The sequence below is a fragment of the Colletotrichum godetiae genome (assembly GCF_030913485.1).
Source record: "Colletotrichum godetiae strain CBS 193.32 chromosome Unknown BDP55scaffold_15, whole genome shotgun sequence".
NCBI classification, from domain to species: Eukaryota; Fungi; Ascomycota; class Sordariomycetes; order Glomerellales; family Glomerellaceae; genus Colletotrichum; species Colletotrichum godetiae.
Window position 1 is genome coordinate 587,269 of NW_026851263.1, and position 130,561 is coordinate 717,829.

Genomic DNA, 130,561 nt, shown 5'->3' on the forward strand with positions numbered 1-130,561 from the left:
CTGCCGACAGCTCGCGCGCCCAATCGCCCAGCGACAGCAGTTATTTCCCTCCCTCCAACTACACAACCCACGACTCTCATACTCGCACAAGCAACATCACCAGCAACCCGACATCGTCACCCTCAAACTCGTCGACAAATAACGCAAACAAGGTCCCTCCGTCGCCAGGTCCCGGCGACATCCTCAAGCGCATGACCCTCGCCGCCATGGGCCGTCGCGAGTCCCTCTCCCAGATTCGCAGCGCCAACCCAGACCTGCAGCTGAGCGGCAACATCATCTCGGCCACCTTCAATATTCCCCATTCCCTCAAGTACCGCAAAGGTTCCGACTGGGTGAGTCTTCTATCGTTTCCCTTAACAGTCGCTTCCATTGTGCCTACAGCTTCTCCTTCTCCCTCAATCCTCTCAATCGCGCTACTCCACCATATCCCTTGATCTCGCGATCCTGAGCAACCCCGCTGACATCATCGCCCTCACAGGAATTAAAGGCGCGCCGCGGCCAGTCCGCCCTCTTCGACTCCTTTGCCTACCTCTCTTCCGACGAGACGCCCTGGAACCACACCGTCGTCGCCTGGACTGGTGAGATCGATACGCCCCAAGACGTCCTCTCTCCGCCTGGCACCCCACCCGCAACGACCGTACACTTCTCCTCCCTCAACACCCTCTCCGCGCCCATTCCCATCGACAGCGATGCCCGCCTGCCTACGCCGCCCCCCAGCGAGGGCCTCTGGCTTCCCAAGGAGGACCAGGCCCGCCTCGAGACCCAGCTCGCCCATAGCAAAACCATCAAGACGGTGCCTGTCTGGCTCTGCGACGACGACGAGCAGCAAGATGAGGGCATCCTCCTCAAGGACCAGAGCCGCTGGCGCCGCTACGCCGAGCACGATCTCTACACCCTCTTCCACTACAAGCAGCACGAGCCCACCGACGGTCGCAAGGAGCGCCTGCAATGGGCCGACTACTACCGCATGAACCAAAAGTTTGCCAACCGTATTATCGACCTCTACAAGCCCGGCGACATTGTGATTGTCCACGACTACTACCTGATGCTGTTGCCCAGCATGCTCCGCCAGCGCGTCCCCAACATGAACATCTCCTTCTTCCTTCACTCGCCCTTCCCCTCCTCCGAGTTCCTGCGCTGCCTGCCGCGTCGCAAGGAGGTACTCGAGGGCGTCCTCGGCTCCAACCTGGTCGGCTTCCAGTCCTACAGCTACTCGCGCCACTTCTCCAGCTGCTGCACCCGTGTTCTGGGCTTCCCCTCGGATAGTGGTGGAGTCGACGCCTACGGTGCCCGCGTGCAGGTCGGCGTCTTCCCCATTGGCATCAATGCCGACAAGTGCGAAATGTACGCCTGGACCGACGCCGTTACCGAAAAGTATGACGCTCTGAAGAAGCTGTACGAGGGCAAGAAAATTGTCGTCGGCCGTGACCGCCTCGACTCGGTTCGCGGTGTCGCCCAGAAGCTTCAGGCTTTTGAGCGCTTCCTCGAAATGTACCCCGACTGGCGCGAGAAGGTCGTCCTCATCCAAGTCACCTCCCCCACCAGCATCGAGGAGGAAAAGGACGACGATGGATCCGAGAGCCGCATTGCGACCCGCGTCAACGAGCTTGTCATGCGTATCAACGGCATGTACGGCAGCTTGGGCTTCTCCCCCGTCCAGCATTACCCCCAGTACCTTAGCCAAGACGAGTACTTTGCTCTCCTCCGCGCCGCCGACATTGGTCTCATCACCTCGGTCCGCGACGGCATGAACACGACTAGCATGGAGTATGTCATCTGCCAGCGCGAAGGTCACGGCCCCCTCATCCTCTCAGAGTTCAGCGGTACCGCTGGTAGCCTTAAGGACGCCATCCACATCAACCCCTGGGACCTCAGCGGTGTCGCTGTCGAGATCAACAACGCCCTCACAATGACCCCCGAGAAGCGCTTGCACATGCAGGCTAACCTCTACAACCACGTCACCACCCGAAACGTCCAGAGCTGGATCGATAACTTCATCCGCAAGCACGTCCACGTCCTCGGCACCCAGAAGAACGTTGCCGCCACCCCGCTCCTCGATCGCGCCACCCTCCTCAAGACCTACCGCGATGCCGGCAAGCGCCTCTTCATGTTCGACTACGATGGTACCCTTACCCCCATTGTCCGTGAGCCCAGCGCCGCCGTTCCCTCCGAGCGCGTCCTGCAAACTCTCAAGGCTCTTGCCAGCGACGAGCAGAACGCTGTGTGGATCATCTCAGGACGCGATCAAGAGTTCCTCACCCAGCACCTCGGCCACATTGCCGGTCTTGGCTTCAGCGCAGAGCACGGCAGCTTCATGAAGAACCCTGGCTCCGATGAGTGGGTCAACCTCGCCGACGAATTCGACATGGGCTGGCAAACTGAGGTCATGGCCTGCTTCCAGTCCTTCACCGACAGAGTGCCCGGTACGTTTGCAATGCCCTTCACTGACTCCTATCAACAAGAACATCCGCTAACATTGACAAGGCTCCTTTGTCGAGCGTAAGCGCTGCGCCCTCACATGGCATTACCGTCTTGCCGACCCCGAGCAGGGCATCCACATGGCCCGCGAATGCCAAAAGGAGCTCGAGTCAACAGTGGCTCAAAAGTGGGATGTCGAAGTCATGGCAGGCAAGGCCAACCTCGAGGTCAGGCCGACATTCATCAACAAGGGCGAGATTGCGAAGCGTCTCGTACACACCTACAATTCGGCACCCGCGTCCGAGAAACACCCCGGCCCCGTCGAGTTCGTTCTCTGCTTGGGCGACGACTTCACCGACGAGGACATGTTCCGCGCTCTCAACGGCCTATCGGGCACCGAGGTCCAGCACGAGCACATCTTCACCGTCACCGTCGGCGCCAGCACAAAGGTCACCCTTGCGAGATGGCATCTGCTGGAGCCCGAGGACGTGGTCGAGTGCGTCGCCTTGCTGGCCGGAGTCGGTCTCGGCGGTGAGGCTCATGAGCACTTTGGTCAGGTCAACTTGGCTGCTCTCAGCACGGTTGAGGGACATATTCCCGAGTCGGAGAAGTGACTGAAGAAGCAGCAGAGCAAGCTGTAACGAGGAAGAATAGCATACAGCTGGGGGAGTCATACAGCCGGGAGTATGGATAGAAAGCGGCATTCTTGATTATTTTTTCAGCCGCCGGTATTTGCGTTTTTAACCTGTTTTGATATTCACAGACACACACGCCGATGAACAGAGCGACAATTCATCCAGCAACATGGGGAAGTTGTTGATACGAGGCATGATGCATAGGGCTCAGCATGGGAGCGGGACAGCCCAAAGAGACGGGCTAGATGCATATAGACTATATTCTTATCCTACACATTGGACCTGATTTCTGTATTTTCAATATTTTCGTGATGCCTCTTTCACATGTACTCAGCACTCCAATTTGGTGTGTGTAACCGCTCCAGAAAACAACGTCACATTGACAGCGGCCGTGCTCGAGATCGTCGGATCTACAGCCCGGTCCCTGGCATACGCTCGGGCGGCATGGTCGGAACTCAATTCAAGCTTGTTTTGCTCTTTGGGACGAATCTTTTGTTTGGAATTGGAGATGTTTGGATGAAACTGGCATCCTGATCGTGTGAGACTGACTGCGGCTGGCAATTGACAGCACCACGGCCTCTCCCCCCGTAGCAATCTGGGATGGGAATATTCGTGTTGGCAACTCCTGTTGGAGCACGTTTGCGCAGGTTCAAGATCCTAGTTGAGTGGATCTCTTGGCGAATGCGACAATGTCCGGGTTTGGATGAGGTTTCTGTTGCTTAGTATTGCGCAGATATCATTTCTTGTTTCAATGTGAGTATCTTGCGACTTGATGAACGATGCGACGAGTGGCTACCAGTGAAGAACCGAACAAACATCGCAAAGACTCGACTTCACTCAATCCGTCCATCAGCTCATGAATAATCTTCATCCGCTCACCCAGTCTTGTCTTGGCACATCCTGAAATGGCGATAACGGACCCAGCACCGCTTTCGACCTCCCTCTTTGAGCTTCCTCTCCCGAGACTGGATTGTCGACGAGCACATTAAGAACCCTTGCTCGCACGAGATGCGGGGCAATTGATACGCAACGCTGGGGACTGCGCAATGTGCACAGAGAAGTATTCGGTGAGTTATCGCGATGGTTTAAAAGCCAGGATGCTCGCAATGCCAGTCACTATGCCCATCGCGATGCGCTCATCAGTTACAATCAGTTTGTGAAGGCCAAGGTGAAGATCTTCGCAAAGCAACGATGCGCTGTCTTTGGATCTTATCCACCCTTGCCTTAATGGGCAAAGCCACCGCTCAAGATACCACCGATGAGGACTCTCGTGAGATTGAAGCAAACCGCTTCATCATCGAATTTGCCAGCGCAAGTCTCCTCCGTCCCTATGAAGCTCCTCAAACTGACTGCAAGTAGGGCACCCATACGAAAGCCAAACGTGACGAACTCTCCTCCTCCACAGGAATCCGCGTCCTCAAAACCTACGACTCATCAATCTTCTCCGGCGCAAGTCTAGAAACAAACAACCACACTCTCGAATCCCTCCTCGTCCTCCCGGATATCGTAGCTGTCTGGCCGAATACAAAAGCAACTCTCATCGCCCCCGTCAAGCGCCAAGTCGCAGCCGACCCGAGCGCGGCATCAGCGCACGCAGTTCACTGGGCCACAGGCGTCGATAAACTCCACGAACAAGGTATCCGCGGCCAGGGCGTCAAGGTCGGCATCGTCGATACGGGTGTATGGTATAAGCACGCCGCCCTCGGCGCGGGGTTCGGCCCCGGGTTCAAGGTTGCTGGCGGCTGGGACCTCGTCGGGGACGAATGGGTTGTCGGCGCGGAGAAGCAGCCTGACTCCGATCCGGCTGATGGGCAAGGGCACGGGACGCATGTTGCTGGTATCCTCGCTGGGGAGGATGTTTCCTCGGGGTGGGTTGGCGTTGCGCCTGACGCGAGTTTGTACTCATACAAGGTCTTTGGGCCGGGGGATGGAACGGATCAGGCGACCATCATTGACGCGTTTCTCCGCGCGTACAATGATGGTATGGACGTTATTACCGCTAGCATCGGCGGCCGAGGGGGGTTCGCCAACAACGCGTGGGCCGTTGTCGCGAGCCGGATTGCTGCTGAGGGCGTAGTCGTCACCATTGGCGCAGGGAACTCGGGGAACGGAGGGGCATACTACGCCAGCACGGGCAGTTCAGGCGAATACGTGCTTAGTGTCGCGAGCGCGGAGGTGAAGCGTGACGAGGCGACGGGAGAAGATGTCCTGCGTCCGTCGTACTTTACGAGTTGGGGCGGGTTGTATGATTTGTCTGTCAAGCCTGATGTTGCTGCGCCTGGGACGGATGTGTTTAGTACGTGGCCTGGTGGGGATGACAACGAGTTTGTGTTGTTGTCTGGGACGAGTATGGCTACGCCGTATGTTGCTGGTGTTGCGGCGCTGTATATCTCCAGGCATGGTGGGAGAGGTGTTCATGGGAAGAGGTTTGCGAGGGAGCTGAGTATGAGGATCATCTCGACGGGGGCATCGTTGCCTTGGTTATTGTACAGTGGTGAGGCGGATGAGACGTACAGGGCGCCGTCGCAGCAAGTTGGCGGCGGGCTTGTTGATGCTGGCAAGGTTGTTGGGTATCGAACGAGCTTGGAGCTGGTGAGGTTCGGGTTGAATGACACTGCCGATTTCCGTGCAGATCAAGGAGTTATGGTTCGGAATGGAGGTAACCAAATGGTGAGTTATAGCTTCGAGGTTGAGAGTTGGGCTGGGGTTGAGATGCTCAAGGCGTTTGATGGACGGGATCCGGGAGAGACGCCGAGAATTAGGTACAGGGCGGAGATTGTGCCCAGTAATATCTCGGCGAGGGCGTCGATACCGAACGACTTTGTGCTGGGTCCCGGAGAGGAGAGGAGGGCAGAGTGAGTATCTCTCTTTTGATCGCCGCTATTGAACGTGATGCTGACTTTACCAGATTTGTCTTTGAGGTACCCGAGGGTGTCACCCAAACAGCGCTCCCAGTCTATGGAGGCCGCCTCCTCGTCAAGGGCAGCAACGAGGAGACTGTCGGCATTCCATACCAGGGACTTGCTTTCGACTTGCAGAGGCAGATGAAGAGTCCCTTCCATGGGACCTACCCGTGGTTAAGGTCGACGAGCGCGTACAGCAACAAGACAACGTGGGTTTGCCACTGATGAGGTACGAGCGAAGCTAATTCGATATATAGCTTCAGTTTCGAACTCGCCAGTGGTAGCCAGGACTTCCCCATGATGTTTATGAAGGTCAAATGGGGAACAAGAGAGGTTCGGTGGGATGTAAGTTAACCACAACACCCAAACCCTTTGCAGTCCAGATTGATATTAATCCAGGGCGCCAGATCTACGAATCCGACTATGACGAGGCCCGAGACTGGAAGTACCCTCCCGAGTCTGGAACACAAGGCTACATTGGCTCGGCCACGTCCTGGGCCTCTGCTGGTAAGACATCGAGCTTCAACCCCGCTCGTCACAACGCCAGCGACATATTCTCATTCCCAGAGACTGATGTGGCGAGGAATGCGTTAACGACGGGTGGGTTCACGACGACGTACTACTGGTTCGGCAAGTTGAGTGACGGGAGTGTCATGACACCGGGGAACTACACGTAGGTTCTTATGTCATCTTCATCAGCAGGCGACGGACCTTGGCTCAGACGATGCTGACCTGGATATAGCATGAGGTTTGCGGTTCTTCTACCCTTTGCTGACCCTCAGAAAAGTGAGAGCTGGAAGGGTCTGACGACCAAGTTCACGGTGTTGCCGAAAACCGGGAACAGCACGATCAGCGGAAGGTGGTACTGATGGAAGCTAGACGTTCTCTGTAAGAAGTTTGTAAGTAACTTAGGTAAATAAGTTGGAGCCCCTGTAGATGCAGCATTGGCATTAAGCTCCTCCTCGCAACGGATGTCCCGTCTCCATGTCAGTCGTGCCTTTGTAACTCATATTAGAAACCCATTCCCGAGTCCCACCAATGCACATCCAGCCCCTTTATGTTCATCTCAGGTGCGGAATCGTCTGGAAGCAAAATTCAGGGACCCCTCTCGTGTCTTCAATCCCCGCCCAGGTATCTCAGATCACTGAAGCCGTGAGATACGATCGTCAACAAGCTTCATCATGCAGTCATTCCCAAATTCGGGATGCTCCTGGCAAAGAGTCTTGAACTCAGGCATCTGGAGATTCTGCTTCCTGGCCCATGCCTTCTCAAGTGTAAGTTCCACGAATCTTTCCTTGAGGCTGTGCGTGCTGTCCATATCTACGTAGTATAAGTAGATCAGGCGGCCGGCATTGAGCCAATCTTGGGGGTCGGGGTGGTAGCGTGCCGTTTGTGCTCGCCTTGTCAGGTTCACGAACACCTGCTCGGCGCGAGAGCAGAGGTTCTGCACAAGGAAGTAATCGCCCAACGTCCAGAGTTCGACGGAGGTGTGCAGGAGCGTGTTGTTCTGCTCAACGCTGCGAAAGTCGAATTCTGTTTGTTAGTACATCAATCTTCAATTAGCCAACATCCTTTATATTACTTTTATAGTGAAGCTTGATGTATGGATGAAATGCATATTGTACCCAGTCATTTGATTGTAAGCCAATTGCCGTTCCCGCCCATCCTCATGAAAGGAGTGCAGGGGATAACAGCAAATATGAGAGAAGGGGAGGAATTTGCTTACTACCGGTGTAGATCCAGGAGATGATCCAGTCCATCTGTTGTGCAGTGAAGCAGGTGATCTCGACAATGCCAGCTTTGGCCTTCTATAACCAAGTCAGAAACGTTTCCAGTCTGTCTGTGTTCAGGTGAAAATACCGGCCAATCGCCAACCAAGAATCCCATGAAGTATGCGGAGCGGCCGCACAAGATGGACATGTGTAGGTTCCACGTTTTGCCATCGCACTTGACCTGGCAGTCTGAGAATAGGCCAGTCTTGAGGAGCCTGTACATTCCAATTCGTCAGCGTGGATCCTTTCAAGTGATGAATACGGTCTGATATATTTCCAGTCGAAGAAGAGACCAACCCGGAACTCGGGTCGCTCTTGTTGGAAATGACTCACTCTTCATCGCTGCTTCCAAACCTGCTCATGGTGATGACCTATCGTTTACATGGCACAAATGTGCTAATGATGTCGAAATAGGCTTCGGAGCAGACTTTTTACCTGATTCAAAATTGTCACTGCTGAATCAAAGCCTCTATTTAATGTCTTGTGTGTGGCATCAATGTGCTGATGGTGTTGATGGAGAGGAAGCCTTCGAAGCGGTATGTCTGGCTGGAGTAGATGTTTGCGCAGAGCCTGAATATAAAGTCAGTCCATCTTTCCAGATGGCTCTTTCTTGGAAAGACTTGCTGTTGATCGCTGCTTCCGAAGCCGCTCGTCACGATGGTGTCCTGTCTTTTCTAAGCCTGTGCTGTAGTTATTGATAGGAAGACACCGCGAAGATGGTAAAGAAGTAAAAAAATGATGAAGAAATCGCGATGATGGTAAAGAAGTCGTAATGTTGTGGAATAAGTTGAAATAATATTGAAGAAGTCACGATGTTGTTGAAGAAGCGCCATGTCCTGAAGAAGTCACGATGCTGTTCGAGAAGTCGTACGCTCAATTTCATGACCACAAGGCCGGCATTTCTGCCGCCAACCATTGCTCCGACAGGAGGATTTTCTCGGTCTGGAGATAGGCTTGTTGTGCTCGAGCTCAAGGGTCAAGTTCCCGCAAGTGTTGTGGACGATGTGGTCGTGGAAGCACTGGGGCCAATGGATATGATTGCCGTAGCGCCATTTCAGAAGTCGTGATGCTGTTGAAGTTTTTATCATGATGTTGAAGAAGGCTCCCAAGAAGTCTTTATAGCTAAGGGGGAACCAATGCCTCTTACCCACAGCCTTCATGTGTCGTAGTAAAGAATTGTTGATGTAGATGAAAGAGGTTTGAAGAAGGCTTTGTAGCTGAAACGAGATGAATATCTCTAAATCACAATTTCCAGGGGCAGGACCGGGATCGTCTAGGTCGCTTTTGGTCTTGATCGTGTCATCTTGTTTAGTTCCTTCTTTTTCTCCGGACTGCAATAATCTGAATATTAGGGACTGGTTCATCCATCGGAGGAGCGTACCATGGTGAATATACGAGGGAGCCAAGCCTTGCCTTCACTTCTAATGTCTCGAGAAATGTTCAATGCCGGTCAAATTAGGTGTACTTAAGTCATTTATTCGTCATGGGACACACTAATTCAGGAGCAAAATTACAACATGTTGCAGAAGAGAATGAATTGCAGCAAGAGGTATCTAGTCTATATCTATAGCACAGCGAGTCCAATCAAAACGTCAAGGACAGTTGACTTCTAAAAAAGTATGTACAAAGAAAAAAAAAACTCAAAGCTAGTCTGCCTTAGATTGTGATGTCCGCCGAGGCGCGAATGTCGCGCGAGCTGGAGCCGACAGAGAAGGTGTACTTGCCCTTGGCAATAGCCCACTGCTGGGCAACGGTGTCCCAGTAGCTGACATCGCGTCTGCGGACGCTGAAAGTCACGTCACCGGAAGCACCGGGGGCGAGGTTGAGCTTCTCGAAGCCGCGGAGGACGCGAGGAGGCTGGGCGGCCTCGGAGGGGAAGCTGATGTAAAGCTGGGCAACTTCGGCACCCTGGACGCCACCTTCGTTCTTGAGGTTGGTCTTGACGCTGATGACCTCCTCGAAAAGATCCTCCTCACCACCGGGGACGAGAGTACCGGTAGGGTAGGTGGAGGAAGCGGCGGTCTGGTTGGTGACCTTTGCATCGACCTTGCCGTAGGTGAAGGCGGTGTAGCTGAGGCCATGGCCGAAGGGGTAGCGGACGGTCATGTTCTTGGAGTCGAAGTAGCGGTAGTCGATGAAGACGCCCTCGGTGAAGTCGCAATCCTCGGTGTAGCAGAGGGAGACGGGGTAGTCGTCGGCGTCCTTGGCGATGGTGTGAGACAGCTTGGCGCTGGGGTTGACGTCGCCGTAAAGGACATCGGCAATAGCGTTACCGCTCTCCTGGCCAAGGAGACCAGAGTAGATGACGGCGGTGACGTTCTCGTTGTCGATCCAGGCGTCGAGGATGCGGGGGCCGGCGGTGTTGACGACGACGACGGTGTTGTTGCAGTTGGAGGCGACGGAGGTGACCATGGCATCCTGCTCGTCATCGTACAGAAGGCTGCGGTCGCCACCTTCACCGGAGTAGGAGTTGATAAAGGCAATGCAGACCTCGGAGTTCTCGGCGTAGTTGGTGAAGGAAGGGGTCATGGCGGTACCCTGGCCAAGGTTGCCGAGGCCACCGCCGCCGCCTCCGGTCATACCTCCGCCGGTGCTGTTACCGCCAGTGCTGCCGCCCATGCCGCCACCGGTGCTGTTACTGGAAGAACCACCGGGAGGGCTACCGCCGCCGCCAGACATACCGCCGGACGAGGTGGAGGTGTAGGTGTTGTTCAGGAGCCACCAGATCATGCTGTTGTCGTCAATGGCGCGCTGGGTGATGGCCTGGAAAGGGGTTACCAGGTAGGGGAGCGAAAGCTGGCCGGATCCGGTGCCGGAGGCAAGGTGACCCTGGTAGACGTCGCTGTCGGTACCCTGAACGCTGAAGGGCTGATTGGGGCCGGCGAGAGCAGGGCCGGCGTGGGCTCCGAAGAGGGAGATGGTGCGGGGCTTCTGGAGAGGGAGACCAAGGCCGGAGGTGTTGGAGTTCTTGAGGAGGACGATAGACTCGCCGGCGACCTGGCGGATGAGCTTGGAGTGGTTGCCGCGGACGTCACGATACTCGGTGGTGGAGGCCTTGGAGGGCTGCTTGCCGTCGTCGAGGCCGACGTAGTAGTATCCGATGACATTGCGGACGACCATGTCGTCGAGGCGGGCCTGGGTGAAGCTTCCGTTGGTGATACCAGCGCTGAGGATGTCCTCAGTCCAGTAGGTGCTGGAGCCGTAGTCGAGACCGGCGTTGGCAGAGCCGTAAGAGGTGGACTGGGAGTTGACATCGGGGAAGACGAGGCCGAGGAAACCGAATTCCTTCTTGAGAAGCTTGCTGACGAGGGCGTTGTTCTCGCAAGAGAGGGTGTCGTTGACGCGGGTCATACCGCACATGACGGCCATCATACCGGCCTGGACACCGTCGGCGAAGGGCCAGGAGTAGAGCTCGTGGATGGTCTTGTCGTCGGCGTTGGAGGAGTAGACGTTGGTGGTGGTGGCGGAGATACCGGAGGATCGGTTGGTCTCCTGCTCGTTGAGAAGGAAGTGACGACCACCGGCGATGACACCGGCAGAGTTCATGCCGGAGATGGCCTTGCCCATGGCGATACCGGTGAGGTAGGGGTCGGAACCGAAAGTCTCGGGGGTTCTTCCGCCGTAGGGGGTGCGGCCAAGCGGGCCGGCCTCGGGTCCGTTGATGAGGTTGTAGCCCATGCCGTAGAACTCATCACCGATAGCCTTGAACTGCTCCTCGATGAGCTGACGGTTCCAGCTCATGGTCAGAGCGTTGGCCATGCTGAAGCCGGAGACATAGAACTGGTAGTTGATACCGGAAACACCATCCTTGTTGTTCAGAGCGGTCCAGGTGGTGTTGCCGGTAACGCTCTGTCCAGTGATGATGGAAACCTTGGCGGCGGTGTCGAGAGTGGCCACGAAAGCCTTGGCCTTTTGGTAAGCATCGTCGAAACGGCCGAGGGAGACTATTGGAGAGAAATTAGATATGAGTGGAAAGCTGTCACATGTTAGAAACGTCTACATACCATATCCGTCAGCGAGAATGGCGTTGGTGAGGGTAGAAGAAGAGTTCGATGCTGCAATAGTAGAGGAAACGAAAGAAAGAGCGGCGAGCGCGCCCGCAGAAGTAGAAACCTTCATGCTGGGCAAAAAGAACGAATGTTTAATAGTGGATGAAGCAAAAGAATGAAACTGGTTGATGGGTGTTCATCTCAAGTCTACATCTTGGCGAAACGTCTGAACTTATATCAAAAGTTGTTTCCATGTTTTCCCCTGTTTTCCCATGTTTGCTCCTGTTTCCTATGGATTGTAGTTTCATGCTCCGCCGTCATCGTTGCGCGGCCGATGGGGCGATAGCGCCGACGTCCCGAGTTTACCTCCGTAGTTCGTGGTGATGATGATCCACGGTGAGCCCCATCCATCGGCGAAGTTCCACGACCCGGCATGTGGGGGATGCTCCCGGTCACCGGGCTGAGATCTCGGCCTTATTTCCATGCTCTTGTTCATCGACACGATAGATCGCCTGAAGAATATCAAAATCACATTCGTTCGAATTGTCAAAGCGCACTGTATTTTCTGCATATTTTCTTGCGACTTTACAACTATTCTACGTTACGCTGTCAACCATCAAAGCTTTGGTGTTGAACTTTGTAAGCGGCGGCGGGAGGCGATATCGCGCGTCGCACAGGAGAATCACAATAAATTAAGGCTGCGAAGCGGGCCACATCTGAGCCACATCTCTAATGGCCTTTAAGTGTCTTTATCATGGAGCCTCCGATTTCCCAGGGTCAAATGTATGCGAGAATTCTTTTCCAGGGCGGCGGAAAACCCGAGCCCCATGACGGGAAATCCGAAATATACGTGGGCGACGCGTGGCTTTCTCCGTAGAGGAGCTGGAGGGGGACCTCGAATAATGCTATTCCCTGCTCAACGCACTAGAACTCTGCAATCGGAGCCCGTGGACTTGGGAAAGGGAGCTAAAAGTAGCGGCCTCGCCTTTGGGGGCTACCGGGCTAGAATGCGCAGTATTCTAAAAGGGGTATTTTTCTGCTCGCAGATCCCGGAGGCGATCTTGACATCTGCGAGCTAAACCACGTGGATGGTAGCATTGAACTATTCCAATCACAATTCACAAGTGCGCCATTTTGCTTGGCGATGTTATCAGATGAATCTTGTGAGCTGAAGTGACGGAATTCCGAGTCCCAAATATCAGGTCTCAATGGAAGCTGGCCCATAGCTGAGCTAGAAGCGTCGAGAAGCCCTTTGGTACGGCCACCACGGACGGCCTGCTGTTCAAGCTAGATAGATGTGCGAGGTCACGCGGCGAAGCTTGCTTTACATGCGTCCGAGGGGCTGATGATAGGGTGACAGTGAGTCGATGGCGAGACATACCTCAAGGTAGGGATGGGAGGGCGGGCGAGGCCGACATCAACAATCAAAACTTTACATGGGACCCCCACTCAATCTTTGACAAGAGTCACCGCCATGCCGCTGACTTACTTCTAAAGTTCCTAATCAGCTTGAAGCCACCCGCCGGCACGAACGCTCCGGAGCCCCTGACGCTGGCGATAAATCTTTACTATTATGCGGAATGTCACACATTGAAGGTTTTTAAGCCACTACACCGCCCTTGGGCCGGAAGAACGGCGTGTGAGCCCGATAAAGTGTCTTTGTGTCTTTGGATCCAGTCACCCAGCTCTAGAAATAGAAGAGTACGGCCTCGCTGGCGATGGACAAGCAACGGTTCTAAGAACGGGTGAGCCGCACCGGCCGGACATGACTCTAGCCCCCCGGCCCGCTCAAAGGGCGATAACCGAAGCTTGGCGATTTTGGGATTGCCTTTAGGAGCCCGAATTCTCCGAGCGGCGAAGCATACGTCACCTCCACAGTGTTGCCGCTCGCCTTATCGCCTGATTTGCACTCCAGGCTTGTGGACAACGATGCTGGCATTGAGCAAGGCAACTTCCTCATGGATGCATTTCACTTCTGTCACGGTGTCACCTTAGTTGAACATCTGTAAACATAGAAATGATAGGTCATGCCATGGCAGCACTTTGAACTTTTGCTTGGGTCAAAATGGTTCTTGTTCCCATTCTTCCCAAAGGTCGGCGAAAATGCTCGGTGCGGGAGCAGACCTCAGTCCTTCATCGGTGAATCTCGGTGAGTATCGGTAAGCATCCATACGCCCTGCTGGCCTCGGTGAGTTGTGGAAGATCGGTGTGTTCGGTGTGCTCGGTGTGAAGCTAATCGGGCGGGCTCCCAAGGTGCCTTAGGCGCCGGCGATTGCATCATCCCGGCCGAGGCGCTCAGCAATGCCGAGCCCGGTGCTTGCGACTTTTACGCCTTATTGTGCATCATCGCCGCATTTGACACCCAACCACGTCCCATGTTCCAGCTGTTTCCTCCAGCATCGTTCAGAAGTCATATTGGTTTCATGTCTGCTGCCTAAACTTCTTAATTGTGGTGAGTTGAGCGAGTTCACCTCCTCCGAAGCAACCCGCCCGCCCGCTCCCCGGGATCGGATCGTTTATCGATAGCTCCGCTCAGCTCCCTTCAACCCCGCCATCCGCTGACACACCTTGCCGCAGATTCCACGAGGAAGATGATCGAGTTGCGGCGCCGGGCACGATTACGATGATCATCCGAGCCGTCACCAAGGCTCCTTTGGCCTGCCCTCGAGGCATCTCGCACACCCAGTTCTACCGACCGGCATGGCTCCCTCAGAGCCCCCGGGCCCCCATCCGCATCTTCCAAACAAGCGCACCTTCGAGACGCGACCAAACGAAGCCGCCGGCGACGACGAACGCCGACAATGGCGTCGATAAGACTGCGACGCAGTCGCTCAAGGCAGGTTCTGCCAAGGCGAAGAAGAGTGCTGCCGTCGACCCTCTCGGAACACCCGAAAAGTCTACACAGGAGCAGCGCAAGGCCGACTGGGCCATTATGAAGGAGATGTCGCGATACCTGTGGCCCAAGGATAGCTTGAGCACAAAGTTTCGCGTCGGATTGGCTGTGTCCTTGTTGATTGGCGCCAAAGTCTTGAACGTGCAGGTTCCCTTTTACTTCAAGAGCATTGTGGATTCCATGAACATCGACTTGGGCGCAACCGGGGGTACGGCTGTCACAATAGCGGGTAGTATGATCTTGGCATATGGTGCGACGAGGATAGGCGCGACAATCTTCCAGGAGCTCCGCAACGCCGTCTTTGCCTCCGTTGCCCAGAAGGCTATCCGCCGAGTCGCTTGCAACGTCTTTGATCACCTGCTGCGGCTGGACCTCAGCTTCCATCTGTCCAAGCAGACCGGTGGACTGACAAGGGCGATCGACCGAGGTACCAAGGGTATCAGCTTCTTGCTGACGAGCATGGTTCTCCACATTCTCCCGACTGCAATGGAAATCTCAATGGTTTGCGGTATCTTGACGTACCAGTATGGTGCCAAGTTCGCCGCCATTACGGTGCTTACCATGGTTGGGTACACCGCCTTCACCATCTGGACAACAGCTTGGAGAACAAAGTTTAGGAGACAAGCAAACGCGGCTGATAACAAGGCATCCACCGTTGCTGTGGACTCCTTGATCAACTATGAGGCTGTCAAGTACTTCAACAACGAGAAATTCGAGGTCGCGAGATACGACCAGGCACTCCAGGCCTACGAGAAGAGCTCCATCAAGGTTGCGACTTCGCTAGCGTTCCTCAACAGTGGACAGAACATCATCTTCTCCTCGGCCCTCACAGCCATGATGTATCTGGCTGCCAGCGGTGTTGCCCAAGGCACGCTTACCGTTGGTGACCTGGTCATGGTTAACCAGCTTGTATTCCAGCTTTCTGTGCCTCTCAACTTTCTCGGCTCTGTGTACCGAGAGCTACGCCAGTCATTGCTCGACATGGAAACGCTCTTCAACCTGCAAAAGGTAAACGTCACAATCAAGGACCAACCGGATGCGAAGCCTCTGGTTCTATCCAAGGGTGGACAGATCAGATTCGAAGACGTCAACTTTGGCTATCACCCCGATCGGCCCATCCTACGCAACCTGTCTCTCACCATCCCCGCCGGCAAAAAGGTAGCCGTCGTTGGTCCCAGTGGATGCGGCAAGTCTACCCTTCTCCGACTTCTCTTCCGTTCCTATGACGCGCAGTCTGGCCGCATCTTTATCGACGATCAGGATATCCGCCAAGTCCAGGTGGACTCCCTCCGTCGGGCCATCGGTGTCGTCCCTCAGGACACCCCGCTTTTCAACGATACGATCGAGCACAACATCCGATATGGCGACATGTCCGCGCCCCCAGAGCGCGTCATCGCCGCGGCTCAGCGCGCACGCATCCACGAAATCATTGAACGGTTTCCCGATGGATACCAGACCAAGGTGGGAGAGCGCGGCTTGATGATTTCCGGCGGAGAGAAGCAGCGTCTGGCCGTCAGCAGACTTCTTCTTAAGGACCCGCCTCTGCTCTTCTTCGATGAAGCCACAAGCGCGTTGGATACCCATACCGAGCAGGCCCTCATGCTCAACATTAACAGCATTCTGCGTGAGAAGGCACGGACCAGTGTGTTCGTGGCCCACAGACTGCGCACCATCTTTGACGCGGACCTCATTATCGTGCTGAAGGAGGGTAATGTCGCTGAGATGGGCACCCATCGTGAGCTTATTGACAGGGGTGGACTCTATGCTGAGCTCTGGAGTGGTAGGTCGCTCGTTCTATTTGATTGTGGTAGCCGGACTGACGTCTTGTGTAGCCCAAGAGACCCTCTTCGATGCGGATGGCCAGGAACGCGAGCAGGCAGAGGAGGATACGAAGAAGCCACCTGCGGCACGCTAAAGATACCATGTCCATTGAGTTTTATTTATTCGAAAATCATAACTAGCATCCCGCTTAGCTTCAGCCTCAATACCACCCACCTCTCTCCAAGTCTGCATGGCTTCATGAGGCTTTGTTTGTGAATGCTATGGCCGGAAGAGGCTATCGTCCGTCTTCTTCCTAGAAACTCTGCCCTTTCTCTGCCGTTGTCGTGCGGACAGGTACGACATTCTATACCTCCACCCGGTCACACTGGCTCGTCCGTGATTTGGCAGCCAAGTTTCTTTTGGTTCCGCTGTACTCGTCCAAGTCGGCACCTCCTCGTTTAAGAAATCATGGGGAATTACACTTTTTTCGGCCGTTTCCAGGGTCCCGTTTGCCCATGCCGCGATCGCATCCCACTGGTAGCCGTACAAAAATGCTAAGCCTATGACACCGAACGTGACGGGGAGGGCCGATATCCAAAAGATTTTCTGGTCGTAGTTGGTATCTCTGATGTCGGTCGTGTTCATACCGAAGAAGCTCGTAACGAATGATCTGAAAACCACGATTAGTCGGGATTGCACAAGCGAACCCGAGGATACTCACAATGGTAGAAAGAACAACGTCACTATGGTGAACACTCGAATCGCCTTCCCATGACCCTCGTCGAGAATCTCAATTATCTGCTTCGTCTCGTCTCTCAACACCCTCACCTTCTTCCGAAGAAGTCCAAGCGCCCTGTCGCGTTCCGCCAAGCGACGTTGTTGTCTGCGCACACATTTGCTCTCAAGCTTGAACAACGACTTCCTTTCTTTGTAGTAGATCCAGTCGGTCGTGGGATACTTGAAAGTCACGGGAGAAAAGAGTCTCTGGTACGCTCTCAGCAGGCCTTGTTGAGAAGCGACCACCGTTTGTAAAGCCTCCAACTCCTCTTCAAGAGCATGGATTTCTACAAATGCCTGCCGTTTCGGCTTTCGGTTGGTGTTGAACCGGAGTTTGGCGGTGAGGCTTCGGTAGTGACTGATGAGGTCGACCGTTTCAGCGGTGCCTTGCTTGGAGATGTTGTTCTGCAGGTTGCTGATCAGCGCGACTGCCAGGAACTCAGGGCCTATCGGGGCGATGATGATCCTATCCATATCGCCCTTGCTGGTTCCGAGGAGTATGATATCCTCCTTCGCTCGGTCAAGATGATTTCGAACACGCTCTGAGATTGCTGCTCCATTTCTCTTAAGATCCATCAAGCGTCGCTCAGCATGACGGCCGTGTAACGAATCATGAGTAGCAGCGAGTCTGTTCATCCAGGAAATCTCTTTAGCTTTCAAGACGAACAAGCCTATTATCCGCTCAAAGGCCTCAACGATGCTGTTAGGAAGGTGAGGTCGGCTGTCATGGCAGTTGACCGAGTCTCCCAAGCTAGTCACGCTCATGACCAGCTTATGGAGCTCCTCTGTCTGGTCAACCATGTCTTGTAATCCCTCGTAGAACAACTCTAGACACGAAACCACTTCGTTTCTTGGAGCCTCCCTCGATCTTAGAGTTTTAGATTCTTCGGCTTTTTGGCGGCGTACCCAGACAAAACAGGGATCATCGAATACCCGGCCCTTTTTTGCATGGTGCAGACATGGAGAGGTCATGTGGACCTTGTGCCAATGGTCGAGTGCTTCTTCTGGCGACGGATACTTCAAAACCTTACTGCAGTCATCGCAGTCTGCGAGAGCTTTTGAGCCCGAAATCGAGGCTGACTCCCCTGGGGGAAAGGGCGTGTTTGGCCGTGTCACGACCCAGGACAGCTGGTCGGTTCCTTTGGCCTCGTCAATCGACCACTGAAGCCCCTGAATGATGTCAGTTCAGGAAACTACATGCATTTTAGCCCGAAGCTCCTACCCTCAATATTGCATCGACCGAACCCCAGAACCGTTTGCAAACCGGATGATGTTCTAGACGCCCCTCATTGGGTAGAAAAGCGCCCAGGAGACTCTGGGAAACGCTGAAGATTCTTGACAGCAGAAATACCTCATGGTTTTGACCGCAATCTTGGCGGAAGTGTGTACTGGTTCCAAGTTTCGGGTCGAACTCGTTATCTTCGTTCTCGGTGGATCCAAACAGCGTCGAAGCTTGGGCTACGAGGCTTCCGGTAGACTGCTCAAGTTTGATGCTGTCCTCCAGATCTGGTTGGTGTGGAATGGCGTCAGCTCCAGACTTGAGTTCTTTATCTACATCCGCCCCGGCATAGTGCTGCGCCATGCTCTCAGTCGTCTTTCCAGTTGTGCTGGGCGGAGACAGTTGCAACAAGGTAGCCAGTCGCTGGGTAAGCTCGCCCTTGGTGCATTCGAACGAAGCCTTGTACCATTTTCCAACCTTGTCCAACTCGATGGTCATATTCAGGTTGCCCAATAGCTGAGAAAGGGTCTTTTCAATCTCAGATTGCGGCCTCTTATCATCGTCCCAAGTCAGCCTCCAGGCAAGGAATGGCACAAAGTCCAGATCTGCCAAGTTTATTGACGGGACCCCTGCAGAGAAATAGCTCGTTCCAAATTCACGATCGGGAGTTTCTCTAGCCCACGAGCCATTAAATGAGCTTGCGTCACTTCGAGTTCTCCTGAACTGCTCCTGATCATCGAACCAATACGGAAGCGGCTCTGCCTCCAGTGGTGAGTCACGAGCATAGGTAAAGCTTGGAGTCATCGAACGGCTTCGGCTTCGTCTGCGGCGTGACCTATTAATGTCAGGTGTCAAGTGAGATTCCAAAGTCCCAGTTGACATAGATCGAGCCCTTCGTCTCTGTGGCAGAACAAATCTTCTTTCTTGAGCCATACTGCCAGCTGACTGACCAGGCTGCAATTGTGGGCTCTCAGTCTGTACAAAGACTCATCGTCAGCGCCTCATGGTCAAGAATGGAATGCACATATGGTTCCACGTACTTCTCCATTCTGTTGATATGAATCACTCATTTCCTTTCTTAGTTTGAAAAGTTTGGGTGCCTCAACGCCCCCAAGCGAGATGGAGGATTCGAAATTCGCCATGTTTCTCAGCCTGAAGCTTGTCTCTGACATGGATGTGGTCAAATCAACGGTACCGTCAAGGGAAGAGTTGTCGACACCCAAGTGCGAGTCAAACGACATAGTTGAAGTCTCAAACATATCGCTACCGATTTCTACTCCTTCTTCCGAAGGACTGAGAGAGTCGCCGCCATATTCCCACATGCCAGGATGCAGAACCATCTGCATATCGATGTCTGTTGTGTCAAAATTTGTGGTTCTGGATTCTGATCGAAAGGAACTAGAAAATGCCTCAGTCAAGTGTTTAAAAGGTGGAAGGCCTTACGCGTTTCTTACCTTCGGCGCGAGGCTCTGCGACTGCCTAGGCTGCTCCGACTTCCCGCCGTGAGAAGCTTCTCTGACAAGGCGTGAAACTCCTCATTGGGTCTCCGCTGTGCCTCGTGCTTCTCACGGATCCCGAAGACATAGTCTTCGATGGTCTCGCTCGCGAGTAAGTGTAACCAGATGTCCGCAGTGATCATACCCCAATAATCATTGACTAGCACGAACGAAGCTGCATTCACACAACCTTGACCCTTGAGTGCTAGTGCCACCGCATGCTTGAGGAAGTCCTGCGACGTGTTAGCAAAACTACTAGTGAAACGAAGCTGAGGTGTATCGAAACTCACCGCATACTTCCAATCCGCTTTAATGACAACATGATACCGGCACATATCCTTTTCGTCAATGAGTCTGACGGTGTATAGTCCCGCAGACGATCTTGTTGGGTCGACAGTGATCAGATTTTGTTGCATTTCCTGCGGCGAGAGTTCTGAGAAGGTGATGATCAAATCTACCACGGTCGAGAGGTATTAGTAAATGCCGTCTACGTGCGCAATTGGTAACTAAAACGGAAGGATACCATACCCGCACCAACTATCAATGACCAAAGCTGAGGAACTTTCAACTGAGGTTGCCTTTTCTCGTCAAGCTTGAATTTTCGGCCAGGAGAGTCATGCTTGGAGTGTGTTTCGTCGTCGTAACCGTAGAGAACTTCACGAAGACTCCTCATGTAGTGCTTCCCGTGAAATCTTTTGGCGGAGGGCCTGTCGGTAAGAATAATGTGAGGTGAAGAGATGAAGACTACCGGTTCGGTATCAGAGGTGTCCTCATCTTCATATATCCCAAGTGAGCTGTTATATCTCCCGATGTACTGAATCATTGAGCCCGGTTCGAGATAAGAGCCATTTTCTGAAGACCTCTCACATTTTGTCACGACTTCTCTCAGAACTGTAAGTGCTACTAGTCTTAGTGATTGAGATATGTTTGGACAGTCTGATATCAAAGTCTTCGTTTGTCAGTCAATGACCACATGCAAAATTGCCTATGATTCTTCAGAGCTTACCTCCATAGTCGCAATGTTCAAGGACCCGGCCTGTACGTGTCTAGAGCTTTTCTGATTAGATCTGGCATTCGCTCAATGACCTGGGTTATGCTCACAGCCATCTCAAGCGAACAAGGGATTCGCCCGTAGCCCCAAACTCATAGTCTTGGGGGCAGGCAAGCGTGACCTTTTGGTTGCCGGCGCGATCCATGTAGAACTCTGCTGCGTGTACTGTATTGAGCTGTGTCTTAGCTCCATTGATGAGATCTGATTCCTCCTGGTTCCAAGCTAAGAGTCTTCCGGTGGTAGAGTTCATGTCATTGTCCATAGATGATTTTGTGCTGTTCAGGTTAAGAACCCCAGAGTAGATCACTGGACCTTCAAGATCGTTCCAATCCCAATCCGTGTCTTCTATTGTCGATTCATTGTCTTCATGCTCATGGAATCCTTCACCTTTCTCAGTGCTCAGGTGCGGCGCCTCCGTATCAGGTGCGTTAACATTGATCCAGTCAAAACCTCCATCTTCATCTGGGTGGTCTGCCTCGCCACTATCGCCTACTTCCGAAGTCCCCTGGTCTGAGCTTCGGATCCTTTTGCTTAGCTCAAGAAGTTCCTCAATGTGATCCTGTCCGAGTGCCAGCTGAACAATGACTGTGTCCCCATCTTCTGCAAAGGAGTATCCAAGGTGTATCAATGCACGCTTGGAAACAATTCGTGAAGGAATCCGCGTCGTGCCCCGTTTAGGGCGAGAGTCGCGTTGAAAAGAGCTGACACTGGGCGTTGGTGACGGTTGAGGCGAGCTCGGTGGGTCTGACCAGTCCTCAAACCCATCCCCTTCGAAACGGATCTGCTTGGGCTTATTCTCCATGGTTTCGACGATGATGGAGAGTTCCTAAACATGGAGTCTTCTGGTGTTGAAGGCCATTCGTTGGTGGGCTCACCATCTGCTACACAATGCTCAGAGACCAATACATTGCGGCGACCTGTCGTAATTGACGCTCGAGGTTTTTGGTGCTGATGAACTTTGCGATGGCCGGATTTATCACAGCCTTGCTTACTTAGTACGCTGCTCTGAGCTAACCTCAGCTGGTGTTCAGCTATGCAAGGGTGTCATGCATCATGACGCAGCTTACGGTGCATCCAGTCCACACGCTATCGTAGCATCGTGCTCAACCCAACGCCCTCAGATAGATAACGGGAGATCAACAATATATTCAGGAGAGAGGGAGGAGGTTTTATTGTGCAACTTGGCGCTGAGATCAACTCCTACGCTTTCTCGCAAATTTATGCATCATTCTTTTTTCCAATGACGGCCACGGAACCCAAGACGAGCTGCTGACCCTGTACCCACGCCGTTCGGATGTTGAAAAGCTCAATGGGACTTGAATCGTCCCCGCAATCTCATATGGAAATATAGTCGACGTATAATGCCAGGAATACTCGAAGAGTTTGAACGAAAAGAAGAACTTGCCAATCCGAGCTTCAATTTGGGACGAACAGCATTCGGGGCTGGCACAAGCTATGCTACTTTTAGCTTCCCTCATTGTAAGTCAAGGAAGGTTGGGTCGATGGAACGATGTTACTTCAGATCCGTCGTTCAAGAGTACAAGAGCCAACTTCTTTCGACTTGCGGCTCGAGGTGATGACGGACAAAACCCACTGCCTCCGCTCCGTGTTTCGGAGGCATCACGTCGAGCCCGAGTCACCAACCCACTTGACGGAGATCTTTGTTTTTTCCAACCGGCCGCGTAGACAAAATCGTTTTGAATGGCAGCTGCATACTACTTAATAGAGATCGTATAAGACTGTGCCATGTGATTTACCTCCAGATCAGACTTCTCCATCACCTTGCCTTCGCACCATATCGCACGCATCTAAACTCATTCATTCGTTAGGACGTCTGAACTCGAGCTTCAACACAGACACACGCCATACTTGCAATTGCCAAGTCGCTCATGTCGTCCATTGAAAACCCTGTCGTCCCCAAGGGATTGATCGCTGTAATCACTGGTGCCAATGGCTACATTGCGTCTCACATTGCAGACCATTTCATTCAAAATGGCTATAGGGTCCGCGGAACGGTCCGCAACCCGAAGAAGAGTGCTTGGCTTGTCCCACACTTTGAGATTAGGTATGGAACAGGGAAGTTCGAACTTCATATTGTCCCAGATATGCAAGTTGATGCCGTGTATGATGAGGCTATGAAAGGTGAGTGATGCTCAACATCAAGTTCCAGGACCTCGTGCTTCCTTGGACACGTATAACTGCCTACACTTCTCCTAGTACTATGGTTTTAACTCAGTTCCACAGGGGTATCCATACTTGTGCACACTGCGACCGTCGTAGACTTCAACGGCGACCCAGCCGAAGTGATTGGGGGTGCCGTCACGTGTGGCATGGTTGCTATCCAGGCAGCGTACAAGGAACAGAGTATGAGACGGTTCATTCTGACTTCATCAGCCTCGACACTTATGCCACTCAAGAAAGAAAACTTCTTTGCTCTTAAGGGGCAAACGGTGGATGTAGAAAGTTATAGCCACGACGCCAAAGAACTGGCTTGGGCACCTCCTCCATGGGGCATTGAACACGGCGGAGCGATTTATGGCGCAAGTAAAATATAGCAAGAGCAAAGCATCTGGAAGTTCTACGAGGAGAACAAAACGAAGCGGCCAGATATCGTGGTAGATTCAAGTAAGTTGAGTCGACGTTCAATGAGACAGAGAAGAAGTCTCGATTTTGATAAGCGAGCTTGATAAGGCTGGATATGCTAACAACCATTTCACTTATTGATAGTTGTTCCTGACTTCAACTTTGGAAGAAGCATCGAGCCTTCTCAAACTGGAGGCTCATCATCATTCGGCTTTATCGTCGAGCTCTTTGAGGGAAAGACTCTCCCGGAGCCTTGACATCTTCCCCACTACTTCATTGATGTCGAGGATGATGCTGCTCTGCACGTTGCAGCGGCTATTCTTCCTGATGTCAAGGGCGAACGCATCTTCGCGTTTGCCTATCCAATGAATTGGGATATCGTCCTGGACATCCTTCGGAGGCAGAATCCGGGAAGGAAGTTTGCCGATAACTTCCACGATGAAGAGTACCCTGTCACAGTGAAGCCAGTTGCAAGGGCAGAAGGCATTCTGAAGAGACTGGGCAGGCCTGGTTGGATCTCTTTGGAGCAAAGCATTGCAACGAATACCGAGCACTTGCAGGCAACCAAGGATGCATGAAGAACACTCTCCAAGTGTACAAGTAACGTAGACGGAGAATGAGATGTGGTCTACGGTGCAGTAACTACGTTCGCCCGATCATAGTCATGGAGTACCATCAAAATGACGCTTACCCTGCTGCATTTATCAGCGCTGGGATTGGTGGCATTCGGCTCTAGCGCAATCCTTTGTCAAACTGTCTAACTATTTGTGTCTAAACGAGAGACGAGCGGGAACACACCCAATCGAAGATGCTGTTGTGTTTGCCGTACATGCAGTCGACAGGTTCCTGACCTTTAAGGTTCTCGTAGAAGATTGGCCGGCCGCATGCATGATGCCTTCGATTCTTCAGCTTGAACCTTGGCCATCCATGTTCATGACGATTTGAAAGGGCTTAGTGTAACGTTCCCAACTTAGCGATACGCACCGGCGGGATAACTCAAAGCCAAACTTCGGATGATGAAATTGTGAGTCTCCGAGACAAAGCTATCAGTCAAGCTACCCCTCACTAATATCACTGCTTCGTTCCAACATCAAGCACCTCGCATAGTGATTGGGATTATCGCTTATGAAACGGCTTGTGATGGCTTCAACCAATGCATCTGGCGTGCTTGGCCAATCCCAGGGACTTTTGCAGTCTCTCCAACAACATGCGACATCGCCCATCATCACATGGCTATTGCTACCACTGCTAGGCGTAGCTTTCTTCCGCCATGTACTCAGACCAAAAGCAAACGAGCCTCCGAGCTTGCCGGGCCTCATTCCCTATGTCTCGAACACATATCAGTACATCACAGACAACAGCAGATTCCTCGAGCGCGCAACCGAAGCATTAAAGAAAAGCAGCGTCGTGAAGTTCAACCTCGGTGCCGACACTGTGTATCTAGTTGCAGGGTCTCACAATGTGCAAAAGCTGTTTCGCAACAGCTCTAACAACACGCTTAGCTCGGACAAGTTCATCGTCATGGTCAATGGCCGGGTGCAGGGGATGACCGACGAGGACGTGACGGTGATGTACAACGACAGATCTGGTCGTCTGAAGACACCAGCCGCCGGCACTGAGAGCATGCCTGAGAATCAGAGATTCTGGGTTGACTTGCATCACGTTTTCAACGAGCATCTTTTTCGCGCCGAGGCTACCACAAGGTTAGCAGAGTCATTCATCACTTTCTTCGGCGAGAAACTCGACCAGCAGCCGCGTGATGAGTGGAAAACCTTGCAACTGTTCAAATATCTCAAAAAAGATATGGCAGAAGCTGCGACAATAGCACTTGCAGGGCGAAAACTGATTGAGGATCATCCGGAATTCGTCGACATGTTTTGGGAATTCGATACGATCGCGATGCAGCTCATGTACGGCCTTCCAACTTGGATCAATCCCCGGCCGAAACAGATTCAGCGCAAGACTCTCTCCATGATGTCGGATTTCGTGACGGACGCGTGGACGAAGTTCGACTGGAACGGACCGGATGCTGATGCGGACTGGGAACCGATTTTTGGCTCGAGACTCCAACGTGAACATACGAGATTTTGGCAGAAGAAGGGATTCTCTCTTCAGTCGCGTGCTGGGATGTACATAGGAAGTATTACAGGGTGCGACACCCGGTCTTTGAATTGGTTGGGTAAACACGCTGACTGACTTGAGTCTTGTAGTATTAACTCAAACTCCGTTCCCCAGACAGCTTGGGCCGTTATGGAAGTCATCAAAGACCGGGCGCTCTTCCAGGCAGTCCGCCATGAAGTCGACGCGGTTACCATTACGGATCCTAAGACAGGAAAGCCGACTTTTGACGTGGGAAAGCTTGTTACCCTCCCCTTGCTTCAGTCCATCTATGTTGAAACACTGCGAATGCATGTGTCCATCAATATCACCCGAGAAGTCATGGAGCCCATGGAATTAGATGGCTATCATCTTAGTAAAGGCTCTCTGATCCAAGCACCGACGCAGATTGGTCACCGTGAAGACTCGGTCTGGGGTGTCGAGGGGCACCCTGCCTCGGAATTCTGGGCGGAACGTCACATCAAGCACGTCGAGAAGGAGGATGAAAATGGCAAAGCCCAGAAAATCAAGGAATTTTCCATGGCTGGAAGACCGAGCGACTTCTTCCCCTACGGTGAGCCGACAGTGCTCAGTCATTATCATGGCCATGACTAACATATGTCGCAGGTGGTGGTGTGTCCATGTGTCCGGGGCGTTTCTTTGCCAAGCAGGAGATAATGCTGGCCGTCGCCATGATTGCGTCTCGTTTTGATATCGAATTTGAAGATTGGGTCTACTTTGATGGGTCGCACTCCGAGACACCGCCTGAGAATGACAAGGCGTATGTTGGAGCGGGAGCTGTACCGCCGAACAGAGACATGCGGATACGCTGGAAGAGACGTTCGTAATTGTTTTCGGTGTTCCATTGTATCCAAACCTGTATACTAATGGCCAAGCGTGGGGAAATGTATGAACTGTCATGGAAGGCAATGAAAGTTTCAGGGATGAAATTCAGCGACTCATTCAATCGAAAGCGGTGGTGGAGTTGAGCGCATGAAGTGTCATGGCATAGAGATCACCGCGCGTTTTGGGGCACATTGAGGAAGGTAAGGCTAATGTAATAGTGCCATTAAGGTCATGATCATTATGAGTTAACTATAAATACAACATGATATAGGTACAATGCTCGCTCTCATCAAATTCCTTAGTTCATACGGTAAACAGCATCCTTCTTGAAATATCTGCTGATATCATTGTCCTCGCCGCACCTGGTGCAGGTGTGGAAAACCTTGGCTCCGTCATGTCCTGGGCCATAATGGTCAGGGCCCATTCCTCGGGGTCCCAGGCCGGTGGTGCCAGGGACATGGGAAGATTGCATACCTTGGTTCAAACCAGAAGATCCAGTGTATCCTCCGAGTCCAGCGCCAGCAACGTTGCTGTGGGTGCCGTGGGTGCTAGTAGGAGATTCGTTGTAGGGGTCAAGCATGCTAGACTTGGGGACACCAGGCTCGTTGCCAGTCAGGCTGGAGCGGTGGTGATCGTGAACACCGCCATGGGTGCCAGTGACACCACCGTGGGTTCCAGTGATGGCGCCGTGGGTTCCGTGGGTGCTGTGGCCAACGGGAGAGTTGACGCCGCCAACAGTGTTGGTGCCAGCGATGCCAGACTCGTGCATGTCATCGCGGTGATGTCTGTGGGCAGCTTGGCCAGCAGCCACGGCAGCACCAGCGCCAACGCCGGCGCCGATGCCAGCACCAGCAGCTCCGTGTCCGGTGCGCTCACGGCCCATGTCTCTATCTCTCATGCGAGTATCGTACGGGTCGTTGACGTTGCCGCCGGCCAGGGCTGCCTGAGGGTTGTGGGCAGCGTTGTGAACACCGCTGTAGGGGTCACCGCCGGCACTACCGACTCCGGCGCCGGAGCCGTGGGGGTGAGTGAAGTCGCGGCCCTCCATGGAGCGGTCGACGCTGGAGGCAGGGTCGTGGTGAGTGGACGCCGCAGGGTTGTATTGACCTCCGCCAACGGCCTGAGGACCTCCGTGGCCAACGGCAGACTCATTGGGACGTAGAGGGAGATCCTTATTGACGGCAGCACCATCTCGGCCGACGTCACCCCAGTAGGGGTCTTGAGCGTTGGAACGCTCGGCGTTGGCAAGGTAGTCGCCCTTGTAGGGCTTGTTGTGCCCAACGCCGTGGGCGACTTCGACACCGGAGTCGTGAGGACGGTGGGTGCCGGTGAGGCCGGCGCCAGGCGCACCGCGATGGTCACGGTCCGAGTCGACTCTGGGATCAACCTTGTTTGCAGCTCTTCCGGAGTGAGGGCCGTGAACTCCATCGGGATCGTTGTAGCCGGTGGTGGTGTTGCCGGCGACGCCTCCAATACCTCCAGTAGTGCCGTGAGGGTTGCTGTGCAGGCCTCCGGCGTGACCGGTGCTGGTGGTGTTGTCGTAGGTATTGCCATAGGTGTTGTTACCGGTCAAGCCTGCAGTAGGAGCACCACGGTGGTCGCGATCCGAGTCGACTCTGGGATCAACCTTGTTTGCAGCTCTTCCGGAGTGAGGGCCGTGAACTCCATCGGGATCATTGTAGCCAGTGGTGGTGTTGCTGGTGTGATGAGTGCCAGTGCCGGTGGTACCCGTTGTATGGCTTCCGGTGGTGCCTGTGGTACCGGTAGTTCCTCCAGTGTATCCACCAGTAGTGTGTTTGGTGGTTCCAGCTGTGGTAGAGTCGGAGGGAAATGCTCCGGGTGGCTGTTCACCCTCATATGTGGTCTTTTGAGGGTGGTCGTCACTGTGGAGAGCGTTCTTGATCTTAGCTCCCAAACCCATGATTGCTGACTGACTTATTGAAGCTGTAGAGGTAGTAAAGCAATGTTGGTGATGATGGTGAAATAAAGGACTGATGCTCAATTATTGGGGTATCAAAGTAGATTGTGATGTTTTGGTGGTATCAAATTGTGCTGTGCAGTTTTCTTCTGAGACGATTTACCCGAGGGACAGACAGCTTCAAGTACTCTTCACGAGACACGATGTTCGTTCATTCTGATCCAATTCCCAACGTCATGTCACTTGCTCAAGTTCTCTAGCCCAGAGGTCCAGACCATCTTGCCGCCGTCCTCGCAGCATCAGCCGGCCATGTCTCAGCTCCCAATTGTGTTGCTATGAGCTCATGTGGAGTTCCGCTGGCAAAAGAATCACATCCCGAGCGCAAAACTTCGGTTCGAGAAGCACCTTCATGACGGCGAGGGAGGGATTCATGACGTGAATTGCGGGGATGTGTGATCGAGCTTCAATCCGCTCCCGCAGTAGTAGGAAGCTTGTCTCCGGTCTTGGACGCGCTCCGGCACACGGATCCGAGGAGGTTCGTCCTTGAAAACAGGGAAACAGGCTCTCCACTCACGATGTGGGATGTCCCTCCATTGGCAGTCGTCATTCAGGAGGGGCGCCACGAGAACACTCGCCACACTGTTACGTTACCCCAGGAATTTCAGGTTTAGCTGGTGCCACAGTGGCTGTCATATGTGGCGTTGTCTGATGAATGGGGATCTGCTGGGTGCAGATGTCGGTGTTGACGCTTCTGACGCTTCAGATCCAGTCGATGGCACCGGCTGACGCGTCGAGAGTCTCTCATTCGTGGAAGGCTCGAAGCCCTTGACTGAAATCCTGGAAATTGCACGGCCAACAATGGCCGTCTGTGAGGTTAGTGCTACTAAAGGAGGGGTTTCGAGACGAGAATAGCCGATGGCAATTGTGTGGAGGTAAAGCCCAATTATGACGCGGTTGTGCAACCAATATGAACATTAAGGCAAACAAGCTCAATCTTAGTCCTTGAGAGCTGAGCCTTGCTCAACGGACGGAACCAGGGATATGAGCCGTTCAGGATCGTTTGCTACGTGGTCCTCGAGACCATCACCAAGCAAAGCTGTTGCCCTGACTCTTAACCATGCTGCAATTGCCTGCCGCTTGTGTCTTCGTTCCCTGGCTTCTGTGATCGGTTTGACCCATGTACCCTGTCCAATGGGTTCATCTGCTGTTCCTGATCAGCGGCACGCCAATCTTCTTTTCTCCGAACAAACTCAATTCTATGCACGACAGTCTTCTTCGCTTGCGTTGATTTTCCCCCACGGAGTAGGTATGGCATACGAGAAAATGTCACTTGGGGGCCATTTGCGGCCAAAATCTGATGCTCTTTGGTTCGTCGACAGTATGCCTTCATGCTAGTAATCAGAGGGCTGGAGGTGGCTTGCGCCAGAGACAGCAGGCATTTGGGGGGTTTTCGTCTCGTTACCCCGCCTGAAATCCTACGCTAAACTCTCTCGTCAGCTCTCTGAATCGTGAAGGCTGTCGTCTGAGAGACACGTTCAGTCGCGGGGAATGCTCATCTCTTTATAGCCATGTCATATCGGGTACAGACTGCCGTGCGAAAAAACTAGACTCGTGCAAGTTTCTCTGAGATTTCTTTCGGCTTTAGGGTGACAAATATAACATTCGACTGAGAGCTAGCTCAATCAACCGTTTAGTTCACCGTGCCGATACCGCTGCTAACATGTTGAACCGCCGGGGGCCGATCTCGAAAATCGTCGGCAGCGCTGTCGATGCCGCAAAGAAATTCCAGGGAGATCAGAAACACCCATCAGCGGCGCAACAGAAAAACAATGTGCCCATTCAGACGGCCCAAGCAGGATCATCAGTCGCATCTGGTCCTACAAAAGTAGCCCAACAGCAGGCAACGGGTGATGATTCCGAAGTTGACGATGATTGGGCCCTATCGCTGGACGAAGCCCAGCACGCTCTATCACAGTCCTCCGGCAATCAACATGGAGCACCAGTCGGAGATATCGAGGGAATGCTGGCACAGTTCATCGTCCAACATCCACCACCAGAGGCATCTAACCTCGGAAGCGAAAGGCATCATCTCCCAATGCCAGTCATACTCCCTCAACGTCGGCCCGAGGCTAGACATCGCGGTTTCGTGCGAGCTTATGCCCCAGTCCTAGAAGAGTGCGGCATCGATCAAACTTCCTGGCTCGAGTTCCTAGATGGCTTCGAGAGCAGCATCAAAGGAAGCCCGTGGTTCGGGGTTGTGAACGCCGGCGTCATGGGCGCTGATCTCGCCCACACCGTCGTTGGTGGGTTCGCGCCTATTACAATGCTTGTGACGCTCGCGGTGCAGACGGGGCTCGAGACGTCTCGCCGGGGCTACGTGAACTACAAACAAAACAACTACCTCGAAGTCATGAACGAAAACTTCTTCAAACCTCGGGGCTTGTATGCTCTTATTGTCAAGTACAAGCCGTCCAGCAGCGAAGTCGTAGAAAATGTCGATTTGAATTCAAACATCACCCAGGCCGTGGAAGGCAGTGAGAAACAGAGCAAGTGGAAGAAGTTGCTGTACTCGTCATCTACCACGACGAAGAGCGAGGCCGAGATACCCGAGCCAGCGCCGCTGGTCTTTCCTGAACTCGATAAGATGAATGAGGGGCAAAAGCAAAACATGGTGAAGAAGTTTGGAGACTCCATCTCAAAGTACTACGACCGAAAGGCTACGGACAGATTCAGGAAAGAACATCCTGACTCGAAGCTCATGCCGGAAGCCTCGTCTGAAGAAGAAGGACCAGAAGCTTCCAATTCGACTGAGAGCCACAAGGGCCCCATTGGACGTCTGAAGCAGAGACGACAGCAACGTTTCGAAGACTCAGGCAGGGAGCCGAAATTTGGAAAGGAAGCTCGCGAGAAGCGGAAGAATAACCGGCCGCTGAAGAAGTTGATGCGACAAGATGCTCTCTACCTAATGGTTGTCAATCTTCCAACTTCAAAAGAGATGGATGCGGTTCTCGCCCAAGTTGAGGGTCAGTCTTGAGTGACAAAACTTGTATCTGGAGGGAATGCCCAAGATCTTAAGGAAGATAGCTTTTCATGATCTCTCCCTGTCTCTCTCTCTCTCTCAACTCTTCAATTCCCAGACCTGACGTATCACACCTACAAAGACTTTGTATCAATATTCTGCATCCCTTTCGCAGTGATCCCAATGTCCTGTGAGGCCGAATCTTCCATGGTCGCCTCTAGAATACTAGGTCCTTCGAACATGGCCGCAATTTCTTCAAGCTTAAGTCCCTTGGTCTCCACAAACGTGAAGTATGCTATGATAAGGAAAACCACATTCCAGGAAGCATTAATGAAATAAAACTTCCACCCCAAATCTGCCATGGCGTATGCCATAGTAAATGAGGCCAGCAGACTGCGCTATGTTAGCAAGAGGTTTGATGGGAACGATATAGTAAACTTGCCCGAATCCAGAGTCCAACATGCGGAAGATTGCGATTCCTGTAGCTCGGAGCTTGTACTGCGAAACCTCAGTGGGGTATAAACTAGTCATCGGCGTGATAGAAAAAGCGTAAAACCCTTGGAATAGGAAGATGACTGCAATTGTTCCATAGATCCCGGATTGATTGGTGGATTCGCCATATGCTATGGAGGCGTTAGTCGCTGGCTCTATACCGTGTTCGCAGCGAGTCTGTGGCTGTCGGTCGATAGCACGAAGGTCAAGTTCAGAACTTACTTTTGATAAGGCCGCCTACGGTATAGAGCATGGCAATCATACCGCCCACGCCAATGAAGGTCTGATTCCTTCTACCCAAAATGTCGAGCATGAAGCTGCCAAAGACCGCGACAGCAAAAGACCAACAATTCAGAATGACCTGAATCTGGGTCTGCTTTACTGTGTCTCTGATGCCAGCCTGACTCAAAATCTTGGTGAGGTAAGACCTAGCAACAGGTAAGCAAAGTTGAAGAAACGAAAATAAACGGATGGTACCTACGAGATGATGAAGTTGCCAAACATGTTGATCATGGGACCGAATGTGCAAAGGATGGCGAGGCGTTTCCGATTGGCGGGCGTGGACACTATCTCTCTCCACGGGTTTCGAGGGTATTCCTCTTCCTCCTTCCTCATGATAGTTCTGATCTCATGCAAGGTCTCGTGGCCCTGCTGCACATCTTCGACGCCCTTGCCTTGCATGATGACAAGGACCTCAAAAGCTTCGTCGTCACGACCTTTGGCAATCAGCCAGCGAGGCGATTCTGGAACAAATGGCACCAGGATAACTGCCAACAAGCTAGGCACGAACTGAAGAAGGGAGGGTAGACGCCATGACCAGGTGCTTTGGATGTTTTGGCTGCCGTAGTTGACAATGGCAGAGGCCAAGCTTCCCACGTAGAAGCATGAGAAGAAGAGACCGAGGATTCGGCCACGCTTTCGAGCAGGCAGAAGTTCTCCCAGTAGAGTCGGAGCAGAGCCGTTGCTGATAGCAGAGCCGATACCGACAATGATTCTGGCGATGACGAACATGGCGATGTTCTGGGCTGCGGCTTGGAGAATGATGCCGACGACTGTTATTACTGACGCGACCAGGATAGCTCTTCGACGCCCGAAGTAGTCTGGTATAGGCTGCATCAGAAATGCACCGAGAATGCTTCCCATCCATGATGCAGCGTTATTGAGACCCTCTAAAGCCGGGGTTAAGTGGAAGTATTCGGCATATGAAGGGAGAATAAGGAGGCCGTTCATAACCGAGGCATCGTATCCGAGGGTCTGTTAACTCATGATTAGCGAGACTCTCGAGTCTTGTGATGGTGTACTCACTGCCGAGTTCACAATGGCTACGGCGAGTAGCAAAGGTGACAACAACTTCAGGTTGGCCGGTACCAACCTGGAGACATATTTGCGCTCAAAACCCATGTTGCTCTTCGGTGTTTTCGGATACAAATCGTCTGACTTTTATTCATAACCACTCCACGTTGAAGCAGGGCTTCTTGACCACCGTTATATCCCCTTGTTTATGAATCGTAGTGATTTGTGATCTCTCCAAGTTGATTGGCTGCCTCATGGCTTCGGTCGAGCTCGGGTGAGTCTATCGCAAGCCCACTTTGTAACTACCGACTGGGATAAAGCACCCATCCCAAAATGCCATCGCGGGGAAATGTGACCTTTCCCATGAGCTTCATCACTCGGGCGAGCTCGGGCGAGTCTTGACAGATCGAACCATTGGCCAAGCCGGCGGCGCGACCAAACGCAGGTATGAGCCATTGTGGGGCTGGAAACCCGCATCGGAAATCCGGGATGGCGGGCGGCGGATGATAAGTTACTTAAGGTCTCAGTGCTCAAGGTTTCAACCACCATGATTCAAGCCCAGCCAGCCAAAATCTTGAAGCAGCAATCTTTCCCATTTCAGCATGCCCGGAAGCGTCCGAGAGTGGCCTGCGTGGCCGGAGTACACCGATAAGGATGTCCATGAACTGAAAGACTCAGACTTCTTCAGCACCAAGAAGGCCGTCATATCTCAGTATGGTGCAGAGGCTCTGAGAGAAAGCTGGTTTCGGGTTTGTGAACAGCTCAAGGCTGTCACTGATGAGATAGTGACCAAGGGCCGCACAATTATTCCAGTCTTCGACGCCGACAACCTCCTTGACAAGGGCTTCACGGAAACCGAAAGGGACGAATTGAAGAGAGTCGGCACCTTTGTTGTTCGTGGGGTAATTCCCAAGGCCGAGACAACTCAGCATTACGAAGTACTCAAACACTACGTTGCCGAAAACAAGCACAAAATCCAGGGGTGGCCTAAAGAGGCCCCTTCAATGCTGATGCTGTACGACTCGCCGACCCAGAATGCCGTCAGATCACACCCCAATCACCTTCAACTCCAACGCCTCCTCAACCAGCTTTGGCACGACAAAAGCGGTGAAGATACGTCCCCAGACCCTTTGGTGTACTACGATGGAGTACGCGACAGACCCCCGCAACAAGAATTCCTTGGACTCGGGCCGCACATAGACGCTGGTAGCTTGGCTCGTTGGGCAGATGCGGCATACAGAGAAGTGTATGGCAACATCTTCTCCGGCAAGCCTGAGATGCATGATCCTTACGACCTCAGCTTGCGTAAAGCCGCCAACCAAGAGTTGTATCCAGGCGTTGCTCATTCATCGGTCTTCCGCTCTTTTCAGGGGTGGACTGCACTAACACGAACAGCCCCAAGGGAAGGTACACTTCTCGTCTACCCCAGCGTCACTAGTGCCGTTGCATACATGGTACTTAGACCATTCTTCAAGCCTCCTGTCGACTCTGCGGATGTAATGGATGCAAGCAAGTGGACTCTTGACGAGTCTAGCTATTTCCCTGGGACGTTCAAGACCCAGAGCCAGCGGCTGAGTCGCTCGTCGCATCCTCACCTGAGGCTGGAAGAGTGCCTCATCCATGTGCCCAAGATGGAGCCAGGTGATACTGTTTGGTGGCATGCTGATGTAAGTCTTGCTCGCGGTGATTTGTAGTCAGCGGAGACTAATGGTCGTGATGTAGGTCTGCCATGCCGTTGATCCAGTGCACGAGGGATCGCAGAATGCATCCGTTTTATACATTGCCGCATGCCCCACTACTACAAATAACAAAGCATATGTGAAGAAGCAACTTTCCGAATCTCTTGCGGGGAGACCACCGCCAGACCAGCAAGAAGGGAATGATTTGAACGAAAGCACACTCAAGGGATACGTAGGACTGGAAGATTTGAGTGCGGAAGCAAAACGTGCATTTGGTTTTGGACTGTAGGCTGGGTGGGACTAGGAAGACATAAGAAGTCATGAATATCAGTCGATGTCATGGAAACTCTGCTGCCAAATCTTCTTCATCCAGCGAAGACCTGAGAATAGCAACTGCCCTCTCTGCTATGGCGTTGCGTGATTTGACCTCGTCGAGGTATTCAATGGCAAGCTGCACCTCGTCTGTGAAGTCAACTTCAGCACCAGACTGGGCCATTTGGGATTCTCTGAGGAGGAAGATGGCAGCGACGAAGATATGCATCGATAACGCCCTTGAGAACGTGTCAGGGTCTCTTCAAACAATGTGATATCCCATCACCTACCACTGTCTCCGCATTGCGACTGGCTGATCCCAATTGTGGGTTATCCAGATGATATCCATAGCAGAACGAATACACACTGCTCGTGCCCAGTCATACAGACCAGGAGCTGCTAGCCATTCTTTCTGCAGGGATCGGTTGATGCGCATCCGATGATGAAGAAGCACGAGGCTGATGTCGAATCGTTGCCATTTAATCCAGGGGTGAATGATCTCTAACCCTTGCATTTCCTTGCTTTTGCCACCATCAGGCTGGAGATGGGCTGGCAAGGTGTTGATGACTTCTGCTAGCTCATCATCGGCTAGGCGAACAATTTCGGAAACTGACCGTGTGCCTTCCCGCAGCGCTGATCTAAATCTGTGATAAACGGTCGAGGTTCTTGCCATGAAGATGTGGTACAAAACCGGTTGAGGGCCTTCAACATCAGATTCGTCCGAAGGAAGTGATGTATCGAAATCTCCTTCGTCTACTTGTGGCACGTAGTAAGGAACCGCAAGCCTGGGAGAAGTCAGCACAGGCTCTCTCACATATCGCAGTTCTGATCACAACTCCGACATACCATTCACAAATTATCAGAGTCCACCAAAGGCGCCTTTGAGCTTCGAGGCCTAGCTCTGAAGCGAGATGTGTAGCATGAGAGCAATCCAGCCCGAGATTCCGCGCGATGCGAATTGCGCAGCTCCAAAGATGACGGTATAAGCCAGAGTCCCCGAAATTGTGAAAGCACATGCCAAGTACTGCGATTGCCTGAACAGGGCGAATTGTGCTAGTTCTCATGTAGTCTGTTTCTTCGAGGCAGAACAAGGCGGTTTTATACCACCGTTGCAGTATACTTTCGAGATCTCCTGAACGCCGGTCGACACCATTAGGCGTGTGCAAAGTAGTTGAGCCGTAAGGCGTTTTCTCACCTTCAGGAAGTATTTCACGGGCTTCTTCATCACCCATCATTAACAGAGCAGCCTATCGAAGATAACCAAGTCAGTGCTGAGATATACGAAGCAGAAGATCTCATCGCAACTGACCGTAATGACACTAAAATATACTGATAACCAACCTGGATCACAATCTGACAAGATAGCACCACTTTCTAGAGAATTCATGAAGTGGGCATGCTCCCGCTCGAACTCGGGATATTCAAGGGCATAGTGGACCCAGGAATTCCACTTCTTATCATATGCGATTAAGAGCTCGCTGGACTTTCGACAAGGTATATCGATCGTGCTCCATCCTTGACAATGTCGAGACACTTGTGAAGGTGATGGAGACTTGAACACCATTTCTTCCAACGGATCATGACACTCCAGCAACTTCTACGCAGTTCTCGGCTTCCGAAGAAATGAGCCAGAAGTAGGATGCACTTGAGCGAATGATTCCAGAGCCGTTCTTAGTCGTTGATTTTCCTGAACCAGCTCATCGTATGTCGGCAATTGCACTGGGTCTTTCCCTCTACAGTTCGAGATTCCAGTCAGCTTGATTGAAACCGTGTTCAGGGATGAGAAACGACCTTGTAACTTCACCACGCACCATCACAAGCTCTCGAGAACATGACTCAGGTGTGCCTTGACGAATACAAGTTGAGCATGGTAGTCTTTTGTCGCACTTGACCTTCCGCGCAGCACAGGCTCGACAACTCCTTGGTGCGCGCTGGGTCTTGCGAAACGAAGATGAATTTTCTGATGACATAGTTCTCGGTGACTGAAAGATCTCTCTTGAGACTAGGGCCTGTCGAAGCAGCAGCGGATGTAGGCGGAAGTCAGGTTGGTGGCTGTAGAGATGTTCTCTTCAGGCACGAGCGTATCAGGTGGACTCCAGTCTCTCGACTTGAGAAATACGCAAGCCTTCATGTCTTAATTCATGGTTAAAGAGTAGACTGGCATCATCAGTAAGAAACAGATATGCTGGGTTCATGTCGAATGAGAGGGAGGCAGAGGTGTGAGATGTTGACGATGTGTAAACTCACCCGAGCTCAACCGAAGAGACAGCTTATCTGCGATAAGATAAAGCCCGTAGCTATCTCCACAGGAACAAGAGCCGGTACGTACCGTTAGTGCACCAATATCCCCTCACATTGCTGGCATTCGGAATTCCAACAGATCTTGATTTGATACTACCACACATACTTGTTCATTATCTGGTGTAGGCTCTTCACCCGACCCACGCTACAGAACCTTCTAATCCCTCATAGCAGACCGCACATTCTTCAGCGGATCTTCAAGCATGGCGACAGCATTTCATGGAGCAGTCATCCACTCGCTTGGTTCCAACCAGGTAGAAATACTCGATAACGCCGGAATCGTCGTTGGCTCCGATGGACTAATTTCGCAATTCTACACCCAAATATCCGCTAAAGAGCTTTCCAAAAAGCTTTCTATCAACCATGAAGTCAAAATTCTCCCCAAAGGCCGGTTTCTATCGCCCGGATTCATCGACACGCACAATCATGCTCCGCAATGGGCAATGAGAGGCCAGGGACAGGGTCTCCATATCCTAGACTGGCTCGATCAAGTCACCTTTCCCCACGAAGCCCGCTTCTCAGATCCTGTCTACGCTCGCAAGGTTTACGAGAGCTGCGTCAAGGGCTTTCTCAAGCAAGGCATCACTACTGCTTCCTACTACGGGTCGAAACACTCCGAAGCGACCCAGATTTTGGCAGACATCTGCCACCAGCTGAACCAGAGGGCTTTCGTGGGAAAGTGTAACATGGATCGAAACGCTCCAAGTTATCTCCACGACGAATCTGCCGAATCATCTCTCAAGGAAACGGAAGAATGCGTCAAACATATTCGCCAGATCGACCCGACCGGACAACTGATCCGCCCTGTCTTGACCCCGAGATTCGCCATATGCTGCACCCCCGATTTGCTCAAAGGTCTTGGTCAGATGGCAGCCCAAGACCCAGAGCTGGCAATTCAGACGCACTTCAATGAAGCTGAACAGGAGATCAAGGCAACAAGAGAACTATTCCCACAATTTACAAGTGAGGCAGACCTCTATGAACACTATGGTCTCCTGAACCAGCGATCGATTCTCGCACATTGCACCTTCATGACAGAGTACGAGATGGAGAAGATCAAGGAGCTTCAGTGTGGTGTTGCGCACTGCCCAATCTCGAACATGACAGTTGGAGGAGGCTTCATGGCAGCATCCATACGCCAGTTTCTGACCAAAGGGATAAAGGTTGGCCTGGGTACCGACAGCGGTGGCGGATTCTCGTCAAGCATGCTCGACACCATTCGCCAGGCAATCATAGCTTCCAACGCGCGTGAGGTTATGTCCGGCGGCAAAGACAAGGCACTCTCTCTGGACGAGGCTTTTCACCTCTCGACACTTGGTGGAGCCCAAGTTTGTTGCCTTGAAGACAAGATCGGCAATTTTGCCGTGGGCAAGGCGTTTGATGCGATACTTGTCACAAGCTCCCTCGATGAAGCCTTTGGTGTTATGACGGTTCGAGAAGAGAATGACAGCCTTCGAACGGTTTTCGAAAAGTTTTTGATGACGGGAGATGACCGTAACATTGCTCAAGTGTATGTGCAGGGCAAGCTTGTCAAGGACACATTATGAATCGAGCAGAAAGACCAATTGTGCAGGAGATGGCCTCAATAGAGACAGAACATTGAACCCATAAGCAAGATACTAATTCAATTCACCACAGACCTTAATTCCGAGGGTTTTGGGGGTTTTACTTGGCCCATTTTGAAAGAAAGCGGGTTACAGTCTCTTGGAAGGCTTCCGGCTCGTCAGTTGGCGGACTGTGACCAGACTTCTCAAAGACCACGAACTCGCTGTTTGGAATCCCCCTACTAATTTCTTCTCCATACTCAACAGGTACGACAACGTCATGCCTCCCAGTCGCAACGAGTGTTGGTGCAGTGATGTCCTTCAGTCGTGACCGCACATCAAGTCGCGGAAGATTATAAGAAAAGGCAAAATTGTGCGTTTCATAGTGGAGGATATACTCGTCGGCAACGGTGCCCTCGAAGGTTGCGTCTCCTGAATCCGCAATTGCCGAGTCGTCTTCTGGTTTGTAGATGTCAACAATCTCCGCAAAGGAAGCAGCAAAGTCCTCATTGTCTCGAATGTTGCCGCTGTTGAGTCGGACCTGCCTATCCGGGTCTGGTTTGATCCGGTCACTGGTCAGGATAGTTTTGATGAAGTTGAAGGCCCCACGGAGGCCGCATGCCCACGTATCTCTCAGAATGAGAGCCTGAAGACGATCGGGATGTGATATGGCGTACTGCAAAGCGACAAAGCCTCCGTAGGAACCCCCGGCCAGAATGAACTTTTCTACGCCAGCCCAAGCTCTGAAACGAGAGGTTAGTTAAGTTATCATCAATAAGATGGGCAATATTAGTTCAGTTCTTACCTCAGTTCGTCGACATCAGCCACCCAGCGTTCATCAGTGTACGGTGGCTTCAACTCGCTTTTGCCACTGCCCCGCGCATCGTAGACTAGCACTCGGAAATCAGAAGCTAGGAAGCCAAATGATGAGATCGGCTCTCTGTGGTCTGATAAGCCAGGCGCACCATGTAAGACTATGATGACGGGCTTGGTCTCGTCATTGTCACCGAGAAGTTTGACATGGACTTTAGCCCCATCACTAAGTTGAACTATGGAGAGGCGCGCCATATTGTTCGGGACGATATTCGAGAAGCGCCGAGTAATGATATGCAATGAATGCGTAGAATTCATTGCATATACTAATAAGCCGAACGGTTGGGTTTTTATATGGCGTTCTAACCGCTGTGAGGGGAGCTTTCGGCTTATAAATCACATCTTGATAATACCTTAGCACGTGTATGTACTTTGTGTGCAGTGAACGTCGGTCTCCAATCGCGTCATCGAACAACAGAACGAGACAGGCTTCAACTGCGTCTTCTGATAGCCGAAGGATCGAGACTTGGACGAAAGTGGCAAACTGTCACATCCTTTTGATGAGGACGAATCAAAGTTTGGGACTTTTGTCATGGCTTGTTGCCATCACACTAGGTTGGAGGAGACGCAATTTTGCTTTGCAGGGTGCAGCTTCAAAGCTGCAAGTGCCTGTCGTGGTTTGACTCTCATCGCCTCGACCACATACCTGTACCATCGTCTGGGTGCCCCACCCGATGGTGAAATTGGATGCGCGACCAAGAATCCAGAGGTTGAGATGATGCTATGGAGAAATTACCAAACATGGCCTCGTTAGAGCAAGTGGCCTGCCGAAGCGAAAAGAGCAACAGAGCTGCTAGATTCGTTGTTCCACAAGCTTGGAGAAGGACCATCAAACAACATTGAACTTGACGAAACAGAACAGACACTCAAGTAGATGGGATGGAGCTGACCCTTGACTGGGACGCAGACGCACTCGGGGTTTTCTTCCCGCTCCTCACGGAACCCACGGTTGAACAACTTCTGTGTTGGTATTCCTATCACAGGGATTGGTTCGAACCGTGGGTGACGAAGAGGTCAAAATCGATATATATTCAACTTCTGCGTAAGATGTAAAAGGGAGGTTCCAACCGGAGGTTGGGCAGACCGTGGATCTCGTAAGTACGGTCTGGAAGTGGCCCCTGCGCGGGCCCCCTGGCCTCGAGGTCGAATTGGACTTCCAATCCGACATTCTGTGACAATACACAACGACTACAACTATATTAGATATTCGATCCATTCTCATAGGAAAAGAATCGGCTATTCTCAATCCGAATCTAGTAAACACATCAGCACAACTCTTATTCAGAAACGGAATGGTTCTGGAGTAAGTTTTATTCTTGGAGCTTTTCTCGGTGAAATCGTGGATAGTGTTGGTGGCTTCCCCTACTTATGTCCACGGGGGTAAATGAAAGTGAGAATGCATTGGTGGAAGCGTTAATAGCTGTATATAAGTCACTTCGGGCGCGTAAACCTTCCAGCCATTCTGTGCGGTCTCGATCAAGGCAGTAAAAGTAACTGCCACGCCATGCAACTCACAAACACCAAGCACGATGGATCGCTCCGATACCATTTACCCGATCTACAGAACATCGTTGAAGTGCATCTGCCCGCTTCACAGGTTGTGTCCGATTTGCTACCCTTCAACTCGCGAAACCGAATTCTCCAAATTCTCGTCCATTCCAAATGGAGCCCTGGCGTCCACTGGCGCGAAAGCTTTGTCAAGCATATCTGCATCTTGAAAGGAAAAGCCAGAGTTTGGATCAACGGTGAATGCCGTGAGCTGGAGCCCGGTGACGAAGCGGCGTTTGGATTGTTCGACATTCAGGACTTTTCGCGGGCTGATGTAGACGCTGGAGAGGATCTACTCATCGAAGAATGGGTCGATGACGGTGAGTCGCTTTGCCGCCATGTTGCTCGATCAGGAACTGATGTTGGCGAATCGATGACGGATCGAAGGGAGTGTTTCTTTCGCAATGCCTTTCCATCGTGAAAAATCTCGACAGATTTGGTGGACTTCTATGGGCCTTTCTCAGGTTCTTTTACCTGTGTGCGTATCGTGACAATTTCATCGCATTCCTACCCGCTTGGATGCCGACATGGAGTCAAGTTTTGTCCAACAGAGTCATTTTCACTATTGTCACAGGCATTGGGATGGCAGCTGGGTGGACAAGCTATTATGATGAATACACTCCCTGGGTTCTTTGGTATTGTGCAAAGGGAGCCCACAGGGGGAAGCGATGGTAGGCTGGTGCTGATAGAGTCTGTGCGGGTTCCGTATCTGACAGCTGGATTTTCTGCTGCACACCAGGAATTTAGGATTGAACTGAGCACGAAACAAATTGGCTTCCAATGGTCTCGAAGGGCATGCGTGCAATAATCCGCAAACTACTCCGTACTGTAGTGTGATATCCCATGAGTTGCTAGATGGCGTCAATAAAGACGTACCTATGTTAGGTAAAGCTAGACTTGGTGCTCTTTAATTGCAAGCAACACGGATCACCTGCTGGCCATCTATTGAGACAGGCTCAGCCCTCCAGTTCTCCAGGGGCTACAACAAGGGAAGACTGTCGTTGGAAGCAGAAATTCTGGCCAAGTATGGGGTGAGAAGGAAAGGGGACGACCAAATTGGGATGTTCGATCCAGGAATGAAGACCTGACCCTTGTCATCAAGTCTCGGCCAGACCGACAACAGGCCATGAAATACCCATGACATATCGCCTCTCGGCGGGGAAAATGATGATTATATTTCCGAGAAAGTCCACCAAGCGAGTTGATGAGATTGTGCAGTAGGAAGTAGGCCAACGTCTAAGGTGTTCGTCGCAGCAGAGATGAAACTTGGCTCAGTCAATACTTCGTAGAATAAGTACCAATCGTGAAGGAATATTTCCTAGCGAAATACCGACTTAGGATGAACTATGCCAGGTATTTGAATTTGCGTCCTGACTCGTGATAGATCGGATGTAACCGGATTGGGGGTCTTCTCCGCGGCATCCCCAGCTTGAGATACATGGGGTCAAAAACCGACAGCAAGCTCCGAGTGTTCATCCACTTTTTTGAGTATTAAGCACATCGTAGCGTTGGCCGGCTGAGTCGCGACTCTGCCACCTACAAATTTTCGGCGCTGAAAGTTCTACATACTAGGTAGAGCGTGTCTGGGGATATGGGGACCCTTGGAATCTAGACAAGGGGAAACCGCAACTCTGAGCCGTTCGGAACTTGCCCGTTGGGCTTTGCTTCACGAGTTCACGGCTCTGTGGGCAAAGTTACTCTGTTCTTTTGCCGGCGGCAGTGCCCAAAATTAACAACAACAGCACAAAGTTGACAGGGCATGCGGATATCCTGGTCAGCAATTAACATTCCCAGCCGAGAGCAGTGGCCTTCATGTCTTGCTCGCCGCGGCTCGCGCTCACGAACACGCATATTCGATATGTTGGTTCCATCGGACGCGGCTGAGCTCAGCTGTCACGATGCGGCGATGTCCCGAGCCCCGGTCCAAGACGCGTGAAGTGGACTCTGATCCTTTTTTAGCTCCAGGGTTCTCAAGAGGTCCTTGAGATGCTTCTTGAAATAGTCTCTGCTCAGTCTCCCAGGAGACTTAGCACAGCATATAAAACCAATGATGTAGTCCGGCCAGAAGTGTTGGTTCAATCACATCACGATTAACAAAGTCATCTGACCACCAGCAGTCTCGCCTACCCTTCGGACTTCACTCATTTTAACCTCGTTGATTCTCTCATTTTTCACAGTCACTTACTTTGCTTCAATTATGAAACCTTCAATTTCCACTCTTTTGGCCGTCCAGGCACTTATTGGCTCCAGCCTAGCCGCTGCTTTGCCCGAGAAAGCTGTTCTTCGACCAGCCCAGAAACGACAGACTTCCGTCCCCGCCGTTCCCCTTGGACCAGCCAAGTTCACACCCAAGACCAATGTCACCCTACCCTATGAAGGACTTAACGCTACAAACGCCCTCGTTAGGGCCATGATGAAGCAACCGGCAGTCTTGTTGGAGGACATCGAGACAGTCACCGATGTAGAGTGCTCGGCTACCGGAGTTGTTCTCAAGTTCAGCGCCACCGAAGACTACAACACTTGCTTGGGCGCATGGCCAGCAAAAGACTTCATCATCATCACGAACCACAACGGTACTTGCGACAGCGAACACGAGCGCGGTGTCTACGTGGTCCAGAACTACACCTTTGACAACGCCACCTTGACTCTGACTGCTTCGTCTAGCAAAGCGGAGATCAGTGACCAGATGAACGATGCAGTCATCGACTTCCAACACACCGGCACAGCTACCACCAAGCGAGATCTCTCCGGAACCATCTCCGCAGACCTTTCTGGCTCCACACTCGTTGCGACGGACCCCTTGACCATTGTTGCCAACGAAGCCAGGCTGGAAAGCACAGTTACCTTGGCGGGCCATGTCCACTACAACTTCTGGAAGTTCAAGGTTGATGAGTTTTACATTGATGTCGACTACTCGTCTGCTCTGAATCTCAACATCTCGGCCCAGGTCAACGCCCAGTACTCGACGGACTTGTACAACTACAACCCCCTGTCCGTGTCTGTTTCTGCCTTCACTATTCCAGGCATCATAGATGTCGGCCCCATGGTGGACTTTGGCCTCGGTATTGAGTTTGCTGCATCCGGTGTGGTCAAGGCTTCCGTGGACGTTGTCTCAACCATTGCCGATGCTCAAGTTCACCTTGACTTTTTGGACTCCGCCAAGACCTCTTCCACAGGCTGGAAGCCTCAAACCAACGTCACCACAGATATCAACGCTCAAGTAGAACTTCAACTGAACCCGTTCGCTGACCTGACCGTCGCTTTGGGTGTTAAGCTCTTCAACGGCCTCCTCGATATGTCTGCTGGAGTCGAGGCGAAGCCCCAGGTCATAAACGCCTTTGCGGTAGACCTTGACTTCACTTACACCAGCGCCAGTGGCGTTACTTTCGCGAAACCTACCGGAGAGCAGTGTCAGAATGGTGCCTGGTTTGCTAGCACTTTCCATCTGGGCGTTGATGCCTATGTTACAAAATTCTACACTAAGACCTTGTATGAGGTTGATTTACCAATTTACCAGTCGCAGTGCTGGAGCTTCGTCAACTAGATGTTAGCCTAATCATCCAATGAACATAAATCTTCTGTATGCCTCTGGAGACTCACTTGAAATCTTTGCGCCGCTACATTCATCCTTACCAAGAACATCCTTACCGCTGTTGATGTTCTTATCAAGACGCTTGACTGAGACATCCATTTGAAGTACCTAAAAGCCTGTTGTGGCAAACCATTTCCCTCGCGAGCATGTTGTCATAGATTGTATGGACGGAACAAATTCCGTTGTACATTTTCTTTGACAAAGTCTCTAGCCAAAGTCAGCTCGAAATATGTCCAGCAGTCAAGGACTCGGGAACTACGACAGTCTGCATGCAAATGATGGGCTTCGTAGATACAGCGAAGGCTGGAACTTTAAAACTATATTTCAACCCCAACAGAGAATCTGTACTTTATCAAATGTTAAACCGATTAAGCCTTCACTGTTGTAATAGGCTTGTGTAGGAGGCGTAGGCCTAGGAGACCTTGCAAACCTCGGGGTAGACTAAGTTAATTGGGAACATAAACCCCGAGGTTGTAGATTACTTTAGCACATAATAAGATAGACTAGTGGCGTAATCAAACCCCCTGCGGATTCCCACTCAACGAGTCTCAGTCGTAGTGAACATCATCTATGCAGAGGTTGCGAGGTTACAATCCTTGTTTGACGGTGCTTGGCAATCAGGGTTGTACCGCAATCACCTTCCCATCGCAGCGATAGTGGCCGTCTTGGCCTGGATACGAGGTGAGGTGATGATCACAGCCCAGCTTTGAATAGAAGGTCGTAGATGTAGTGTCAACTCCAGACTGCTTTTTGTCCAGAATGACACGAGTAGAAAAGTTCTTCTGCGGAAACGGCTACAAATTACAGTCCCTAGACCCCAATGACCAGGCTATCTGTCAACGTATATAAAATCTCTAAGTTTCTCTTCAATCAGTACTGATTTGGTTTCCGGGAATGAAGTGAACTGGGCTAGTCGTATCATCGAATAATGTCTAACGTCAAGCGCATCATCGCCCTCCTAGGGTTCTCATCGGCTGTTCTAGCTAGTCCGTTCTTGGCGAAGAACTCCAACGAAGGGTCTATCGTTCCCGATAAGTACATCATTCGCGTTGCCCCAGGTACCTACGATACGGAGTTTGAGAGTCACTTGAGCTGGGTCGCCAGCGTTCACAAACGCAGTTTAAATCGTCGGAGAACTGTTGGAGTCGAAAAGACATTCAGCATCGGTAACTTCAAGGCTTACGCCGGAGAGTTCGATGCGGAAACCGTTGCAGAAATTGAAAAGGACGGATACGTGAGTAGACTTGGCGTTTCTGCAAAGCGATGACCGAAAGCTGATCTTGGACTTGTAGGCCGTTAGCGTAGAGCCAGACCGAGTTGCTGAGATGACAACCCTGGTCACCCAAGCAGCTGCTCCGTGGGGACTTTCGAGCCTGTCTTCGACAACTCCTCTGGTGGACGGCAGCAGCTCCAGTCCTTACGTGTACGACAGCGCCGCCGGAGAAGGGACCTACGCTTACGTCCTTGATTCTGGAGTCACCACAGAGCACGCAGAATTCGAGGGGCGTGCCATTCGAGGCTACAATGCTTGGGCACCCAATTATCCTTTCGAGGACGAGTTCGGTCACGGTTCCCATGTTGCGGGTATCATTGGCGCAGCTACATATGGCGTGGCGAAGAAAGCGACCGTTATCGATGTCAAGGTCGTTCGGGGTCTTGTAAATGCACCGGTTTCTGGAATCCTAGTTATTGTGTCATTAGCTAACGTTGGAATCTGTGACAGGGCTACTCTACCGTTGCTCATGTGCTGGATGGGTACAGCTGGGCCGTCAACAACATTACCGACACCCCTGGACGGGTCTCTCAAGCTGTCATCAATATGAGTCTAGGTGAGTTGGGCACACGCCCAAGATCTTCCACTCTGCGGGAAAGATTGCGCTGACCTCACCGAAGCATTTCCGAAGAGCGACGTGATGAACTCAGCAATAGATGCAGCTTTCGATCTTGGTGTCACAACCGTGGTCGGTGCCGGAAACGATGGCAAGGACGCATCGGCCAAGTCTCCTGCTTCTGCCCAGAAAGCCATCACAGTCGGCGCGATCGCCTGGAATTGGACTCGGGCAGACTGGAGCAACTTTGGACCCGACGTAAACATCTTTGCGCCCGGTCTTGACATTCCGTCGCTTTGGAGGCAGCCTGGGCAGGTGTCAGTGGTTTCTGGAACGTCAATGGCAACACCTCATGTCGCTGGACTCGTTGCATATCTCCAGGCATTGTATCCTCTCCAGAATGCGGCGGCCGTTGTAGAGAAGTTGAATGAGCTTGCGATCAAAGGTGTGGTTGGAAATCCGGGAAGTGGGAGCGCGAACATCCTCGCTCACAGCGGTGTTGTCTCCTTCTGAGTTGCATCATTGACGAGGGGCAGAAGGAGATAGAACTCGATTCAAGAGGGCTTGCATGTAGACTCATGCCATGATAATGCAGCCAAGCAGCGCACTTGGAAGGTGTCAACGTGACGGCTATCGCACGCAGCTCAAATTGTCCTGCGAGATACGCGTCGTGGAGTCTCTATCACTCACTTTAGCTATCTCGCGGTTGTAGACGCATGTCCTTGCAGAGTCTCGGCAGCCCATTTCTAGTTCCACTGCGTCGGACATGTCGCAGAATCAGGTCCAGAAGAGAAATGTTCGGCGAGAATTGCGGAGTCAAGTTGGATTCCTGCGCGAGACATGCATCTTCGCTCGTCTCCTCACCGAACCGCGTCCCTCGAGACCCTCTTATTCTCCAAATACGTCATGCAAGAATGAAACTTGGAGTAAGACGAATGGATGCTGTGTGTATCACCCCCAGCCATCTCACAGCGGCGGGGAAGCTCTTGTGGATTGAAGGGCAGCTTCATAGTTCATCGGCTTGAGATCTAGAGTTATCTAATAGCTAAGGTAAGGATCACGTTGGGTCTTCTCTTCCCCCGCACTCTACAAAAGGCAGTAATTCGCCGATGAGGGACGCTTTAGTCTGAAGTCTCGGAGGTTCGGAGTTCATCCTCACCCACTCGGGAGCAAACACCAGCTCCCCCGGCCATCCTGCCGTGCATCAACCAGCGTGAACCAGCTTCAAAACATGCCGGACACAAACTGGATCGCGGCGGCATCCCCGCGTCTTGGCGAAAGTTTCCCGCACTACCCCGCAGCGGCGCAGTCCACTATCTCATTCTAGAAAGATTTCCCGCGGCGATGACGGTGCTTGAGTGGGAGCCGGTCATCCGGGGCATACTGAAGGAAGGAGAAGCTATTCTTGGTGATATGCTCGGTAGATGCTTTTGTGAGGGGTTCATGGGATAAATATGGCCGTTGCTGCTCCAAGGCGCTCTTGAGTAAATAATCTGTCCTCAATCGTCAAAGCCTCACTTTTGCCCAGATAATAACACCATCATGTCGTCCCCAACAATGAAAGCTGTGAACTACCAAGGCCCTTACAAGGTCAAGGTCTCGGAGGTGTCGTTGCCCAAGATTCAGCACCCCGACGATGTCATCGTCAAGGTTACCACTGTGAGACGAACCTCCCTCCCCGCCCTGCCGGCCACTATCTGCGATCACTGAAGCTAATCAAGAATACAGGCTGCCATCTGCGGCTCAGACTTGCAGTAAGTCTACGAACGACGAAGCAATGTCAGTGCACGATAACTCATCATTCGCAGCATGTACGAGGGAAGAACGGCTGCAGAGGCAGGAATCACGTTCGGTGAGCCACTAGCTTTACTTTTATGCTTAGCATAGAATTTATGCTGACATTGATGTCACAGGCCACGAAAACATGGGAATCGTCGAGGAGCTCGGAGCTGGTGTCACGCTTCTGAAGAAGGGAGATCGTGTCGTTATGCCCTTCAACGTTGCTGATGGCCGCTGCCACAACTGCGAAGAGGGACGGACAGCATTCTGCACTGGCGTCAACCCTGGATTTGCTGGTGGTGCTTATGGTAAGTCATCGTCTAGTACAATAATGGATTGATATGAGCTCACATGCTACCAAGGATATGTTGCCATGGGCCCGTACCCTGGCGGTCAAGCACAATATATCAGAGTTCCCTATGCCGACTTCAACGCCCTGAAGCTTCCCGCCGGCAAGGAGTTTGAGGCAGACTTCATATTGCTTGCAGGTACGTACCCACCACCGCCAAGATTATCGCGAACATACTGACCATGTGCGCTTCGCCAGATATCTTCCCCACTGGCTGGCATGGAATTGAGCTCTCCGGCTTCAAGCCCGGCGAGAGCGTTGCTGTTTTCGGTGCCGGCCCTGTCGGTCTGATGGCCGCCTACTCAGCAGTTCTCCGTGGCGCATCAAGAGTCTACGTGGTCGATCGCGTTCCCGAGCGTCTGGAGTCCGCAGAAAAGATTGGATGTACACCAGTGGACTTCACCAAGGGCGATGCTGTTGAGCAAATCAAGAAGTTGAACGGCGGCGAAGTCGACCGCTCGGTGGATGCTGTTGGATACCAGGCAGTGAGCGCCGGTGGAAACACCGAGCAGCCCAACATCGTCCTGGAGAACATGATCAAGGTCACAAGAGCATGCGGTGGACTTGGTATCCCGGGACTTTACGTTCCTAGGTAAGACTCATTCTTCCGCTGAGCGCGATACGATTCTGACGGAGCGTGTTCTCAGCGACCCCGGTGCGTCAGATGATGCTTCAGCAAAGGGTATGATTAGCTTGAGCTTCGGCAAGCTCTTCGAGAAGGGACTCTCCCTTGGAACTGGACAGTGTAACGTCAAGGCGTACAACCGATACCTGCGTGACTTGATTATTGCAGGCAAGGCCAAGCCCAGCTTCGTCGTCTCGCATGAGATCAACATCGACGATGCAGAAGTTGCGTATGAGAAGTTCGACAAGAGAATTGACGGTTATACGAAGGTTCTCATTCATCCTAATGGTGGGTTCTGATCTTCATGGGTGTATTTGGGATCCGGGAAACGGCGGTTGTTGTCAAATCGAAAAGCAAGAGGTGTGAGGGCGTTGTTGCTGGTGTTTGATGGGAAGCAGGCGGTTACGTGGCATAGCGAAGAAGTTTCTTTACCATAACTTAGTAAGATGAATCTCACTGGCTCCAATATGAACAAAACCTTGATCGTCACATTTGAAGTTCGACATCCCGATTGCCAGCTTCGCAATGGTGTCCTGGCATATGTGCTGACGTTGTTACAGCGACAATCCCGGGATATTTAGAGAAGTAATGAGATGGCGCCACAGAAATCACCTCATATCCAAAATACTGACTCACAAGTCCGTCGAGTTGCATATGATTGCTTGCCATCTTCGGGCGTCGTTGCCTGAGCGTAGCCTTCTAGACGTCTGAGATATTCAAGGTTGGTAAAACTGCAAGTTCCATTTCTATCAAAATTTATGAGAGTTGTCGTGCCATTCAGGCCTATTATGGTAAAAGGGCGACGGTGATCTTGGTCCTCGACTTTCTGCCCGTCCCTTTTCCACATCTTCCGCATCAGAAACATGCACTTCAATTTCCTGAGTGCACAAAATACCCATCTCAATCGCCGCAACCTTACTTTCGTGGTACTCCTCCTTCTTAACGATGCTTTCTCTAGACTCTGAGCATTCCATGGGCATCGTAATGTTGGAGATAGGTGGTCTTGCTGCCTGTTTTCTACTTTTGTCTGTGCCCGCAGTCTTGGTGTATGGCCAGGCGCTGTCTTCGCTCGTTCTTGATCGTGATGACTTATTTCCGCCGTATGTGTTGACCTTGGTGGTTCTGGCCCTTCTCCAATATTCTTCCATCAAGCTGTCCAGCACTGGCAGTGAAGCCGTCACAACGCCCAGTGATAGATCCAAGCATGCCCATATCAGAGCTTCTGTGTAATCCCAAGTGAAGTCGTTGGTGGGCGCAGGAAGGATTTGATGCAGCAAGCCACTCAACACTGCCAAACCACCGATCATCCAGATCGCGAATAGCCGAATCTTCTTCGGCATTTGCATGCGAATCTTCAACAAAATCACAGCGGGCGCAAGCAGCAAGGTGAGCCCCTGTGCCACGTGGAAGCCGGTCAGAATCTTTGACTGAACGTCCATGCTGATACACGAAGGAGCAGACTCTCGTCTGCCCCGGATCGCCAGGTCCCATTGTGCTGCCGGCGGATTGCATGTAAAGATGTTGAGGAAGATTGCGAGCAGGATGTATGCGATGGTCGATCCGATGAAAATATCGCATGCGATTCGCCACCATCTCGGGAGTCGGTCGGCCAGTCTTCTCATGGATATTGCTATGGAGAGCTTAATCATGCCCACGGTAACGAAGAATGTTGTCTTGCAGACCATGGCCACTAACACGCCGATGTTGAATAGCTCATAAGTGACTTCCCACGTGTGGAGGGCAGCTGCGCCGATCGCGAGGGAATGAAGTTGTGCGATTGGAAACACGAGAGCTAGGATCTGTTGTGAGTAGGATTAGTACGTTGGAGTATCTTCAATCTTCAAATCTCCCAAGCACTTACTGCTGCAGCAATGATGGTCCAGTCATCCCAACCGAATTGCATAACTGAACCTCTTCGCAATCTTAGCCATACTCTCGCTGCCGTGGGCGCAACGACAGCTAGGATAACAAAAATGAGGCCTGCTAAAACGCCGGGCAACTTCGTATCATGGGCATAGTCGGAAGGCTGCTTGGCGGCGAGGTAATAGCCTGTCATCGGGTTGGCTGTCGGCATTCCGGCCATGCGGAAGAGACCCTTGGCGACGTAATAATCATTTTGAGTCGCGGGGGGCTGTCCGACGAACGCCGATGTCCCCGTCAAGGGGAGGCTGCTCGGATCATCTGTTATCGAGGGAATGTCCATCAGATGCCGCCATTAGTATCGATGGAACTCGGCGCGAGTTTTGGTTTGAAAGAATCTTCGAAGAGATTAAGAAACCCTTGAGAGAAGAGTCGGGGGTTTCATGATTGATCTACGACCGAGAAAGGCAGCACATGTGCCGCTGACACGCGCTTCTGAAGGCAAAAGCAATGTCACGGCTGCATGAGGATTGGGAACCCGATGTCGCTTCCCTGTCGCCACGGAATTATGAAGAAAGTCATCTCCTGCGCCGCACGTAAACGTGGGTGATCGTTTCTTTTGACACATGGTCATAAATGACTGCGTGAGACTCGATGCAGGTGATGGCTAATCCGGCATCTCCTCCGAATGGATGCATCTCCAGCCGTCTTGGCCAACAACATTTGAGTTGGCAAAAGCAATCTGAGATCCACATGAGACCCAAAATGGGGAAGATCTTGTGTTACGGCTGCTTCAAGCGCGATACGGGAGTTGCTTTTGGATAAAACCAAAGACATTGTATCCATGTTCCAGTCCAACTGTGATGAAGCTACTGGGTATCCGGACGAAGCCGAAATCTTGAGCACAATTGATGAGGTTTGCTTGAGTCAAACCCATCATGAACACTAGTGAGCCTCATCTCTGTCTAAACCCTCAAGTCCCACAAGCATGCAAGCCATCCCGATCTAGGTTGTGATCCGTGAGCTTCCGCCTGCCCCGTCGCGTTTCCGCTTAAATCCCCACTAACCCTGCAGCATGCATACAATCTCTCTGGACTCTGCCCATTTGGGATGCGGGTAGCTAGGATAATGGTATGTTGACAGCGGACTGTCCTTATGAAACCGGCGAGGGTGGGAAAACAACAGTCAAGTAGGTAGTTCGGAGCCGTGACCAATCGTCAACACGCGCAGGCATACTTGAAGAATCTAAAATATCCGTACGTGGCATATGATCTATCATTGGGCTACATGAGTGCCAAACAGGACAATAAATGACACGACAGCCCAGATTAGGCGCCTGTTCAACGTGTGTTGGGCAGCAGCGGCGGAACCCGTCGGCGATGCTGTGGCTGACGCAGTCGCGTAGGTTCCCAAATGAAGTTGGCTGGAGATACTCGTAGCCTGTGCTTCATTGATTGTTGCCCTGCACGGCTCTGCTGTGAAGGTCACATTGGTTGTGATTGCACATGACATCGGGCTTGTGACCGGATCATCGTACGCCCCATCAAAGAGGCCATGATATGTCGTCAAAGACGCGTAGTTAATCATGCCCAAAGCAGTTGGGCATGTTCCGGTGAAGGTTGGCGTCGGGGCTCCCTGCTCAATGGTGAAGTCGAAGGTGCCATTGTTGACTTTGTGGTTTGCTGAATACTCGACCCAGGCATTCGAAAGATTACACCAAGGGCCAGTATGAACGGTCCAGGAGAACATGTACTCGCCCGTGTCAAGGGCCTCCGTATACTGGGCTTCCACGTGCGGGTTGTCGGAGTAGGTGGAGTCGTTCTTTAGGATGGACCCAATAGTGTTGAAAGGTAAGCTCCGAACATTTTCAAGAGGCTTCTTGTAGATATCCCATGAGAAGACCCAGCCAAAGTGATAGGCGACGTTGGGGTTCTGCAGTGAGAGGACGACTGGGAGGCCGTCGCTTGTTTTGGCATATTTCCCACCCGCGCGAGGGAATACGAGGTCGACTTCGATGGCATTGGTCGGCAGCTGGGCAGTTGCTAAGTGAGTTGCGACGAGAAGGACGATCGCAACCAAGCCGTGGAAGACACCCATGGCACACCCGAGAGCGCCTCGAAGAGGCAAGTTGAATAGGGTTTGGAATAGGGTGACGCATGAAATTTCTCGCGCATCTCACATCAGAAAAGGAGGAGCTTCATTGACGAAATTAGATGAATCCTTCGACCCGTGAGATCTTGGCAGCTCCTAGCGGCTCCATTTCTCGGCCGAGAGTCAGCTCCGGTGCAAGGATACAGTTAATCGCACTAAACCCATTCCATTAATGGCTTGGGATGTGTTGACTTTGGAACTGTGCAATCACAGTAACTAATTGATCGCAAGTTGTCTTAAGAGCTCAAAGTGATGTAAGGTAAGTATATGTATGCATCATATTTGTTGAGAGTGCGAGAATGGGCTTTCTATGTTGGGAAGGGTGGTAAATAGTGTCTTGTCATCAGTAAATTTCTTCGCGTGAAGCTGATCCGCAAGTCCGTCGTTGTGGTCACTTGCAGTATGAATATTCGAGAGCATGAGTTAAGTAAGTACGAGGAACCCTCATCTTTCTTACTCATGTTGTGATGAAGCTAAAACTGCAGGGTAAGTACGAATATTAGTGGCACTTGAGATACGAAATCGTAGATTTCGCAAACTCTCTAGCTACCAATGTAAATGTTTCTTCTGAATACCCCTAGAAGCAGATTTACTAGTGTGCATATTGTCGCAGCAGATTACTACTATGGTTTCGGGCTTGATAATCTATCTCATTAGACCTGACTGTCATCATTATCAGCCCGAGGTTCGAAGTCCAGGGCAAGCTTAGGAGTTCTCCAAGTCCATTAATATGACCTAAGTAACTTAGCCTGCCACCTTCTATATATTTGAAACCAAGTCCTCTCTAGTCACCAGCATGTCTTTTATCCTTATGGCATGACATATTAGGTTCGCTCGATTTAGTTCTTCCCTCCTAGAGCCACTATCTCTGCCTCAATAGCTGCCCCAAACGCCTCCGTGTTACCTGAACCCTTCATATCCGGCGTCAAAACCGCGGCTTCTGCACGTGCCAAAACGTTCTCAATGGCCTTCAGCACCAGGTCTGCTGCGTCCGTTAAGCCAAAATGCTGGAGCAACATCTGACCAGCCCAGATCATGCCGACAGGATTGGCAACACCTTTGCCAACAATGTCGGGTGCGCTACCATGCACCGGCTCGAACAAGCTAGGAAATTTGCCGTCCGGGTTGATGTTTGCTGAAGGAGCAATGGCAATAGTTCCTGTGCAAGCAGGGCCCAAGTCCGAAAGGATGTCGCCAAACAAGTTACTTCCAACGACAACATCAAAGATGTCTGGACGTTGTACGAAGTGGGCAGTGAGGATGTCGATGTGGTATTTGTCGACCTTTACGTCTTCGTAGTTCTTCGCCATCTCCACTACACGAGAGTCCCAATACGGCATCGTTATGCTGATACCATTGCTCTTAGTAGCACTTGTGAGATGCTTTCGAGGACGGCTTTGAGCAAGGTCGAAGGCATAACGAAGGACTCTGTCAACACCAACTCTGGTCATTACTGTTTCTTGGATGACAGTCTCGCGGTCGGTTCCCTCAAATATCTTGCCGCCGATACTGCTGTACTCGCCCTCGGTGTTCTCGCGAACAATCCAAAAGTCGATGTCTCCTGGCTTCCGGTTGGCCAGGGGAGAAGTGACTCCGGGCATCAGACGACAGGGACGCAGGTTGATGTATTGGTCGAACTCGCGGCGGAACTTGAGCAAACTGCCCCAGAGTGAGACATCGTCGGGTACTTGGTCAGGCATGCCCACAGCACCGAAATAGATTGCGTCGAACTTGAGAAGGTTTTCCTTCCAATCAGAAGGCATCATCTGCCCATGTTTGTGATAGTATGCGCAACTGGCAAAATCGAACCATTCAAACTCCAGCGTAAGTCCGAATATTTTGGCGGCCGCTTCGAGACTCTTGACACCCCATGGCATGACCTCGACGCCGATGCCGTCGCCAGGGACGACTGCGATCTTGAGGGATTGGGTAGACATAATGGGTATAGGTGATGATCCGGCTGGTTGAGTTGATGTGATAAGATCAAAACGATTGTGACCCAAACATTCAACTTATGTAAATCAATTTGTGTAATACGTCGAATAAGAGTTCGCAGTCTTCCTGAAATCGGAGGAGGTCGTGTTGGCATCCGGGCGGAGACCGGCGAACCTTTCGCTTAAATGATGAGCCGCGGGTTTTCTTAGCCGACCCCTTTTTCGACCGGGCCACTTCATCCGTGGGAGCATCATGTTGTATAGACGACTGAGGGTTGACTTGTCACAGCGGTAGATAGTATCGGGGTAATTGTCAGTCGGCGGCATGTTCTTTGTGCATACTAACCTGTGTGCTGTTGCATTTATTATGGCCTAATGTCGTACTTACACGCCCTCGTTGTCTGACCTCCTAGGCAGACACATGCCACTTACACATCTCTCGATTTGGACCAGGGAATCTTTAAAACTCTTCAAGTGAATTCTCAGGCCTCAAAACTGTCCAAGATGGTCAAAGTCGCTGTGTTAGGTGCCTCTGGGCAGATCGGACAACCCTTGAGTCTTCTACTCAAATCGGTATGAACCCCAAAGGCCCTTGACATTTGAATCAACACAACTGATATTACTCTCTACAGTCCCTTCTTGTTACAGAACTGAGACTTTACGATGTGGTTCACGCCGTGGGCGTGGCCACGGACCTCAACCACGTTGATACTCTTTCCGCCGTCAAGGGCTACCTCCCTGAGAATGATGGCCTTCAAAAGGCTCTAACCGGAGCAGAAGTCGTACTGATTTCTGCTGGCATTGCTCGAAAACCAGGAATGACGCGAGATGGTGAGAGATTCGATTCAAAGCTCTCGGAAATGTTTGGGCTGACATGCTATCAGATTTGTTCAAGACCAATGCTGATATCATTGCGGATCTGGCTGCTGGAGTTGGGCAATTCTGCCCCAAGGCATTGGTTGGAATTATCACCAACCCAGTCAATAGCACTGTTCCCATTGCCGCTGAAGTGCTGAAGAAGCACGGAGCCTTTGACTCAAAGCGCTTGTTTGGCGTCACAACGTTGGACGTTGTGCGTGGATCCAAATTTGTTGCTGATGTCCTTGGAAACATTAGCCCGCAGGAGATTAAGGTGCCTGTTGTAGGCGGACATTCGGGGGCAACAATCTTGCCGTTGATCAGCCAATCCAAACCCTCGGTGCAGCTGAGCCAAGAGCAAATCAACGCTATCACCAACAGTGAGTTGAAGTTTATTGAAGTTATTTGCGACACAAGCTGACATGTCATCTTCAGGAGTTCAATTCGGCGGGGATGAAATCGTCAAAGCCAAGGCCGGTGCTGGGTCCGCAACGACATGCATGGCATACGCTGGTTTCCGGTAAGTATCAATTTCCAAGGAACCCATGTTTTACCCATCAGCAATCACTTATTTCAATGTCCTCGTAGTTTTGCCCTAGCCATCATCAAGGCCTCTCAAGGCCAGAGTGGTGTTGTAGAGCCTGCCTATGTCTACCTCCCCGGGTTGCAAGGAGGTGAGGCTGTTGCCCACGCGCTCGGAGTGAGCTACTTTGCGGTGCCGGTTAGCTTTGGTCCTAACGGCGCCGAGATTGCGCATCCCATTGGGTCGCTCTCTGACTATGAGAAAGGCCTTTTGAAGGTGGCCATTGATGAACTGAGAGGGAATATCAAGAAGGGGGAGGACTTTGTTCAGGCACAGGCTTGAAACTGCCGGCTACTGCTAGAATAGACAATAGACAATGGCATTGGCTCATTTATCGGTTCTTTTTCGTGTCCACCTTTATCTCACCTGCCATGACTGATGAAATGGCCTGATTACGTTGACCTTTGAATTCTAGAGTACGCACAATCTTGCGCCCTTGCCAAGATAGAACTATCACCAGAAAAGTCTCCCAGGTCGAAGATAGCAATACTTTCGCTCCTAATATTGATACTGTGTTTCTGTACCTGCATCATTTACAATGTCCAGCAGTGAACCCCAAGTAGCTCCATCAAATATGTCAAAGAAGCTGTCAGCAACTCCGAATTGCCCGTCCATAATCTGATTTGACGGGTTTCTGTTGCGATCTGGAAATGTTGTGGGTATAGGAGCAAAATGAGACCCCGTGGATGAGATGTTATTGCAGAAGTTCAAGTCAGGCGTCGAAAAAAGCTGGCTGTCTTCTGCTTGATAAAGTTGATTTTGGTTCGGCGGGGGGCTGTTTCGGTTGAAGTCAGGCGTCTCAAAATTGAAAAGATTCTGTCTTTGGCTTTCATGAACCCTTGAAACGCCACTACCATCTCTTAGAAATGGACTTTGAGCGCCATGATTTGCATGTGGCATTGGCAGTTGCCGCCGCGGAGGTATTGAACCAGGATTTGCAGGCTGATCTTGTCGCCTAGAATTATCAGCGCCTGTTATCCTTCCCTTGTTTCGCTTGGCACGCTTTTGTGTAACATCATGACCATGATTCGTAGAGCGAGAGCCGTCCCCATGATTTGAGCCCTCGGCCGTATCTTTTCGTGCTCTCTTATGTGCTCTGGGCCCTTCTTCAATGCCTCGGAGTAGCACAGAGAGTACTTCTCTACAATGCCGGGCCATGGGCCATCGTTTTGTCAACTTATGTAACAGTTGAAGCGAAGAGTCGATTCCTCTGTTTCTTTAGTGAGTACTTGGGCATAACATTCGAGTTGCTAGCTGGTAGGTTTGATGGTACATACGATTTGGCTTTCGTGACATTGCAAACTTTGAGTCGAGCTGCTAGAGCCAGCACTAGACCACTCATCCAAACACCTGACATGTATCCAGGCCAGAATAGAGGACCTCCCAAGTCTGAATACTGCTCAATGATGCGGATTATCGCGTAGGCAGCACTGATGCAAGTCTGTAATGCATCACGGAACTCTGCATGTCTCGAGTCAAGTGAAAGTGAGGGGCGATTCAGTAGAAGTATCGTGTAATAGTAACTGATAAAGGGAAATACGGTGGGATCTGGGGTAAGCTGTGGTATGTCTCGTAAGGCTGGGCTGAATCGTGGCTCTGTGAGATCGTTACCATAGGCCGTCACATCCGCCTTGAGAAAGAGGATCGTTTGGTTATCCATGTCCCTGGCGTGAATAGACTTGTGGAAGACTTCCAGAACTCTTCCCACTAGCTGTGAGTGCCGAACATGATGGGCCAGAACAGCTTGTGTTTCTTGACGGTGGCGCATAATCGCGGCAGCCTTGGGTGACATGCTTGATGCCGGAGGGCCGGTACCACCGGCTTTCTCATGTCGGTCTTGCTCTTCTTCTACTTCGGGCGAGGTCTCTGTGCTTTGATTACGACCTGGTGGAGATGATGCCAAGCGTTCGGGGTGGTTTGCCGGTAGGTGTAGGATGGTGTTCTCCGCTTGGCCATGCAGATCTGACTTCGAAACTGGTTCATGGAGATCTCGCTGGCCTGGCGGGCACACGTCAATGTCCGAGTCTTGAATACCGTTCGGGTGCCCCAGCGACTGGCTGATGAAACGGTCGAGAACATAAAAGCTCCAGAATATGCGTTTCCGCATTGAGCGCTCATCCGGAGACAGATGGTCGTACCGGACTGGACACCTGTGCATGCCCGACTGAAAGATTGACTTGGATAGCAAGCCACTTACAGAAGATGCATGCCGGAGCGACATTGTGGAAACGAAATAGACTTGAGATGCTAGCAGCGCTTGGATGGAGATTGTGTCGCAACGAAGGGCCAATATGCTCAGAGTTGGTAAGAGGTCGGAAGGCGAACGAATGATCGCTGACCCCAGATCAAGCGGTCCATCTATGTCAAGCTTAGCAACGTTCAAGATGCACTTGAAGGTGACAAATTGGCAGAGCGATCTCGAACTGCGCTTATTGAAGTCAGGTGCATAGAGATTTTCCAGATTTGCCAGGCATTCTGGTCCTTGTAAAAAGGGAACCAAAGGATGCCATATTCGGAAGTACGTAAGGACCAGGTCCCTAGCAACTGTATATTCAGGCAAAGAACTCATGTCAGTCATGATATTCATGCCTGATGGGAGCGGTGAGGTCTCAGCATCTGATTCCTGGGCCGGTCGACCAGCGCTGCGGCAATCGGGCCTCCCTCCCGAAGACTGTTGGTCATTTCTGTCGCTGTCGCCTACTATGCAATCCTCGGGGGTTGGGTCATCGCGAGTATCCGCTCCGACAGCGTGACGCCCATCGTCTGCCTCAGTGCCTTCGGCCGTTGAGAAGGCCCTCCTAACGGTGTTGATGAAGAAGACGCCTGAGGAACTGCCGACAAACTGGCTTTCCCCGTTGGCAAGGGCTCTGAGACTTCCGATCTCTGGCGCCATGTCGAAAGACCTGTCGCCAAGGTGCCAAAAAGCCAGACCAAGTTCCGTCGACGCTGTTTGCTCTCGATTGTTCTCGAAAGGCGGCAGACCGAAAACGCGCTGACGCCCAGCGAAATTAATGGTGGGGTGCGGCGGGGTTAGATTACCCCGTAGCTGAAATGGCCTGCGTGAGCACTCTGCCGAAGATATCCGTCAATGGAACTTTGAAGCTAAAGCTGATAGAGATATTCTCCAGCAAGAACCTCCAAGCGAAAGACCAAAGACAAGCTGGAATGAGTCCGCGGAGTCAGCACATGTCTACAGCTTTTCCAACAACGTGATAAATACTAGTTTCATAAGAAAGGCGAGGCCTGAACCGTAGCTACCCAGTTGAAGTCAGGTAATTACCGCCCGACTACACATGACGAGTTTACTAGCCTCTCCTAGTACTTCAAATGGATCACATAGAGTCTCGAATCGTACTTGACGAAATGTGTGAATTCAACTACCAAAGGAACGCGCTTTCGTAGCTTTCTAGAATTGGCAGTTGTGTTTCCCGCCGCCTTTCATCCGCTCCTGTATCGAGACTGAGTTCAGAGCTCGTTGCCGCTTCTACTGGTGACCCAGCAGCTCCTCCTCCGATACCCCGTATCCTAGTAGAGTACTGTTCTGAGTCTCTAGACATATCCGGGTTTATCATTAGGGTGTCGTCTTCTTCCATGCTTTCTGCGCGCCTCATGCCCTCGGTCTCTTCACTATCATCATCCCCGCAACTATCGTCGCCACCTGGTGTGTTGTCGGTGGGCGAATCGTTTGTAGCAGCAACCTCGGACACCTGAGAGTCCATAGTGGGCACATCGCTTGGATCTATTGACGTTCGGTCTTCCCACCATTGCTGAACTGCTTCTGCTGAGTCGAGAGGATAGTTGCCCCAGTACACGGGACCGAACTTTTGCCCTTTGACCACTTCAAGTGATGTTCCGTCGTTGGTTGATGAGGCACCACCAGTTGTTCGAAGGCTAGGTCCCCGGAGATCACGAAATGCCGATACCAGCTGGTCTCTCGATACTTGGGCCAGCAGTGCGCCAAGAACTTGTTCCGTTTCCATCAAACGTTTCTCCATGGTTAAGATGTAGTGTTTTGGGGGACCACTACGCCTCTACTGTCAGTCACAGGAGGTGGAGAGAGTTAAGAGGAAGACTGGAGAAGAAGCCCGACTTGATGACTGACGTTCGACACTTACCGCTTTCTCTGTTCAGGCCATTGACAGGACACGTTGTTGATACCGCATTGTGCACATTTTGGTCTAACATGAAGCCAATAAGCTTTGTTGGTATTACAAGTATCTATCAGCGCGAGCGTACCTCTCCCCGCTACACTGTTGGTTGCCCATAGAGTCAGTCAACCTCTTGTACTTGCAGGTGATTGGGGACTCCTCTCAACCCACCTTGTGTTTTCTTGCTCTGCATGCCAGGCATGCTCCACGACTCCGAGTTGTTTTCTTGATTCCTTGGCCTGCCATAGGTATTGACGGACAAGTTTGCTTCTTGCCGAGATCGGGTTCAATTGGCCGTAGGGAGCTGCGGGCGGGAGGCTTAAGAGACGGAGAAAATGGCCGAGCGCGCGTAATATTTGAGCCGCGGACGAAGAAAATACCGCCCCCGGAGAACTAGGAAGAGAGAGACATGTGGGGTAACCAACGATTGCCCCACACTGATCTCTCCGGCGATCGAGTCTGGTCAACACGGGAATTACGGAGCATCGGACATTGTTGGGAATACAGTCTTTTGCTTTCTACCCCATGAGATTGTGTGGCCCATGAACAAGTGTGACCATCGTTTTCTTCTATGCAGACTGCTCATAGGCCTTGGTCTGCTCAGGAACTATCGTCAACAACCTCTCCCCGCACACTCCACGCCGGGCGTTCTCCATCGCTAACAACTCCATCTGACCGAGTGTCTCAACGGTGTAGGTTCCCAGATGAGGCACAAGCAATGCTCGGTCGTTCTTGACAAGCCGCTCGTCGACCAGTGGCTCCTTTTCGTAGACATCTAGCCCAACCGCAGCGATATGCCCCTCATCCAAGGCGGTGGCCATGGCTGCCTCGTCAATTATAGCGCCACGGGCAGTATTGACTATGACTACGCCGGGCTTCATCTTGGCAATCTCTGCAGCTCCAATCAAGTGCGTAGTACCGGCTGACAGCGGGACATGGACGGAGATGATATCGCTGGTGCTGAGAAGCTCATCGAGGGAAACATACGGACAGCCTGAAGCGAGATCATATGACAGCGGCTTCCGGTTGTGGTAGATTGTCTTGAGACCAAATGGCTCGGCACGGCGCTTTACTGCCCGACCAATGCGACCCATGCCGAGAATCCCCATGGTCTTGCCCTGAGGGTCATGCCCAAAGTCGAGGCCCTTCTTGAAATTCCCGCTCCGTAAACTGTTGAAAGAGGGGTTTAACTGACGGATGGCTCCGAGGAGAAGGAAGATTGTCAGATCAGCGGTGGCATTCGTCACCGGGTCAGGCGCAAAGGTGACGAAGATGTTGCGCCGTGTGCAGGCATCAATGTCGATCTGATCGTATCCGGCGCCAGTGTGGCAGATGTACTTCAAAGACACAGGCAGTTGGTTCACGAATTCCTCGTCAAACTTTCCTGCAACCTGTCAAGCATCTTAGCTTTCAGCTTCAATATTTGATGCAATACTACTAACAGCTCCACTAGAAGACGTTCTGAAGATGGCTTCAATGTCATGATACTTAGTGCGCAAGTCATTGAAGAACCCAGCCCGGGAAATGCTGGTGACCACTTCGGGGTTGGCTACCAATTTCAGAGCCTCATACTCATCCAATGCATGGCGGACAGGATTGAAGAAGAGGATGCGAGGTTTCGGCTGAGACATGTTGACGACGTTGTCTATTGGGAGTATCGGAATCAAGTCCATCTTCATTGACACTATAGATTCACTGGCGAGCTTTCTTCCTTCTTTAAACTATTGAAGCCATCTTCATTGGGTACATGTAGACGCGCTTGGCCGACATACTTGACCGCGCTTTGAGCGCCGCGGTTGAAGGATTAAGCGGGAATCGTCTGACAACGGAACTCATTTGCCGGTGACCGCGGTTGTGCAACTGTGCGATTTGTTTTGGGTGCCTTACTCCTCTTTGCAAACTCTCGCAATGAACATGTAGCTGCAACCCTGCAATACCTGCTATCTGTCACTGTAAAATGTTGTGTAGCTCATTTGATGGAAGAAGGAAGTCGTCCGTAGTCCCTAAAGCTGCATCGTCTGCTCGTGGATTCTTAATTCCATCCGTCGATGGTCCTCTGACTTCTTCTGAGAAGTTAGGAGCTTAATGCCGCTTGTCGTCTTTTCTTCACTCTACTCTATGGATTGGTAATAACGTCCAACACGGTCAGATGATTGGCCTTGGCACTAGTCTTGGGAACTTCAACTCAACTAGCCTATTAGACTCCTCCACCGGGGCTTCGTCGACTCTGCGCTCGGTCACCACCGATGTTGCCACCTGTATAGTCCTGGGGGCCTCGGTCCAAGTCGTCGGCTTTCCTGAAGTAGAAAGAGGGGACAGGCGAAACTGAGTACGGACGTATGCTACAGATCGATTGGCCACTATGAAGGCGCGAAGAGCAAGCAAGACACTACAACAGCAACTAGGAATTCAATCTTAGCTAGCCTTGGTCGAAGGCTGGAGGCGATATTCGGGATAGACCTATGGAAAACCCACCTTATGTCAAGAGTTAGCGTCTTGCCCTCGCCGATCAACAACCCAGTAAAAGCATCCGCGTCAATATTCCAGACCGCGGTAGCCCTTTCAACCAGTCTTTGCACCAAAATTATTCGATACACGCATCGGTTATTCTCGTTCAAGGGGGCGAAGCATTGATCGCACATCCCGTGACGTTCGCATTAAGAAAGGGGAAGTCGTGATAGAGATGACCGCAATTGAGCACTAGAACTGAACAAATCCAACTTGATATGGGCGAGTGTCCGCTGTTCTACATGTATAGTTCCTCGATACATGTAGTCTCTCAAGGTCTGTCTGCAATTCCAAACGATATAAAGGAAGACATTGGTACCTTGGCACCGGACGACCAAGTGATGCGCGACCGCACAGCTACTTTTGTAGGAACTCGACCGCTCACCCTGAGATTTGAATTTCAAATATTATGCCGATTGCAGCTGTTACGAAAACTACTCTTCAGCTTTCGATTGCCTCCACCATCTTGCCCCCCCGAGTGTCTATCTGTCCGTACTCGTATAGAGCGTCTTGGTCCGAGTTGCGCCTTTCTGCAACGCAAAGTTTTGGGAGTTTCGAGTTTCGTCACCGTGACGTCGGGGAGGTTGGTCTAGTCGCATTTGGGTTCGGTTTAACGATACGAACTAACACTGTAGGTAAGTAAGTAAGTAATTGGACTTCTTCCGTAAATAGGTGAGCAACACGAAGTACAACTTAACGTCTACCCAGAATAACTCTTGCGGGAATCACCTAATGCAGAAAGGTGTCGAGAGAACCTACCAGTCCATTTGTTCCATGTAGTTCCCATGATTCAATTGCCCCTTTGGAATCCAGCCTTATCCTTCGTTTCGGAGTCGCAATTGACTCTGAAGCTTTTGTTTAGTAATAGCTGTCGCAAACCCGAGCTAGTCGCTTCGTGTTGTCGGACTGGTCTTCAGTCAGAAAGCCAATGTCTACCCATCGTCGCCGACAATCGCTGGGCGCCACGGCGAGCTTCTCGATGCTTCTCGACCGGATTCAAGTCAAACGCTGTCATTAATGGATTGTTGGCAGCCCTCCCATCATGGAGGATTCGAGTTGCGCATTCAACAAAAGCTTGGATCTCGTAGCTATGCCGGTCGGCTTCGACCGCGCGTCGCAATGTTGCAAAGGTGTACCGTAGCTCGCTCGCGTATCCAAACGCCAAAGCTCTTAGATAGCGTATCGTGCTTTGTTTGATGACTAGATTGCAAGAAAAGATTCAAGAAACCGCTCGGGTCAACTGAAGTTATCGTGGTGTTTCATGAGTCAGATTGTCCACCATGTGCATAGTTTGCGCAGGGCTCGATTCAATCAATCTTCCGGATCAGACGGGTTCATGTCGGCTTTCTCTGGCACGGAACTCGGCTTGGAAGATAACGGGCTCGATTTGCTTCTCCTGTCACCGAAGCTATCAGCTTCGACAGGTTGCTTTCCCAGAAGTAGGTCCCCCATGCGGACGAGGTCCAAGACGTGAAATGGGTTGCCTGTCGATCGTAGTCGATTGAATATCTCGGTTGCCTCTGCTTCAGGTCGTGAACAAAGATCTCTGATCAACTCTTGGAGATCATTGTTTTCTTTCTCGAGTTCTTCAAGCCGGTTGACAATTGCGCGTCTACGGGTGATGTCAGGCCCTGTCTCGTACTCGCACTCAACATTTTGAATGGAACATCGCGAACAGATCGGTCGGGTTGCGGAACACTGCGTTTTTGAATAGTAATCATCAGTCGAAGGTTTGTGGATTTATGGCTGTAATGTCGAGATGATAAGTGTCTGGCTGGGCTGAAAGGGGTGGATGAAGAGGGGAAAAGGTTGACGGTTAACTGTCTAATCTATTCATGATTTGACAAGTCTTTGGCCACTTTGCCCCACCTTAACGGCGGCGATGTCAACGACCTGGATAAGTACAGAAGCTATGTGTGTTACACCAGGCCGTGGCAAAAGGTACTTTTCTCACCAGGGGTTAGTAGCTGGAGGCGGGCGACTTTCCCTCTTCCTTTCTTTGCTGCGAATCCCATAGAGCCTCGGCGTTACCTTTACTTTCCGTCTGCGGCACTCTAGACAAGCTGCTGGAACAGTTTGTCTCTGCCGTCGAAAGGGGCGTTCCGTTGAGATAACGCGAGGGCCAGCGCCGGCTGGTAGGAGGCGCCTGAAGTTTGTGGCTGTCGCAGGAATATCCGGGCTCGGGGCGTCCCTTGAGGAGGAGGAGTCGTATTGCGAGCCCAGCATCGGTTCAAGGTGAAGGGGAGAAATTAAGAACAACAGCATGACCATCAACCTCTCCCCATCATTCGCCTCGGAAGAGTATTTATAGCCAATTAATGCGTGGAATCAATATTCCAGCAGCATCTCTTGGCCACTGCACATCTCTCTTCTCGGTCACAGTACGGATACCTAACTGATACACCCCGCAGGCCTGGTGTCATCCCTGTTGGCTTTTCGCAGGATTCCCGTCTGCACTGGCCTGGACCATGGATGAGGTGAACTTGCCCTAACGACTCAATGCCCCCTTCAGAGTCCTAGTCCTTCACAGCCGTCAATCTTACACCCTTTAGTATGCTTCGAGCGGGCCATGATGTCTACGTAATGATCATCCGCATAGCTAGCAGTGATGTGGCAAGTTAATCGGACACTTGAGATGCTGCGAGTCTTCTACTTTCTTTTTAAGACCTGTAGCTGTAGCGACTCAGATGTTGCTTCAACACAGTCGTGCAATCACGATGAAGCGGAGGGTTCCCTCCGACTCGACGGATGTATTTTAAGGCAAGCCAGTTCTTATCTACTTCTCCTCGGACATCGCTCACCACGGCATTGGCTTGATGGCTCCCAACGACATCAAATCTGTCATCTATGTAAATCAGTCTTGAGGCGTTATTAAAGTTAAGAAACAGGGGCTGAAGAGGGTAAGAGAAGCTGTGACATGGGTATTGAGTTGTGCCCCCAAAGCCCATCGTGATCCACGCAGCGCAGACTGGGTAGTGCTCCGTACACATATGGGGAATCCCAATAGTAATCTGGTGGATAGGTCAGACGATTCAAGCCACTCAACCAACATGTAGGAGCGTGTCTCAAACTCCAGTACTTGATGAGGCGACCCCTCGATTCACGAGCTTTGCCCGTCCCATGTCGGTGGTACTTCGCACATCGGATATCAAGGTCAAAGTAATACCACTGAAAATGCTGCATTCGCAATAAGGCTACGTGGGCATCGCGGGCGAGCTATATTTGATCCCAAATAACCAACATCAATTGTGACTCGATCGAGCTCTAATTTTAATGCAATTTCAGACTCAGTCCCAGGCGAAGGTCTGGCAGTAACGAAGGCCTTTGCAGCCATCCACACCTTCTTGTCTCGTAATAATTTATTCGACTCCATCCCTCAGTAGGTAGATAAGAAGAGCGGTCATCAAGAGGCCAGCGAGAGACTACGAGTTTGAGGATCGGCCTTCTCCATCGCACCGCGTCTTTGGAAGTTGCTCCGTCTCGACTCCCGATAGCATTGACTGCACGAACTGGACAGCCGTGCGACTCAGCCAGCATAGGCAACTCAAATTTACTGACGCTTGTTGTGCCAAGATGGCGTAGCGGGCGCCATGTGCTGCGATTCGGGGTCACAAATATCCCTACAAGTTCAACGTGTCACCCAACCACGACGTCTTCTCATCTTAGGAACTTCAGGTTCCGCCAAACTCACAGAACAAATGCAACTAAGGTTTCACTTTACAAGCGCAGGCAAGGCCTTTAACAAGATTCTATTTGTCTCGCGGATACTCCGATGATCCATTTCTTCTTGTTGGCTTAAAGGGGCTATGCCATAGAACCTCATCAAGGTTAAGCATCAGCCCCTCGGGCTTCGGAAGTCGGGATTAAAGCTGGCTGCACCCGAACCGGTCACCGCTAGCTTCTCGATCGCGTGCCAAACAACATTGACGCGAACCAAATTTGCTTTCCAAGGGCGCCCAATGGTCGATCGTGATCAGCTCCATGTATGGTTTCGTGGCCGCGAGCACTTAGGTAGCATTGACAGTCATCGCAACAATAGGCTGCTGATTGCAGATGATGAGCTCTTTCTATCTATGAAGTAGCTGTGTTCATGGTCTTCCATGGATCTCGGCGTGGTCGAGGCATTGAGCAGGCTCTATGAATAGCCCTTCTCACATAGCTCCACGATCCAGTGCGTAACTTGTTTACGGCGCTACCAACCCCCACTTCAAGTAAGTCTAAGAAGACTTCTAGAAATGCGAATTAGTCCTTGAAATCAGAGATAATCATTCCCAGTGCCGCAAAATCATCGATCTGGGTTACATCCAGGACCACGAACATGACTAGAATGTCTTCATGTACGCGTGGGAACTAGTTCTCAAACATAAATGAAAAGACAGATTCAACATCGTCCGCCATGTGAGGGTAGCACAAAGCTGACAGACGCGTCTTTTTACATGCCCGTCGCTTGCCTAGAGCGTTCAATCTGTTGTTTTGCCACTTCTAGCATGAGGTTGTCAGCGTAATGCCATTGCGAAGAGCCCCTCCGGGCAAGCGCAAGAAGCATCGCAAAGAGTGTGTCGGCAGCTTTAGAGCGTAACACTGGCAATCTTTTTTACAGAGACTTTTTGACTCTCTCTCTTGATAGTTATTGGAGCCCGAGTGCAAGTTGAGGAAGGGTTTACCTCAGGCAGTGGTTTCGACATCCAAGTCGAGTGGCCAAGTATTGGTAGAAGCGGGGTTCGAGCCAAGCCATCTTGATCATCGCTTCATGGCACAGCGATATCTAGTCAGGTAGGATGTAGAGTGTTCGATGGCAAGAAACATGAATCCCCAGGGGAAATGTCCCAATGTTCGGCACATCCTTCAGGAGCTTTTTGAGCCCCAGGTGATTGCGAAGACGCCAGCCTCCGACTCGAACCACGTGCTCGCCATTCTCGGAACGATGACATCACTCGCCCAATCTGTCCAGGGACTTGTCGAATGCCAGAGGTACGATGTGAAGCATCTGAATTACGTAAAATGTTCTGTGATCCAGGCACGAAAAAGAAAGCAGCAGAGCTTAGTGAAGCTATGGAGGCCTTGTGCTACACAACAGCGCTCCCACTAGTGCTTTCGAATGCTTCAAAGCAAGAAGGAGTAAGCTACGTATTCTTACGACAGGAACAGGATGTACAAATGTCCGGCCATGTGACAACCCTCTGGATGGGCGCGTAAGATTTACCCCTATCCAGCCCGGTATCCTCCGAAACAAAATATGCGCAGCCCCCCAACTATCTAACAGAGTGCCTCTATGGCTATCATTCTCAGCTAACGGAGAGATCTGGGCTTTTGAGGTACGGGCGGTATGGCTGTTCAGACTTCAGAGGCAAGCTTTCAAGAAACAAGACGATCGCGGGAGCTAGCACACTTCCCGGCCTTAACCACGACTTGAATTAAGTGCCCTTGCCCAGCCACGCAGGAGGAGTGCCGTTCTCTAGGGGTAGAAGCTAACAAGAGAGGGTGTTGCCCAAGGGTGATGAATCATGATGGGGATCATCGTCAGCAAGTAAAGCACTAGCGAGGTGCGCTGGCAAGTCAGTTTGTTTGATGTTACAAGACACTCAAAGGATCCGCAGATGCCGGGTACCCCAGATGCCAACTCCAAATCCCTTGACCATTAAAATGCGTTAGGAGCCGATCCTGACGGGCTGTCCTTACAAGTATTGCTAGGTTATGATAGGTTTAATGTACAATCGTGAACATCTCTATCTCTGATTTTGAATCACTGTAGAGAACTAGTATCCTGAAGAAATTGAAACCGCTTCTGTGACTTTTTCAGTAACGGTGTCCATTCGTCCAGCGCGTGGTAACACTCGTCGTAGCACAAGGTAGTAGTAGAGTGTCCCGCTGTGATCCTTGCAGTTATCACCAGGATAAATGCCAACGCGAACACAGAATACCGATATCCGCTGTAATTCCCGGGCACCGACAGTCCACAGACTCCAGAGCATACCGAGGTGCTGATTATTCAGAAGCTGACCTACCATATTATGGCACCTCTCAGTGACGTCCTGGCTTCTCTTCGTACTTTACTCTACAATCCATGAACAACGACCTCCAGACAGTCGGTTAGATGTTTGTCGTAACTAGTATGCATCTAAGCAACAGTCCGAGCCCAGCTAAACATGACCCAACTGTACGGGCGTTTATGTCTTGCGTGTGTAACAAACTCTGTCACCGGCCACCACTGACAGCCTGTGGGACCACGGGCATCGCGGACTGCTTTCTCCTCACTTTTCTGCCGGAATTCGGTCGAGCCGTGACGGTTCGGACGCGTCACTGAAGCTGGATTCGAAAATGAACCCAGATTGATTGGTTTGTGGAACCACCATGAGAGTTCGAGCACTCTGATGAGATTGGAGGCCCGGGTTTTCGTGTGAGTGCCACCGTCCCTCATTGGATGTCACATCATCTCAACACTGATAGCCTCTTGGAATCTGCGGTAAAATATGGGCGCAGCCATACCGTTTGGTGGCCAGACCGGGCAGATGAGCGTGGGCAGGGGACCGTCCTATCTCAAATCACAACCTTGCAAACCTAACGTAGCAGGAGATCAGGCTTTAACTTGAAGGGAAAATGCCGGCAGTTCTAGCAGTGTCAAGGACAACTGTCCGATAGTAATGGTCCCGTGGCTGAACTCTGCTGCCACGACCTACACACGACTGGGGACCTTCCACTTTGCCGCCAGCGCTCGCTTTCATTTCAGCTTGGGGATAAACTTTGCACGTCTTAGGTGAATCGATTTATCGTTCTGCGATTACTCTCCATACTTCCTCCGCCATTTACTTCGGCATCCCCATCGACAAGTTCCCTATTCCATCAACTGCTACCTTCGATAGCGTTACTACATCTGTCTCCAGTCTTTCTCTAATTTTCCTCGAGTTATCTTAAATCCGCCTATGAATAATCTCAAAACAGAACAAACTTGGAGAAAGACTGGATACGGATATAGTGACGCCATCTAGCGTTTGATGGGATAGCTGACGTAAGATATTGGCGAGGTAAGGTCATCGTGTAAGGTATGTATGGACAAATAAACGAGCAATAAAAACTTCAGATTGTGAAAGTAACAACTATTTACGAAGAGAAAACGACACCCTACACTTCGAACGACAATATTTATTCTGGGCGTAAACACAAGTGCCAATCGCAGAAAGGCTACGTTTACGGCTTGTCGTTGTCCCGCCGCCCCCTTTACCGAAACGTGCAGAACATCAACCAAGACAAGAGTTGCAGGTTCTAAGCGCTCTAGCACAATAAGCAATAAGTTTCTATGAATATACTTATTTGACGGTCGAGCCGATGGGTCCGAAACGGATGTTGGAGTACGTAACGGTGGCCTAAATGGTTTCGCTGTCAGCTCTATGCTTTCCACGCCCCTGATAGAAGAACAGAGAATCACTTACGCTGGCAAGGCTGCTCTCAACATCGGCCGGGACGCCGGAGGTGGTGGGGCAGTCTCCACGGGCGGCACCAGGCTGGCCGGCCTTCTCAGGAGGGTAGACGGAGTCGAGCCAAAGCATGTTGGCGTAGTGATCATCCCAAAGCGACATCACGAGCACCCACTTGCCGCTGAGGGCTGAGTTGAGCTTGGAGAAGCCTCCGACCTCGGAGAAACGGTCGCGGTCGCCAAAGGCCTTGAATTGGGCGGTGCAGAACTCGGGGGTGACAGCGTTTCCGGTCACGCCGGTGATGGTCGAGTTGGGCATGTTGATCTTGGCGCCGTTCTGAACGAAGTACTGCGCGACCTTGTTATTGGAGAACTGGGTGACGACACTGGGTGTTCATGGTCAGCTTCTGTGTCACGATCTCGCCCATATCGAAGTGTAAAGGTAGGTTGAAGCAGCAACAGGATGACTTACGTAAACTTCTTGGAAGTATCGACCGTCTTGCCCTTGCCGTAGAAGCTGGTGGCACCCATGCGGTAGGGGTTGAAGTCACATCCGTTGGCATCGCAGTCACCAGCGAAGCGGTCCGCGGAGTAGGTACCACCACAGCCTGACGTCTCGCAGACGTGATACGCGTTGTTCGTGCATGCGTGGGGAGTCAAGGCGAAGGAGTGAGAGTTGGACTCTGTCAACGATTAGCAAGCACGTAAGGAGACTCAAAGATATGGTGCATAGGGGCGGTATATTACGTACCCCAGACGTCCATCTCAGCACAGCAGGCACCGTAGGGACCAACGCCAGCATTGGCATCGTTGGACGAAGGAACCCAACCCTCAATGTTGGCCTTGCCGCCGACGAACTTGAGGTCGCGAGCACACTGGGCGTCGCAGTATCCAGTGCCATACTTGGCACCAGCCTTGTTGGTGGGATACTTGGCCATGCCACCATCAGCGTCCATCTATTCACAGGTTAGTATTTATCTGACACGAATGACTTTTCAGTCATGGTGGTTGTCCCCAAAGATCTTTGACTTACCTGAACAAAGTAAAGGGCACCGTTCAGACCACAATCAACCTGGGACAGGTCGACGTCAAAGGCCAGCTCGTTGCCAGTGAGCGTAAACATCTCATAAGCAGATGCACTGTTCATCAAATAATGGCGAGAGCCAATGTTCTTGCCATAGGCGTGCTGCGTAACGAACTTCAAGCTGAGCGCATTGCCGGAGGTAGTGACGCCGTACGTGGCCGAGTAGTCAGCGCCCTCGAGCGAGCACTTGGACGCGCAGTCGGTCGCGCTGCTGCAGGCACTGGTCCACTTGTTTCCGTCGTAGCAGTTGGTGCCGGAGGCATCGTGGAGCCATCTCCAGTTGTGGTCGATGACGACCTCGCCGTTGACGTTGGTGCAGCTGGAGGCGGTGCACTTCTGCCAGGTCAACTTGGGGTGAGTCTCGGTCTGCAGAGTGCCTGCCTGCTGAGCAGACACGGCACTGATGGCAGCAAGAAGAACAGAGAGTGAAAGCATCTTGAGATGTGATGTCAACAGCTGAATATGTTCTGGCTGATGAAGAAGCTCATGAGTTCCACGAGGTCTTGCGTGATTCGGGGGGTCTTCTTATAGTCTTCCTTGGGACTTCTAGTTCTCCTTGAGACTTCTTGGGAAGTATACCTTGGCGACTACTCTCACAAGGAGTCCTAGGTTCCGTTCGCAGTATTGATCAAGACCTCAGCACCAAGAAAGGGATCACCGGGAAGCGCACCGACAATCCCTCAACCCCATGACCGGTGGGATCTCCCATGCCCTATTGACGGAGGCATCCATCCGACGACGGGCAGTGAATAGTATCGAGCCGACTAGGTAGGCACCCAACAGCCCTCGACAAAGCATCAGGGGAAACTTCCAGCTTACCCCTGGAGCCGGAGTTTCCCCAATCGACCAGCAATGCGTTCCATCAATCATTCGAGGCAATCTAATTGCAATCAATCCTCACGTTGGCATAGGTGCGGGGGAGGTGAAGTGTGCCTTCGAGTCCAAGAACACGGAGTGTACGGTACTGGACGGGATATCGGGTCCCGGCATCGTATTACACACAGCCTCAAGGTGTGCTCGGTTTGTTTCTTGATCACAATAGGGCGTCTGCTTTCTCTTCTAGTCCCAACGTCTACCGTTTTATTCTTTGAATCAAGATGCAAGCTGCTGGTCTGATAACAGATACATCAAGATATAAGCTTCTCGCAGTTGCAATCAAGACTTCATGCTTGCCAAGTGGGAAGTCTGAAATGCCAATACGGAATAAGCACTCTTTGCCAAGGCTCTTGGTAGGCTTGCATGTCTTGGGGCTTCATGTTGCCAGTGCTGATGACGGAAAACAAGGTCTAGATCGTCTTAGGCCTGCCGCTGTCTGGTAAGAGCGCGTTTAGCGGTCAGGACATCCGAGAAGGTGCTTCGGAAGAAGCCCCGCGGATGATACGGGAGTAAGGTAGATGATGGTCGTTCGCCCAAGGGAAGAGAACTCTGAGCCGGAAGCAACCTGGAACCTAGCCAAGAGTCCATACTTGTAGCCCCTCCTCCGAAGTTCCCAAACCAGGATAACCCTTAGCCTAAGTATGCCCTACAGCAAGGCACAATACTCAGGTGCAATAATCAGCGCCGTCAACGCAACGAGATCTAATAACAAAACTTTTAATGAAGTTCTGCATTTGGCCAGTTCCCTCTTCCCGTTCAGATTGAGATCTGGCCATGATGCCGTCGCGAGCGCGCCGGCGCATCTTTCACGCGCTCAGTAACTTTGGTCTCGGCTCGGCGGTGAAATCCCGGCTTTAACTTTCAGAATACGCGCCGTTGATGTTTTCATGTGGGAGGAAGCACTTGCCATACTTGGACCGGGATGATACCCTAGTCTGGGGTAATTCTCCTGAAAGGCCGGCATTTATATTAGCCCCAACAGGGATCCGAGGCAAGCATAAATCATTCCACCACACACGATCCGAAATGAGCCACGAGTGAAGTCGCGCTGACCAGTCATGTCCGGGGAGTCGAAGAGGGGTAAACGGTATGTGACTATAGGATAAATGTCTTTGATCCAACCTCAATAACCTTCCCACGAGATCTCATATTGATTTCGCCCCGGTGGCCCAACCATGATGTGAGGATGGAGCGTTGCTTGGATGTGACTTGCCAGTATGGGACTGGTCGCTGAACGGTATACCGCAAATGTTCTGTTTTCCAAAGTAAGCAGCACTTAGATAATGCCTCTGATGTGACTTTTAGGAGAAGAGATCGGAATGTCTGACCCCGCTGTCACATTTGATGACCTTGGCGAGTTTCAAACTTTCCAAAATAACATTGACGCTTCAAACGACGGGTGACGGCTGATGCACGATGATCTGGGGTGATAGTTATGAACCCAGCTTCATCGTTTTCGTCTCCCATGCAAGGCACAGATTTCTCGAGTTTCGTCACGCTTTATCTCAGCATGTCCAGAATCCGCTCTGTATAATGTTGGAGAATGTGATCAAGCAGTGACGTCGAGTACTGTGTCAACTTCTGTTTGAAACATTGACTCAATCTCATAGACCTGATTATGTTGCGACTGGGTTAGATAATGGCGTACTTCGGGATGTTAAGCGTCAACCTTTCCGCCATTGATCGTATCATATCACTATAGCGCTTTGTCAATTTTATAAAAACAGTAGGAGAAACTCCAAGGTACGATACCCTCTTATTTAAAAAAGCCCACCATCAAGGCCTAGTAGAATCTCGATGAGAAAGAGGCTTGCGGATGAGAGCGAAACTTCACAGAACCTGCTAATGTAGATAGTATAATCGGAATGCTCACTCAGCATTGAGTTGGCTTGAGATTTCACCTATCAAACTGGCCATTTTAGTGATATACCACTTGATCTTCAAATACAGATCCTTGGATTTCTATTCCTCACACTACTACCACTACTAGTCCCTTACCCTAGCTTGACTTCTATTTTATTGACTCTAAGTATCCTTTATTTTGTTAATTCTTTACATGTATTCTGTAAAGAATTTACTGGAAGTACCTTGAGAAATTAGTAATGAGAAAGATGGCAATATAGAGATCGTTTTTAAAAACATTATCCTTAATGAGAGTAATGATGAGGAGAGTAATAACGATCTTGAAGGGAACTAAGGTTGTGTTTACAAACGCATTGATTAATTCATACTTGCTATCTAGGTCGCATGGTTGCAAGAGTGAGCACCATCTCAGGGCAACACAAGCGGCTGTTCTACCACGAAATGAGTGATGCAGCGTCTTGATGTAAAGTCCCTTAGCGTAAGAGTGCGATATATCATAATCATTGACAGTCCGACCTCTCTTGCACAAGAGTCGGCATGCACCTTCCTCTTTCCCTGGCCCTCCGGGTTCCCAGGATGAGAGTGGGGCACAGGACTGGTGGCGCTAGTCTTCTTTAGATTGGCAGAATTTGAGCCGTGTGAGAACCCTCGCTTAACCATCAGCCCCACACACATTTTCACGTGCATTTCCCCACAAACCCTGGCCGACTGTCACAGTGCGAAAATCTCACCACTTTTCCAGCATGGCTCACCGCCCTGCTGCCTCGACTCGGCGCAACACCAGAACCTCCGCACACCCACTTTGGACAAGCACTCAGACAGGCCGTCCCGAATCGCAGCCGGAGCTTCTCCGACAATCAGCCATTCCCACTCAGCACCGCCCATCGTCTTAGGAGGGATAAGACCAAGGGTGCCATCGCCGGGCCCTGCTCTCTCTTTTTCGAGATGTCATCTACGTTGGCCGATCAGGAACCTCAGCCAGAGGAGCAGCAGCAGGAGGCGGATCATCAGCCCGACCCTCAATCCGATCCCCCTGCATCGCCAACTGCCTCTCAGCAAGCCACCGCCCACGCCTATGCCAGCAATGGACTCCAGGTCCTCCAAGCTGCTTCGGATGCGGCAGCTGCAGCGGCTATTCAGAATGTCCAGCATCATCTAAGTACTGTTGCAGCCGCTGCCGCCGATGAGCAGCAGCTACAGCAACAGCAACAACACGAGTCTCAGCCTATTGAGGAACAGCAGCAGCAGCAGCAGGAGCAAGAACAGCTGTCGATGCCCTCGGCCGTCGAGCAGGACCAAGTCCAGCATCAACCACATCACCACCAGCCGCCGCTTCCTCCACACACTCCGTCCCAAGCGCCATCTCACCAGCTTCCGCCACATGCTTCTCATGCCTCGACAGTCGCAGGCGCCCCGCCTGCACCTCCACTGGCCACCGATGGCTCTCTCGGTGCCGTGTCACAGAGCGCCATGTCCGCCTTCCCTCACGCCTTCGCCCCGATGCCGCCGATGCCACGAGACCCGACAGTCAACCCGAAGCTGACCCGCCTTCGACGCGCTTGCGACATGTGCTCCCAACGTAAGGTTAAGTGCGATGAGGCCGGTCCGCCGTGTAGACCATGCTCCGAACTCAACGTCGAATGCACCTTCAACCGAGAGCTGAAAAGGCGAGGACCTCCGAACAAGCACGCCGAGGCTGCCAGAGCCGCTCGAAGGCAGAGAATCGAGCCTGGCATGGGTGGCTCGCCCACCACGGCTGCCTTCACCTCATATGGCGCTGCCGTTACACCCTCACCTTCGCCGCACAACGCTGCACAGGCTCTCGTTTCCATAGCAGAAGGACCGGGCCGTTTGGATGCAGAGGCCATCGCACCTCTACCTATCCTCGAGCTCTTAATCGACGACTTCTTCACCTATATCCACCCGCTCGCTCCGTTCCCTCACGAACCGACTTTCAGACACTCCTTCGCAAACAGAGAGGATAGGACGAACCCCGAGTTTCTTGGTCTTCTGTCATCCATGATAGCCTCTCTGGTGTCTTCGTTCCCCCGGAGTGCAAGGCAGCATCTCAAGACCCAACACAGCACCCACCTTTTCCCGAGAGCGATAGTCATGATTGAGAGGTGTCGAGATATTGCCCTCGATACGCGGGGTCCGCGATGGGCATTGAAGCAAAAGACGTTGGATGATGCGGCTACCAGCTACTTCCTCGGGCTTGCGGCAGGCTACACTTTCCAAGTGCCCCGGTTCCGCTACTTCATGTCTGAGTGTCTGTCTCTCATTCGGGAGCTTGGCTTTCACCGGCCCAAACATCCTAATGAGCTTCCCACCTTCGGCAACGATAACTGCTCGCCTGATCCTTTACCATTCCACCATATCAAGGACCAAATCGGCAAGCGTATCTTTTGGTGTCTTCTTCTCGGCGTTAGGTAAGCTTCTCAATCGCTGTCTTGGAATCTATGTAACCTCATACATTATGCAGGTCCTTCTCACAACTAGGCGCTTCCCATGCTGACTTGGTCATCGCCCCGTCGACTCCCGGACTGCCGTATCCTGCCCTGCCCGAAAATGTCGATGACCTTTACATCATGGCCAACGAAATCGTGTATCCGCCGGAAAGCTCTGTCACACTTCTCACTGGTTTCCGATTTGCCGTCGACATTTATACTACCATGAACGCCATTGTCAGCGTTGAGCTCGTTTATGGGATGAGCACCCTTCCGTGGTCCGATCAAAGGTCGCTGCTGAGAGACGCCCTCATCGCCGCCAAGGACATCATTGACCGGCTTCCCCCCGAACTTCAGCTCAGTGCTTCTCACGAGCAGTCGAGCGGGTTCGGCACCCTCGAAGATGCCGATCTCCAATACGTACCTCCCGCTTACCCCAGTAGCCAGCCTCCTAACGATGTTCGAAACGTGATCAAGAATCACCCCCAACGACGGCGGCAGCTTCAGTACGAGATACAGAAGGCTAACATCTACATCTCTCAACTGGCCACGCGCTCGTTCTATGTCGAGCTATTCTTCAACTTGCGTGACGTCCACATGTCCGACCCCAACAAAGAAGAGCAAGTTGGGGATAGCGCTGAGGAACAAGTTGCTAAGGGAGCTGAGGATGCAGAGGCTGCTCGCGTCTTTGAGTTGATGACGGCAGAGCGGGAGCTGATTGTGCAAAACCTCCTCCACGTGCTGGGCTCCATCTCACAACGCAACCTCGAACCTAACGGCGGTTCGCTGATTAACAAAGTTCGACAGGTTGCTTCGACTCTCCTAAACGACGCCCCGGAGCGGAAAGGCCCGGTGGCTATGAAGTCGGAGGAAGCGCTTGTGAAGCTCATCGACGTCCTTCTTAAGCTTGAAGGAACTGGCCCAAGCGGCAGCAACATGGCCGGAGAGAACATGACTCCGCAGGATGAAGAAGAGGAGATGCGTAACTGGGCTCATCTGCGCGACTATCAGCAGCGCTTTGCTGCGCATGGTGGTTTTGCTGGAAACATTTGATGGGCAATCGTTGGCGTCTACTTCGCGAAAGGTGGCGAAATCCGGTTGGGATGTCTCAATGTTTGAAGTATAGGAAGTCTCAAATCAGAAGGAAAAGAACCGGTAACCGTTACCGTCGTTTATAAAATGACTTATAAGGCGAGGTAGAGAGATTGGCAGTTGAGGCAGCGGGCCGGAATGTCATATAATGAAGATACCAAATCATTCGCATCACAGCTGCTCTCCCTCTCTCTTCCGCACTCACTCACTGACAATAGTATCTCTGCTTCTTGTCTCTTCCGGGGGCATATTCCGAAATAAATACTTGGATGACAGGAAAGGCATGACGCTGAGCCGGCCATTGTTAGAGTATCCCACCAGCCCCGCATCGGCGCAGGGCCCGGTGCGGAGAAATCTCACGCCAAAAGGTGGCCGTTATGCCGTATCTACTTCAATGATCGTCATTTACCTGCACAAGAGGAAACATCTATGTCTCTTATGTCTTGATTGATGTGTCTCCATAGGAATTCCTAAACAAAGATTGAGAAAAAAGTTGAAAAAATAGAAACACCAAGATGGCTCCATCTCCGAGAGCACCCAACCCTAGTCAGACACCGTGAGCGCTTCTCTTCCCCTCGGCTCAACAGAGAACAGCCAAATCTTGACACGGACTTTACTAACTAAATTATGAATAGGTGTTTGGTTTGCAGACACCGCAAAGTTCGATGCGATCGCATCAAACCTGAATGCGGATTCTGCTCCAAGGGCGGCTTGCAGTGCGAATACAGCACCGCCCGAAAGACGCCGGGATTGAGGGCAGGCTATGTCGAGAACCTAGAAAAGCGTCTGGATTGCCTCGAGAGAGAGTTTCAAGCTTTCAAGGGTAATATTGATCCACATGGGTCTAGATATCTGATGGCTGGGGCTGGAGCAGAAACAGTCTCGAGACTTTCAGCGCTGCCCAGAGCAACTGGACTTAGTTCACAGCTCTCGATATCGAACGGACCGGTTCTGGGTAGTAGTGTCGCGGCAACGTCTCCAAGCTGCTCTATCAATGGAAGATCACAGGATAAAGTCACCGAAGCCTGCAATCTTTGGTTCCAGAAACACCACTCATGGTTTCCCATACTACACGAGCCGACCATGATGGAAGCATGCCAAAAGTACTCAGGGCAGCATGAAACTCCGGTCACTGTTGCGCTCGAAGCAATCACCGCCGTCGTCACTTCCACAGATAGAGGAGCCGCTCATGGAGATGACACCGAACGTAGCGGAGAACAGGGCAGGCGGCGACTCTTAGAAGACCAGATCCTACTACATGCGATCCATCACCTATCTCTTCACACACTACAAGCCCTACTTATCCTTGCCATCGTCGAGTACGGAAGCGGGAGAATGGTTGAGTTTTATAACCTCATTTCCCTATGCAAAAGGTAGCCGCCCAGAATCACAAGTACCCCAATGCCGCGAAACTTGCTAATACTCCCAACTCCAGAACGAGCACGCAATTAGGCCTCCGCGATCTGGTAGCACACAACTGCATGAACTACGGCTTCCCATCCGTGATCCCCTCCCGCATGCTTGCACTACCGGCCACAGCCGTCGAGCAAGAAGAGAAGATCCGCGCCTTTTGGACCATTGAGGCCCTGGATTCGGCGTCAACCGTCGGATCTGCCTGGCATCTCTCCGTCTCCCAGCCGCTACCAACAGCCAGTCTTCCGTGCGACGAAGAAATATGGCGGTGTCCCGAGTCCATCGTATCCATGTACCAGTTTGGCGACTCGGAAGCACCGTCATCCTTCACCCTCTTTGTCCGGCTCGCGATAAATGAGATGTGACATGTGCATCAGTTCCTTCAACAGCCGTGTGACACGACATCGGTATCGGATCTGCAACAGCGAAAGCTGGACTGCACCATCCTTTCCGAAAGGTTGATGGCATGGCATAGAGACTTTGAGCAGATGCTGACAGTGCGGACACCACCCTATACCGACCTATTTGACGGTGCTGCAGCTGCATCCCACCATCCAAACACAATCCTCATCCATTGCACTGTCCACAGCGCCGTCGTCTCCCTCCATCAACGACTCATATTCCCCGACGATGACACTGGGAGCGAGCACTCCTGGAAAGATGCCGCGGAGCGCTGCTTGAATAGCTGCGATGAGATGATCAAGGTCATACGCGGTGCGGGCGATGACATGCTCGAGACGGCGAACCCTCATATCATCCACTGCGTCTTTGTCGCGGCACGCTTCAACATTATATATGACCGTGTGTTGGGCCTGGGTCCGCCGAACAAGGTGTGGCTTCTGATCTACGGACTCAGAATCTGCGGGCAGAGGTGGCCGCTTGCGAGACAGCTGCTGAAAGTGCTTGAGGCGGCTGCTGGTACTGAGGGATACGGAGGGGTCGGTGGGTTGAAGGCGCTTCCGGGTGAGTTTTGGGATCTACAGTATCTGTCACTCGATATTTACGAGGCTTTGCGAGTATGGGCGATCGAGACATGAAGGGATCAACCGTCTACTTAGCCTGGTCTTTGCCTATGTATAAATACTGAGTTCATCCCGACCCTTTTCATGCTCTACGCCTAAACAAAAAGACCCTCTTCCGCAGCCTTGATTTGGAGTGCCAAGAGACGCGAATAAGAGCGACACAGAGCGAGATTCCCACCCATATAGTAAAACCGAGGATGACCACTGCTTCTCCAGATCTGCCCGATATTAACTTAGTGTCCACATTTGTATCGACCATATGAAAACTCACAGAATTGATTTCACCCTGCTCATCAAGATCCCAGCACTCCTTAACCCGGTCTGCCACCTTGTCTCCCAGAATGTTACGTGTGCTCGACCTCATACCATCGTATCCCGTCGCCAGCACAACAATGTCGGCATCCAAAGTCGTGCCGTCCGCCAGCGCCAGACCTGTGGGTGTGAAGCCAGTTATTCCCTTAGGGCTATGGTGAACTTTCACCTTGCCGTCGACAATCAGCTGACTGCACCCAACATCAATGTAGTATCCTCCGCCGCGAGTGATGTACTTGCGGTAGATCCCGCTTCCATCTGGCCCAAAGTCGAGCTTGAAGCCCGCCTTACTCAGACCGTCCAACAGCTCCTGGTCGACTGCGGTGATGGCCTTGATACCGTGCGTATTCAGCGCGAATTGCACGGGAATCGGAATGCTCTGCGCAACGATATCGCAGTCTTCGGTTGGTGGGCCGCCTTCTTCGTACATGCCTTTGTGCATGACGAAGATTCCCTTGTTCGCTGTAATGACATAGGTGCCGCCCCTCTGAATCATCGTCACCTGTGCTGCGCCGTTTTCGTAAAAGTTCTGGCAGATGTCGTGACTCGAGTTGCCGGAGCCTACGACGAGGACTTTCTTATTAGAGAGGTTGTCGACGAGGGAGGCATCTTGGTGCTGGCTTCCGTGGTATACAACGCCTTTGAAGTCGTCCTGTCCCTGGAATGTGGGAGTGATGGGATCGCCAGCCTGGCCAGTTGCCAGAACGATGTGTCGAGGCTTGAGGGTGCGGAGGTTGCCGTCTGCCCGACGAAGTTTGACGGTCCAGGTCTTTTCTTGCTCGTTGTAGCTTGTCCCTTCGATGTTGGTGCTGGTCCAGATGTTGAGTTCCATCATCTTTGCGTAGGATTCCAGCCAATCTGCCAATTTGTCTTTGGGCATGAACTGGGGCCAATTTCCGGGAAATGGGATGAAGGGGAGATGGCAGTACTGGATCGGATCATGGGTCATGAGAGTCTGCAATTGAGATGAATTTCAAGGTCAGCGTTCGGCTCATCTCACATATTAAAACTCTTAGTGTACTCATCAGAAAGACTGACTCTGTATCGCTTGCGCCAACTGTCTCCGACATTCTCGTTGCGATCTATCAGCAAAGTCGGGAGACCAAGATTTCGTAGCCGAACGCCAATGTTGAGCCCAGCATGTCCTATCAAATACAGGTCAGCAACTCATCACCACCAGCATCGGATGCAACTCACCAGCGCCGATGACCAGAACTGTAGGGTCCTCATCGATAAATTCCATCTGCTTTTCGCGCCTTTCCTTCCAGTTGCCACCTTTGGGATCGACATGGCCGGTAGGCCTGTCCACTCCCACCTTCTCCTCGAAGCCCTTCAGTTCCAGTAGAGTAAAGTTGATCATGAAGGCTTTCCAGGTGTCATCCGCTTCCAACGCCAGTCTCACCATACCCTTACCACGGCCGACATCGGACTCAAAGTCGAACATGCTCTCCACCCAATGAACACCTGGCGCCGGGTCCCCAAAAGACGGCTGGAAAGCGCCCTTTTCTCGGGGCACGATCTGGCGGAGACTAGCCAGAGGTTGGTTTTCTTTGAAAAAGGCCGTGATTTCATCGAGTCCATTGATGGTTCGAAAGTCCCATGAGAGGCTGAGAAAGTCCCGTATCCAGGCATCTTCGCGGAACACGGTCGAGAGGCTGTCTTGTACGTTGTTGGCGAGCACTTTCTCAAAAGCCTGTATCCAATTCTTGACGATTTCTCGTGCGTTTTCGGGTGTCTTTGAAGTAGGCTCCCTCAAAATAGGAAGCTTGATGGTGTAGTCGTTCTTCGCCATGGTGAGTTTATCCCTTTGGAACCAGGCCTGCGCCGTTTAAGCCAGCATTAACTCCACGACAGACTAGAACGACGATGTTGGGCTTTAAATGACAGCCGAGCACGACCGGACAACATTAGTCCGCACCAAGGTAGCTCTGGCGATCGGCTTCAAACTTTTGAGCTTCATGCAGGATCCTGGAATCTGATTGCCGAAACCGAAAGAAGACGGCCCGCCGTCGCCTGCATTATGTTGGTCGATGGACACGTCCAACGCATCGATCACGACCAATTGCATCGAGAAGTCATCGAGACCCGACGGGCCGTGTCAGATTACCCCTCCCTGACAGCCCCCATCTCCAAATCCACATCGCAAATGTTAGCAGCTGTTGGAAGCACCAAAGTGGCTTGCTGCATGACGGCGTGACATGGCCCGTTGGGGCGTGAGGGGTCACTCGGTCTCGCTGGAACCCTCGTTTTATTCTTAAATTTGTCACGGTTTACAACTGTTTACACGGGCCGTGTCGTGATTTTGGGGCAGTCACCTACCTAACTCCGGCGTTTGATGATCATCAGGTTGATGTTCTTCCAAAGACTACCTAAAGCCACATTCGTGACGTGAGGTGAGATGTAGCATGTTCGATCGCACCTGTGACAAGGCGATACGTCACTAATTGATGGCTGCCTCGGACGACACTCGGCCGATGGCACTAAAGCACTTGCAATGAGGAGAAACGCCTTTCATACCTAGAGTAAATACTTTTGTGCAAATCAGATCCTAAAGGAACACAACTTTTTGATATAAATCACTTTAAAGTCTTCATGATTTTTAGAAGTGACGTCGAAACCATCGTCTTTTAGCACACTACCTTGCCTTATTACCTAGAAAACATTACATCTTGCATCAGCCCGTTACAAATTCATACGCAAGATGGCGACCGCGGGAATGCAAAACCCATCCTGGTTTCTATATGGCCCAGGCTCCGCCAAGATCGTGGACAGGCCTACTCCTACTCTCAAGAACGAACTTGACGTAGTTGTTAGGATCCGGTATGTCGGTGTTTGCGGCAGCGATGTATGTCTACCATCACTTTATCCCAACTGATCAGATATTGACCGATCTACCAGGTGCACTTTTGGAAAGAGGGAGGATTCCAGCGCAAAGTCAGCAACGAGAAGCCAATCGTCATGGGCCATGAAGCCTCCGGCACCATTGACGCAGTCGGCTCCGAGGTGACATCCGTCAAAGTAGGCGACAGCGTAGCCATCGAGCCCGGATTCCCATGCCGGCGTTGCAAGAAATGTAAAGACGGCCATTATAACTTGTGTATCAGGATGGTATTCTGCGCAGATCCGCCGGACTCTCACGGTGCCTTGACAAAGTACTTCATCGTACCGGAGGATTTTGTCTACAAGGTTCCCGACGAGGTGAGCCTCCAGGAGGCGGTCCTTGTGGAACCTACCTCCGTGGCCGTCCATGCAACGCGTCTAGCTGAGATCAAGTACGGTCAAGATGTCGTCGTAACGGGGTGTGGGACGATTGGATTGCTCTGCGCAGCCGTAGCCAAAGCTTTTGGCGCCCGTCGCGTCATCTTGGTCGATATCATACAGGCCAAGCTGGACTTCGCGCACACCTTCCTCGACTGTCAGACATTCTTAGTTGAGCCTGGGACAACGAGTGAAGATGTTGCCGCGAAGCTATTGAAGACAGTAGGCATCGCCGATGGGGTGGACGTTGTCATTGAGGCTTCGGGAGCACAGTCGTCGATCCAGACGGGGATCTTTCTACTCAAGGCCGGCGGGAGCTACGTACAGGCTGGGTTGGGCAAAGCCAAGCCTGAAGTTCCCATGCTGGTCTTGTCCGAAAAGGAACTCAGAGTCCGGGGATGTTTCCGATACGGACCTGGCGATTACAATCTGGCTTTGTCGCTCATTACAGAGGGCAAGGTGAAGCCCAAAGCGATGCTGTCGAGTGTGACACCTTTTGAGATAGCCACCTTGGCTTGGGACAAGACTGCAAAAGGCGAAGGAATCAAGAATCTCATTGAAGGTGTCAAAGACTAAAAGAAGCCGTTAGTTGAGTTTATGTAGCTGCGAGGACTTCAATCTCACAGGGGGAGTTTGTTGTCGTGTCCTTTCTCTAGTCGAATCCAGCGCGGATTCTGGCATTGCCATTTTTCTTTAGGCATCACGAAAGACCATTTTGAATGCCAGTGGATCTTTTTTGTCGTTAATCAAAGCAAGCTCGCCATGCCAAGTTACCGGCACCGAGTCCACGGATCTTCTTGTCCACCCCTCTTCTTAAGTCTTAGGTATTGGTGTCAGCCCACCCGCCCCAGTTGCCAGTACGTAGTTCTCACCCCGAGTCTTCCTTGTCGGTCATTTCCCTTGTAGGCTCAGCGGAACGCTCACGTATTCACTTAATCTCAATTGATTTGCTCCGACGAAAATCCCAGACGTCGTCCCTGGGGCTTGTTGTCCTTGCGACGAGGCTTCTTCTTCGGATGAATCTTCTTGTCGTTGAACTCCATCTTGGGAACAATGGTTTGAATGTTTCGGGTGGAGCCGAAAGCGTTACTACTGGATTGCTCATTGTCAGGCTCTCTTGACTTGCGCCAGGATGAAGGCATTTGTACCTTGGCCTCGTCCACTTGCTCTTCCTGAGAAAGTTTGTTGCGGTATGCAACACCGCCAAGAACATTGACAGAATCCGCTGGCTTCAGCCAGTTATTCTTGCAGTTGACCTTGCCTCGGCTCGCCTTCTCGCGCGCGTCTTTGATCTTGCGCTCGACCTTGTCAGCCTCGATGCGGATGAGAAGCTTGCGCTTGATCTCCTCGTTTTCCTTCTTCTGGTCCAGGATCTCTTGGGCGTATCTCTGGGCGTCGCTGAGGGTATCCCGGGGATCCCACTTCTTGATCGGGTCTCGGTTCTTGGGAATGAGGGTCTCGGTGCTCTCCTTCCTGGCATCGAGACCACGTTCTACGCCGATAGCTACGAGGAAGCTGGCGAAGTCGTCGATACGGCTGCCGTCCCAGGTTTTGGTGTGCACCTTGTAGCCGCCATTAATGAATTTGTGAGGGGTCTGCGCAACGAGGGTAGCGTTGATTTTCTTCTTCATGGTGGAAACTTCCTTGGACAAGATGGCCCTGCTCTTGACATCGGATGTTATCTCGGGGTTCTGGGCGTGCATACCCACGAATCCAGCGAGCCTCAGCTGTTCGAGTTCTGTGCAGTCGGCGTGAAAGGTCTTCTGAAGGAACGATGACATCTCGTCGGCATTATCGTAGGCGTCCATCTTACATTCGGGAAAGGAAGTCATGGCATCGTGAGCTGCCTCGGCAGTCTGTCCCATTCCGCCGAGGATGATACGATCGAGACCACCAACTTTATCCGATTCCTGGAGCATGATTTGCGTGATGTAAGGGAGACTGCCGTTTTTCATTGCGACTGTGGCCCTGTCTTCGGGCGTGAGGTTGTTCCAGGGACGCGCATGGGCTTTGGCGTAGGGGAAGACCCAGCGGACTGAAGGAAACTGTTCGCGGAGGGTCTTGTGGTTCATGGTCAGCTTCTCAGACAGTACCTTTCCACGAAGCTGCTTCTCGGTGGTAGATTCGGGGAAGCGATGGAGAAAGACGACGGTGTGAGTGTGGTGGTGGCCTTCGTTGGCATCGACCACCATGGGCTTGATGAGATTCTGGCGGAGCGACATTGTGGTGAGTGAGTGCTGTAATAGAAGTACTCTAGGCTTTGTGATGGTTGCAAGGTTGTTGGGGAAAGATTGGGATCTCGAATGGTGTGGTGTTTGTATGATGAGAAGGAGATGAGGATTTGGGAGGTGGGAAGTTGTTGTCTTCTATCAATTGCCAGGAGCTTTCTCCGGTATGCCTTTGAGTGCTACGTGATTCGGAGATACATATAACTCTGCTGGCGAAAGCTTACATATAGTCTTCAACCTTGAAGGTTTCTTTGGTCATCCAAGGCGGCCCTGGTGGCCTCCTGCAGGATGCAGCTTCGGTCTGGTAGCAACCGTTTTTGATTGGATTGTCTTGCATTCCGTCTTTCCCTCTCAATTCGAAGTCACGTACTATAGCTATGCATGCGAATTGCTTGTGAAGATGCTTGCGGAGTGATGAAGGAGCACTCACCTCTCCCAGAGCTCCTACTGTTATGATAACCGTAGTATATTCACCCTCGTATCATGCTGCAAAAGAGAAAGAGAGCGGCAGAGGTGTTATTAATGGAGAAAGAGAGAGAGAGAGAGAGAGAGAGAGAGACAGAGAGCATCGGGAACAAGTATGTCGGCCCAAACGATTAGATGTTTCCAGCGTTTAGAGAAATGACTTCGCTTTATTCTTACTTGCGTCGCTAAAAAAACACGAAATGCCACCCTCTATGCCGAATCTGCGTAATCCCAGATGTGCTTCTCTACGCAGTCAAGGGCCTTCATGTCCTCATTCTCCTTCTTGATCTCCATCACCCGCTTCTTGTACTTGTCGTTGGCAAGCACCTCATCGACTCCCTCAGCAACCTGCTCTGATGTAGGGCGACCAGTCTTGAGGTTGAAAGCAATTCCTGTCCACTGACCTCGCATAGCAATCTCGGGCTTGTCTTCCGTATCCCCTCCAAGCACCATAGGCACGCCATTAACGACGCCATGCAGGAACCCTCCATACCCGGCATTGAGAACCCAAACATCTGCGTGCTTGAGCAGAGCGTCGTACGAGAGGAAGTCGATGACCTTTGTGTTGGCCGGAATCGTAAGTTCCTCGGGCAAAGTGGCGCCCTTGACACCCAGGATGGCGACGAGGATGATGTCGTCGCGGTGAGCTAGGCCTTGTATCGTAGGGATGATGAGATCCGTGTAGTTGGTGGCGATGGTGCCCTGTGCAACTCCCACAATCTTCTTGTTCCCGGCCGTGATCTCGGCCCACCATTCTGGGTACTTGTAATTCGGGTCGATGGGCTTAGGCGGCAGACATCCCGCGTACTTGATGGCGTCGGGGAGATCCGATCTGGGGTATTCGAGGCTGGGCGAGCACATTTGCAGGGTAACGTCATAGCTGGTCTGCCATGATTCGAACAAGGCAGGCGGCAACTCGCGTGTACCGCCGAGCGACTTGACAACGTCGTTGTACTCCTTTGCTGCCGCACCAAAGGGACCCATCGGGCTGAAGAACATCTCGTTGAGGAGCTTGTTGCGGCCCCGGCCTGACTCGGTTGAGTCAGGAGGAAGACCGGGCCCGAACGGCGCGGTGTCGATGCTCGTGGTCACGACGGGGACAATGTTAATGTCGACAACGGGCGGTCTTGTGGTGTACCCCTTGGGCAAAGGTGTGCCGTACATCATCGGAGCAAGGCCCATGTAGAACGTCTCGTGGACGATGACAACTTGCTTGTTGGGGTGCTCGACACGGATCTTCTCGAGCGTCTCCATCAGGACATGGAAGTGAGGTGTAACAGACCTGATGAAGACGTTGCTGAGGTCGAACATGAGACGAGGGATGCCAACGGGGACCTTTTCGCGAATAGCTTCCATCTCAGGGTCCAGCATGGGCGGGATCGCAACGTGCTGGGCGCCGATGCGCTTGACCTGAGGGTGGAACTCTTCGCCGGCAATGAATGTACCCTCGAAGCCGCGTTGAATCATCTCATCGGCGACCTGAAGGAGGGGATACGTGTGTCCTGTTGCAGGCGCCGCGCAGAAGAGAAGGTAAGGGCGCTTCTTGTTGCCATCGCTGACACCGTTGTTGGCCGATGCTTCGGCAGCCTGAGCTACAGAGTCTCCTGATAGCGTCATGGTTTCGGATGATTTGTCTCGTGTAGAGGGTTATCAAAAATGACTGCTGTGCGTGAAGATAAACAAATTGTTACTTCAAAGAGTGAGAGGAGGGAGCCATGGATATGAGCAGTAGCATCCGTTGATATATATGGACAAGAGGGATACCTAGAGACGACGCAGAGCGCGGGGAGCTTTAACCCAGGCCTGCAATAATGCCGTCACTCGTCTCGGTGAGACTCCCATCCGTACGCGCGCCGTTACGTCGAATAGTCGCCGGGTTCACTGCATACAAGGCTGCATCGGGCCGTATTGCGAAAGGGAAATCTGACAGCAGATTTTAGTCCGCCAAACGGCCGTGTCCAGCCTGTCTCTTAACCTCAAGTTTGTTGTATGGAGCTGTCAAAGAGCCAGTCAAAATGCACTAGTCGTATATCGTACAGCTGTATCGTAAGGCAGCGAGTCATTGTGAGATGCCGTACAACCTATGTGTCCATGTGGAGAGGCGTCGAACGGGATTGTTGTAGGGTTTACCGGCGGTAGTGAAGCTCATTGGTGTCATACTCTGGTTATCGTTGCCGGCCATCTCTGTACAGCGCGTTGAAAAAGGACACTGCAGGATCAGGGTCCTTGCAGATAAGTCTCAGCCCGTCAGCGCGACGTCTAGAACGAACAAGCTAGTGCGGCCGTGGGTTGAGGCTAAAGGTGCTAATATCGTTGATGATGTAAGTCTACAAGCAGGCCTCGATCTTTAGTTTCAGGCTCGCGGCCATCTGAGTGCCGAGCTTTGGGTCATCACCGGAAAAGTCCCCAGGATGAGAATGCTCTTGGCTTCCTAAGGTGATCGGCTACCAGGTAAAACTGCTATCGATTCCACTGGTGACTGGCGTAAGGATGGAAAGGCCTGACGCAATGAGTGCCCAGTGCTGCGGTTGTATCACAGAGCAATGTTCATTTCTGATGGTGGGGTTGACGCGCGGTTCGTCTTCACACCTTGAGGGCGGGTTCACACTCGAGATGTGTTGGCAGTTGTACTGGTAGGTCACACATCGAAAGAGGAAAGATGCTCGACACCAGCCTGCTGCCTTCTACACGCCTTACACGTTCATCGGTCTTGCAAAACGAGTTCTTGAAGAAGAGTAGAGTACCTAGAGCAGGAAGATGGCGCCTGCATGTAAGCTGACACTCTGATATCCTGCCACTTGCGGGCGTCTCATTGGCGGTCTTGGTAATTTGATGGATTATCAATCATTCAACAGACAATGTGAGCCACCGATGGGGCACTTGCGAGCGAATGGTCAAGACCTGTGCGGCAAACAGTGAGAGCAGTGACAGCAGGGCAGCTTGACTTGTGTTCGTTCGCGCGGCTTTATGTCTTGGAGATTGGACCAGAGGCCATTACCGTCTCTTCGCACACTCACTTCTGTCTCACGAGGTACGAAGCCAAGTGGATGACGAAGTAGGATGCTTGTCAACGCAAGATCAATACCATTACCTTGCTATTTTTGTTTAAAGGGTGTTCTCCATGGAATGCGCAGAAGATCACAGGGAGTGGTAACAATAGGGATAGTAGGAAGGACAGGAATATGGGGAATAATAGAAATAGAACCAGGGCATTGGGCGGCAAATGATTGTTGATCCACTTGGGAGCGCATAAAGTCAACTCAGACGGTGATAGAGAATGAGTTGATGAAGTTCGTTGATCAACATTGCATCGGCGTCGGCGAACAGTAAAAGGCCGCGCGCGCGGCATGATGCACAAGTAAGCGAGGAATGCGACCGTGTCGTTGTTGCAATATTGGGGCTCGACCAATATATCCAGTCCGCTTTGCTGGACCACTCTCACATGTCTTGGTTCGCGTGCGCGCGGGACCATAGTCATTCTGCATGTTCCCCCATCATCAACGTTGTTTTTCAAAGCCAATGTTTCCGTGTCCTTTTGAAGATCCCAAACGCCCCAGCCATTTTCGTGACTCTTGTTGTCCCACCCAAAGACGCAATGCTGCAGTTATCCAGTGCTACCTGACGCGAGGCCTGGTCAAGCGGTCCCTTTTCCTTTGCGGTCGCTTGCCCGGGCGAACAGGTCTTTGAAGCTCCAATGCCTCCTGTCTGGATCGTCCGATGGCCCGGAAGAGGGGAATATGGAGAATCGAGAGGATGACGAGCTTGATTTGGCGGAGCCGTAGACTTCTGTTGGTCGTCCTAGTGAAAGATCAGTCAGGATGTGTTCCCATTTGAAATGGCCGCAAACGCAGACAACAAGGCATCAGCAACTTACTAATGTTCCCAGCCCCTCCAATCCCGTATCCTCGAAACTGGCGGTCTCTCACCGCAGTCTCCTTGACATCGTCCTCCTCCTCGTCGCTACTCGCATCATCCAAGCTCTTCCTCCTCCGTACCGGCGCTACTGTGCTCCCAGCCACGCCCGACTCGAACTTTGCACTCGCTGCCCCCCCGGCACCGTTACCGACAACTGGGGATGGCAGCTCTGGGGCCACTGACGGCGTGGGTCGCAGATTCACTGTGGACACGCTGCGGACGACGGCGAGTCGGCCCTGAACGCGGACGCGGTGTCGGCGCTTCTTCGCGGGGATGAGCTGGTCTGACTCTGGGTCGGGTTCTCCCGTGTCGTCCTGGGAGTATCGGCGCTGGTTCGAGAAAGGAAGCATCGTGAAAATCTTGGTGAGGCGAGTGGAATTAGGGGTAAGATCGGCGAAAAGAGGTTTTTCGTGGTTCAAGGTTGCGGTGCGATAACGCAGTGCTTTGGCCAGCTCCCGTCGGGATGGACACGAACAATTAAAGGCCCCCTGATGACGGAAGTAACGCGATTGAAGACAGAAACAAGAATCAAAACAGCGGCTGGGTTTGAATGAATGGACGCAACGAGGTGACAAAGTCTCGTTGCACGGGAGGCGGGCGGTGGCGAGGAACTATTTCATCAACTCGCAGCGCAACGACAGAATATACACATAAACAAACAGAGTTAAGAAGAGAGCAAAGGAACTACTAGAGCGAGCGTCGCATCATGAGCGGTGGAAAGGGGGCCCAACGCTCATATGTTCGCCCCCAGACGAACGCCTCAGCCCAGTCCAGCCATCAATCCAACACGAACTCGCCCTAAGCTAAGCACCAACTCTTAATTAGATAAGAAAGCGGCGTGCTTGGGGTTGATTGCGCCGCTTTGCCATACGAACACATAGTCACCACGCTGATTTCCTTCTGTCAAGGCTTCCAGCAATCAAATCTGGGCTCCTTCGTCTTCCTTCGGTGTTCGGGAGCGGACGAAGCAAAAAGTCCCTCCCCCAACCCCCCCCTCATTAACTCATTAATTCATTAAACCTTGCATGGGCGCGGACCCCTGGCCGAGAGGGGGGCTACGCTGCAAAGAGTCCAAAGCAAGGAATTTTGGGGTGACATCGCCGGGGAGCCAACCCGGATTTGCACCAGGGCCCGGTGGTCCCCCGTCTCCCGCCTCAACCAGGTTGCCGGCTGCTTCGGATTTTAGGGTCTCGAGGGGACTCGGCCTGTTGTTCGATCAAGTTCGCCGCTTCCGTTCAATCGTTCAGGTTAGATCTATCTTTGGTTATTTATGAGGAAGAGAGGATATGCCATCCAGAGTTTGTCCTGTATCTCTTCCAACAGTCGCCAATGAAGCCCTGGAAGTGAGATCGATCGAACGTTGCACCAAGAACCACAAACAGCTAGGCCCGAGAGTAACCCAGGACGGGATTAGTTCTCACCTCACAGCCATGGTCTATGGAATAGTATTCGATGGCGCCTTCAAGCACTGTTGATCCCGTCCGGGACACGACTTTCAGGTGATGATCAGGTTCCCTCATCTCAATTCATATTCTTGTCACAGTCATTTAGGGGAGTTCTGGTTTTGTTGAATAAAGGAAGGTATTATTGATATTACATATTACATGATTATCAGTCTTGTGCTCGCCTAAGAAACGTCCTGCATCGCGACTTGCGCAGAAGAAACCAGGGAGTTTCTGAACAAAGAAAGGCTAGAGGTGAGATATCCATAGTAGACAATTTCATGGTGATTTCTTTCCGCAACGCCCTCAAACATAGGAAACCCCGACAGAAGAAAGGAAAGAGTGCTGTAGAAGCATTTTTGTGGACTATTTGGCGGCCACGTTCACCGTAGCGACGCCAAAGAGGCGCAAGTTCAGGCAAGCCACAATGTTGGGACCCGTCAAAGACAGGTTCAAACAATCCGAGGCGATGCCGTTGGACAAGAGGCCGAGTGAAGTTACGCAGGAGATGAGGTTCGGCGCGCTGACAGTCACTGCCACGCCACCGGTCGCGTCGACGCCCAGGTTGACACAGCTTTGCGGTAGTGTCGTGATACACTGCGAGGCCACCGAGTTCTGGATACACTGCGCGTACGTTTGTAGATTTTGTGCGCCAAGGAGAGTGCCCACCGCGGCTCCAACCGAGCCAAGGGTACAGCTCAAGCCTGTCGCCACGTTTGAGACCGTGTTTCCCAAGGCGCTGACGACGAGGCCTGCCTGACAGAGGTTGATGTTGGCGGCTATATCTGCAGGCGAGAGAGTGATGTCCAGTAAACTGCCGCAAGCTGCTGGAGGGCGTGCGCAAGCTGTGCTGGAAGGACATAATACCGAATTTGCCAACCCAGCCACCGTTTGACCGACTGGTAACCCGAGTGCTCGTTCGAAACAATTGAGCACAGCCGATCCTCCTAGATTGGTGACGCTGGATATGATACAGTTGCCCGCTGTGGTGATAGAACCAAAGGCTCCAAGGTTGGCGAAACAGAGAGCAGCGTTGGTCTGGACATTGGCCACGGTCTGGGTGGATGCCGCGAGGTTGGCGCAGATTGACGGAAGCCTGGTGAGACACTTGCCTGACAAAGCAGTCTGGATACACCTTGCCGAGTTGTAACCCAGAGCGCTTCCGAGAAGACCAATAGTTGTCAAGTTGAGACAGTCGTTGACACCTACAATGTTGGCAGTCGCGCCCAAGGCCGCAGTACAACTATCGAGTGTCCCTTGAGAGTACGATTGCAAGAGGATACCCGTAAGACTGGCGCAAGCGGAGGGCAAAGTGATCGCAGATCCAGTTGATGGTAGACAAGACGGGGCGGCGGCGCCGGTAGGCGTCGGTACACAACCGGATGGTGCATATGAACTGGTGACGACGCGACTTGCCGAGGCGAGTGCTGTCTGTTGCAGTACCGTGTTGCCAATAGTCGAGGTCCGCGTCCCAGTGAACGCGCCGGTGACTCCCGTGAGGATCGTGGTGTACGATGTGCTTGAAGGGAGGGCGGTCTGTTGGACGACCGTGTTGCCGATGGTGGTAACTTGAGTGCCAGTGAAGGTGCCGGTCACACCGGTGACAATCGTAGTGTAAGAAATTGGAGGAATGGCCGTCTGCTGAACGACGGTGTTACCAATAGTCGTGACTGAAGTTCCAGTAAAGGTGCCCGAGACTCCCGTGAGGATTGTAGTGTACGGCACGGCAGTTTGAGCCAGGACGGTTCTCGTTGCTCCGGTGCCCGCGAGGGTAGTGAGAGAGGTTCCGGCAAATGTACCTGGAACTCCGGTAGGCACCGTGTTGTAGAAAATCTGCGGCAGAGCCGTTTGGGCGAGAACCGTGTTTCCAATGGTGCTGAAAGCAGTTCCTGTAAAGGTTCCAGTAACTCCCGTGACGACTGTGGTGTAAGGAATGGCCGTTTGAGCGACAACTGTCTGAGTGGCTCCAGAGCCGGCGAGAGTGACCAAAGACGTGCCGGCAAAGGTGCCCGGCACGCCTGACGGGATGGTGGTGTAGAAGATCTGAGGCAGAGCTGTTTGGGCGAGAACCGTGTTTCCGACAGTGGCCAGAGAAGTTCCGGTAAAGGTACCAGAAACCCCGGTGAGAACTGTCGTGTACGGTACGGCAGTTTGAGCCAGGACGGTTCTCGTTGCTCCGGTGCCCGCGAGGGTAGTGAGAGAGGTTCCGGCGAATGTGCCTGCAACTCCTGAAGCAACCGTAGTGTAGAAGATCTGCGGCAAGGCTGTTTGGGCGAGTACCGTAGCCACGCTTCCGACGGCGGGTAGGGTAGAAAGCTGCGTTCCCGTGAAGGTGCCGGTGACTCCCGTAGGTACCGTGACGTACGAAACCACGGGCAAGGCCGTTTGCGCGAGGACGGTCGCGACGTTTCCGACGGCGGGCAACGTAGACAGCTGCGTTCCAGTAAAGGTGCCGGTGACGCCCGTAGGAACAGTAACATAGGAAACGACTGGCAATGCTGTTTGAGCCAATACCGTGGCCACACTGCCGACAGCGGGGAGGGTCGAGAACTGGGTTCCGGTAAAGGTGCCGGTGACTCCCGTAGGCACTGTAACATATGATACCACAGGCAAAGCAGTCTGGGCGAGGACTGTGGCAACGCTGCCAACAGCCGGAAGGGTTGAGAACTGCGTGCCAGTGAAGGTGCCGGTGACTCCTGTTGGAACAGTCACGTACGAGACAACTGGAAGAGCAGTCTGCGCCAGCACCGTAGCCACACTTCCAACGGCCGGCAACGTCGACAAGCGGGTGCCTGTAAATGTGCCGGTAACGCCAGTCGGGACGGTAGTGTACGAGATGGGTGGAAGAGCCGTCTGTGCCAATACTGTGGCCACGCTTCCCACTGCTGGCAAGGTTGAGAATTGCGTGCCTGTGAAACTGCCAGTAACTCCCGTCGGGACGGTGACGTAGGAGATGACTGGGAGAACGGTCTGCGCCAAGACGGTTCCGATAGTTCCAGAGACTGGCAAAGTTGACAATTGGGTACCCGCAAAGGTTCCGGTAACGCCAGTAGGAATGGTGAGATACGAGATCGAGGGCAGAGCGGTCTGAGCAAGTACAGTTCCGATGGTGCCGGTGACTGGCAAAGTTGAAAGTTGCGTACCCGCGAAAGTTCCAGTAACACCCGTCGGGAGAGTGATGTATGAGATGACTGGGAGGGCAGTCTGAAGCACAACAGTTGCGATGCTCTGCCCGGCTCCGGTGGTCGGAAGGGTGACGGTCTGGGTGCCGGTGAAGCTGCCCACAACCCCACTGGTGATGGTCGTGAAGAAGATGTTGGGCAGGGCGGTCTGAAGGACGACCGTTCCGATGCTCTGTCCAGCGCCGGTGGTGGGCAGAGTAACGGTAGACGTGCCGACAAATGTGCCACTAACACCGCTGGTGACGGTGACGTAGGAAATGGGCCGGATGGCCGTCTCCAATAACACGGTGCCAACGCTTCCGGTGGCCGGGAGGGTGGTCACAGAAGTACCGGTGAAAGTACCAATGACGCCAGTGATGATGGTCGTGTAAGAGACAATGACCGAGCTGGGAATGGCAGTCTGGAGGACCACTGTTCCGAGGCCCCCTCCAACAGCCGGCAGGGTGGTTGTCTGAGTGCCGGTAAAACTACCGGTGATGCCACTGGTGACGGTGAGGTATCCAGTGGGCAAGGCGGTCTGGAGCAGAACGGTTCCGAGACCGCTGACGGCCGGGATCGTCGAAGTCTGGGTGCCGAGGAAGTTGCCCGCGACTCCGGTGAGGAGAGTCGTGTACGAGATCGGGATTGCGGTCTGAAGAAGCACCGTACCGATTGTTCCAGTCGCCGGCAAGGTGGTTGCTGAAGTTCCAAGGAAGGTTCCAAAGACGCCGGTGACGATGGTCGTGTAGGACGTGGCTGGTGGTACGGCTGTCTGGAGGACAACAGTGCCGAGGGTTCCAGTGACTGGGAGAGTCGTGGTCTGGGTGCCTGTGAAGGTGCCAACGATGCCAGACAAGATGGTGGTGTATCCCGTGGACAAGGGAGGAATGGCAGTCTGCAACAAGACAGTGCCCAAGGTGCCAGTGGCCGGCAAGGTAATGGTTGAGGTACCGATAAAGGTGCCAGCGATGCCTGTCGGAATTGTCGTGTACGATGTGGCAGGGGGTAGGGCTGACTGAACCAGGACGGTTCCAATGGTGCCAGTAAATGGCAAAGTGGTTGTCTGGAGGCCGGCAAAGTTTCCTGCAATGCCAGTGAGAATCGTAGTGTAGGAGGTCACCGGTGCGACAGGCAAGGCCGACTGGATCAAGACAGTGCCAATGGAGCCAGTGAAAGGAGGAGTTGTCGTATGGACACCGCTGAAAGTTCCGGTGACACCGGTGAAGATGGTCGTGTACGAGGTAACGGCTGCCGGTGGTACGGCGGTCTGGAGCAAGACAGTTCCGATAGTTCCAGTGAATGGTAGGGTTGACGTCTGCGTCCCGCTGAATGTGCCAGAGACTCCAGTGACCACCGTGGTGTACGAGGTGACAGGGATGGGAATGGCGGTTTGTTGGAGGACCGTACCAAGGGTACCCGTGAGCGGCAGGGTTGAGAGTTGAGTTCCCAAGAACGTGGCTCCCAGGACGCCGGTTGGGATGGTGATGTACGAAGTGACCGGGTTGGGGATAGCAGTCTGCTGAAGAACAGTTCCGATTGTGCCGGTGACGGGGAGGGTAGAAAGCTGGGTCCCGAGGAACGTGGCCCCCAAAACTCCAGTCGGGATGGTGATGTAGGAGGTGACTGGGTTGGGAATGGCAGTCTGCTGAAGAACAGTTCCAATAGTGCCGGTGACGGGTAGTGTCGATAATTGAGTTCCGAGGAATGAAGCTCCCAACACTCCCGTGGGAATCGTGACATAGGACGTGACGGGGTTGGGAATAGCCGTCTGTTGTAGAACAGTGCCAATGGTTCCGGTGACTGGAAGAGTGGAAAGCTGGGTTCCGAGGAATGTGGCTCCCAATACTCCTGTGGGAATCGTGACATACGAAGTGACGAGAGGAATGGCGGTTTGTTGCAGAACGGTTCCAATTGTGCCAGTAACAGGAAGGGTAGAGAGTTGCGTTCCGAGGAACGTAGCCCCCAGGATTCCTGTCGGGATCGTGACGTACGAAGTAGCGGCGGGCAGAGCCGTCTGTTGCAGCACGGTGCCAATGGTACCAGTGACAGGCAAAGTCGTAAGCTGAATACCCGTGAAGGTGGCTCCCGCAATGCCAGTGGGAATTGTGATGTACGAAGTCGCTGCCGGAAGGGCGGTTTGCTGAAGCACGGTGCCGATGGTTCCAGTGACTGGCAACGTGGAGAGTTGGATGCCGGTGAAGGTAGCACCAATAACTCCGGTCGGGATCGTAATGTACGAGGTAGCAGCCGGAAGAGCAGTCTGTTGAAGCACCGTACCGATGGTGCCGGTGACGGGCAAAGTAGAAAGCTGGATGCCTGTGAAGGTGGCCCCAATGACTCCCGTGGGAATTGTGATGTATGAAGTGGCGGCTGGCAGAGCTGTTTGTTGGAGTACAGTGCCGATGGTTCCAGTGACTGGGAGGGTAGACAGCTGGATTCCTGTGAACGTGGCGCCAGCAACTCCAGTGGGAATCGTGATGTAGGAGGTGGCGGCTGGAATGGCCGTCTGCAATAAGACAGTTCCGATGCTTCCTGTAACCGGAAGAGTGGTGGCACGGGTGCCGACAAAAGTCTCGCCAGCGATGCCAGTAAGGATTGTCGTATAGGAAGTTGTCGGGGCATCCGGAATAGCCGTCTCCAAAAGGACAGTTCCAAGGGTGCCGACGACAGGCAAAGTGGTTGCCCTCGTACCAGGGAAGCTGGTCCCGGTGATACCAGTGAGGATCGTAGTGTACGATGTCGTGCCGGGGCTCGGGATGGCCGTCTGAAGGACGACAGTGACGAGTCCAGGGGCTGTGGCGGCGGCTGGCAAGGTGGTTGTCTGCGTTCCTGCGAACGTGCCAAAGATACCAGTGACAATGGTGACGTAGGAAGTGTTGATCACGATGACCGAAGAGCTTGAAGACGCGCTGCTGACCGATGGGAGAGCAGTCTGAATGAGAACGGTCGCGATATTGCCCGTGCCGACGACGGGAAGAGTGGTTGTCTGAGATCCAGCAAAGTTGCCAGGGATTCCTGTGAGCAGTGTGGTGTAGGAGATGGCGGGAAGCGCAGTTTGAAGGACGACAGTCGCCAGTCCGTTGGATCCGACAACAGGCAAAGTGCTGGTCTGGGTTCCGATGAACGTGCCAGGGATGCCCGTGAGAACGGTCGTGTAAGAGACGCTCGGAAGCGCAGTCTGGAGAAGAACAGTGGCCACGTTTCCGGTACCGACGACGGGCAAAGTGGTCGTCTGGGTGCCGATGAAGCTTCCAGCGATGCCAGTAACCAAGGTGGTGTACGATAGACTCGTAGTGGGGATTGCGGTCTGTAGAACGACAGTTCCGAGGCCGTCGATGCCGGTGCCAGGCAGAGTGGTTGTCTGAGTTCCAGTAAAGGTTCCAACAATTCCGCTGAAAATCGTGGTGTATGAAGTGGCAGCGGGAAGAGCAGTCTGGAGAACAACTGTTCCAAGGCCATTGGAGCCGGTACCAGGAAGAGTAGAAGTCTGCGTGCCGATAAAGGTACCCGGGATACCCGTGATGATTGTGGTATAGGAAGCCACAGTCGTCGAGGGGACAGCCGTTTGTAAGACAACAGTGCCGAGACCGTTGGTGCCGACTCCAGGAAGAGTGGTGGTCTGGGTTCCGGTGAAAGTGCCAAAGACACCACTGAGAATGGTCGTGTACGAGACGGCAGTGGTTGTGGGAATTGCCGTCTGGAGGACAACGGTGCCGAGGCCATTGGTTCCAATGCCGGGCAAAGTCGATGTCTGAGTACCAGTGAATGATCCCGGAACACCCGTGATGACGGTCGTGTATGAGGTGGCTGCGGGAAGGGCAGTCTGAAGAACGACGGTGGCCAAGCCGTCCAATCCGATACCGGGGAGGGTAGTGGTTTGGGTGCCAGTGAAACTGCCAGGAACGCCAGAGACGATGGTCGTGTATGATTGCACAGCCGACGTAGGAATGGCGGTCTGCAAGACGACGGTGGCTGTGATGCCGATGCCGATTCCGATGGACGGGATGGGCAGGGTACTTGTCTGAGTGCCGGTGAAGCTGCCCAAGATACCAGTGACAATGGTGATGTACGCGATGCTGACGCTGCTAGTAGGCGACAAGGTGGCAGAAGGAAGAGCCGTCTGCAAGAGAACAGTTCCGATGCTGCCAGTGCCGATCGGCAGTGTAGTAGCCTGCGTACCGATAAACGTTCCCGGAATGCCAGTCAACACGGTGACGTACGAGAGAACCGGGCTTGGAGTTGCGAGTGCGGTCTCTAGGAGAACAGTGCCAACAGTCCCGGTGACGATGGGCAGCGTAGTCGTCTGGGTACCTGTGAAGATGCCTGGGACTCCAGTCAAGATGGTGGTGTAAGTTACACCAGCGCTGCTCGAAGTCGGCGTGGGAACGGCAGTCTGGAGGATGATGGTGCCAACGCCGTTGGTTCCCGCGGGGAATGTCGAGGCCAAGGTTCCAATAAAAGTGCCTGGGATGCCCGTCACGATGGTGACATAAGACGCAGCTTGGACAGTAGGAACGGCAGTCTGAATGATGACGGTGGCAATACCATTGGAACCGGCCGGCAGCGTTGATGTCTGCGCGCCCAAAAAGGTGCCTGGTACTCCGGTGAGCAAGGTCGTGTATGAAACGGGGCTTGCTGTAGGCAGAGCAGTCTGAACAATGACCGTTGCAAGTCCATCGAGGCCAGCAGGCAACGTAGTCGTCTGTGAGCCCAAGAATGTGCCTGGGATGCCAGTGAGCAATGTGGTGTATGAAACTGGGCTGCCGGTTGGCAAGGCGCTCTGGATGACAACAGTTGCGAGACCATCGGGGCCAGCAGGGAGGGTTGAAGTCTGCGAGCCCAAGAAGGTTCCTGGGATTCCTGTGGATAGAGTGGTGTATGACACAGGGCTGGCTGTGGGGAGAGCAGTCTGGATGACCACAGTCGCGATTCCGTTGGTACCAGCAGGGAGGGTTGAAGTCTGCGCCCCGAGGAAACTTCCCGGAACGCCTGTGAGCACCGTTGTGTACGACAGAGGGCTTGATGTTGGCAAAGCTGTCTGGATGAGAACGGTAGCCAGGCCGCCAGAGCCAGCGGGAAGGGTGGTTGTCTGGGCTCCCAAGAAAGTGCCGGGAACTCCGCTGAACACCGTGGTGAAGGAAAGCGGGCTGGTAGTCGGGAGTGCTGTCTGAATAACCACAGTCGCAATGCCGTCGGTTCCGGCCGGCAGAGTTGTTGTCAAAGGCGTTGTGAACGTGCCGGGAATACCAGAGAACAGAGTCGTGTACGACGTTGGATTGCCAGTAGGTAGAGCGGTCTGGATGACCACTGTTGCGATGCCATTGGATCCAACAGGTAGGGTGCTTGTTTGGGCGCCAATGAAGGTACCCGGAACACCAGTAAGTACGGTCGTGTACGATGTAGGGCTTGCCGTCGCAGTTGGAAGCGCAGTTTGAATGACCACGGTCGCGATGCCATCAAGTCCAGCTGGTAAGGTGGTTGTAAGCGGCGCGATGAACGTGCCGGGAATGCCAGAGAACAGAGTCGTATAGGATGTCGGAACGCCAGTGGGTAGTGCCGTTTGGATAATCACCGTAGCAACTCCATCAGGTCCAACTGGAAGAGTGCTGGTCTGGGATCCCAAGAAAGTTCCAGGAATGCCGGTAAGCAAGGTCGTGTAAGAGGCACTCGCCGTCGGGATCGCACTCTGGACAAGTACGGTGACGAGACCACTGGGACCGGCAGGCAATGTGGTTGTCTGAGCTCCGATAAATGTGCCAGGGACACCAGTGAAGACAGTTGTGTAAGAAAGACCCGACGTAGGAAGGGCGCTCTGCACAACGACGGTAGCAAGGCCATCAGGGCCTGCGGGCAAGGTCGTGGTTTGAGGACCAACGAAAGTTCCGGGCACGCCAGAGAAGATGGTGGTGTACGAAACCGGGCTTGCGGTGGGTAGGGCAGTCTGAAGAAGGACAGTTGCAATGCCGTTGGTGCCCACAGGCAAAGTTGTCGCTTGAGTTCCGAGGAACGTGCCAGGAACACCGGTCAAGACCGTAGTAAAGGAGACACTAGCAGACGGGATAGCGCTCTGGACGAGAACAGTTGCCAATCCATCGGGTCCTGCTGGAAGAGTGGATGTCTGAAGACCAGCAAAAGTGCCGATGATGCCCGTGACGACTGTCGTGTACGAGACAGTGACGCTGGGGCTGGAAGTGGCCAGAGGAAGGGCAGTCTGGATGAGTACGGTGGCAGATCCATCGTTGCCTGCGGGAAGGGTAGTCGTCTGAGTGCCGATGAAGGTACCAGGAACGCCTGTGATGAGAGTGATGTACGAGATTCCACTGGTGATGGTTGGCGTGGCCACGGAACTGCTCGTCTCCGTGAGAGGAACGAAGACAATGACCGTGTTGGGCAGAGTGGGATCGCCGCTGATGCTGACCAAAATCGTGGTGGTGATTCTCGTCGTTCCGGTGTAAGGAGAGAAGATGGTTGTGAGGTCACGGCTGAGGATCGAAGTTGGGGCAGATGTGATGGTAGGTTGCTGAACCACAACCGTTCCTGGGTCACCGAGAGAAGCCGGCTGAACTGTGAAGGTCGTGGGGCTTCCAACGGAGGTAACTGTGGTGTAGGTGACGGATGGCAGCGAGGCGGAGGTGTCGGTGATCTCGGGGACCTGCACAATGACGCTTCCAATGCCAGAACCCACAGGAGGAATTGAAAAGGTCGTAGCAATAGAGCCGGTGATGGTGAGAGTCGTGTAAGACGCGAGGAGGGCAGTCGGGGTCTGGATAACCACCGTTCCGAGTCCTGTAGGGTCGGCGGCCGGGATGGTAAACGTCGATGCGACTGGACCACCCGATGTGACAGTGGTGAAGAAGGCTCCCGGGCTGACAGTGGGTGTCTGGATGATGACGGTCCCAAGGCCGGTTGAATCAGCGGCCGGGATCGTGAAAGTGGAAGCGACGGGACCACCAGAAGTGAGAGTCGTGAAGAAGGCTCCAGGGCTAGCGGTGAGAGTCGGTGTCTGGACGATGACTGTGCCAACGCCGCCAATGATGTTGGGCAGGATAGTGCTGGTCGCAGCGACCAGTCCTCCCGTGGTGATGGTGGTGAAGATGCCAGCCAAGCTTGACGTGGGCTCGGAGATAATAACCGAGACGATGCCGTCCAGTCCAGTGACGGTTGCCGTGGCCGGAAGAGCTCCGGTGCCTGGAACCGTGGTGAAGATGGTCGAAGGGGTGACTCCCGCGGGTACATTCGTGCTTGGGAGCTCCACGATGACGGAGACGATTCCACCGAGGCCACTGGCCGTAGTAGTAGTCGGGAGAGCGCCGGTTCCCACAATGGTGGTGAAGACCGTAGTAGGAACCACGGGGGTCTGGCCCGAGGTTGTAGGCTCCAAGAAGATGACGGAGACGACTCCATCTGCTCCCGTGATTGTGGTAGTCGCTGGCAGGGAAGCGCTTCCGGACAGTGTGGTGAAGACCGTGGTCGGTGCAGCTCCCGAGGGGAGGGTGGGAGTCTGAAGAATGACAGAGACGATTCCATCGGGCCCGGTGACGGTGGTAGTCGCAGGCAAGACTCCAGTGCCCGGCTGAGTGGTGAAGACCGTAGAGAGGATCTGTCCAAGAGCCGTTGGGGTCTGCACGATGACGGACACGATTCCATCAGAGCCGGTGATCGTGGCAGTAGCCAGAAGCGAGCCGGTTCCAGGTGCGGTGGCGAAGACCGTGGAGGGCGTAATCGACGGCAAGCCACCGGAGATGGTCGGGGTCTGGATGATGACCAGACCAACTCCGGTAGGATCCGATGGCAGAACGGTGGTCGTTGCTGGAACAAGACCAGAGTAGCCGCTCGTGACGGTTTGGAAGATATTGGGAAGGTCGATGATGACCGTCGCCGGAAGGCCGGTGCCGGCGGGAGCGATCGTGGTGGTGCCGGCAGATGGTGCGCCGAAGCGAGTTGAAGTGACCTCGGCAAAGATGCCAGGGATGTTGACGAGAACCGTGGTCGGGTCTCCGGGCTGCGCGGGAGTCTCGGTCTGAATAAGAGTGACGGATCCGCTGTATGTGCTGAAGACAGTCGTGATGCCTCCAATCGTGGGAGATGCCGTGGCCGCACCCGGGACTTGGATCATGATTGTCTGGACACCATCGGAGCCCATCGGCAGAGTTGAGGTCGCTGTGACGCTGAGACCAGGGATTGTGGTCGTGGAGAGCACAAACCGACGAGGAACACCAAGAAGAACAGTGACAACATCCCCGCTTCTTGAAGGAACGAGAGTCGAGATCTGAGTGACGGAGGCCGTGATGAAAGACGTAATGGTCGTGTACGAAGTACCGTCCGAGATGGTGAGAGAAGGTGTGCTTGAAGGCACGGCAGTCGGGACTTGGATGAAGACGGTGCCTGGCAGACCAGAGGCCGCGGGAGCAAGCGTCTGGAAGAGAGTTGAGGCACCAGAGTATCCAGTCGTAACGGTGATGTACGAGATTATGGACTGAGTGACTGAGATCGCGGGCGTGGTCGTGGCCGTGGCAGTTGGAACCTGTATAACAACGGTGGCGAGTCCATCTGCGCCGGTGACCGAGCCGATGAGCGTTTGAAGGAGCGAGCCACCATAGCCACTCGTGACCGTCGTGTAGGAGACGCCCGGCAATGTGGTGGGCAGGGAAGCCGTGCCAGTAGGGATGTTGACCTCCACGGTAATGTAGCCGTCGATGCCGGGGAGCGATCCGATGAGAGTCTGGATGAATGAGCCGCCATAGCCACTGGTTACTGTGGTGTATGAGGCCGGGGCCGAGATGGACGGGCTAGAGGTAATTGCCAGGGTAGGGGTCTGAATGACAACCGTGGCGAGGCCATCAGCGCCAGTAGCGGTACCAATGAGAGTCTGCAGCAAAGATCCAGCGTAGCCGCTCGTGACGGTGGTGTAAGAAAGGCCGGGAATCGTTGCAGTCGGGGAGGTAAGTCCCAGAGTAGGAGTCTGAATGACAACCGTCGCCAAGCCATCTGCGCCAGTCTGCGTTCCAATGAGAGTCTGGAGAAGCGAGCCGTCGTAGCCACTTGTCACGGTGGTGTAGGAAAGGCCTGGAATAGTGGAAGTCGGCGAGGTAATGGCAATCGTGGGCGTCTGGATGACAACCGTGGCCAGCCCATCGGCTCCAGTTTGTGTTCCAATAAGAGTCTGGAGAAGGGATCCTCCGTAGCCGCTGGTGACTGTGGTGTACGAGAGACCAGGAATGGTGGCCGTGGGGGACGTGACCGCATTGGTGGGAGTCTGAACGACGACGGTGACAAGACCATCGACGCCAGTGACTGAACCAGTGGAGGTGGCGATGACAGAGCCATCGTAACCCGTGGTGAGCGTGATGAACAAGCCAGGGCTTCCCGTGACGGTGGGCAAGGAAGCGGAGGTTCCGGTCGGTGAAAGAACGACCACAGTAACGAAGCCATCAACTCCGGTGAGGATGCCCGTCTCGGTCGCGAGGACAGACCCAGGGTAGCCGCTGGTGATGGTGGTATACACGGCTCCAAGAGCGCTCGTGGCACTTGGAACTTGAATGACAACAGTGCCGGGGTCTCCGGGGTTGGCCGGAGGAATGGTAGTTGTCAACGGAGCCAGGCCAGTGAAGCCGCCGCTCGTGATCGTCACGTAAGAGATGGCTTCCACGCTGATAGAGCTGGTAGGAACCTGGACGATGACAGTTCCAGGATCGCCAGGAGCGCCGGGGGCCACAGTGGTGGTCTGAGGAATGAGTCCGGTGTATGCGCTGGTGACCGTGGTGTAAGAGATGCTGTTCGTATTGAGCACGTTGCTGGGAACCTGAACAATGACGGTGGCAAGTCCAGAAGGATCCGTCGCCGCAGGGGGGATCGTGGTCGTCAATGTGACTGAGCCATCATAGGTGCTAAAGAGCGTCGTGAAGAAGCTGCCCGGTGAGACGGTGAGGCTGCCGGTGAGGAGGCTCGAGGTATCCAGAATGTCAGGAACCTGAATGACAACTGTTCCCAGGCCTGTGGGATCCGCGGCGGGAATAGTAGACGTCAAAGTGACTGAGCCAGGGTACGTGCTGAACACCGTAGTGAACAACGCACCCAAAGCACTCGTGGCCGTAGGAATAACTCCAGTGTCAGGAATCTGGATAATCACGGTGCCGAGGCCAGCCGGGTCGGTAGCAGCAGGAGGCAAAGTGGTTGCCAAAGTGACGGATCCTGGGTAATTGCTGAAGATGGTGGTGAACGAGGCCGCCAAAGCACCGCCAGATGAGCTGGTACCAGTAGCCTGAACATCGGGGACTTGGATAATAACCGTTCCAGTTGCGAGACCGGCGGGATCCGTGGCAGCGGGAGGAATGGTAGTCGTCAAAGTGATCGACCCCGGGTAGCTGCTCACGATGGTCGTGTAGAAGATGCCAGGCGAAGCCAAGAGATCCGAGGTGGTAAGAGGAACCTGGACAACAACAGTGCCGATGCTGCCTCCCGCGGCGGGGTCGATCGTGGTAGTGATCGGGGCAGATCCCGAGAGGAAGCTGACAATCGTCGTGTAAGTGATGCTGACACTGACAGTCGGGCTGGAAGTGACCAGGACATTGGGTAACTGGACGATGACGGTGCCGATGTTGGCTGGGTCGCCGCTGGCCGGAGCAAGAGTCGACGTGAGAGGAACATCGCCAGTGTACGTGCTGAAGATTGTGGTGTAGCTGATGCCATTAGAGTTGACAGATGAAGTGGGCAACGCGGTGAGAACCGAGCTGGGCTGGAGAATGACAACAGTGCCAGTCTGGCCAGGCGCACCTGGTGCAATGGTAGAAGTCTGAATGATGGACCCATCGTATCCGCTGAAGATGGTAGTGAAGGGCACACCTGACGTTGCGATGGCCTCGGGCTCGAAGAAGATGATGGTGCCGACGGTGTCGGTCCCTGAGGGAGCCTGTGTGGAGAAGGACGGCAACAATCCAGTGTACGTGCTGGTGACCGTAGTGTAAGAAGAGACACCAGGAATCTGGACGCTCGAGCTGGGCACCAGCAGGATGACGGTGCCAACAGCATCGGTGCCAGCAGGGGCCAGAGTCGAGGTCGCCAGCAACGAGCCCGCGTACGTGCTGATGATGGTAGTGTAAGACACGGTAACGCTTGGCACGGCGGTGCCCGATGGCTCCAAAATGACGACTGTTCCGAGTACATCGGTGCCGACCGCCGGAATGGTGGACGTGGCAACGATGGAGCCATCATATCCGCTTGTGATTGTGGTAAAGGAGCCAGCGTTGGATGTCGTAAGGAGCAGAGCGGGATCCAGAACGATGACGGTCGCAGGATCTCCAGAGACAGCTGGCGGAATTGTGGAGGTCAAGGTCTCGGTACCTGTGTACGGTCTCGTGATGGTGATGCCCGGGGTGTCTATCGTGATGGGGTTCAGGATGATGATGGTTCCCTCAGTGTCCGATCCAGTCGGGAAGATGGTGGTCGCGGATGGAAGGGCGCCCGAGTAAGAGCTCGTAATGGTGGTGAAGCTAATGCCAGCACTACTCGTGGGTACCAAAATGACGACAGCACCAACATTCTCTGTGCCCGTTGGCAGAACGGTCGAGGTTGAGCGCACGATACCAGAGTAACCGCTGGTGAGCGTGATGAACTGGCCAGGCGAAGCGCCAAGGGCGGAGCTTGGTACAAGAACCACGACATTTCCAGGCTGCCCCGAGGGTCCTGCTGGGAGAGTGGTGGTCAAGGTGACCGAGCCGTCGTAAGTGCTGGTCAATACGTTGGGCAGAGCCACGGTGGGGGTAGTCAAAGCACCAGGGATGCTTGGTACTAGTACGACAGTCGAGCCAGGCTCTCCAGAAGGGCCAGCAGGAAGAGTCGTGGTGAGGGTAATCGATCCATCGTACGTGCTAGTCAGGATGTTCAAGTCCGCAGTGGGCGTAGTGATGGCACCGGTGAGACTTGGCACCAGGACAACAGTCGAACCAGGCTCGCCTGAAGGACCAACAGGCAAAGTGGTCGTGAGAGTGACTGAGCCGTCATATGTGCTGGTCAAGAAGCTTCCCAGTGCAGAAGTAGCGCCAGGGACCAAGACGACGATTGGGCCAGGTTCTCCCGAAGGGCCAGCCGGAAGCGTCGTGGTCAGAGTGATGGATCCGCCATACGTGCTGGTGAAGAGGTTGGGCAGTGCCGAAGTCAAACCAGGTACCAAGACGACCGTGGGGCCAGGCTCGCCAGATGGACCAGCTGGAAGAGTGGTCGTGAGCGTAATGGAGCCATCGTACGTGCTCGTGAAGAGGTTGGGCAAAGCACTCGTGAGGCCAGGGACCAACACAACCGTTGCACCAGGATCGCCGGACGGGCCAGCGGGGAGCGTTGTAGTGAGAGTGACAGAGCCATCGTAAGTGCTGGTGAAGAGGTTGGGCAGAGCAGATGTCGGCAAGGCGGATGTGAGACCGGGAACCAGAACGACCGTGGGTCCAGGCTCTCCTGATGGGCCGGCAGGAAGGGTGGTGGTAAGCGTGATAGATCCATCGTAAGTGCTGGTAAAGAGGTTGGGCAACGCCGATGTGGCGCCAGGGACGAGGACCACAGTCGGCCCAGGCTCGCCAGAGGGACCGGCAGGCAAAGTGGTAGTGAGAGTGATGGAGCCATCGTACGTGCTGGTGAACAAGCTTGGCAAAGCCGATGTTGGCAGAACAGATGTCAAGCCTGGAACCAAGACCACGGTAGGCCCAGGTTGTCCAGATGGACCAGCTGGGAGGGTAGTGGTCAAGGTTATCGAGCCATCATACGTGCTGGTGAAAAGGTTGGGAAGTCCGCCAACTGAAATGGTTGGAACTAAGATGATGGTGGCACCAGGTTCACCAGAGGGACCGGCAGGAAGGGTAGTCGTCAGTGTGACTGATCCATCATAAGTGCTCGTGAAGAGATTGGGAAGACCACCGACGGAAATTGTCGGAACGAAGATGATGGTGGCGCCAGGCAAGCCAGATGGGCCAGCAGGAAGCGTAGATGTAAGAGTGACTGAGCCGTCGTATGTGCTCGTGAACAACCCACCTCCAACATTGGTGGCGCTTGGAATCAGCACAAGTGTTGGTCCAGCAGGTAAGGTGGTCGTAAGAATGACAGATCCGTCGTACGTGCTGGTCAAGACATTGGGCAATGCTGGAGAGCCGGGAACACTAGGGACCAAGACCACAGTTGCAAGGTCTCCTGAAGGTCCGACGGGCAGAGTAGTAGTCAAGGTAACGGAGCCATCGTAAGTGCTTGTCAACACGTTAGGAAGTGCTGGAGCCGTGACACCTGGAACCAAAACGACAGCTGTCGGGTCGCCAGATGGCCCAATTGGCAGCGTCGTTGTGATTGTGACTGAGCCATCGTACGTAGACGTAAGAAGATTGGGAAGACCAGGCACGGTGGCGCTTGGAATGACACTTGGCACAAGAACCACCTCTGCCGGGTCGCCAGAGGGTCCAATGGGCAAAGTCGTTGTCAATGTGACGGAACCACCGTATGTGGAAGTCAAGACGTTGGGGAGGCCAGTCGCAGTGACACTTGGGATAGCGCTTGGGACCAGGATGACCGTTGCCGGGTCACCCGAGGGACCGATAGGTAAAATCGTAGTCAAAGTGACAGAGCCATCGTAAGTTGAAGTAAGCAAGTTGGGAAGTCCAGGCGCGGTGACACTTGGGACAATGCTCGGGACGAGAACGACGAGAGTCGGGTCTCCTGAAGGACCGATTGGAAGCGTGGTGGTGAGTGTGACAGAGCCATCGTATGTCGACGTGAGAACATTCGGGAGGCCGGCAGCCGCAGACGAAGGCACCAAGACTACAGTTGCCGGGTCACCAGAGGGACCAATGGGCAAAGTAGTAGTAAGTGTAACCGATCCATCGTAAGTGCTGGTCAAGATATTCGGAAGACCAGCCGCACCGGTGTTGCTCGCGCCAGGTACGAGGATGACCGTGGCCGGGTCGCCAGATGGGCCGATGGGCAAGGTGGTTGTAAGAGTAACCGATCCATCGTAGGTGCTCGTGAGAATGTTGGGCAGACCGGCGCCAGCTGAAGAAGGCACCAGAACAACAGTCGCAGGGTCGCCTGAAGGTCCAATAGGCAAAGTAGTTGTGAGGGTGACTGAACCGTCGTATGTGCTGGTAAGGATATTGGGCAAGCCAGCGGCGGCCGAAGACGGCACCAAAACGACTGTTGCCGGATCACCAGAAGGACCGATTGGCAGAGTGGTCGTGAGCGTTACCGAGCCATCGTAAGTGCTGGTGAGAATGTTGGGAAGACCACCAGCACCAGCGCTCGTCGCATCAGGCACGAGGATAACCGTAGCCGGATCTCCGGAGGGCCCGATGGGCAGCACCGTAGTGAGAGTGACTGAACCGGCATAGGTGCTGGTAAGGACATTCGGAAGACCGGGGGCATCCGTAATGGAAGCTCCCGGAACCAGGACGATTGTGGCCGGGTCTCCAGAGGGGCCTGCTGGAAGCACGGTGGTGAGAGTGACCGAGCCGCCATATGTGCTTGTGAGGAGAGTGGGTAGCCCTGGAGCATCGGTAATAGGGGCACTGGGAACCAAGACAATCGTCGCCGGGTCGCCGGAGGGACCAGCCGGAAGAACAGTTGTAAGGGTCACGGAGCCGCCGTATGTACTCGTGAGAATGTTGGGCAGCCCCGGAGCATCAGTCGTAGTAGCACCAGGAACCAAGACGATCGTGGTAGGGTCACCAGAGGGACCGATTGGAAGTACAGTTGTGAGAGTGACTGAGCCGGCGTATGTGCTTGTAAGCACATTAGGCAGTGCTGAAGCGTCCGTGATGGTGGCGCCAGGCACAAGGATGATTGTAGCGGGATCACCAGAAGGTCCAACCGGCAAGACAGTTGTCAAAGTAATGGAGCCAGTATACGTGCTCGTCAGAATATTAGGTGATCCAGGTCCAGCAGTGATAGTAGGGGCACTGCTAGGCACCAGGATGACCGTTGCTGGATCGCCAGACGGTCCGATGGGAAGGGTAGTCGTGAGGGTGACTGAACCACCGTACGTGCTGGTGAATAGGTTGGGCAGGTTGATGCCAATCGAAAGGTCAATCAGCGGAGGAGTACTAGGCACCAGAATGACGGTGGCAGGATCCCCAGACGGGCCGATTGGCAGGACTGTTGTGATGGTGGATGGACCTCCGTAAGTACTTGTAAATAGACCTGGAAGGTTGATGCCAAGAGAGATGTCGATGAGCGGAGGGACAGCGCTGCTGGGTACCAAGATAATCGTAGCTGGGTCGCCAGATGGTCCCAAAGGCAAAACCGTTGTAAGAGTGACCGAACCACCATACGTGCTGGTCAGCACGTTGGGGAGACCAGGCGCAGGCGTAATGGTAGGAGTGGCACTCGGGACCAGGATGATGGTAGCCGGGTCACCTGAGGGGCCGAGAGGCAAGACGGTAGTAAGAGTAACCGAGCCTCCGTATGTGCTTGTAAGAGCATTGGGTAGGCCGGGTGCCGGCGTAATGGAAGGAATAGAGCTGGGAACTAACACGACAGTGGCGGGATCGCCAGAAGGACCAATGGGAAGGGTGGTCGTAAGAGTGACTGATCCGTCATAAGTGCTCGTAAGAACATTAGGAAGACCAGGATTGTTGGAACCAGAGCTGGGCACCAACACGACTTCTGCTGGATCTCCAGAGGGCCCAATAGGAAGTGTGGTTGTGAGGGTAACCGAACCTCCATATGTGCTCGTGAAAACGTTGGGAAGACCGCCATTATTCGCGCCGGAGCTAGGAACAAGAATGACAGTTGCCGGATCTCCGGAAGGCCCGATGGGCAGCGTCGTCGTGAGAGTAACTGAGCCGCCATAGGTGCTCGTGAACACATTGGGAAGACCACCGTTGTTCGCGCCAGAGCTGGGGACCAAGACGACTGTGGCAGGGTCCCCAGAAGGTCCGATTGTCAAGACAGTTGTCAAAGTCACAGAGCCTCCGTAGACGCTCGTCAACACATTGGAGCCAGGCGCGCCTGTTTGGCTTGGACCAGTGCTGGGAACCAACACAACAGTTGCTGGGTCACCTGAGGGACCAATTGGCAGAGTTGTTGTGAGAGTAAGCGAGCCGTCGTACGTGCTGGTGAGAAGGTTTGGCAAGCCAGGCGTGGCGGTTGAAGTAGGACCACCAGGGACGAGAATCACCGTCGCGATGTCGCCAGAGGGACCGACGGGCAAAGTGGTGGTCAAAGTGACTGAGCCGCCATAGGTGCTGGTCAACACATTGGGCAGGGCAGGCGCCGTAGTTTGACTCGGCACAAGGATAACCGTGACGGGATCTCCAGACGGGCCAACGGGGAGAGCTGTGGTCAACGTGATCGATCCACCATACGTGCTGGTCAAGACGTTTGGCAAGCCAGGAGCAGGAGTTGTGCTGGGTACCAGAATGACTGTTGCGATATCACCTGAAGGCCCGACAGGAAGCGTGGTGGTCAACGTGACTGATCCACCATAGGTGCTCGTCAAGATGTTGGGTAGGCCACCAGCACCGGTCTGGCTTGGTACCAAGACTACAGTCTCCGGATCGCCAGAGGGACCAACTGGAAGGACAGTTGTGAGAGTGACTGATCCTCCATACGTAGAAGTAAGGACATTCGGCAAGCCAGGAGCAGATGTCACGCTTGGAACCAAGATGACGGTTGCGATATCTCCAGAAGGCCCGACGGGCAAGGTGGTAGTGAGGGTAACCGATCCACCGTATGTCGATGTCAAGATATTCGGGAGACCAGGAGCGCCAGTCTGGCTTGGGACGAGGATGACCGTGGCAATGTCTCCTGAAGGGCCAACTGGCAATGTGGTGGTCAGGGTAATCGATCCTCCGTAGGTAGAAGTGAGAATGTTGGGGAGGCCAGGGGCCGCAGTTTGACTGGGTACCAGGACGACGGTGCCGATTGGTAGGGTCGTGGTCAAAGTGACGGATCCATCGTAGGTGCTGGTGAAGAGATTGCTTGGAACAGCGGGAGCAGCAGTCTGACTCGGCACCAGGATGACCGTCGCCGGGTCGCCAGAAGGTCCGATTGGGAGTGTAGTGGTGAGAGTAACCGAGCCATCATACGTTGAAGTGAAGATATTCGGCAATGATGGAACCCCAGTATTGGTAGGGATCAAAATGACAGTAGCACCAGGGTCGCCAGATGGGCCGACAGGCAAGGTCGATGTCAACGTGACTGAGCCATCATAGACACTAGTCAATACTCCACCAGGAGCAATCGTAGGTGTAACGATTGGAGAACTTGGCACAAAGATGACCGTCGCGCCGGGCTCACCGGACGGGCCAGTAGGCAGAACAGTGGTGAGGGTAATCGAGCCTCCGTACGTCTGCGTAAGGATGTTGGGAAGACCCGCGGCTCCGGTGCTGCTCGGCACCAAAATGACAGTCGCAGGATCACCTGATGGGCCGATAGGTAAAGTGGTCGTAATAGTGACGGAACCATCATAGGTACTGGTCAAAATGCCTCCAGGGCCAACCGTTGGTGTGGCAATCGGAGCGCTTGGAACGAAGATGACTGTCGCTCCAGGCTCTCCCGAGGGACCCGTAGGAAGGACAGTCGTTAAAGTCACCGAACCGCCGTATGTCTGAGTAAAAATATTGGGAAGCCCAGCAGCTCCCGTGCTGCTCGGCACCAATACAACGGTTGCGGGATTGCCTGATGGGCCAATGGGCAGAGTAGTCGTCAAAGTGACTGAGCCGCCGTATGTGCTAGTCAGAACGTCGCCAACAGACGGGACAGTTGGCGCCGCACTTGACAGACCAGGGACAAAGATAACCGTCGCGCCAGGCTCTCCCGAAGGACCCGTAGGAAGAACTGATGTCAAAGTCAAAGATCCACCGTAGGTCTGGGTCAAGATGTTGGGAAGTCCTGCCGCTGCGGTGCTGGTCGGTACCAAAGTGTTGCTTGGAACCAAAACGACAGTCGCTGGATCACCGGAGGGACCAACGGGCAAGGTAGTTGTAAGCGTGACCGATCCGTCGTATGTGCTGGTGAGCACATTTCCGAGAACCTGAGTAGGATCGACGGATGAGGCGCCTGGGGCGGAGGGGACAAAGATGACAGTCACGCCAGGGTCTCCCGCAGATCCCGTGGGAAGAACAGTGGTCAACGTGACTGAGCCGCCGTAAGTCTGGGTCAGAACGTTGGGCAAAGTAGGAGCCACAGTGACGCTTGGGGTGGCACTTGGAACGCCAGGCACGAAGATGACAGTTGCAGGATCTCCAGAGGGACCAATTGGCAAGACTGATGTTAGAGTGACTGAGCCTCCGTAGGTGCTCGTGAGGATGTTAGGTAGACCCACAGCACCAGTGTTGCTAGTGATGCCAGGTGTGCCTGGTACGAAGATGACAGTAGCAGGATCTCCAGAAGGACCGACTGGCAAGACTGAAGTCAACGTAACGGAGCCTCCGTAAGTGCTCGTCAAAATATTGGGTAGACCAGCAGCACCAGTATTGCTTGTGACACCAGGAGTACCCGGCACAAAGATGACTGTGGCAGGATCGCCGGACGGGCCAACTGGTAGGACTGAAGTTAAAGTCACTGAGCCTCCATAAGTGCTTGTCAGGATGTTGGGAAGTCCTGCGGCACCAGTATTGCTGGTGACACCAGGGGCGCTGGGGACGAAGATAATCGTCTGCGCAGGGTCTCCGGCAGAACCAGTGGAGATAACGGAAGTTAAAGTGACGGAGCCGTCGTACACACTCGTTACGACATTTGGAAGGCCTGCAGCACCAGTGTTGCTGGGAGCGCCAGTGGCGCTCGGCACAAAGATAACAGTGGCAGGATCTCCAGATGGGCCAACGGGGAGGACTGAAGTAAGAGTAACTGATCCTCCATAGGTGCTGGTCAAGATGTTGGGAAGTCCCGCAGGACCGGTGTTGCTGGGAATGATGGTCACGCCCGGAACAAAAATGATAGTTTGTGGGGGCACGTTCACGCCACCGTCAGTAACGACTGAAGTCAGGGTTACTGAGCCTGCATATGTGCTGGTCTGGATGTTGGGCAGACCAGTAGCGGCAGTGCTACTCGGCACAAAGATGATGGTTTGCGCCGGCTCACCCGATGGTCCAGTCGGCAGGACTGAGGTCAGGGTAACTGAACCGCCGTACGTGCTGGTCAAAACATTCGGCAAAGCCGGTGTGGGTGTACCAGTGGGAGTCGGGATGAGAATGACAGTCGCACCCGGCTCGCCGAAGGGGCCGGTGGGCAGTGTAGATGTGAGGGTGACAGAGCCGCCGTAGAAGCTGGTGAACAAACCACCAGCAGTCGGCACCGTAGCAGATGGAGTAGCCGTGTTGCTAGGGAGGAAGATGATAGTAGCACCCGGCTCGCCGGAAGGACCAGCAGGTAGGACAGAAGTGGATGGCACCAGTCCGCTGTAGAAGCTGGTGAAAACTCCAGCCAAGGCAGTGGTCGCGGGAGTGGTCGCAGCAGTGTTGCTGGGAACAAAGATGACGGTAGCGCCAGGCTGTCCAGATGGTCCAACGGGGAGCGTAGAGGTAAGAGTGATCGAACCTCCGTATGTGCTCGTGTAGAGACCGGCAGCCAAAGCCGTCGTGGCAGCAGTTGGCAGACCGGTGTTGCTCGGGAGGAAGATGACAGTAGCACCAGGCTCGCCAGAGGGACCTAGAGGCAATACAGATGTCGAAGGCACCAAGCCACTGTAGAAGCTGGTAATGACACCGCCAGCAGTGGGCGTTGCGGCACCTGCTGCACTGGTTGCACTCGGGACGAGAACAATGACAGTTCCAGGGTCGTTGGAGTTTGCCGGTGCGACAGTGGTAGTCAACGGCACCGAGCCAGTGTAGGTGGACAGGAACGTTGTGAGCACGTTATTGCCAACGCCAGGAGCAGCGCCGCCGGTCGAGCTGGCAACGTTGCTTGGGACCAAGACAATGAGAGTACCAGGGTCTCCCGGGTTTGCGGGCGAGGCGATCGCCGTAGAAATGATGGAGCCGCCATACGTCGATGTGACTGTGGTGAGGGGAATGGCGGGTGTGGCAGTGGGAGAAGCCAGCACGTTACTCGGGACGAGGACAACGAGAGTGCCAGTCGAGCCAGTTCCCGATGGAAGTACAGTCTGGAATGAAGTGACCGAGCCTGCGTAAGTTGAAGTAAGAGTGGCAAAGACCGCACCAGGGGAGGAGGTAACGGCTGGAACACCGGCGCTGAGGGTACCGGGATCAACGGTAGAGCTCGGAACGAAGACGACAAAAGTCCCCTGAGAGTTGGTTCCGGTGGGGAGAATAGTCGAAGTCGACGGCACAGATCCGGTGTAGGTGCTGATGAGCGTCGCGAAGTTGGCTCCCGGAGTGGTTGCAGGAGTTACTCCAGGGGTTGCCGTGGAGCTGGGAAGAAGAACAATGACTGTTCCCAGGCTATCAGTGCCGGCGGGAGCAAGCGTAGTGGTCGATGGAACCGCTCCAGTGTAAGTGCTGATGAGAGTCACAAGTGAAGCGGGTTGGACAGCTGGCGTTGCAGCTGGTCCTGTGGTCGGGAGGTTGACCGTGGGACTCGAAGTTGCAGGATCCTGACCAACAGTGGGAGTCTGAATAAGAACAAGGCCAACGCTGCCACTGACGGTAGGTAGAATGGTGGTGATCTGAGTATCGGTGCCAGAGTATCCAGTCTGAACGGTGATGAACGATAAGCCAGGGGCCGTGGGCGTAGGTGCAATGTTTGTGACCGCAGGGGACGAAGGAGTGAAGGGGGTCTGGATAATGATGGCTCCGACGGTCTCGGTTCCAGAGGGGAAGACTGTGGCGGTAGTCGGCACAGCTCCCGTATAGCCAACGGTGGTAGTAAGAAACGAAAGGCCAGATGTGGGAAGCGGAGTCTGGATAATGACAGTTCCCGGATCACCGGCATTCACAGGTGCCAAAGTGGTCGTTGCCACACCGGAGCCGAAGAATCCAGTCGTGAGAGTAACAAATGAGGCTGGGTCAACGGTGACCGAAGGAGCTGCAGCGGAAGTCGGTGTCAGGACGATCAAAGTCGTCGGATCACCAGCCGAAGAGGGAGTAAGTGTAAGAGTAGACGTGGCAGAGCCAGGGAACCCGCTCGTGATGATCACGTTGGGCAAAGCATTGGTGACGCCAGGAGCCGCGGTTCCAACAGATGGAGTCTGGACGACTACGCTGCCAGGATTGGTGCCCGAGGGAAGAAAAGTGACCGTGGTGGGCAGGGTGCCGGTGCCAACGGTCGTGGTGAGAATGAAGCCACTCGGGACAGTAGGTGGAGGAGGGTCACCGCTGATGCTGACAAGAACAGTTGTGCTCACTCTCGTAGGGGTCTGGATGAGAACGATGCCAACAGAGTTGGTTCCCGTAGGAAGAATCGTCACCGTTGTCGGCTCGGTGCCAGTGAATCCAGTAACAGCCGTGATGAAGCTGTTGGGGGCCACGGCAGCGCCAGAAGTGGGAGTCTGGACAACGACGACTCCAGGCTGGGTTCCGGATGGCGGCAGGGTAAATGTAGTCGGCGTGGTTCCGGTGTAACCAGTGGTGACGGACACAAAGCCGGGTGCGGTGACGGCTGGATCAACGAGAGGGCTTGTTGCGCCTCCAGGAGTAGTGGGAGTCTGAACAACCACGGGTCCGATAGTGTTGGTGCCGGAAGGCAAGATGGTAGATGTCGCCACAACAGGTCCGCCGACGGAGACGGTCACCTGAATGTTCGGCAGAGCCAACGAGATGGATGGGACAACCACAGCACCTCCAGAGAAAATGGGCGTCTGGACAACCACCGTGCCAACCGTATCAGTTCCACCGGGGAAGTAAGTAATCGTAGTCGGCGCAATGCCAGTGAAGCCCTGGGTGGTGGTGATGAAGCTGTTGGCCGCGTTGGTGGCAGAGACCAAGGGATTTGTGAACGGGGTCTGAACAACCACGAGACCAGAGCCACCTGAAGACGGCTGCACGGTGACTGTAGTGGGAAGCGATCCGGTGAAGCCAATCGTGGTGGTCTGAAGAATGTTGACTTCCACAGAGACGGTTGGCGTCTGAATCAATACGACGCCGAGGGTGTTTGTTCCCGTCGGTGCCAGGGTCGTAGTCTGAGGGACAGATCCGGAGAAGCCCTGGAACAGAGTCGTGAAGACACCAGCGCCTGGAGCGGCAGTCGCGGCGACAGTCGGTGTCTGGATAATCACGAGGCCCACGGAGTTGGTGCCGGAGGGAGTGAGAATGGCGGTGGTTGCTACCGGTCCACCCTGGGTCAATGTGATGAAGGAACCCAGGCTCAAACTAGGGATAGACAGAATGATAGTGGGCAGGTTGATAGAGATTGGTGGAATACTGAGTCCAGGGAGCACCAAGCCAGAGTTGACTGCGCCTGGATCGGTGGCAGCGCCGGTTGGCAGAGTCGTGAACAAGGACGAGGGCACCTGGACGAGAACAGTGCCGACAGTATTTGTTCCCGATGGCAATAGCACGTTCGTCTCCACGGCGGGAACATCGGCCGGTGTTGTGATCGTTACGAAGGGCACACCAGAGGGGAGGTTCAGCTGAGACGTAGCTGGAGTAACAGGAGTCTGAACAAGAACCGTTCCCTGAGTGTCTGTACCAGTCGGCAGCAACACATTCGTCTCCACGGCGGGTACATCGCCTGCAGTCGTCACCGTTGTAAACGGAATACCAGCGGGCAAGGTAAGTTGAGGGGCAGCGATGTTAGTAGGGGTCTGAACGAGAACAGTTCCTAGAGTGTTTGTTCCCGTGGGAAGCAACACGTTTGTTAGCACAGCGGGGAGATCACCAGCAGTAGTTACCGTTACGAATGGCACTCCGGTAGGGAGAGTCAGGTCAGGAGCAGCTGCGTTGGTAGGAGTCAGGACGACAACCGTTCCAAGGGCGCCGCTGACAGCAGGAGGAACGGTAAAGGTCGAAGGCTGAAGGCCGTTGAAGCCGCTCTGAATGGTGGTGAAAGCACCAAGGGCTCCAGGTGCGAGACCGGATGGGGCTCCGTTGATACCAGGATCCTGGGACTGAGTCTGGCCTGGCTGAGCAGTCGCAGTGGCCAAGGGGTCGCCCAAGACCACGACGGTACCGACGGTGTTGGTTCCTACAGGAGGGATAGTCAGCGTGGTGGGAGTTGACCCAACAGCTGGTCCCGTGAGGGTGGTGAAGGAACCAGACAGAGCCCCTTGGGACGCCGCGGCGGTCGCAGCAGCCGGATCCGGGGTCAATACCAAGACTACAGGGGCGGTAGATGCAAGACCCTCCGGAACGACTGTGACGATGGTAGGTTGGGAGCCCGCGAATCCAGTGGTGATGGTGTTAATCACGTTGGGAGCCACAGTTGCCGCAGAGCCGGCCGGAGCAGGCGCAGCGGAACCGGCAGCGTTAGTCAATGGCGTGAGGATCAAGACTTGCGAGGCTGTCTGGGTTCCAAGAGGAGGCAGCGTCACCGTAGTCGGCACAGATCCAGAGTAGCCACTCGTGAGGATCTGCGGGAGAACTCCTCCGTTCGAGACTGGGTTCGCAGCAGATACACTTGGAACGGTAGCTTGAGTAGCAGCGTTCGTGATAGGAGGAACGGCTGCCGTAGTTGCGGCAGGGTCTCCAACAGTGACTCCCGCGCTGAAGCCAACAGGCAGTTGCTCGACGACGGTGGCAACCGGGTTATCACCCTGGGATGGGAGCGTCAAAGTCAACGGATCCGTGCCATTGTAATCACCTCGAATGGTGACGAGGTTGGCAGCCAAAGCGGCCGGTGCGGTCGTTGCTGGATCATCTCCACCCAGACCCAAGGCGACAACGATGGTTCCGGGATCAGCAGCAGAGTTACCTAACAAAGGCAAGGTGATTGTGGCACCGAGACCGGCGATCGGGAGCGCGGCCAGAGTCCTGAAGAGGGCTGGCCGGGCAGTGATTGACGGAGTCTGAACAATCACGGTGCCCAGAGTCGGGTTTCCGGCGGGGATGATGGTGAGCGAGACTGGAAGAGACCCAGTGTTGCCATCAGTCGTAATTGTCGTAAAGGGGCCAGTAAAGGAGGTGATGGCAGGCTGAACCACAACAGTGCCAGTCTGGCCAGTGCCTGAGGGCGGAACAGTGATTGTGAATGGTGATCCTCCAGTGTTGCCACCGGCCGTGATAGTTCGGAAAGGTCCATTAAAGGCAGTGGGATCCAGACTTTGAACGAGAACGGTGAAGATACCGTCCGTCGCATCGGCGGCTGGAGGAATAGTCACGGTCGCGGCGCTGTCACCCTGGCCACCGCCAACGGTGACGGTCAAGAACGGACCAGCAGCGGGGCCAGTGAAGCCATCCGTGGTCTGTACGATGACCGTTCCAGTCTGTCCTTCGGGTGCCGGGATAGAAATTGTCGTTGGTGTAGCTCCGGGAATGTTGATGGTCTGGAAGATGGCAGCAAGAGCCGGTGCAGCAGTCTGTACGATTACCGCACCAACACTTCCAGCCGTCGGAATAAGCGTGAAAGTTCCCGTCTGGCCGTTCTGGGCCTCGATGCTCACGGTGGTGAGCCTGGCAAGGAAATCGGCCTCGCCTCCCGGAGTCTGAATAATCTGAAGAACAGCATCGGCCCCGGTCTGCGTCACGGCCCTGTTACCGGGCAGAGTGATGGCAGCGGGTGTGACACCAGCGTTACCGAGAACCGTGATAACATTCTGAGGACCAGTGACGGTGATGGAGAAACTGTCAAAGGTCTGCGCAAAGACCGTACCCGCAGACCCAGCCGAGTCCACGACAGTGAAGTTTCTGGGCACGCCCGAGGCACCACCAACATTGACGGTAGCAAAGATCTGAGGCAAAGCCGCAGCTCCTCCAGATGCTGTAGGAGCGATTGTGACCGGAACTGAGGCAGGGCTAGGTCCCGGGTTGACGACGCTGCTCACGCCTGGTGCAGACTGTGTCACCAAACGACTTGCGTCGAAAGGAGTGCCTGGGACAGTTGCTGTTTCTGGGACACTGCTGCCGGTAGTAGCCGCAACGTTGGCGAAAGGGGTGAAGACCAAGTAGGTTCCGACGCCATCGGGACCCGAGGGGAAGATTGTGATTGTGCTTGCCTCAGATCCCGCCTGGCCACCTCTGGTGATGGTGACATAGGCGTTGGGGATGGATGAGACTTGATCAATGATTCTAGGTCGATATTAGCTTGAATGTACAAGGATTAAGGTATGGCAGACATGGATATCTTACCTGGTTACTTGGGACGTAAGTGTTCCCAGCTTGTCAATCTCAGTGACCAAAGTCAAGGGCGCATTAGTGATGGTGAGGGTCAGCCCATCGTCGAGTACCAGGACGGTGTTGACTGGCAGGTAGGCGCTGATGTAGATGGGCTGTCTGACGATGAACTGCACCGGCTGTACTTCGACAGATGTGATGCCGGCAGCACAGACAGGATTATCGGGGAACTGAGGCAGGGCGATGGCCGGCCAGTACTGGCTGGCGGCGGCCAACAGGCCCAGGATGGTGTTGAACTTCATGATAATGAAGCGCCGCTGCGTGATTCCAGCACGATAGTCTCAAGACCGTCCAAGACACCAGGTCTGGAAGCCGAGCAGCAGCAAGCTTAACCTTAGTTGTGTAACGTCGTTGATGCTAATCAGAGCCGATCTTTCTTTTGTTTCCTTTCGGAATTTAGGTAGAGTCGTACAAGAAAATATCTGGTCGACTATTGACCATGCAGTGGCATCTCTCGAATAAGACGGGAGGCGCCGCTGTTTCAACGGGGAGAGGAAAAAGAGGGAAAAGGCAAACAAGAGGAAGCGTCAAGTCAAAGTGTATGGACGCCGTGAAACAAATACTAGATAAGTTTCTTGTACGACGGTCAAACGAAGATGGCTCGGTTGTTTTAATGGAGAGGTTCTGCTGTAGCTTGTTGCCGTGAGACTGGTGCGTTCCTGACCAACAGAATGGCTGGAGGCGTGTGGAATGTCGTTCCTATGCGGATGGATGATGGCGGATCTGTCTTCAGCTCAGGCCGCATGCCAAGGTGGCTCACAATGTCTCTGTGTGATTATGATGATGATGGAAACTCTACCTCGGACTCGATTGCAACGTTCAAGTAATGACGAGATGTAAAAAGGGCAGATATCGGGAGGCAACAGAGGCGAAGAGAGGAGAGAGAGAGAGAGAAGGCGAAGAGTGAGGGAGAGATGGCGAGCCAACTGTGGCGAACCTGTTACCGGGCCGAGTGCCTCTCGTTGAGGATACGGCAGAGGCAGAGGCCAGAGCCATCTCGTTCGAAAACAGGAGGATTGATGCCTCGCCTGACTTCATGGTTACCTACTCTGTGACTGGTTCTGGCCGAGTTCTGCTCGTTCCGGCCAAAGATGTGATGCTGTTCAGAAGCGATTGGTGAGAATGAGGTCTGGCGTTTTTGGAGATCTAAGACAAGACCGTCAACCGAGAGAAAACTAGAGCCACTTCGGGAGCCCACAGCGAATTTTCCGCGCTCGGCGGAGACAGCAGCAGACAGCTGTGATAACTATTGCTTAGATTGCGCATCGCAGACAATTACATTGTTTGTCGTCAGTAGCGTCAGCGGTGGTGGGTGATGAGTCGAGGGCCACAGGGCCTAGGTATGCAGGCAAGGCAGGACAACTCATAGCTAAGGTGATTTGACTAGCATTAGACTCCCGTCATCTCAGATTCCGCGCCCGCAGGACGACGACGGTTGGGATGACAACATCCGCCTAAATCCTATTCTTTGCGGGTCGTCCTAATGAAGGGAGGATTTGCTCCCGTTCTTGGCAGCTTTTCTTCACCTGACGACGGACCTTGCTTAATAGATCTCTAGCAGAAGCTCTCTCCGCTAGCTGCCGCCCCAGGTCTAGGATGACTTGCAGCCTTCGTACGAAAGCGTTGCTGGTGGGTCATAGCTATCTGGTCGTCGTCGTTTCTGTGTGTGTGTGTGGGAGGTCAGTCCGACGCAATAAAGTGCGGGACGGTCGAGAGAGCTGAAGTCCATCTTGGACAAATGCGTCCAAGCTTCCCCAAACTGCTCAGTAGGAGGCGTTCACGTAGCCGAGCCGTTGCTGGCTTAAGTTGGCTGTGTATTTGTTGTGGCGGCCCTTCTGTTCGGCCGCCTCTTTCATTTGCTCTGGTGCCTCCTTTGGGAATATCACCGCCACAAACCCGGAAACGAATTGAGAAGAGGTGGACGGCGAGACGGAGGTCACCCCATCCCGAGGGGGGTGTAGTCAGCCAGGCCTGTCAGTCTGTGAGGAGAAGCAGTCGTTATCACATAACACACTAGCATAATTAGGCCGCAACTAAAGACGGGAATGCGAGATCTACGCAACAGTTGGCGCGGTTTTCCCCGGGGGAGCCGCCGCGGTTGGTCAGCCCGTCTAGTCTAAGACGCCCCTTCAAAGAGCCTAGACCCTTGAACTCAATCTCACCGTTCCCACGGAGCTTTGAAAATTTTATTTCCGATCTCTATTCTTGTTCGGATCCGGTTACCTCTCGTCCTTGAGCAGGACGGCCCGTGACAGTTGAAGCTATCCCAACCTGTCTACCCGAACAAGACAGGAAGACCTGGAGACTACAGATACCCTCACACACACGACCGCACCCGGACAGTGGCGCTGGGCGAGGCCAGACATTGGAGCCTCTGGACAGAAGTGGATAGAAGGCATCACGATCGCAGTCACAAAGACCTTGGCAAGTTCGCATTCAGACGCTCTGCACAGCAAACCCCCTCATACTGTTTCTATGCTGCTCGACGAGGGCTTTGTAAGAATTGCGTCTTTCCGGCCGTGAGACTCTCGAGAGGCTCCCGGGAGGGCGTCTTTCCAGTCTCAAGCGGGTTGGATGAACAATAGAGTTGACGCCCGAGTGGATATGACGTTCCGGAGATGGACGTCAGAGTCGACAAACGGCTTGGCGGCCGGGGTGAAGGAGGCACGGGAAGCATACGATATCGGTCTATCTCCAGATCAAGATGTCCTGATATAGAGTTTCCGCATTCCTTCTTCAGCCCGAGATTCTTGCTACCCTTGAACCCTGAATTCAACCGCGACAATCCAACCTCAGTTCAGTCTCTCTACCTCTCACAAAAAAATGTTGCAACTCATCTTTGCATTCGCTGCCGTTGCGGCTGGCGCCAGGGTCTACCGCAGACAAGAAGATTGTTCCTCCACCACAACGTTAGATGCTCTCACCGTTACCAGGGTCGAGCCAATCTCGATCTATATCCTCCCTCAACAACTTCAACCCACAGGGACCAACAATGATCCCTTCACGGCAGTCTATACAACAGTCTATCCCACCTTCTGCCCAGAGTGCTCTCAGGGTCTGAGGCCAGAGACTTACACCATTACCCAAACCTGCACCGGCATCACAGGATGCCAGCCATCAGGCAGTGTCCTCCCTCCTGGCTTCACTACAACACAAGCTACTTGCACCGACTGCCCAACACCCTTCAGTGCCATCCTCACCATTCCTCAGGCGACTGATGCCGTCGTCACATCAACCTTCGTCGAGACCTTCACCGAGCCCGGCTTGACCACAACGCGCACCATTGTCAGGACCTGCGCGAGCGAGCCCTGCTTGCCACAAATCACCAACGTCCCCGGACGTGTCTCTACTTTCGATGGGGGCCTATTCGCCGAGCCGGTTACACAGACAGCCACAGTCTCGGTGCCAGTCACCGTGACCGACAAGTCAACTGCAACCGTCACTGCCGATGCCGATCCATCCTTCCGTCCTGGCAGCTTCAACAGTGGTGCTGGACACGTCTTCTCTTCAGACAAGTCTCTTGTTCTTTGCGTCAGCGCATTTGTTCTTCTGTTGATCATGTCTTCATAAGCGAGCGGGGAGTGTGTGCCACAGATTGTGGATGATGTTTATGGCCATTAAGATTCATGAACTCTTAGCCTGCGGATTGTTTCATGTTGCTTTTACTTCTACGGACAATACTTGATACCAATTGTTTTCAATACGAGCCTCGGAGGGCTTTTACTTTCATTTCCCTGTATGATCTTACTTCAGTCCGGTACATACTTCATCATATAACTTTATCCATCTGAGGATCTTCAACTTTGTTCCATCTAGTAGATAGTAGATGTCCACATAATCAATGAAGTCTAAGCACTTCTTTTCTCAAACACATTTTGATCATGAGACTGCTTGTTCTACAAACTGATCGCGAATATTCCGCGCATTCTTCGTCTTCCTTCGATGCCTTGCCTTATCCGGAGATGAACCCTTGTGCCAATGCTATTAATGATGCTGTGTAACTATCACCATTCTAAATCCGACTCACGAAAAGTCCGCTTTTGACAAGTTCAAGATCCCTAAAATTTAGAGTGCGGGTAGCAATCAGATCATGAGGGTCCCCTGGTGTTAGTCACATTTTCGCGTTACACGCAAATTCCAGGGTTCAGGGAGTCCAGTCCCTCATCTGGAAGTGGTCTTCTCTTTTTGGAAGAATTAAAATGATCTGCGTCTCCTAGCCATGTTTCTTATTGTCAAAAGAAATATGCGTCGTCGGGTCTCGTCTGCATGTCATTTATGACGATCATTTCATCACGGCCCTGTCCATCGGGTCTCGATGTGACGACAAACCCCCCGTGACCCTCAGGAACCATTACCGAGATCACGGACATGGGCACGGCTAAATCCAGGGATGAGGTTTGACCTCATCCTCGACTCTGGATCTGCACGGCTGGACAGTTGAAGTCTTGGAAATGTCTGCATTCGTTGAATCCATCTTGGACCCTGCTGACTGGATGTCGGTGGCTGGAACTAGGTCTGCTGATCATATGCGATTCCGTCTCGTCTATTCTAAATTCTATCTTTACCCTCTTTTTTCGGGGAAAATCTCGCCTCCTCCCGCGGGGGCCCAGAAGGCTTGGTATTATCTCACGGTTTTGTTTACCGGCCCGTACTCACGGGCGAACCCTCGGCTCGCGCATGATCTGATTGTGTTGTTGTCTGGATTGGCGGGAGGTCCAAATTCCGCGCAAGCCACGGATGTCACTAGCCCATTTCTCCTCATTCCAACGACAAAGGCAGCGCTACGCAAACTCTCTGCCCACCCGTTGCTACCAGGCTGACCAGCACTAAGATCTGCAAATCTCCTCCCGTTGCGTCTGTGCGTGATGCAAGCTGCCCTCTTCTCTGTCTATCTGTTGCCAGCCGGGTGGGATGTGAAATGTGATGTGATGTGACTTGAAACTGTCGCCCCCGGTGGCATCTGTGGTGGCATAATTGTGGCAGAAGTGGCAGATGCCACCCCTCAACGTCGACGCAGAGACGGTACGTCCTCGGTAAGTAGGACACCTCGTCAATGGCTTCGTGTAAATCTGTTCTCATTTTTTTTTTTTCTCGTTTGCGAATATGCGCCGTGACATCACTCTTGCTCCGAGTCGTGAGAACTGCATGTCGTCGAGGCCCCGGTCATGCGGATGATGTCGGTGTCGCAGCCTTCATCACCTGCTCCAACCACCACACGTGAATGCGGACGTCGTCAGTCAGCTCGGGGTGGAAACTCGTGGCAAATATGTTCTGCTGCCTCACAGCGACAATGTCACCGATCGAGTCGTCCGCGGTGCTCTGGCTGACGCCTTCAGCGGCCTTGGTCTTCCGTCCCGGAAGAACGGCAAGGACCTCGACAGCCGAGGAGGCCGGCTTGTTGCTGTCGCCCGCCTCGGTGGAGAGGATCTCCTCAACAATTGGGGCGCGGATGAAGACGCCAGGGTAAGGGGACGACGCCGTTTTCGTGTTGCCGTCGCCTTGCGTCAGGAAGGGCAGGTCTAGGTCCGCGACGAAGCTCTCGATTTGGCGGCCAAAGTGGTTGCGGTGGACGCGCACGCCCAGCCCGCCGATGAGCTCTTGGCCGCCCTTCTTGGTGGCATTTGCCTCATCAGCAAGGAGGATGGCGCCGGCGCAGGTTCCCCAGACTGGCTTACGATCGGCTCTAAAAAGGAGAATAAAGAATTAGACGTTGTCTCTCGGGGAAACTCTCCAACACTCCAAAAAAAAAAAAAAAAAAAAAAAAAAAAAATTCGCTACAAGTGAGTGAGATGAGAATGCGAGTGAGAAACAGTGGGTGAGGTATGGAATTCTCTCAATTTCGCAAATGACATCATGAGAGCAAGTTCGGGTCTGTGGTGAGTGAGAGGTGAGTGAGGTGGCTTACTTGACGAATTCCTTGAGGGGTTCCATCAAACCGGACTGCGCCGCGATGAATGAGATTGTTGTGCTCTCTCCGCCCGGAATGATGAGGGCATCGCAGCTTCGGAGCTCTGCCTCGGTACGGACCTCGATGGCAGTGATCACGGGTCTCGGGCTTGGCGCCGAAGACTCGGCCGTAGCAAGGTAGACGGCGGCCTTCCGTACGAGATCGACATGCTCGTGGAAGCCGCCCTGAAGAGCCAGCACGCCGATAGTGAGAGAAGACATGTTGGGAAGTGTGTTGTGAGGTTCAAGGCTTTGCGGCTGGTGGCGTTCAGCAGAGTTCTTGAGGATGATGGGCAGAGTCGTGAAAGGTTGCGACTCTTGTGTTTGAGTCATTTACACGCGCAATGAACTCGGACACCACGTCCCGGACCGGTGAAGAGCAGCAAAAGGTTGTAGGCTATCCGCAAGGTAAGTAGGATAACGGGGATTTGGGGGTTGCTTCGTCGGCCTTGGCGATAACGGCTTCGTTGAAGACCCTTGCTAGCTAAAGTAAGGTACTTTATGTTGCCCGCACTGCAGTAATCGGCGGTTCAATCAGAGGGTTGGTTGCTAGGCATATGCAACGGCGGGCTTGCGGGTAGCTCGCCGCCAACTCGCTCCGCTGTAGTGTTAGTGTAGTACAGATAGTAGACCAAGACTGTCTGTCCCGCTTGCTGTGGGCGCAAAGGGCGTAAAGGGCGCGGAATTGTTCAATGTCACGACCAAAGATCCATGCAGATGTTGTTAGTTGATGTCTGGTTGATGTCAGCGACTGGCGGAGCAACGGGACAGGGAAAGGCGTCCGTCAGATGCATAGAGCGGCGGCGAGGGAAGATTCCATGCATACGGAGCTTGTTCCAGCTTGACTCTGCAGCTCCTGCGGAACAAGATGGGGCGATCTGGATGTTGTCCCGCGCGGAACAGACTCAAAGGGAGCGGCAGGGCGGGTTGGGTGGAGGGGCATCGCTCGGATCTACATCCGATGACAACCGCTCTGCTTCCCGCCCGCCCTTCAGTCTTTTGTAACTGTCGCCGCCGTTCGGAGCATGTGGATGGTCGGTAGAAACTTGTTACTAATTGTGGGAGAAGCCTTGGGCTCAGCCGGGTTGCGAGATACCTTACTGGGGTGACATGTACATTAGTATTGCAATTACATACACTATATGCGCGCATTGTCAGAGTGACCCATGATCAAGAGAATATGTCGGGCCATGATCCATCCATACAACGTACACGTCCCACAGCACGAAACCCTCAGCTTTCTCCTTATCGGGCAATATATTCAATGGGCAAGCCGGTTGAAGCATGTCCAGATCCCAGAGTCCAGACATCCAGAGCTGTATCCCGCCACCCGTTCAAACACCGGTGCGTGGGACTGGGCCGCCCTCCGCGCCCGCCACGGTCCACGACTTGCACGGGGGATACTTCGATGACACTGCCATTCCATTAAGGTTGGCCATGTACCGGGTCCCGGAGTAACCGTATCTTGCCTTTCCGAGATCGGGCCCTGACCCCCCTCAAGCTCGTGCCCGCAGGCCATCCATCTCACAGAGTCGTAGTCTACGCAGTAGGTACACCGTATTCATGACTATCTGCAGACTTGCTGGGTGGTAAGCTCGGCCCTAGGGGTTCCCTACGGCCAAGTGTCGCCGCCGACTCAGTCGCGGGCCACGCGCTGCTTTGCTCGGCTCGCCTAGGCGGAGGGGTTTCTGGCTGGTGTATGTACCACCGTTCAAGTCTTGTTCTCCAAGCAGATGGGAAGGATCCGCGGGAAGGACGGGATGACTCGGTACAGCAGAAGTGTAAAAATTTTCTCGATTCGTCCAATCTTGGACCCCTCGCTGGACATCCCGTGTCATCATCGAAGTTGTTGTCTGCCGCCATAATACATATTTGCCCCCCCTCCTCTTCGATCATTCTGAAGAACCCTTTTTCCCCGGATTTCATGACATACAAACCAGACCCATCGTGTTGCGGAGCATTCTGAATCCTCGTTAACCATTTTGAGGCCCTCCTTTCTCTCTGATTGATTGAAAAAAAGATACCCCTCACTCCCAGAGCCGTTCTATTCCCGTCTCTCTCACTCAGACCTTCTGTATCATCCCGCCTCACACCTCTTCAACTCACTATTACCGATCATCTCATAGCGGCTTATCCTTCTCAAAGATACCCCAGAAAAGTCACCTTACAATTCAAGTCACAATGACCAACAACGACGCAACCAAGCCCAACGGCACCAACGGTGATGCCAAGAACACATTCGCCGTCAAGGCCGGACTCGCCCAGATGCTCAAAGGAGGTGTCATCATGGACGTGACCGACGCCGCCCAGGCCCGCATCGCCGAAGAGGCCGGCGCCTGCGCCGTCATGGCCCTGGAGCGTGTCCCGGCAGACATCCGCAAGGACGGCGGCGTCGCCCGCATGTCCGACCCTGCCGTCATCAGGGAGATTCAGAACGCCGTCACCATCCCCGTCATGGCCAAGGCTCGCATCGGCCACTTTGTCGAGTGCCAGATCCTCGAGGCCCTCGGCGTTGACTACATTGACGAAAGCGAGGTCCTCACCCCGGCCGACAAGGTCTACCACGTCGAAAAGGCCGACTTCAAGGCCCCCTTCGTCTGCGGCTGCCGCAACCTCGGCGAGGCCCTGCGCAGAATCGCAGAGGGCGCCGCCATGATCCGCACAAAGGGCGAGGCCGGCACCGGCGACGTCGTCGAGGCCGTCACCCACGTCAAGCAGGTCACCAGAGACATTGCGCGCGCCAAGGGAGTTCTCGCGACAGAGGGTATCCTGGGCATCCGCGCCCTGGCGAGAGAGCTCGAGGTCGACCCTACGCTTCTTCAGCAGACGGCCGAGCTCGGCCGTCTCCCTGTCGTCAACTTCGCCGCTGGTGGTGTCGCCACCCCTGCGGACGCGGCGCTGATGATGCAGCTCGGCTGCGACGGTGTCTTTGTCGGCAGCGGCATCTTCAAGTCTGGCGACCCGGCCAAGCGCGCCAAGGCCATCGTGAGAGCGACGACGCATTACAAGGACGCCAAGGTCCTCGCCGAGTGCAGTGAGGGACTTGGTGAGGCCATGGTCGGCATCAACTGCGACAGCTTGAAGACTGAGGAGAAGCTGGCCACGCGTGGGTGGTAAGCAAGGTGTTGGGCTAGCGACAGGAGCTTAGTCTTCAGTTAACGGATAACACTGCAGGGAGACACTACTCATGAGCAGTGTCTGTGTGTGAGTGATTTGGATGTTCATATGGGTTCATGACTTTGCGATATAAAAAGCAGTTATTTTTTTTTTTCAACCAAGACAGGGAGGGAGGCATTGTGGCCGCATCAGCTAGCGAAGCCGAGGGAGTCATTCTTCTACGGAGCATTTAGGAACAATTGAGCATAATAAAGTCTACCTCATTTGAGGCTGAATCTTTGGTCTTTTCATCAGGTTCTCATTTTGGTGATGTCTCAGAGTGACTCGCTGTAATTGCAAGAGCAAGAAGCACGCACCTTTCCAAGGTCTACCACACCACCTTCATGACTCCGGTACAAGGTTTGCTGACACGTTCCGTACGGACGAAGAATTCTTCTAGAACTTTCAATCGCAAAAGGTCACACAACCTCCACCAACTCCTCGCGATGTGAAGCCCGGGATTCTTAGCAACACCGCCTTGTAGTGGATCTCTAAGATAGCGGCGGACATAGCTCAGTTGGGAGAGCGTCAGACTGAAGTGGGTTCTGAACCCTAGAGACTTCATTCAATCAATCTGAAGGTCGTGTGTTCAATCCACACTGGCCGCAACTTCTACTTTTGCTCATGGCTCCCTTCAACTTG

General features: G+C 53.2%; 38 protein-coding genes and 1 non-coding gene across 39 annotated transcripts; 18 read left to right on the forward strand and 21 right to left on the reverse strand.

Annotated features, from left to right (window-relative positions):
* Window positions 1–206: 206 nt before the first annotated feature.
* On the forward strand, window positions 207–3,032 carry BDP55DRAFT_549544 (family 20 glycosyltransferase; the record flags this gene model as incomplete). The annotated part of the gene is made up of 3 exons (XM_060568938.1): window positions 207–332; window positions 479–2,423; window positions 2,485–3,032. The coding sequence occupies 3 exons, from the start codon at window positions 207–209 to the stop codon at window positions 3,030–3,032; spliced, it is 2,619 nt and encodes an 872-aa protein (XP_060431177.1).
* Window positions 3,033–3,785: 753 nt separating this feature from the next.
* BDP55DRAFT_93407 (alkaline protease) lies at window positions 3,786–6,899 on the forward strand. The gene is made up of 6 exons (XM_060581327.1): window positions 3,786–4,364; window positions 4,413–5,908; window positions 5,962–6,165; window positions 6,214–6,301; window positions 6,364–6,629; window positions 6,699–6,899. The coding sequence occupies exons 1-6, from the start codon at window positions 4,245–4,247 to the stop codon at window positions 6,823–6,825; spliced, it is 2,301 nt and encodes a 766-aa protein (XP_060431178.1). The 5' UTR covers window positions 3,786–4,244; the 3' UTR covers window positions 6,826–6,899.
* Window positions 6,900–7,097: 198 nt separating this feature from the next.
* On the reverse strand, window positions 7,098–7,966 carry BDP55DRAFT_767363 (uncharacterized protein; the record flags this gene model as incomplete). The annotated part of the gene is made up of 3 exons (XM_060580987.1): window positions 7,817–7,966; window positions 7,683–7,764; window positions 7,098–7,489 (listed from the first exon to the last, which is right to left on the reverse strand). Exons 1-3 carry the CDS (start codon window positions 7,949–7,951, stop codon window positions 7,098–7,100), a joined length of 609 nt encoding a protein of 202 aa, XP_060431179.1. The 5' UTR covers window positions 7,952–7,966.
* Window positions 7,967–9,269: 1,303 nt separating this feature from the next.
* Window positions 9,270–11,899, reverse strand: BDP55DRAFT_608008 (glycoside hydrolase superfamily). Its single transcript, XM_060571130.1, has 2 exons — window positions 11,733–11,899; window positions 9,270–11,672 (listed from the first exon to the last, which is right to left on the reverse strand). Exons 1-2 carry the CDS (start codon window positions 11,845–11,847, stop codon window positions 9,385–9,387), a joined length of 2,403 nt encoding a protein of 800 aa, XP_060431180.1. The 5' UTR covers window positions 11,848–11,899; the 3' UTR covers window positions 9,270–9,384.
* Window positions 11,900–13,969: 2,070 nt separating this feature from the next.
* On the forward strand, window positions 13,970–16,616 carry BDP55DRAFT_660168 (iron-sulfur cluster transporter ATM1). The gene is made up of 2 exons (XM_060574602.1): window positions 13,970–16,390; window positions 16,443–16,616. The coding sequence occupies exons 1-2, from the start codon at window positions 14,341–14,343 to the stop codon at window positions 16,523–16,525; spliced, it is 2,133 nt and encodes a 710-aa protein (XP_060431181.1). The 5' UTR covers window positions 13,970–14,340; the 3' UTR covers window positions 16,526–16,616.
* Window positions 16,617–16,807: 191 nt separating this feature from the next.
* On the reverse strand, window positions 16,808–18,236 carry BDP55DRAFT_93461 (uncharacterized protein). Its single transcript, XM_060581328.1, has one exon. It carries the CDS (start codon window positions 18,118–18,120, stop codon window positions 17,089–17,091), a length of 1,032 nt encoding a protein of 343 aa, XP_060431182.1. The 5' UTR covers window positions 18,121–18,236; the 3' UTR covers window positions 16,808–17,088.
* A 1,281-nt stretch (window positions 18,237–19,517) lies between these two features.
* Window positions 19,518–21,874, reverse strand: BDP55DRAFT_93498 (uncharacterized protein). The gene is made up of 5 exons (XM_060581329.1): window positions 20,965–21,874; window positions 20,870–20,909; window positions 20,392–20,812; window positions 20,154–20,317; window positions 19,518–20,096 (listed from the first exon to the last, which is right to left on the reverse strand). Exons 1-5 carry the CDS (start codon window positions 21,714–21,716, stop codon window positions 19,818–19,820), a joined length of 1,656 nt encoding a protein of 551 aa, XP_060431183.1. The 5' UTR covers window positions 21,717–21,874; the 3' UTR covers window positions 19,518–19,817.
* Window positions 21,875–22,803: 929 nt separating this feature from the next.
* On the forward strand, window positions 22,804–24,119 carry BDP55DRAFT_703285 (uncharacterized protein; the record flags this gene model as incomplete). Its single annotated transcript, XM_060577958.1, has 4 exons — window positions 22,804–23,056; window positions 23,159–23,458; window positions 23,642–23,715; window positions 23,785–24,119. 4 exons carry the CDS (start codon window positions 22,804–22,806, stop codon window positions 24,073–24,075), a joined length of 918 nt encoding a protein of 305 aa, XP_060431184.1. The 3' UTR covers window positions 24,076–24,119.
* A 518-nt stretch (window positions 24,120–24,637) lies between these two features.
* BDP55DRAFT_692948 (cytochrome P450) lies at window positions 24,638–26,442 on the forward strand (the record flags this gene model as incomplete). The annotated part of the gene is made up of 3 exons (XM_060577177.1): window positions 24,638–25,647; window positions 25,708–26,168; window positions 26,222–26,442. The coding sequence occupies 3 exons, from the start codon at window positions 24,638–24,640 to the stop codon at window positions 26,440–26,442; spliced, it is 1,692 nt and encodes a 563-aa protein (XP_060431185.1).
* A 296-nt stretch (window positions 26,443–26,738) lies between these two features.
* BDP55DRAFT_549513 (uncharacterized protein) lies at window positions 26,739–28,361 on the reverse strand (the record flags this gene model as incomplete). Its single annotated transcript, XM_060568935.1, has 1 exon — window positions 26,739–28,361. One exon carries the CDS (start codon window positions 28,359–28,361, stop codon window positions 26,739–26,741), a length of 1,623 nt encoding a protein of 540 aa, XP_060431186.1.
* Window positions 28,362–30,078: 1,717 nt separating this feature from the next.
* Window positions 30,079–31,392, forward strand: BDP55DRAFT_727419 (uncharacterized protein; the record flags this gene model as incomplete). Its single annotated transcript, XM_060579308.1, has 1 exon — window positions 30,079–31,392. One exon carries the CDS (start codon window positions 30,079–30,081, stop codon window positions 31,390–31,392), a length of 1,314 nt encoding a protein of 437 aa, XP_060431187.1.
* A 119-nt stretch (window positions 31,393–31,511) lies between these two features.
* BDP55DRAFT_549794 (general substrate transporter) lies at window positions 31,512–33,270 on the reverse strand (the record flags this gene model as incomplete). Its single annotated transcript, XM_060568962.1, has 5 exons — window positions 31,512–31,775; window positions 31,816–32,000; window positions 32,092–32,297; window positions 32,351–33,123; window positions 33,175–33,270. The coding sequence occupies 5 exons, from the start codon at window positions 33,268–33,270 to the stop codon at window positions 31,512–31,514; spliced, it is 1,524 nt and encodes a 507-aa protein (XP_060431188.1).
* A 494-nt stretch (window positions 33,271–33,764) lies between these two features.
* On the forward strand, window positions 33,765–35,130 carry BDP55DRAFT_692951 (uncharacterized protein; the record flags this gene model as incomplete). Its single annotated transcript, XM_060577178.1, has 2 exons — window positions 33,765–34,829; window positions 34,885–35,130. The coding sequence occupies 2 exons, from the start codon at window positions 33,765–33,767 to the stop codon at window positions 35,128–35,130; spliced, it is 1,311 nt and encodes a 436-aa protein (XP_060431189.1).
* A 48-nt stretch (window positions 35,131–35,178) lies between these two features.
* BDP55DRAFT_630687 (uncharacterized protein) lies at window positions 35,179–36,717 on the reverse strand (the record flags this gene model as incomplete). Its single annotated transcript, XM_060572182.1, has 4 exons — window positions 35,179–35,392; window positions 35,444–35,938; window positions 36,000–36,400; window positions 36,463–36,717. The coding sequence occupies 4 exons, from the start codon at window positions 36,715–36,717 to the stop codon at window positions 35,179–35,181; spliced, it is 1,365 nt and encodes a 454-aa protein (XP_060431190.1).
* Window positions 36,718–37,537: 820 nt separating this feature from the next.
* On the forward strand, window positions 37,538–39,142 carry BDP55DRAFT_660204 (guanine deaminase). Its single transcript, XM_060574603.1, has one exon. The coding sequence runs from the start codon at window positions 37,658–37,660 to the stop codon at window positions 38,999–39,001; it is 1,344 nt and encodes a 447-aa protein (XP_060431191.1). The 5' UTR covers window positions 37,538–37,657; the 3' UTR covers window positions 39,002–39,142.
* BDP55DRAFT_727424 (alpha/beta hydrolase fold protein) lies at window positions 39,120–40,066 on the reverse strand (the record flags this gene model as incomplete). The annotated part of the gene is made up of 2 exons (XM_060579309.1): window positions 39,120–39,741; window positions 39,804–40,066. 2 exons carry the CDS (start codon window positions 40,064–40,066, stop codon window positions 39,120–39,122), a joined length of 885 nt encoding a protein of 294 aa, XP_060431192.1.
* A 3,169-nt stretch (window positions 40,067–43,235) lies between these two features.
* BDP55DRAFT_660210 (uncharacterized protein) lies at window positions 43,236–45,002 on the forward strand. The gene has a single exon (XM_060574604.1). The coding sequence runs from the start codon at window positions 43,617–43,619 to the stop codon at window positions 44,961–44,963; it is 1,347 nt and encodes a 448-aa protein (XP_060431193.1). The 5' UTR covers window positions 43,236–43,616; the 3' UTR covers window positions 44,964–45,002.
* Window positions 45,003–45,731: 729 nt separating this feature from the next.
* BDP55DRAFT_660214 (peptidase S8/S53 domain-containing protein) lies at window positions 45,732–47,808 on the forward strand. Its single transcript, XM_060574605.1, has 4 exons — window positions 45,732–46,245; window positions 46,304–46,669; window positions 46,735–46,840; window positions 46,905–47,808. The coding sequence occupies exons 1-4, from the start codon at window positions 45,940–45,942 to the stop codon at window positions 47,351–47,353; spliced, it is 1,227 nt and encodes a 408-aa protein (XP_060431194.1). The 5' UTR covers window positions 45,732–45,939; the 3' UTR covers window positions 47,354–47,808.
* A 209-nt stretch (window positions 47,809–48,017) lies between these two features.
* On the forward strand, window positions 48,018–50,071 carry BDP55DRAFT_93679 (alcohol dehydrogenase GroES-like domain-containing protein). Its single transcript, XM_060581330.1, has 7 exons — window positions 48,018–48,499; window positions 48,569–48,594; window positions 48,649–48,692; window positions 48,754–48,927; window positions 48,982–49,107; window positions 49,167–49,560; window positions 49,616–50,071. The coding sequence occupies exons 1-7, from the start codon at window positions 48,383–48,385 to the stop codon at window positions 49,890–49,892; spliced, it is 1,158 nt and encodes a 385-aa protein (XP_060431195.1). The 5' UTR covers window positions 48,018–48,382; the 3' UTR covers window positions 49,893–50,071.
* A 246-nt stretch (window positions 50,072–50,317) lies between these two features.
* On the reverse strand, window positions 50,318–52,019 carry BDP55DRAFT_767378 (uncharacterized protein). Its single transcript, XM_060580988.1, has 2 exons — window positions 51,455–52,019; window positions 50,318–51,392 (listed from the first exon to the last, which is right to left on the reverse strand). The coding sequence occupies exons 1-2, from the start codon at window positions 51,794–51,796 to the stop codon at window positions 50,343–50,345; spliced, it is 1,392 nt and encodes a 463-aa protein (XP_060431196.1). The 5' UTR covers window positions 51,797–52,019; the 3' UTR covers window positions 50,318–50,342.
* A 709-nt stretch (window positions 52,020–52,728) lies between these two features.
* BDP55DRAFT_630695 (uncharacterized protein) lies at window positions 52,729–53,550 on the reverse strand (the record flags this gene model as incomplete). The annotated part of the gene is made up of 1 exon (XM_060572183.1): window positions 52,729–53,550. The coding sequence occupies one exon, from the start codon at window positions 53,548–53,550 to the stop codon at window positions 52,729–52,731; it is 822 nt and encodes a 273-aa protein (XP_060431197.1).
* A 458-nt stretch (window positions 53,551–54,008) lies between these two features.
* On the reverse strand, window positions 54,009–55,621 carry BDP55DRAFT_660220 (D-malate dehydrogenase). Its single transcript, XM_060574606.1, has one exon. It carries the CDS (start codon window positions 55,539–55,541, stop codon window positions 54,444–54,446), a length of 1,098 nt encoding a protein of 365 aa, XP_060431198.1. The 5' UTR covers window positions 55,542–55,621; the 3' UTR covers window positions 54,009–54,443.
* A 421-nt stretch (window positions 55,622–56,042) lies between these two features.
* BDP55DRAFT_549550 (malate dehydrogenase) lies at window positions 56,043–57,261 on the forward strand (the record flags this gene model as incomplete). The annotated part of the gene is made up of 5 exons (XM_060568939.1): window positions 56,043–56,111; window positions 56,171–56,369; window positions 56,423–56,776; window positions 56,832–56,916; window positions 56,985–57,261. 5 exons carry the CDS (start codon window positions 56,043–56,045, stop codon window positions 57,259–57,261), a joined length of 984 nt encoding a protein of 327 aa, XP_060431199.1.
* Window positions 57,262–57,477: 216 nt separating this feature from the next.
* Window positions 57,478–59,872, reverse strand: BDP55DRAFT_630698 (uncharacterized protein; the record flags this gene model as incomplete). Its single annotated transcript, XM_060572184.1, has 2 exons — window positions 57,478–58,189; window positions 58,257–59,872. 2 exons carry the CDS (start codon window positions 59,870–59,872, stop codon window positions 57,478–57,480), a joined length of 2,328 nt encoding a protein of 775 aa, XP_060431200.1.
* Window positions 59,873–60,344: 472 nt separating this feature from the next.
* BDP55DRAFT_660226 (uncharacterized protein) lies at window positions 60,345–61,432 on the reverse strand. The gene is made up of 4 exons (XM_060574607.1): window positions 61,299–61,432; window positions 61,216–61,229; window positions 61,095–61,157; window positions 60,345–61,002 (listed from the first exon to the last, which is right to left on the reverse strand). Exons 1-4 carry the CDS (start codon window positions 61,371–61,373, stop codon window positions 60,357–60,359), a joined length of 798 nt encoding a protein of 265 aa, XP_060431201.1. The 5' UTR covers window positions 61,374–61,432; the 3' UTR covers window positions 60,345–60,356.
* A 264-nt stretch (window positions 61,433–61,696) lies between these two features.
* On the reverse strand, window positions 61,697–62,758 carry BDP55DRAFT_692960 (D-isomer specific 2-hydroxyacid dehydrogenase; the record flags this gene model as incomplete). The annotated part of the gene is made up of 2 exons (XM_060577179.1): window positions 61,697–62,518; window positions 62,570–62,758. The coding sequence occupies 2 exons, from the start codon at window positions 62,756–62,758 to the stop codon at window positions 61,697–61,699; spliced, it is 1,011 nt and encodes a 336-aa protein (XP_060431202.1).
* A 2,074-nt stretch (window positions 62,759–64,832) lies between these two features.
* On the reverse strand, window positions 64,833–65,861 carry BDP55DRAFT_714339 (uncharacterized protein; the record flags this gene model as incomplete). The annotated part of the gene is made up of 3 exons (XM_060578268.1): window positions 64,833–65,333; window positions 65,505–65,528; window positions 65,667–65,861. 3 exons carry the CDS (start codon window positions 65,859–65,861, stop codon window positions 64,947–64,949), a joined length of 606 nt encoding a protein of 201 aa, XP_060431203.1. The 3' UTR covers window positions 64,833–64,946.
* Window positions 65,862–70,939: 5,078 nt separating this feature from the next.
* BDP55DRAFT_692961 (family 7 glycosyl hydrolase) lies at window positions 70,940–72,565 on the reverse strand (the record flags this gene model as incomplete). Its single annotated transcript, XM_060577180.1, has 5 exons — window positions 70,940–70,996; window positions 71,063–71,432; window positions 71,519–71,729; window positions 71,798–72,002; window positions 72,080–72,565. The coding sequence occupies 5 exons, from the start codon at window positions 72,563–72,565 to the stop codon at window positions 70,940–70,942; spliced, it is 1,329 nt and encodes a 442-aa protein (XP_060431204.1).
* A 3,112-nt stretch (window positions 72,566–75,677) lies between these two features.
* On the forward strand, window positions 75,678–78,618 carry BDP55DRAFT_660238 (uncharacterized protein). Its single transcript, XM_060574608.1, has 2 exons — window positions 75,678–77,298; window positions 77,352–78,618. The coding sequence occupies exons 1-2, from the start codon at window positions 75,815–75,817 to the stop codon at window positions 78,367–78,369; spliced, it is 2,502 nt and encodes an 833-aa protein (XP_060431205.1). The 5' UTR covers window positions 75,678–75,814; the 3' UTR covers window positions 78,370–78,618.
* A 305-nt stretch (window positions 78,619–78,923) lies between these two features.
* BDP55DRAFT_630703 (uncharacterized protein) lies at window positions 78,924–80,858 on the forward strand (the record flags this gene model as incomplete). The annotated part of the gene is made up of 4 exons (XM_060572185.1): window positions 78,924–78,964; window positions 79,044–79,781; window positions 79,844–80,105; window positions 80,199–80,858. The coding sequence occupies 4 exons, from the start codon at window positions 78,924–78,926 to the stop codon at window positions 80,856–80,858; spliced, it is 1,701 nt and encodes a 566-aa protein (XP_060431206.1).
* Window positions 80,859–80,938: 80 nt separating this feature from the next.
* On the reverse strand, window positions 80,939–82,947 carry BDP55DRAFT_549707 (uncharacterized protein; the record flags this gene model as incomplete). The annotated part of the gene is made up of 4 exons (XM_060568953.1): window positions 80,939–81,061; window positions 81,115–82,110; window positions 82,194–82,300; window positions 82,353–82,947. 4 exons carry the CDS (start codon window positions 82,945–82,947, stop codon window positions 80,939–80,941), a joined length of 1,821 nt encoding a protein of 606 aa, XP_060431207.1.
* A 924-nt stretch (window positions 82,948–83,871) lies between these two features.
* On the forward strand, window positions 83,872–84,989 carry BDP55DRAFT_549570 (sorbitol dehydrogenase; the record flags this gene model as incomplete). Its single annotated transcript, XM_060568942.1, has 2 exons — window positions 83,872–84,000; window positions 84,054–84,989. The coding sequence occupies 2 exons, from the start codon at window positions 83,872–83,874 to the stop codon at window positions 84,987–84,989; spliced, it is 1,065 nt and encodes a 354-aa protein (XP_060431208.1).
* A 362-nt stretch (window positions 84,990–85,351) lies between these two features.
* BDP55DRAFT_630706 (uncharacterized protein) lies at window positions 85,352–86,635 on the reverse strand (the record flags this gene model as incomplete). The annotated part of the gene is made up of 1 exon (XM_060572186.1): window positions 85,352–86,635. The coding sequence occupies one exon, from the start codon at window positions 86,633–86,635 to the stop codon at window positions 85,352–85,354; it is 1,284 nt and encodes a 427-aa protein (XP_060431209.1).
* A 681-nt stretch (window positions 86,636–87,316) lies between these two features.
* On the reverse strand, window positions 87,317–88,723 carry BDP55DRAFT_549469 (uncharacterized protein; the record flags this gene model as incomplete). The annotated part of the gene is made up of 1 exon (XM_060568932.1): window positions 87,317–88,723. One exon carries the CDS (start codon window positions 88,721–88,723, stop codon window positions 87,317–87,319), a length of 1,407 nt encoding a protein of 468 aa, XP_060431210.1.
* A 2,011-nt stretch (window positions 88,724–90,734) lies between these two features.
* BDP55DRAFT_93826 (uncharacterized protein) lies at window positions 90,735–91,708 on the reverse strand. Its single transcript, XM_060581331.1, has 2 exons — window positions 90,981–91,708; window positions 90,735–90,904 (listed from the first exon to the last, which is right to left on the reverse strand). Exons 1-2 carry the CDS (start codon window positions 91,369–91,371, stop codon window positions 90,741–90,743), a joined length of 555 nt encoding a protein of 184 aa, XP_060431211.1. The 5' UTR covers window positions 91,372–91,708; the 3' UTR covers window positions 90,735–90,740.
* A 31,932-nt stretch (window positions 91,709–123,640) lies between these two features.
* On the forward strand, window positions 123,641–124,387 carry BDP55DRAFT_630710 (uncharacterized protein; the record flags this gene model as incomplete). The annotated part of the gene is made up of 1 exon (XM_060572187.1): window positions 123,641–124,387. One exon carries the CDS (start codon window positions 123,641–123,643, stop codon window positions 124,385–124,387), a length of 747 nt encoding a protein of 248 aa, XP_060431212.1.
* A 1,593-nt stretch (window positions 124,388–125,980) lies between these two features.
* Window positions 125,981–126,985, reverse strand: BDP55DRAFT_727445 (SNO glutamine amidotransferase; the record flags this gene model as incomplete). Its single annotated transcript, XM_060579310.1, has 2 exons — window positions 125,981–126,500; window positions 126,723–126,985. The coding sequence occupies 2 exons, from the start codon at window positions 126,983–126,985 to the stop codon at window positions 125,981–125,983; spliced, it is 783 nt and encodes a 260-aa protein (XP_060431213.1).
* Window positions 126,986–128,944: 1,959 nt separating this feature from the next.
* Window positions 128,945–129,880, forward strand: BDP55DRAFT_549692 (SOR/SNZ family-domain-containing protein; the record flags this gene model as incomplete). The annotated part of the gene is made up of 1 exon (XM_060568952.1): window positions 128,945–129,880. The coding sequence occupies one exon, from the start codon at window positions 128,945–128,947 to the stop codon at window positions 129,878–129,880; it is 936 nt and encodes a 311-aa protein (XP_060431214.1).
* A 541-nt stretch (window positions 129,881–130,421) lies between these two features.
* Window positions 130,422–130,527, forward strand: BDP55DRAFT_t131. The gene has a single exon. It is a non-coding gene; the product is annotated as a tRNA-Phe (tRNA).
* Window positions 130,528–130,561: the final 34 nt, after the last annotated feature.

What these genes read in the sequence shown, in the direction of transcription:
- BDP55DRAFT_767378 (XM_060580988.1), bottom strand. Translation starts at nt 51,796, where the DNA reads ATGGACATTCCCTCGATAACAGATGATCCGAGCAGCCTCCCCTTGACG. An exon ending in GGACCATCATTGCTGCAGCA is followed by an intron (nt 51,393 to 51,454) that starts GTAAGTGCTTGG and finishes TACTCACAACAG; the next exon opens with ATCCTAGCTCTCGTGTTTCC.
- BDP55DRAFT_660238 (XM_060574608.1), top strand. Translation starts at nt 75,815, where the DNA reads ATGTCATCTACGTTGGCCGATCAGGAACCTCAGCCAGAGGAGCAGCAG. An exon ending in TGTCTTCTTCTCGGCGTTAG is followed by an intron (nt 77,299 to 77,351) that starts GTAAGCTTCTCA and finishes TACATTATGCAG; the next exon opens with GTCCTTCTCACAACTAGGCG.
- BDP55DRAFT_660168 (XM_060574602.1), top strand. Translation starts at nt 14,341, where the DNA reads ATGATCATCCGAGCCGTCACCAAGGCTCCTTTGGCCTGCCCTCGAGGC. An exon ending in CTATGCTGAGCTCTGGAGTG is followed by an intron (nt 16,391 to 16,442) that starts GTAGGTCGCTCG and finishes CGTCTTGTGTAG; the next exon opens with CCCAAGAGACCCTCTTCGAT.
- BDP55DRAFT_93679 (XM_060581330.1), top strand. Translation starts at nt 48,383, where the DNA reads ATGTCGTCCCCAACAATGAAAGCTGTGAACTACCAAGGCCCTTACAAG. An exon ending in ATCTGCGGCTCAGACTTGCA is followed by an intron (nt 48,595 to 48,648) that starts GTAAGTCTACGA and finishes CATCATTCGCAG; the next exon opens with CATGTACGAGGGAAGAACGG. An exon ending in ATTTGCTGGTGGTGCTTATG is followed by an intron (nt 48,928 to 48,981) that starts GTAAGTCATCGT and finishes CATGCTACCAAG; the next exon opens with GATATGTTGCCATGGGCCCG.
- BDP55DRAFT_608008 (XM_060571130.1), bottom strand. Translation starts at nt 11,847, where the DNA reads ATGAAGGTTTCTACTTCTGCGGGCGCGCTCGCCGCTCTTTCTTTCGTT. An exon ending in CATTCTCGCTGACGGATATG is followed by an intron (nt 11,673 to 11,732) that starts GTATGTAGACGT and finishes TCTCTCCAATAG; the next exon opens with TCTCCCTCGGCCGTTTCGAC.
- BDP55DRAFT_660210 (XM_060574604.1), top strand. Translation starts at nt 43,617, where the DNA reads ATGAAACCTTCAATTTCCACTCTTTTGGCCGTCCAGGCACTTATTGGC.
- BDP55DRAFT_93461 (XM_060581328.1), bottom strand. Translation starts at nt 18,120, where the DNA reads ATGACCTCTCCATGTCTGCACCATGCAAAAAAGGGCCGGGTATTCGAT.
- BDP55DRAFT_660204 (XM_060574603.1), top strand. Translation starts at nt 37,658, where the DNA reads ATGGCGACAGCATTTCATGGAGCAGTCATCCACTCGCTTGGTTCCAAC.
- BDP55DRAFT_93826 (XM_060581331.1), bottom strand. Translation starts at nt 91,371, where the DNA reads ATGCTTCCTTTCTCGAACCAGCGCCGATACTCCCAGGACGACACGGGA. An exon ending in TGGAGGGGCTGGGAACATTA is followed by an intron (nt 90,905 to 90,980) that starts GTAAGTTGCTGA and finishes ATCTTTCACTAG; the next exon opens with GACGACCAACAGAAGTCTAC.
- BDP55DRAFT_660214 (XM_060574605.1), top strand. Translation starts at nt 45,940, where the DNA reads ATGTCTAACGTCAAGCGCATCATCGCCCTCCTAGGGTTCTCATCGGCT. An exon ending in AAATTGAAAAGGACGGATAC is followed by an intron (nt 46,246 to 46,303) that starts GTGAGTAGACTT and finishes TTGGACTTGTAG; the next exon opens with GCCGTTAGCGTAGAGCCAGA. An exon ending in TCAAGGTCGTTCGGGGTCTT is followed by an intron (nt 46,670 to 46,734) that starts GTAAATGCACCG and finishes AATCTGTGACAG; the next exon opens with GGCTACTCTACCGTTGCTCA.
- BDP55DRAFT_93498 (XM_060581329.1), bottom strand. Translation starts at nt 21,716, where the DNA reads ATGGAGAATAAGCCCAAGCAGATCCGTTTCGAAGGGGATGGGTTTGAG. An exon ending in GTCATTGATAGTTGGTGCGG is followed by an intron (nt 20,318 to 20,391) that starts GTATGGTATCCT and finishes CGACCGTGGTAG; the next exon opens with ATTTGATCATCACCTTCTCA. An exon ending in AAGCGGATTGGAAGTATGCG is followed by an intron (nt 20,097 to 20,153) that starts GTGAGTTTCGAT and finishes AACACGTCGCAG; the next exon opens with GACTTCCTCAAGCATGCGGT.
- BDP55DRAFT_660220 (XM_060574606.1), bottom strand. Translation starts at nt 55,541, where the DNA reads ATGTCTACCCAATCCCTCAAGATCGCAGTCGTCCCTGGCGACGGCATC.
- BDP55DRAFT_93407 (XM_060581327.1), top strand. Translation starts at nt 4,245, where the DNA reads ATGCGCTGTCTTTGGATCTTATCCACCCTTGCCTTAATGGGCAAAGCC. An exon ending in GGAGAGGAGAGGAGGGCAGA is followed by an intron (nt 5,909 to 5,961) that starts GTGAGTATCTCT and finishes TGACTTTACCAG; the next exon opens with ATTTGTCTTTGAGGTACCCG. An exon ending in GCGTACAGCAACAAGACAAC is followed by an intron (nt 6,166 to 6,213) that starts GTGGGTTTGCCA and finishes TTCGATATATAG; the next exon opens with CTTCAGTTTCGAACTCGCCA.
- BDP55DRAFT_660226 (XM_060574607.1), bottom strand. Translation starts at nt 61,373, where the DNA reads ATGGCAGGCCAAGGAATCAAGAAAACAACTCGGAGTCGTGGAGCATGC. An exon ending in TGGCCTGAACAGAGAAAGCG is followed by an intron (nt 61,003 to 61,094) that starts GTAAGTGTCGAA and finishes GTAGAGGCGTAG; the next exon opens with TGGTCCCCCAAAACACTACA.